The 133,825-nt window shown below is 37.6% G+C and overlaps 2 protein-coding genes and 1 non-coding gene across 4 annotated transcripts in view; 2 read left to right on the top strand and 1 right to left on the bottom strand.

Annotated features, from left to right (window-relative positions):
• The first annotated feature begins 27,439 nt into the window (after nt 1-27,439).
• PSME4 (proteasome activator subunit 4) lies at nt 27,440-121,641 on the top strand. 2 transcript variants are annotated; one of them, XM_065929293.1, is made up of 47 exons: nt 27,440-27,694; nt 48,954-49,094; nt 50,446-50,562; nt 60,605-60,649; nt 62,393-62,542; nt 64,198-64,261; nt 64,983-65,057; nt 67,145-67,267; nt 69,710-69,802; nt 70,545-70,810; nt 73,298-73,484; nt 74,244-74,333; nt 75,052-75,116; nt 75,397-75,547; nt 76,688-76,786; nt 77,011-77,080; nt 77,543-77,610; nt 78,211-78,426; nt 78,866-79,023; nt 80,262-80,357; nt 87,532-87,587; nt 88,487-88,543; nt 88,750-88,805; nt 88,900-88,998; nt 90,425-90,487; nt 90,757-90,852; nt 92,083-92,214; nt 93,773-93,982; nt 95,035-95,171; nt 95,972-96,025; nt 96,158-96,287; nt 96,880-96,961; nt 98,238-98,391; nt 99,429-99,498; nt 100,032-100,157; nt 100,685-100,837; nt 102,878-102,982; nt 103,564-103,655; nt 104,506-104,637; nt 105,191-105,399; nt 106,550-106,635; nt 112,460-112,588; nt 113,653-113,808; nt 115,588-115,750; nt 118,724-118,857; nt 119,565-119,703; nt 120,117-121,641. In XM_065929293.1, the coding sequence occupies exons 1-46, from the start codon at nt 27,453-27,455 to the stop codon at nt 119,697-119,699; spliced, it is 5,532 nt and encodes a 1,843-aa protein (XP_065785365.1). In that variant the 5' UTR covers nt 27,440-27,452; the 3' UTR covers nt 119,700-119,703; nt 120,117-121,641. The 2 variants fall into 2 exon arrangements, with proteins under 2 accessions (XP_065785365.1, XP_065785366.1); XM_065929294.1 differs by lacking the exon at nt 88,487-88,543.
• TRNAE-UUC (transfer RNA glutamic acid (anticodon UUC)) lies at nt 79,691-79,763 on the bottom strand. The gene has a single exon. It is a non-coding gene; the product is annotated as a tRNA-Glu (tRNA).
• A 3,340-nt stretch (nt 121,642-124,981) lies between the features above and the next one.
• GPR75 (G protein-coupled receptor 75) overlaps nt 124,982-133,825 on the top strand; it is a 9,099-nt gene continuing 255 nt past the window's right edge. The window contains exons 1-2 of the mRNA XM_065929296.1: nt 124,982-125,094; nt 129,817-133,825. The exon at nt 129,817-133,825 is cut by the window's right edge and continues 255 nt beyond it. Of these exons, the coding sequence (XP_065785368.1) occupies nt 129,911-131,533 (1,623 nt within the window). The 5' untranslated portion in view covers nt 124,982-125,094; nt 129,817-129,910 and the 3' untranslated portion in view covers nt 131,534-133,825. The remainder of the gene's footprint in view (nt 125,095-129,816) is intronic.

Genomic DNA, 133,825 nt, shown 5'->3' on the forward strand with positions numbered 1-133,825 from the left:
TCTGATGTTTCCAATAAAGATCTAGAACCAAAAGTATAAAAGCTCATAAGCTAGCTCATTGCTAAACGACACAGACCATTCTCCAGTGAGGAAAGGACAATCAGCTGAAATAAAGAGGGACACAAAAAAGCAAGCTACAGCATTAAATGCTTGTGACTTTAAAAGAGATTAAGAACTGCATAGTAGAGGTCTTCCTATTATAATTATTATCACTATGAGAGGGAGAGAGCATTCCAGAGAGAAACTACAAAAAATGCTATGAATTTATGAAGGATAAGATAATACAAATCTGAGAATGGGGGTGCTGTTTTTAGTTGTTCAGTTGTGTCTGATTCTTTGCAGCCCCATAGACTGTAGCCTGCCAGGCTCCTCTGTCCATGGGGACTCTCCAGTCAAGAATACTGGAGTGGGTTGCCATTCCCTTCTCTAGGGGATCTTCCCAACCCAGGGATTGAACCCAGGTCTCCTGAATTGCAGGCAGATTCTTTACCATCTGAGCCACCAGGAAGCAAGAGAGTTTTGAAAAAATGTCATCAAAACAGCGGCAATGAATATTATTTCTGCCATGGAAAAGCACGAGAATATTTTATTCAAGAATATCCAAGGAAATAAAAATTATATTTAAATGGCATGTATGTCAGATAAATCCAGAAATGTTAATGAAAAATAAGAAAGCAGCTTCTGTGAATAAAAGTATTATACTTTTACCTGGGAATAAAAGTGTTATATTTCTATTCTAGATATTTCTCTGTATATTCTCATAGTAAATGATTACTTAGGTATATAATAGCTTGATTCTCAATGTTAAAATGAGACAAGCCAAAAAACAATGATTTAACAAATTATTGAGACTTTATATTTCACATTGTTATCAAGCAGGCATAAATAATAGCAATGCAACACATCTCTTAGCCTTTATTCATTCTTCGCTTTTTTCCAAAGTAAAATTAAGAGGATTTCCTCCTCTGCAAATTGAGAGGCGGGGGAGAAAATGAACAATAAATACTTTCTTTTACAATGTTTACATACCTTCTTCCCTATCAGATTTGTCTACCGGCCTTAGGGTTGGCCCTTGTGTTCCTTGATAGCTTCAGGAACTTCCCTTTTTCTCAACAATATCATCCTTGACAAGGTCAACAGTGCTCTCTATGACTTTTTTGACAACCTGACCTCACATTTTCTCAGCCTTACTGACTTCTTTCTATTTATTTATTTGGCTGTGCCAGGACTTAGTTGCAGCATGTGGGATCTAGTTCCCTGACCAGGGATGGAACTCAGGCCCCCTGCATTGAGAGTGAGGCATCTTAGCCACTGGACCACCAGGAAAGTCCCTCAGCCTTACTGATTTCTTGTCACTTATCTTCCTTGGATATGGAAACTGCTCAGCGTACAAGATGTTAAACTGAAATGTTCATCCCTAGCTATCACCTCTTGCTTGTTACTTCTCCATTCTATTGAACCTGGTTTTTGTTCTCAGGGTAACATACATTCCATCAACCCTCAACCCATAGTATTGGGGTTATGACGACAGATTTAATTAATTAGTTTGTTTACTACTTCTATTTATTTTTGAGGCTACAGATTTAAGAGTCTAGGCTAGGTTTAAATCCGACTCTGCCTTTCACTAGCTGAGTGACCAGGGATGACTTACTTAATCTGTCTATGCCCTAAATTTCTCTCAGGATTCCTTTGAAGGTTAAATGAGATAATCCACATAAACCTGGCTCATATTAAATACGTGTAGTATCAGCATTTCACTTGGCTTGACTTATCCTCTGTAGAGCCTAGTCATTACAGTCATCCTGGTTCTCTCTCAGTCTGGTTAGTATGACTTCCTTCCAGGGACTTCCCTGATGGTCCAGTAAGTGGTTAAAACTCTGTGCTTCCGCTGCAGGGGGCACAGTTTTGATCCCTGATAGGGGAACTAAGATCCCGCATGCACTATGGCCAAAAGAAAAAAAAAAAAAAACAGACTAGTCCTTTCCATTATTCCCCTTTTTTCATCTCAGTTCCCTGATTTAAACTTCCTGGATCTTGTTGGACCATCATGGATATTCAGGAATTTTTAAAATAATTAATCTCTCCTTGAGTCCTTATTCTACACTCTACAATCATTATTCTAAACCATTCTGTACTTTCCTCAAGTCCGTCTATTTTCCCCTGCCTGAAATATTTTTAAGACATAAATACTTTTATGTCTTCTAATGCACTGAGAGAGACCACACTTTTAGCAGAAAACATTTCTCCTATACTCTTTTTTCTTCCCATGCAGAGAGAATCCAATTAGTTTACCTCTTGGCTTTTCTGCTTCTAAATCCAACCTATCTCAGGGAAAGAGGAATGACTTACTTGATTGGTAAATTTGTGGAAAATAAACTAGCATTATCTAACCAACTTTTAGATCACTTGGTAGCCAGTCAGCCCACATATCCTGAATCAATTGCTCTCTCCCTGGATATAAGATGCTCAGGAGACCAGCTCTACCCATGCAGGGCCTGGGGAAATCTGCAGTTTAAAAGGGAGTACAACCCTAAAGTTTGAAGACCTCCAATCAGACAGATGCTAAAGGATACTGAAAAATCAAGACTCAAACTGGGAATGGAGAGGAGCTACATAAATTTAGAGGTATGAATGAACTTTAGGGTGTGGTCAGAAATGTTTTGACCTTGGCAATTGTATGAGCTTTTAACTGCTGTAGTCTGGAAAAGAAGCTGTCTCAGAGTATGAAGTACTCTAACCACAGGAAAGGACTGTAGTTTACAGTGGATTGGTTCACATGTGAGTGGTTATTTTTATAAAGGCAGGCTCAGCAAAGTCTCAGGAACCATAAGACTTGGGCACATGACCTGCAAGTGGTCTCTGCATTCTCTGAAAGGTGAAGCCACATAGGTAAACACTGTGAACATGCAAATGCTAAATGGTGGCAGAATTAGATCCTTTTAGGCCTTTGTTGTTTTTTAAACTAGAAGCCAAGTTCTGGATGCCCGTCAGGAGACAAAACAAGTTCTTTCAGTTGTTGCTGGCATCCAGGGCAAAGGACAAAATTGAAGGGACTAAACTTTATGAACTTAGCTTGTCCACAGATTCGGGAGTAGAAAATACAATAAGAACTGCTGGCATAGATGGGCATGCAGGAATTTCTGTGCCTTGTGGGAACACAACTGTGAAGTTTATGAAATTCAAAAACAGAAAAAACAGAGCATCTCACAGAGAACCTGGCAAAGGTATTGACACTCACTAGAGCCTAGAGTCCTAGGGTTTAGAAGCATGAACAGCAATTTTGGAATCTGCTGTTGCTGATTATGCAACTGAAAGAACTACAAGAATAAGACAAAAGCCTATGTGACTCTCAGTGAACTAAGAATAGAGGTGAACTTCCTCAACTTAATAAAGAACATCTACAAAAAACCTACAGGTAACACCATTCTTAAGAGTGAGAGACCACCTCATGCAGCTCAGTTAAAAAAAGAAAAGCAAAAAAAGAAGCCCCCCCCAAAAAAAAATGGGGGTAAGCTCTAAATAGACATTTCTCCAAAAAAAGACATATAGATGGACAAAAAGCACATAAAAAGATGCTCAACATCACTAATGGCCATCATCAAAAAAATCTACAAACAATAAATGCTGAAGAGAGCGTGGTGAAAAGGGAACGCTCCTACACTGTTAGTGGGAATGTAAATTTGTGTAGTTACTCTGGAGAACAGTATGAAGGATCCTTAAAAAACTAAAAACCGAAATGCCACATGACCCAGCAATCCCATTCTTGGGCATATACATGGAGAAAACCTTAGTTCAGAAAGATACATGCAACCCAACATCCACTGCAGCACTGTTTACAATAACCAGGACCTGGAAGTAACCTAAATGTCTATCAATAGAGGAATAGGTAACACAGACGTGGTACATATATACAGTGGAATATTACTCAGGAATAAAAAAGAACAAAATAATGCCATTTGCGGCAACAATGGATAGACATAGAGATTCTCATATTGAGTGAATTAAGTCAGACACAGAAAGATAAATATATGACATTGCTTATATGCGGGATCTAAAACAAGAGGGGATACATGTGAACTCATTTACAAAACAGAAGCAGAGTCACAGATGTAGAAAACAAATTTATGGTTGCCAGGAGGTAAAGGGTGAGGGATAAATTGGGAGATTGGGACTGACATATAACGCTACTATGCATGAAATAGATAACTAATAATGATCTGCTGCAGACTATAGGGGACTCTACTCAGTAATCTGTAATGACCTATAAGGGAAGAGAATCTGAACAAGAGGGGATACATGTATATGATAACTGATCCACTTTGCTGTACGCCTGAAACTAACACAACACTGTAAATCAGCTACACAATTTAAGATTTTAATTAAAAATCTGTAATTAAAAATATTTATTTATAAATATATTTATAAATAAAAATTCTTAATTAAAAAAATTAAAAGTGGGAAACTAGAAGCTTTCCCACTAAGATCAGAAGCAAGTCAAGGATCTGCCCTCTTACAACTCCTTTCAACATCATACTGGAAGTCCTAGCTAATGCAATAAGAAAAGAAAATAAAAGGTATATCTGTTGAGAAGGGAGAAGTAAAATACTTTTTGTTCACAGATGACATGATTGTCTATGTAGAAAATCTAGAATAATCAATAAAATAAGTTCTGGAACTAATAAGTGATTATAAAAAGGTTGTAGGATACAAGGTTAATTTATAATAGTCAGTTGCTTTCCCATTTACCAACAAAGTAAAATTTGAAATTAAAAATACAATATTATCTATATTAGTATCCAAAATAAATAAAATACTTGTGTATAAACCTAACAAAATATGCACAAAACCTGTTTAAGTAAAACTACAGAATTCTGACGAAATAAAACAAAGAATTAAATAAGTGAGATATACCATGATCATAGGTAAGGAGACTCAATATTGTCAAGATGTCAGTTCTTCCCCACTTGATATATATATTCAACACAATCCCAATAAAAACCCCAGCAAGTTACTTTGTGTATACTGACAAGCTGATTCTGGAGTTCACATGGAGGCAAAAGACACACAATAGCTAATTCAACATTGAAAGAGAAGAAAAGAGTCAGAAGACTGATACAACCTGATTTCAAGACTTACTCTAAAGTTAGAATAATTAAGACAGTGTGGTTATATGTCAATTATATTTCAATAAAATGAAAGGAAAAAACACACTATGGTACTGGCAAAACAATTCTAAAAGCAGATCAATGAAACAGAATAGAGAAACCAGAAGTTGAAAGGAGTTGAAAGCTTTATGTTCACACAAAAACCTGCACACAGATATTTAGAGCAGCTTTATTCATAATTACCAAAATTTGAAAGCAACCAAGATATCCTTCAGTAGGTGAATGAATAAACAATCTATGGTCCAGTCAATAGAATATTATTCAGAACTGAAAGTAAATAAGTTATTAAGTCATGAAAAGACATATAGGTATCTTAAATGTACAATACTAAGTGAAAGAAGTCCACTGAAAGGGCTACATGTTGTATGACTACAAGTATAACTTCCTGGAAGAGGCAAAATTATGGAGGCAATAAGATCAGTGGCTGCTGGGAGTTAGGGAGAAGAAAGGACTGAATAGGCAGAGGACAGAGGATTTTTAGAGCAATGAAACAATTCTATGATACAAGATGGTGGACAAACCTATAGAATGTACACCACGAAGAGAGAACCCTAAGGTAAACTCTGAAATTTGGGTGATAATGATGTGTCAATGTGAGTTCATTCATTATAGCGAATGTACCACTCTGGTGTAGGATGTTGATGGTGGGGCAAGTTGTACATGTTTGGGGCTCGGGGGCATATGGGAACTCTCTGTACTTTCCACTCAATTTTTCTGTGAACTTAAAACTACTCCCAAAATAAAGTCTATTAAAAACACTTAGGGGACTTTCCTTGTGGTACAGTGGATAAGAATCTGCCTGCAAATGCAGGGGACAAGGGTTCGATCTCTGGTCTGGGAAGATTTCCACGTGCTGCAGAGCAACTAAGCCAGCGTGCCGCAACTACTGAAGCTGGATGCCTAGAACCTGTGCTCTGCAATGAGAAGCCACTACAGTGAGAAGCCCACGCACTGCGACAAAGAGAAGCCCCCGCTCACTGCAACTAGACAAAGCCCACACACATCAACAAAGATCCAGCACAGCCAAAAGTAAAATAGACAAATAAATGAATAAATAATCAAAGATAATAATTAAAACTTTTTTAAAATAAAAACACTTATGTCAGATTTCTTTGCCTAACAGGGTATTTTTTTTTTATTCATGGGCTTCATTCCAAATCTACTGAGTCATTTCTTCAGGAATAGGACATAGGAATCAGTATTTTTAATAACTGTACCCAGTTATTTAATAATTGTAAGCACCCAGGTGATTATTTTGATCAGACAAGTTTGGGAAACAATGGTGTAAGCTATTCTATAACTGGAAGCAGTCACAGCAACTGATGGCCAAGGACTTAACTTTTCAGCTCACAACATATGACACAAGCAGTATTAGTAAAGAGTTCACTCTAAATGAAAGGGCAAGAACTTGCAGTTCAAAGGCAAAATTATCCTTCCTGTTCCCTTTGAAGGTAGAAGGCCATATAACATGCTTTAGCCAATGGTATGTGAATGAAGGGCTTCCCAGGTGGCTCAGTGGTAAAGAATCTGCCTGCCAATGCAGGAGACCCAGGGTTCAATCCCTGGGTTGGGAAGATCCCCTGGAGAAGGACATGGCAACCCACTCTAGTATTCTTGCCTGGGAAATCCAAGAGTGAGTCAGAGAGATGTGCAGTACTTCTTGGCAGGAATTTTAAGAGCCAGGTCAACAATTTGTCACATTTACTTGTAGGAACAACTGGTGACCATGGAAAAATCTGTGGTAGTTGTATCATCCTAGTTCCTTAAGTGTATACAGATTGAACAGAACTCCCTGCCAATTCATGATGGATATGTAGTATGACTAAAAAATAAACTGTTGTTGTTTCAAGCCAGTAACATTTTAAGCTTGCCATTGCACCATAATCCAGTCTATCAGGACTAATCCAGTCTTCAAGCTCCACAAATTTTTAAGTTTCACAAGAAGACAACAGTATGCACCTCAAATGCTACTCTCTGAAAGAAGAGTATCCATATTATGGATAGCAAATTATGCCGCTAGAAATGGAAAGTTCAAAGTGCCAAATTTGACATCTCCAAATTATGTTCATAGGACATGGATTCCAGAAACTTCTATCAGATCAACCATCTTGGTAAAGCTAAAACTGAAAATTTCTCTTCTTTTCATCCCTGACTCCTCTGAAACCCTGGGCTTCCCTGGTGGCTCAGATGGTAAAGAATCTGCCTGCAATTCAGGAGACCTGGGTTTGATCCCTGGGTTGGGAAAAGCACCTGGAGGAGGGCATGGCAACCCACTCCAGTATTCGCGCCTGGAGAACCCCCATGGACAGAGGAGCCTAGCAGGTTACAGTCCATGGGGTCACAAAAAGTCGGACACAACTGAACGACTAAGCACAATTAATGGGCTTTAAGAAGACAAATTTGCCTGGAATAACTACACCAGAGACTGAGGAATAGCTCTTTATAATTTTAATGGATGCTGGGCCAGTGCTGTAATAATTTTGTGTCTCACTGATTTTTTTGACTTTCTAGAAACTCAATGGGAGACAATGTTTAACAAATTTCTGTACAAGCTACAATTGCTTACAAAAACTTCTGACCCCATCTGAGTCTTAAGCACTCTTCTAAATAAGACTGAATAAAATATGAAGTGAAAAGAATGAATTCTGGACCTTAATTTCTTTGAAGTTTAAATCTCAAGGACAAGAGAATTTTACTTTAGGTGTTAATTTCTTTGGGCTATAATTTGGAAGGGGTTTTAATCTTCAGGCTTTAATATTTCTTAGGCATTTGATAACGGGAGAGAATTCACGGTCAAATTAGGAGGGTCACCATGTTGACTGCATTTTATCACTGAAGTATCTTAATGGTGCTGTGTATCTCATTGTAGGGCTTCCTTGGTGGCGCAGCGGTAAAAAAATCTGCCTGCCAAAGCAGGAGACTCAGGTTCAATCCCTGGGTCAAGAATATCCCTTGGAGAAGGAAATGGCAACCCACTCCAGTACTCTTGCCTGGGAAATCCCAAGGACAGAGGAGCCTGGTGGACTACAGTCCATAGTGTCTCAAAAGAGCTGAACAGGACTTAATGACTAGACAACAACAAGAACAGTCTCATTGCAAGCCCTCTTGTATGTAAGATTGGGCAATATTACTAAATATAATTGGCATGGAAATAAACGAAGGGATGAATTTTCAGGCTTGGAGTTTCTATAATCAATACCATTTGTGGTAGTTATAAAATGTGCCCTCTTTTAAGTCCTGTCCTAGCAGCTGCTCTCTGGAAGGAAGCTCAGGTTGGTTTCAAGAGTGTATAAAGCCTAGATCATTGTGGCACCATCTGACCTTCTAGTTCCCTCATGCTCACCTGGGAAATGGAGCCCACAAAGTTTCTCACCAAGTTTGAGTGCTACCCTCTGATGAACTCTCTAAGCTTTGTACACCAGGTGGGACTTCTTTTTGCAGGAGCATCTCCTGGTCATTTGGCGTTGTGCTTTGGCTCCCTCTGTGTCTTCCCACATGTGAATCTTTTGCTACCATGATGTGTCCCTTCCAGTGTATATACAGGAGCTCATAACTGGCTACATAAACTTGTTATTCCTGCTTGTGGGCTTCAGGTTTTGAACCCAACTTGTCCTATTTTTGTAGGAAGATGAAAAGTGAAAGTGAAAGTTGCTCAGTCATGTGACTCTTTGTGACCAGATGGACTACACAGTCCACGGGATTCTCCAGGTCTGAATACTGGAGTGGGTAGCCTTTCCCTTCTCCAGCGGATCTTCCCAACCCAGGGATTGAACTCAGGTCTCCCACATTGCAGGTGGATTCTTTACCAGCTGAGCGACAAGGGAAGCCCTGTAGGAAGATATGGGGATATTAAAAAAACTATGCCATTTCCAACTTCCCAGAATTCCTTTTGCTTTTTTCTGGATCCCTTCATGCAGCAACATAATTATATGCTCACCAAATTTATTTTCATATTTCTTCCACATTCCCTGCCCCTCCCCCCAATTAAATGTAACCATGTGACTAGTTCTGGCTGGTGAAACATGAGTAGAAGTAACAGGTGTCACTTCACAGTAGCGGCTGTCACATCCCTCGGTATGAGGGACCGCTCACTTCTCCAGTCACGAGCCTGTTTTCCAAAAACTGCAGCAACATGGATCAGTGGGTTTTGGCATAGAGGACAGCAGTCTACAGCAGAGTCTGCATTAGCAAGAAATAAACTTTTATGTTTTAAGTCACTATTCTTTTGGGATTGCTGCCACAGCATAAACTCCGACTACCAAGACACTTCTCCACCTTCTCCCCTTAATATTTATTCCCTTTTCATGTCTTCTTCTGAAGATATGCTCATGTACCTCCTATCTCCCTCAGAAACACCTTCCCTGATTCACCCGTTCCTCAGATTGTCATAGATCTCCCTTCTTATTCATGGATATATTTCTGGAAGGAAAAGCTATATATGCTACCTCCACTTTCTCACCACCCATTCACTCCTTAATTTCTGGGAATTTGGCTTCTGCTTCCTTCATTCTGTAGAAATATATATTTTTTTCCGATTACCAATGATCTCCTACTTGCCAAACCACATTCAACCTGCATGACCTCTCTCCTACTATGGCCACAAACCCTGGTCAAGTGGTTTTAAATATTTTTATGATCACAGACCCCTTTGAAAACCATATCATATAAAAGCTATGTATCCTCTTGCCAGAAAAGTTACATACACATGTATACAAATTTTTATAAATTTCAAAGGGTTTTAGATCAGCAAGCTACCCCAAAGCCCACCCATAATAGTCTAAAGAGCTCTGTAAAATGGGTAAAGAATCCTGCCCTGGTCTGTACCTAAGAAACAGTGTCACCCATTCCCACAAAACGGTCACAAAGAGTAGGCTTTCACTTGCCAGTGCATTTGTCTACATTATTCTGAAGTTCTGACTCTCTTCTATTGCTCCCATTTCTGTGGTGGCTTCTTACCATCTACAAACCCTCATTCAGGGCTCTCTTCATTCAATCATGGAGTACTTGCAGAGCAGAAAACAACATTATGCTCTTTTATCCCATAGGAAATGACAGAATAGGTAGAAAAAAGACATACTAACATTAAAGCATAAGCAATAAAATAGGGAAGAATATGAATAAGTGGGATACATATTGAACTGTTTTCAAGGAAGGGTCAGACATTGCTTTCTATAGGAGAGGGAATGTAAACTGGGCCTTGATAGATGAGCTGGGTTCTGATAGGCAGATAGAAAGAAGACTGGTATGTCAAACAGGAATAGAAGGTATTATGTGAGCAACAAGAAATATGTCAATATGAAAGAAATTCTGGGGAAATCACAAGTAGGCCCTACATGGATTGACTAGAAAGGACACAAAGATAAAAACAGAATGGTAGATTGGGGCTGATCTTGTGTAGGCTTTAAGTACCATGCAAAAGTCTGGGCTTAATTTTGTTAATAATAGAGAGGGAATATTTTTGAGCAAAAGACTGATAGGATAAAAATGGCCTCTTAAGATTAATCTGCCAAGAGTGCCTAATTGAGAGATGAGGGATTGGTGAAAAGGAGAAAAGCTGGAGACTGTGCTACAGCCCACGATTTGAACTGCAGAACTGAACTGTTTGAAGAGGGCAACATTAGCAAAAGAGGTACAGACGGTGTACCTGGCACAAAGACGCCTTTCCTGGCTTGGCTCTCCCTTCAGCTGGAAGAATGCAGTCAGCTGACAGCTTCCAGCTGCAGCACCTTTGGAACCTACCACAGCAACATTCAAGCTGAGGTCATCATCTTCCTGGGGCAGCACCCACCCCAGCACACAGTGACCGGGCGCGGCAGGGTTACCGAACCTCGTTGCTTCTATTCAGCGCAGAACTTTTCTATCAGGCCAGTTTTGCTCTGGAGCTTCCCACTGGGTTGACTGAGACTTTACTGGATCTGCAAACTCTGCTAGGCTCTCCTTGTCCAAGTCTGTTTCCTCCCCACTTTACTTTCACGAGAGTCAGATCAGCATCCAGGTCTGAAGCCTTTCCCTACTCAATGCTCCTTTCTCACTTTTGTCTACTAAGGTGTGAAGCTCCAATCTCCAACTAATATAAAAATACTTTGAAAGTACATGCAAAGTTACACATTGTAAAATTCATACAAGTAAAGATTATAGCACTGAATTAGTTGCATCTAGGAAAAGCAGATTCTGAGTTTAATGATTCCATGAGCTAGAGAACTGAGACAGGTGATAATGATTTACGCATTGAGAAAAACACCAAAGTCACACAAGGGCAGCTTAAAGGAGTTTTTTACATACGGAAATCTTTTTTTCTGATTTAACCTGAGATTAAATAAGTGACTAAATTAGCTACTTGAATATTTATTTAGAGGAATCAATTTAAAGAGAAAATTTTCATCTCACAACTGAAAGTAACAATGAGATAATGGGGAGGAGTAGTTCTCTGAGACAAGTGCTGCAGCTGGAATTCAACAAATGTGAGTCAGTGTATGTACTATAATATTTCCTTCAGGTAGCCAAAATTCTCGAAGCTTCTTTTTTAAAATTAATTTTTATTATAGTTGATTTACAGTGTTATCTTTTGCTGTACAACAGAGTGAATCTGTTATACATATACATATATCCACTCTTTTTCAGGTTCTATTCCCATATAGGTCATTACAGAGTAGTGAGGAGAGCTCCCTGTGTGGTACAGCAGGTTCTTATTAGTCATCTGTTTTATATATGGTAGCGTGGATATGTCAACAGTGTATATGTGAACAGTGAAGGGACTCAGCCATATATACACATGTATTCATTCTCCCCCAAAACCCTTTCCCACCCAGGCTGGATTGAGCAGAGTTCCATGTGCTATACAATAGGTCTTGGCTGTTTATCCATTTTGAACATAGTAGTGTGTACATGACTTTTCCAAACTCCCTAACTATCTCTTCCCTCAGTAACTGTAAGTTCATTTTCTAAGTCCCTGAGTCTCTGTTTTGTAAGTAAATTCATTTGTGTCATTTCTTTTTAGATTTCTCATATAAGGGATGTCATACGATATTTCTCCTTCTCTGAATTACTTCACTCAGTATGACACTCTCTCGGTCCATTCATGTTGCTTCAAATGGCATTATTTGAAGTTCATGAGACACTTCTGTGAAAATGAAGACACTCCTGTAATAGCAGTTTGAAAATACATATATTATAGATAACTTCATAATTCACCAACCTGATATTCAGAAGTAACGGAAACTCTGCGTGACAGACCATCTAACACTATCAGCTAAACATAACCACTCTTCCTGTCGTGTTTGGTGGGGGAAGTCATAGCATTATGTTAGAGGTAAACTGTGTGTGTCTGGGGGCCATTAGTTGGTCACTGAGTTTCAGCTGTTCACTGGTAATTTAGGAATGAAACTGTTACACTAATGTAGTTTTAGACAAATAAAAATATTTCATTCTTATTTTTCACTGCTACCTAAAACAATAGTTTCCTTTTGAAGTAAACCTTGGTAGAGGTTGAAACATCCCAATGATATAAATTCAATGTATTGCCTTTCATTAATGAAACATTTAGAGTATAATTCTAGCCTCCTCCTTATACCCTGACATGACCTCTCTCCTGCCAGCTCCCCAGTTTCTACATTCTTTTCCCCAAATTGTTTTCCTCCTTCCTCTAGAAATCCCAAATTTCCTCTTCACCCTTACCCCTTTTGCATTTTCCACGACCCTGCACTCTCGGTTGACACTGCCTCATGCTTCTCTGAGAAAATAGAAGCCATCAGAAGTTGCTCATCTCTGATTCCCAGATCTACAATTCTACCTGCACCTGTGCCAAACTTTCTCCTCCTCCCCGCCTTGTTTCAAAGGGAGGATCTCCTCCTATCATTTCACTCCTGCTCTGGATCTAATCCCTCTCTCTCCACATCATCTTCTCTCCCTTTCTAATGAACTATTCTGATCCCAAACAAACATGTACCGGTACCTTTTGTCTGTTAAAAACTTTTTTGATGTATATCTTCTTTAAGCTGCTTTTCTTTCTTTTGCTTCCTCTCACAGAAAACTTTTTGAAATATCCTGTGTCTACATGTTGTTTCCACTCCTTCACTCACAAGCCACTCCTTTTATTTTTTTTTTTTTCCTTTTTTTTTTTTTTCCTTTTTTTTTTTCCTTTTTTTTTTCCTTTTATTTTTTTGATGTGTATCATTTTAAGTCTTTATTGAATCTGTTAAAACATTGGTTCTGTTTCACATTTTGTTCTGGCTGAGAGGCATGTGGGATCTTAGCTGCCTAACCAGAGATAGAACCTGCACTTCCTGCATTGGAAAGCGAAGTTTTAACCACTGGATGACCAAGGAAGTCCAAACAAGTCACTATTAAATCCTCCCTGATCCAGTTTCCCTGTCCTGCTGTATCTCTGAAATTGTGTGTCAAGGTCAAAAATGACCTCGACATTGCCAGCTCCACTGGCCACTTTGGTCCTTATCTTACTGGTGTCTTCAGCAATATCTCTCTCCCTAGAAACATTCTCCTATCTTCTGTGATGCCAGTCTGTACAAAAAAGTTAACATAGTAGACCTGAGCCTGCCAGCTTTTGAAGAGACTTGCTAGGCTGGCCGCTGGCTAGCAATTGGGAACTTCATTTTCAGGAGTGTTCCTACTGTTCCCTGAATGATATCATTATGGCTCACTGTACCTGCACTTTATAAATAATGTGGTTTATGCTGAACACCTGCTTTCCTTTGGGGAATCTGAAATTTTGTAAGTAGAGGGTGTCTATATGACCAGACTCCAATAAAACTCTTGGGTACTGATTCTCCAATGGGCTTTACTGGGCAGAAATACCATCTATGGGTTTTTCCTTTTCTTGAACTCTACTAGTTTCTCTTGCTCTGTTCCACTTAGAGTCACGTTTCACTCTCATTTCTATCTATACTATTTTCTAGGTGATCCCCTTAACATTACAAACAATATCATGTATATGCTGACAATTTCCAAATTTGTAACTCCAGCCTAGTTCCTGCCACTAACTCTAGAAACTGATACCCAAAAGCCTGCTTGAAACTTCACATAGGATCTTGTAGGCAAACTTAATATTGCCAGCATGGAGCTTATGATTGCTTTTTCTCAAACCTGGTCCTACACTGTTTTTCCCATCTTAATGATCCTACCATACATGCATTACCAGAGAAAGAAATTTTGGAGTCATGTCTCTTTCCTTCCTCTCACACCACATTCTATAATCAAATCTTGTTAATTCTACCTCAGAATATTTCTCAAATCTGACTAAGTCTCATTTCCTCAGTCTGAAACAAGCCATCATCTGGACTGCTGAAACAGCCTCCTAATTAGTCTCCCTATTACCATTCTTATCTCTGAATAATCTATTCTCCATTCAGAGCCAGAAAGCTCCTTTGAAAGTTTAAATCAAAGGATGTCATTTTCGTGATTAAAAACTTGCCTATTGATACTCATTGCACTTAAGAACAAATCCAGATTCTTGGCCCACTTATTAAGTTAGAGAAAGAGTAGATTTTCTTGCATAGTGAAAAAGGTTGACTTGATCAAGAAACTGTGTGAAGGTCAGAATACTTGGAGCAGAATGGGCATGGGGAGAGGGGCAGTGATCAAGATATGAGATAAAATATTAAGAGAGGCGGGGTGTGTTTCTTGCAGGGCCTTGTTTTTGAACATTTGTTACATAAATCTCTGCTGGCATATGGAAGCAAAAGTCATACAACACTACAATATTCTCTAGAGAATTTGATCATTTATAAAACAAGCATCTACTTAAATATTTTTCCATACAAAACTCTAGTGTTTGTTTTCCCCACCCTAGCTCATTCAGTGGCCCTTCAGTTGACAACCTCATTGGTTTGAACTTTAAGGTTATAGTAAACATCCAAAAATATCAACCAAACAATTCTGAATCAAATGAATCAAAAAGAATTTAACTACAGATTCTGCAATAGATACAAGATTTCATGAAGTTTATGAAAGTGATATTAGAGAATTCTTCAAATCATATACAATGTTATTGGTAACTGAGGCTCCACAAACATACCAGTTAACAATGGAAGCAGAGAAAACAGAAAAGAAATGTGTTTCCAAAAGGCATCACTTGAATATCAAGCAGTGAAGGGAGGTCATTAGAAAAATTGATGAGGCTCTTGATAATTTTTGCAGAAATGACTCTCTGCCTATGAAGAGAATGAAGGAAAATAAAGGGGCCACAGACTGGGAAAAAATATTTGCAAATCACATATATTATACAGGATTTATCCCCAGAATATATAGAGAACTATCAAAACTTAATAATGAAAAAACAAGGCCCCAAAAAGGGGAAAAATATTTTAATAGATGCTTCACCAAGAAAGATATATGAATGCTCAATCAGCATGCAAAAGGATGCTCATTGTTATTAGTCATTAGGAAAATGCAAATTGGAAGCACAAAGAGATATTACTATACACCTGCTAGAAAGGCTAAAGTTATTGGTAAAAAGACTGACCATAAAGTGTCGGAAAAACATAATATGGCATAACCACACTGGAAAACAGCTTGCAGTTTCTTAAAAAGTTACACATACACCTACCATAGGATCCAGTCATTCACCTCCCAGGTATTTATCCTAAAGGAAAGGAAATAAATGTCAATACAAAGACTAGGTATTAACATTCACAGCAGCTTTATTTGTAGCAGCCAGAAACTGGAAATAACTGAAACGTCTATCATCAGATGAATGGATAGGCACATTGTGGTATATTCAAACAATGAAACAATAATCAGCAAGTGTTTGAGAGAAAACATAAAATCACACCAACCTTGAGGAAGACTGTGCGGTCACTTATAGGCATCATTGGGGAATTTGTTCAAGTGCAAATTCTCAGGCTCCACTTTACAGCTACTCAATCAGAAATTCCGGGGGTGGGAGCTCTCTAAACCCTGCCTTAGCTCATTTGCTGAAAGAATCCGTGAGGGTTCCTGATATGTCAGTGTTCTTTATTGCCAGTAACCTTCTCTGGGCTAATTTAAGTTGAAGATAAATTTATTGGAAAGCATCAGATAACTCGTAGGTTTGAGAAATGATAAGGAACAGTCTCAGACAAGAGACCAGCATCAAAGGAATCAGGGTAGTGAAACAGACTGCTTGAGATGCTGCTGATACCACCAATGTATGCCATAGATTCTGTTTGACATGGTGGTCACTGTAGAGGGTCACTGTTCCTGAAGGGCTGAACACACAGCCACGAATGCCAGGCTGCCTACACTACAGCTACCACAGATCCATCCGTCATCCCCTGATCTTGGCATCACTTGCTCAAGATTCAAAGTACATGGTGGCCAAACCTGGGTCACAAGGCCGTCGGGGCGTGATTAGAGGGTGACTCCTTAGGCTTCCGAGGGAGGAGCTTACTTCTCACCAAGACCTATGCAATGGGGCAGGGCAGGGGGGTTGCAGTTTCCTAAATCTAGCACATGGGTTCAAATGCTGAGTAGTCAGACAATTACAGATGCCCACTACTTTAAGTGTTCTGAATACAGTCAATCAGGTGTATTTTTGGCAGGACCATATTCTAGCAGAATTAGTCAAATGTCTCCTTTGTATTACTAATTATGGACTTAAGAACTCTCCAAAATTTTCCTCTTTATTTCTTGAGAGATATGTCTTTTTGTACAAGTATTGGCTCACAGTGGTCTACAAGAGTGGATGGTGCCAGTATGTACCTTTCCACTGCATGTTTGAGTGAACACTATGAAATAAAATGACTGGGTTCAGAACACTGCCACTTTGACTAAACTGTTCAGTTCAGTCCAGTCGCTCAGTCGTATCTGACTGTTTGAGACCCCATGAATCGCAGCACGCCAGGCCTCCCTGTCCATCACCAACTCCTGGAGTTTTCTCAAACTCATGTCTGTTGAGTCGGTGATGCCATCCAGCCATCTCATCCTCTGTCGTCCCCTTCTCCTCCTGCCCCAAACTCTTAGTGTCCTTCAAATAATGTTATTTAAAACTGAATTAATTGGACATTCACAGGCATACCTCCCACAAATATAACTCAAAATGGATCATGGACTTATTTACATACAAAACATAAGACTATTAGAAAAGAATTTTTGAATCTATGATGAGGCCGAGTTCTTAGATTTGACGCCAAAGGTTTGAACCATGAAAGGTAAATATTGACAAAATGGACCCCATCAAAATTCAAAGCTTTTACTCTGCAAAAAACCCTATTTAAGGGGCCTCCCTGGGGGCTCAGTGGTAGAGAATCTGCCTGCCAACGCAAGAGACACCAGTTTTAATCCTGGCCCAGGAAGATCCCACATGAGCAGCTAAGCTCTTGCACCACAACTATTGAGCTCGTGCTCGAGAGCCCAGGAGCCGCAACTCCTGAACCTATGTTCCCCAACTGCTAAAGCCCGCTTGCCCTAGAGTCCCTGCTCAGCAGCAAGAGAAGCCACCAAAACGAGAAATCCAAGCAGGGCAACTAGAGAGTAGCCCCCTCTGCACCTAGAGAAAAGCCCCTGCAGTAACAAAGACTCAGCACAGCCAAAATAAAGTAAACAAAAAATTTATAAAAAGACCCTAATAAGAGGATGAAAAGACAAGCTACACACAAGGAGAAAATATCTGAAAGTCACATATCTGACAAAGGAATAGCAATTGGAGTACATGAAGAACTCTCAAAACTCAACAGTAAAAAAAGCAAGCAATCCAATTAGAAAGCAGGCAAAAAACATGAGCAGAGATTTCACCAAAGAAGACAGGCAGGTGGCCAGTAAGGCCATGAAAGCATGCTCAGCAACATTAGCCAAAAGGAAAACGCAAATTAAGTCCACAATGACACATCGCTCACACTTATCAAAATGGTTAAAATAAACAGTAACAACACCAAATGTTGGCAAGGATGCAGAGAAGCTGGATTACTCATACATAGCTGGTAAGAATGTAATATGGTACAGCTACTCTGGAAAACAGTTTGGTAGTTTCTTATTTATAAAACTAAACATGCAATCCAGTATGACCCAGCAATTGCACTCCTGGGCATTTATCCCAGAGAAATTAAAACTTACATTCACATAAAAACCTGTAGATGAATGTTCATAGCAGCTTTATTTGGAATAGGCAAAACCAACCCAGATGTCCTTCAATGGTGAATGGCTAAACAGAATATGATATATCTGTACCATGGACTGCTATTCATCAATAAAAGGGAACAAACTATTAGTACATGCAACAACCTGGATGAATTTCTACAGAATTATGCTAAAAAGGAAAAGACCCAATCCCACAAGGTTACATTCTGCATTATTCTATTAACAGCCTTGAAATGATAAAATTATACATTTAACTATAAATGATAAAATTATAAATAGAGGACAGATTAGTAATTTTCCAGGCATTAGAGACATGGGAGGGGTCAGGAAAGTGAATGGGAATATAAAGGGCAACGGGAAGGATTTTTGTGGTGATGGAAATATTCTTGTCTTGCTTGAGAGTATTGATGTAAATATCTTGATTTTGACATTGACCACAAAAAATACCAGTTTTTGGAAACTGGGTAAAGAGTACAAGGGATCTCTCTGTATTATTTCTATGACTATATAGAAATCTACAAAATAGAATCTCAAAATAAAAAGATTAACTTATAGGAATTCTCAGGTAGTCCAGTGGTTAGGACTCAGCACTCTCACCAGCAGAGGCCTGGGTTTGATCCCCAATCAGGGAACTAAGATTCTGCAAGCTGTGCTATGCATCAAAAGAAAGGGAGAAGAAAAAAAGATTAATTTACAAAACAAAGCAAGAACTGAAAAAAAATGAATTAGATTCTGCGTCCAGAAAAGCAGCCCACTCTCTGTGAAAGTGGATGAGCTAACACTATTTCCGTCAACACCACCACACATAGATCACGACTTCGTTGTTGTTTAGTCGCTAAGTGGTGTCTGACTCTTTGCAACCCCACGGACTGTAGCCCACCAGGCTCCTCTGTCCATGGAATTTCCTAGGCAAGAATACTGGAGTGGGTTGCAACTTCCTTCTCCAGGGGATCTTCCCGACCCAGGGATCGAACCTGTGTTTCTTGCATTGGCAGGCGGATCCTTTAGAAAGGCCGTCTACTCTCTGTGGGTGCAGATGAGCTATCACCACTGCCAGGGTCACCACCATACAGAGACACATGGCTACTTGTTACCTATTATCAGCTCGCTGTCTTGCCTCTTCTTTTGCCATTATCCACCCTTTTTGTGCTCTTACCTCATTATACTCACTGCTCCCTGGCCTAACTGGACCCACACTAGGGCTTTCTGCATAATGATGACTCTGCCTGGGGTATACCTATCCAGTTGACTTCAAGACCCTAACAGCCCCGATCCAGGTCCCCCAAGTATTTGGTTACTTCCCGCAATACTGTATGTGTATATCTCAAATAGCTTTTAGGATAAAGTCCAAAATTCTTAACCCAACTTACAAGGTATTACATGATCTAACTCTGCTTGCATCCTTAGCCTTATCTGCCTCTCACCTTCTCTCCTAAGTACAATGGTCTTTTCTGAGTTTCTCAAGAGAAGTTCTTCCCCCACCTCAAGCCTCCCTTCATACTGTTTTTCTAGTCAGATCATTTCTATTATCTGTCTCCGCAACCCTTCATTCATCAACTACTACTTCCTCCTAATCTAGGTCTCCTAATCTAGGCTAGGTCTCCTTGTTTTACACAATCAGAGTAGCCTTTATTTTATGAAAGCATTTAACAAAAGTATAATTAAATGCCTACAGAATGGATTGTTTACTGTCTGACTGCCCCATCAACAGTGAGCTCAGTAATGTCAGGGACCATACAGACATAGATCTTTTGGGAAAATATTTTACATTAAATTTTAAGTTGTTTGTATTTCTAGCATATAAATCCCTTGAACCTGTTTCCATTTAATGACACACACAACACACACACACACACACACACACAGCCTTGTATGAATGGTTTGAGGTATGGAAATTATGGAAAGTAGATAGCCAGAATTCCATATTTGATTTAAAGTGGTACTGGAAAAGGGACAACAGAAGCCTTGTAAACAGAAGCAGTTTAGCAGAGGCAAAAGTTCAGAGCTGGAAATGCCCATAAATACAGAAGCCTCCATCCTCCAAAACTGAGCAGAACTATTGGATGAGGCACTGATTTCTCACAGTCTATAGAGAGGTTTAGATGAGTTTTATCTAGAGCTCTTAAGAGATAGAAAGATCACAGATGACATTTGGTTGCAATTTTAATTTATCTACTTACTTGTCTGTCAGCCCACTAGGTAGTGAACCCCTTGAGGACAAGTACTATGTCATTCATCTTATGATCTCAAACTTGGCACTCAAGAGGCACTTGATAAATGTTTGCTGAATTAATGAATATATTGATGTAATTCACTATGGAGAATTTAAGATTTGATACAGAACCCTCTTATGAGTCTATAAATTTCAAAAGTGATTCTTCTTAGTACAAAGTAAAAGACTGCAAAGGGTAGCATTCCAAGTATATAATAACATGTAAGTGTCTTGCTGGTATTCATATTATTCACGCAGAAAATCCCATTCTCTGTCCATGAGCAAGGACTGTTCTATTTATATATATTAAAACTGAGGTAGGTGGAAAGAGTGTACATCCTCTTTGTGCATTAGTTATTATCTCTCCAATGACTCTATTGTTAATTTCTTCAACTACTGTTAAAAAATACAATACATCTCTTTACTATATTTGATCATGAGGGAAGCTGTGACCTCCTACATTATTCACAGCTTGTCAAAAAAGAAGAAAACAAAGAGCTTCAGTTTGTTGAAAAACCCTTTTTTGCATTTAAATATCAAATAGGTTCTTTACAAATAATAAAAAATAGATTATTTAAAAATCGTCAATAAATAGAGCTGACGGATAGACATCATCTATGGCCATTTAAGTGATATGAGGATTCTAAAAAATGCTCTTGTGTCTGTATGTATGCTAAGTCACTTCAGTCATGTGCGACTTTTTAAAACTCTACAGACTGCAGCCTGGCAGGCTCCAATTACCCATAATTACTCTCTTTTGCGGCTCCCTTGGTGGCTCAGTGGTAAAAAAAATAGCCTGCAATGCGAGAGAGGCAGGAGAGGCAAGTCTGATCCCTGGGTCAGGAAGATCCCCTGGAGAAGGAAATGGCAACACACTCCAGTGTTCTTACCTGGGAAATCCTATGGAGAGAGGAGCCTGGTGGGCTACATTCCATGGTCACAAAAGAGTCAAACATGACTTAGCGACTAAACAATTTCTTTTTGCTCCCAAGATATCTAATATTTTAGAGTAGAAGTTCATTCCTTAAACGTCTCTAGTTCCAGTAGCATGGCAGAATGAGTTAATGTAAAACCCTTCTTATACAAGAATGGTATATTAAACATAAAAGTAAGTGATAACCATAGATTAGTTCATAAACAGAAAAGGAAAATCTATGGATGCTGAAACAAAAAAGGAAAGCCAGAGTGATAAGTGTATGAGTTAACCCTGCATCAACTTTGGGGTAGTTATTTGATCTGGAAACAGCAAGTGAATTGGGCTTTAATATCCACTCAAAGATAGAAGTTAAAGTCTTGAACCTAAGGGAGTTGGAAGTGAAATAATGCATAAAAACAGAACTCTCCATAATGTTGAATTCCCAGGCCTGTAGCTTGCATAGGATAGAAATTCAAGTTAATACTAGCTGGAAAATGAACATAAATATTGGTTAGTACAAATCTATGATACTTCTGTGGATCTGGTACAAGCAAACCAAAAATCGCTCTGGGTCACATGGGACTCCCATGGTGCAGGGAGGAGAAAAGGGGACAAGTCATTTGAAGATGATCTCACAATATAAAAAGTTATAAAACACAAGTAAATGATCCATCATGAACAAAAGTCAGCAAACACACAATACATTATTATTAGAAATAATAGAAAGAATGTCTAAATAAGATGGCTCAGTGGTAAAGAATCTGCCTGCAATGCAGGAGATGCAGATTTGATCCGTAGGTTAGGAAGATCCCCTGGAGGAGGATATGGCAACCCACTCTAGTATTCTTGCCTGGGAAATCCCATGGACAGAGGAGCCTGGTGGATTACAGCCCAAAGGGTTGCAAAGAGTTGGACACGACTGGGCATGGAAAATTACTAAATTAAGTATGTCTAAAATGGTTAACTCTTTGCATGAGGTGGCCAAAGCGATTCATGGGATCGCAAAGAATCGGACACGACTGAGGGACTGAACTGAACTGAAAATGGTTGAAGTAGTCAGTGAAGTTGCTCAGTCATGTCTGACTCTTTGCAATCTCATGGACTGTAGCCTACCAGGCTCCTCCATCCATGGAATTTTCCAGGCAAGAGTACTGGAGTGGGCTGCCATTTCCCTCTCCAGGGAATCTTACCAACCCAGAGGTTGAACCCAGGTCTCCTGCATTGCAGGCAGACGCTTTACCATCTGAGCTACCAGGGAAGCTAGTCACTGGAACCATAAAGTAGTCCAAAGTAGTCATGGTTCCCAAGTAGTCATTGGAACCATAAAGAACAAAACTCAATGAAAAACAAAATAGGATACCTGAAAGAGAACTTAGTAGAAATTCCAAACTTTAAAATATAATCTTTGGAATTAGAAGCTCAATGGACAAGTTAAACTGCAGATCAATACAAATGAACCAAGTTTGCGACGTCTCTGGTGGTCCAGTGGTTAAGAATCTGCTTTCCAAGGCAGGGGACGCAGATTTGATTTCGTCTGGTAACTAAGATCCCATGTGCCTTGGGACAACTACAGAGCCCGTGCAAAGCAACTACTGAAGCCACCAGGCTCTCCAGCCTCTGCTCTGCAATGAGAGACAAGAGAAACCTGTAAGCCTGCTCACTGTAACCAGAAGCTTGTGCATCGCAATGAAGACCCAGCACAGCCAAAATAGAATAAATAATAAAAAACAAGTCAACTAAGTTGTAAGAATTATAAGTAAAAGATATGATAAAGTTATCTGGAATGAGGTAGAGAGACAAAGACTTGCAAAATAATGAGTAAGAAATTCAACACCAGAATGAGAAAGTACAACACAGGTCTAATGGAATTCTATAAGGAGAGAAGAGGAACAAAACGGTTGTGCAAATAGCTGAAAATTTTGCATGACTGGTAAATCACAAGAATCTTTTATGAAACAAATCCACAGCAAGATAAATTAAAAAAAAAAAAACCATAAAAAACTACAGCTAGCTCCACTGTGGTAAAATGGCAAAATGTCCAAGAAACAGAAAAACTAAAATTATCACAGAAAATTCATTCTGTTAGCTGTGATTCCCTTCTTATTAAGAGTTGAGCTCTAAATATACTCTAGTTTAATTGATAAAATGGGTACTATGGCTGGATGAGAGGGTTTTTGGTTGAAAAATTCAAAACTTAAAAATCATATAGGAACCCCCTCATTTCCCAGATCCAATAATCTTGTGACTTTAATAACTGTTGCACAACACGAGTTTAGATAATTGGTTAGAGTGTTTCTAATAGCATTCAAATATTTCTAAATATTATGCTCTGAAAACAGAGATTCATCTATTAATACCTGTCAAAATATCCCTGCCCCCGGTTCCAAATACATCATATACAGAAAAAACCAAGGCGGGAGAAGGCATGGAACTAACGAACTGTCATTTTTGTTCACTAATAAGTGGCTGATCATGTAGTGGGCCAGCAAGTACATCCATGTCATAAATATCTGATGATAATTATCCCTGCCAAATCCTCCAGCTTGAGGGGAAGCCTCTCTCTTTAGAATGTTTTTCATGAAGGGCTACTGTACTTTCAAGGTTTTCCAAGAAAAGTGATCACAGTCTGTTTCCTAGAGGAGTCTGATAAGAAGTCAAGAGTCTCCCTCTGTGGAAGGTCTGACTGAAAGCATACTGAATTGTTATCCTTTGGCAGAGTATCCTGAGCTCTATGAGATAAAAAATGCTTGGGAGTTGGTCTGAGAAGAGAAAATTAACTCCAGACTTTGCATACCATCTCTAATGATGAGTAGCCTTGGTCTTCTGGAGAAACTTAAGGTCTCTTACCTTTCTCACCTGAAGGAGTCTGAATGGTGTTTTCTAGTAAACTTCACATAGGATAACAGGGACTCCATCTTTTTTGCTCCAATAATTCTTTTGATTTTTCCAGTTCAGATATCCATTCCAAGGGAAACTGAGATCACCTGGAACTGCTGTTTCACCTCTTCTCTCTTCTTAGACTTCAACCAATTTAGATGCTAACCATTCTCTTTCAAATATTCTCAACTCCAAGATGTCTGCTTATTCAATGAGATAAAGAGGATAAAGCACAAGCTGAGGGAAGTGCTCAAGAAATGATAGCTAAAACCACTACCATCACTACTGCTAACATATACAACCTCTTGCTTGTCATTCGATCATATCAGCCTGTACAGCATATAATCTTGGGCTGTTAAACATTATTGGAGAAATAACAGGTCACTAATAGAGTCACTAGGTTGTGCAGTCAGGTAATGGTAAATTCATGCTTCCAGCCTTAACTGCCAAGCAATTGTTTCTTTAGTCAATTTTCTGAATTCTAAGATGACTCTAAACCCCTCTTCCCATCTCCTCAAACCTCCTATCCGCCACTTCCTCCCATCACTGTCATTCTCTTGCTTCACCAAAAATAAAGAGAAACCACCAGAAAGACCCCCAACCTCCAGGCACCAAATTTGCAAACCCCTCTGCTTTGGCACCTGTTTTCCCCCTGCTCTCCTCCTCTAACAGAAGGAGAGGATGGTTTACTGCTAAAGGCCAGTGACTTCATGCTCTGTCCCACTCTCTGCATCTTCACCCACATATTTTCAATCTCTCTCTCCACTGGTGCCTTCTCGTCAGTATTTCAAAACAGTCCACTTTCAAAAATTCTTTTCATTCCAGCTACCTTCTTATCTTTCTCGTGTTCTTCCCACCCAAACTATCAAAAAATGTTGTCCACCTTGGCTGTCTCTATTTACTTCCCATTCATCCTTTATCACTGCTATCTGTTTTCCATTCCTAGACTCCACTGAAACTGTTCTTATCTGTTTTATCAATAACTCCAATAAGCCATTCTCTGATCTCATTTCATTTTACCTCCCAGCTACCTTTGCTATTATTAACAAATTCCTTTATCTGAAACAGTTTTTTAAAAAGCTCACTTTCCTACAACACCTACCTCTTAGACTGTTTCTTGTGAGTATTCTTTGTAGTCTCTCTCCTCTATCCATCTCTAAACATGGAGTTCCTTAGACTGTGGTCAAGGGCTCTATTCTATTCATTCTATTAAACTAATTAAACAAGGAGGCCATTAGACCAAGGTGTCTCTAATGCCTTGGTGGGCTATGTAAGCAAACCAAAGCCTAAGTGTGTAAATGCCTCAAGATTATGAAATCTAAGCACTAAAGACAACAATCAAAGATAGCTAACTAGGCTTTCAGTTGTAGCCAATCATATAATTTCCTACCTTTGCTTCTACAATTTATAGGTCATTCCCTGGCTTCCGTCCCTGGTGTTGCCCAATTCCAATCAATTTTTGCTCACGTAAACTCTTAAAATTTTTACTGTGCCTCCATTTATCTTTTAACAGTACTCTATATCTCATGCCCTCCAATTCACCTATATGCTATATCCCCTTTTAGATGACCCTCCTGATCCATACATGAAAATATTTTTCCATTCCTTAGGCATTCTGCCTCCATTGCTGTTTCTGCTGTGCTTTTATCTGTTTCCCAAGCCAAAAATCTGACACCATCCTGACTTTTTCCCAGTTTCACTCTTCACATCTAATCACCTACCAAACTCAAGCCATTCTTGCTGAAATAGCTCTTGAATCATTTCAACCAACATGCAGCCCACCATTATGTCACATCTCCTTAAGGGATCTGCCAGTTTCCAACCCTGTCTGTTCTAATCCATCTCCACACAAAATCAGAGTGATTCTTCAGAAATGTAAATTATACCATGCCACTTTTATGCTTAAAATTTTTCAGCTTCTTGTTGCCTTTAAGATAAAGTTCTATAAACTCCTTAGCATGTCCTTCGAAGTCTCATTCTTCACTCCCCTCTCTGCAAGCAATCTTTATTCTGAACTTTGAATTCCTAGAATGCAAGGTTGCAGTCTGAGCTGCTTCCTCAGCTCTTAAAAAAAAAAAAAATTGCTTATTTAATTAAACGGTAATTGCTTTGCATGATTGTGTTCGTTTCTGCCAAACATCAACATGAATCAGCCACAGGTATATGTCCCTTCCCTCTTGAACGCTGTTTTTTCTTCTAACAAATTTTGCACTCAATCCTTAAGCTCAACTTGAGGTATCATTTCTATAAACTACCTGACACCCCGTTCTGTCTGAAATCCTCTTCAGATATTCTCAAGACATCCTTTACTTATCTAGCAATTAAGGGCAGTACTGTTTTGTAATTGGTTACTCCTTAGTCAACAGTTCCGCATTACCGTAAAGTACTTGGAAGGCAGAAACCAGGTGTTCTGAAACTTTGCATCTCAAGGGCCTAAAAGGAGTGTTTGACACACAGTAGTAGGTCAATTAATGTTTTTGAATATTTATTGAATTCCTTTTTCTGAAACGAGGGCGGCCAAAAGAACGCCAGAAAGACGAGAGTTTAGAGGGGACAGGGTAAAAAACCTACAAGCAACAAGTGGGATGGACGGAGTACCTAGGTTTTTCCATAAACGGCGTCGCCGTTTTTTCCAACTACGTCGTCGCTTTGCCTCGACCGAGGCCACGGCGACTACAAGCTCGCGAGGCAGCCGCAGGGAGGGCGCGCGACCCCACGCAAGGAAGGACAATAGCTTGGAACTTGGCCTCGTGTTTCCGGTGGGACAGCCTCGCGCTCAGCCGGTGAGACCTGGGGGTGGGGGCTCCGAGCCCGGCCCACGGCGAGGAAGGCGCGGCACCCAGGGTTCCCGCCGCCGCCGCCGCCGCCGTAGGTGTCGCCACCGCCTCCTCCCACCTCTCCGTCGCCCCGCCCCGCCCCGCTCCGCCCCGGAAGTGACCTGAGGCCCATCCGGAAACTCCGGGCCGGGCGGTGCAGCGTCACCAGCCGAGCCGGTGCGGGGCGGGCGGAGCGGCCGCTGCAGCCGCCAACGAACCCGGGACCGCGCGGGGACAGCAGCGCGCCGGCCAGGGGAGGGGGCCCAGCGATCGGGCCGAGGGCGAGGGGCCGCCGGCGGCCGCAGGGCGACGACGACGCGGAGGAGGCGGAGCCCGGAGAGGGGTGGGGGCCGGGGAGGGATAGGGTGGGAGGGGGTTAGGGGGCTGTTCCTGGTCTCATGGAGCCGGCCGAACGGGCGGGCGTCAGGGATCCCCTGGAGCCGGGCGGGCCCCTGGGTCCGGACCGCCAAGGCTTCGTCCCGCAGAAGGAGATCGTCTACAACAAGCTGCTGCCCTATGCCGAGCGGCTGGACGCCGAGTCCGACTTGCAGCTGGCCCAGATCAAAAGCAACCTGGGCCGGGCGGTGCAGCTCCAAGAGCTGTGGCCTGGGGGCCTCTTCTGGACCAGGAAACTCTCCACGTAAGTGTGCCAGGGCTTGCAGGATGGCCGGAGGCAAAGACTCGGTGTGAGGGTGTCCGCGGTCTGGGGGAGGCTCTTTGTCCGCAGCGGACCGCTGGACTGCCCCCGACTCTGCCCCGGTTCGGGCGGATCGTTTCGGTGCAGTATGCCCCAGGGTCGCGACTCGAGCCTCCATGCCACTTTCCCACGGGATCTCCCCGGTTCTCACCAGCCCGCTACGTCCTTCGCAGGTGCTTCTCCTCGAGGTTTCGGGTTGCTGTCTTCGGATATTCGGGGCCCCAGGGAGCCGGAAGGGCACTGGACCCCCCAGGGAAAGAGATGAGCGGTCCCCCTGGGGTCCTTCTTGGACCTTTGCCGGTGACGGGAGGGAGCAGAGAGGATTCGAGCGAACAACTTTTGACTTTTCCTGGTGTTGCCTCCGGTTCTTTCTCCCCCTACGGTTCCCTGCGTCTTCCTGTCTCTTAATTCGTGTCTGATAACTTTCTGAATGGGAAGGAGGCCGTAGGGAACTTGTAGGTTCTGCTTTTGGGGGCCTTCTCAGGCTTTGCGGGTTTACTTGAAAAGATTGATTTAAAATCAGCCTTCAGCGCGTTCTTGGGCTGTGTATCAGACGTTGATGTTGAGAATGCCGAGTCTGAGAACCTCGGGAAAAGTGTGTGTTACTCCTGTGTGAATGTGCGATACTAAGGAAAATAGAGGAGAGAGCTGTCAGGTTGTCCTGGGCGTGATTAGTATCGGGCTTGTGTTAGTTTATGAGCTGTTCAGATGAATATAGATTACTTAAATCAGTTTCGGTTCTATTCTTTGTTACTTTTTAGCGGGGGGCGCATAACCTGTCTGTAAACAAAGTAAAATACAATTGGGGGAAAGGTTAGAGACTTTATTTGTTAGGTGGGCATCTTCACTGTGTCAGAAGAACTTTTTTAAAAGAGAATTTTGCTGTATCTTGTTTGATTAAGTGTACATAAAATCCGGTAATACTGTATGTTCACGCTTGTGGGTATGGATGGGTGAACATACAAGACATAAGTCAGTTATCCAGTGTTTACCCAAATCTGCTGAGTGAACTGGGTGATGACTCAGGGTTTTGTAATGCAATAGTCTTCTCTACATTTCCTCACAGGATGATTCTTATCTGCCAATTATTAAGGAGCCTCTGACAAATTTCTCATTCCTAAATGGCTGTGGTGGTGGGAATAATTACTTTGTAAATTAAGGAGTAAAACTAAAACAGTTAGTTTGCCCTTTTCAAAGAGTGACCATAAAATGTCAAGGTTAACAACTCTTCTCTTGATTAGAGTGTAAAGAAGTTTGTGGCATGGAGAAGAACCACTTTTAGTCACAGCAAAAGAATGTTTTATAAATGATTAAAAGTCACAGTTTTTAAAAGCTTCCTAGGTATTTTTGTTACTTGGGTACTGTAAAAATAAAGTTATTTTGTTCCAGTAATTCCTCATTTTAATCACTTAGATTAAGGAGAATAACCATTTTGTGAGACACAAACAGCTCCTTTTAGAATCAGGATGTATAAATAGATCAGTGTGTGAATTTGTATCAGGTTTGGATATATTGAGAATCTACACAGGCATAGTTAAGCACTTTCTTCTGATATTTTTATTGTTACTGAGCTTGGCAAATTAACACCAGGATATTTATTGTTTTGGGCTTATTAGGTATCTTTACCTGGAAAGGGCTAAAAATACAGTGGAGAACAGTCCTTGGTGTTTAGGGCAAGATTACAATTAAATGGCTTAATAATCTGCAAACCTCAAACCATTTATCTCTTAATTAACCAGGAAGAAGTGCTATTAGAATTTTATTTTGGAACATTGTTTAAATTCTGTAAGCTGATTCTTGGGATCGCGCTATGACATTTTGAACTTGGTGGGACATGTTGTAATCTTGGGTGTATTTTTTTCTCCTAAGTCATGTTAAGGTGACCTGCTTATAGTTGTGCTTGTTTTTTAAGCCTTGCGTGTGTTGCACAAGTTTACATCTACATGAGGCCAAAACATGTGATGATAGCTGGCAGTTGCCTTAGTAGTGACCATATGTAGTACTTCGTAGAAAAATGGAAAGTAGTAATGAAAATAAAATCTAATTTCTCCCACTAGCTCTGTGATTGTGGGCAAATTACTTTAATCAGGTGTGTCAGTATGTGTGAGAGAGAAGTGAGGGAGATGGACTAAATAATTCCTGAGAAACATTCCTGCTCTGGTATGATTTTTTTTTTTTTTTTGTCCTGTAAAGCCTAAATTAAGCCAGTGTGTATCTTTCTACAAGGACTGTTGGAGCAGTTTGTAAAGTACTGGAAATAGTTGCCCAGCTCAAGTGCATTCCCAAAGAAGCCCAGAATGTAAATACTGTCCAGGGACACTGGGATTGGATCCCTGACCAGTACATCCCCAGTCTGGGTGTTGCAGGACTGGGTAGAGTTCTCGGTCAGGAGATGCTCAAACTCTCCCCTCTAATTTTTTTTTTACTTTCTGTTTTATTTTGATGGCTGTAATTCCCTTTCAATCCTTCTTAAGACTTGCAGGTCTGTTTAGCAGTTATCTATGAAGAAAAGTTATTTCTGTGTATTTTAGAAAATGTCCTCGTGATATAATTCAAGGTCTCTTGTCCAGACAGCTTAAAGTATTAGTATTGCTTGTTGAGGAGAGATTGTGTGACATAATACATCAGGGGACTAGATTTTAAGAAGCAAGGAAACAAATTAGAGAAAAGAGGTACAAACAAATGGTCTTTGGAACACAGCTGTCAAGACACATCCTGGACACTGAGCAAAAGATATCTGTAAATAATTGGTTTGGCCCATGTGGAGAATGAAAGGAGTTGAAGAAAGGTAATCTTGAAGTTTGCTTTTTCTCCCTTGTCCTCCTGGACTTTTCCTGAGAGGCAGTGAAGTCTAGGCAAAAGAGGTTTATCTGTACCTGGCTTTGCTGCTGTTGCCGCCTTGGTCTTGCTTAACCTCTCTTAGCTTTAGAGTCCTCTTCTGGAGAGTGGGAGTGTGGACTAGAAATGGCTTTTCAAACCTAAAAATCAGCAGCAGATTGTTTCATAAAAGCAAAATATTAAACACAAATTTCGATCATTTCTTTCTTTTGTGTTTCTTTTCTTTTTTTTAAGTAGAATTTTTATTTTAGCAGAATATGTGAATTTGGAGTATTATGGAACAAATTTAGATGCTTTGTTTCAGTGAAAATGTTACAGTTTTCTGCTGTTTTATAATGAAATGATTGTATTACACTGAGAATCATTTCATTTGCTAATTAAACTGTAGTTCCCATGGTTAATTATTATTAAGAATATTATGTAGCCTTACTAGATAGGAATTGGATTAAACTGAATCATGTATTTAATTAGATTATATAATCACTGGGAACTTGTTTAGTCAAGATATACATTATCAGATATATTAACCTCCTCTTCTGGAAAGTAATTCATGACCACAGGAACACCCAAATTCATATCATCTCTCTGTTGGAGAAGAAAGAAGAAAAATTTAACCACTAAATCTTAGTTGTCTATTAATATGATATACTTAACAGAATATCTAATATTTGAGTATTGAAATTGTGAAATACACAATAAAGATAACTTTTTATTTGTAAAAGAATCTTGAAATCTTGGCAAACTGCCACGTTCATCAGTGAGAACCAGTTAGAGAAAGTGATAGAAAAAAGTTTGTTATTAAATGGCCACACCCAAAACAGGACCCTAAATTTTGTAGTGAGAAAGTTGATTGTTTATAGGGAAAAACAAAATAAATGAATTAATTGATTTTGGAGACATGAATTTTTCTGCTAAAGTTGTATGATGAGTTATCTTTCATGTTTTTGTTTTGTTTTAAATTAACATACTTTTCTTTAGAGCAGATTTAGGTTCAGAGCAAAACTGAGCAGAAAGTGCAGAGTTCTCATATACCCCCGTCCCTACATATGCATACATTTGATTTTTCATAGTAATGTCAAACATTGATTTTTAAAAATCTTTGAGGCCCTTCCCATTTTCCAGGGATTTTTCTTTTAAAATGTCTTGTCAGTTTTCTTTTCACTAGCTAACTGTCTGCTTCTGCCAGAGTCTCATTTGTCATTGACAGATTTTTTTTTTTTTTTCTGAGTTTTAAAGATAGAGTGAAACATTCTGTTTTATTAGATTACATGTATATTGAACTTAGCATGTTAAGATTTAAAAAAACTATCACCAACAGAGATTAAATAGCTTGCTAAAGTCACATTTTGCAAGTAAGTGGCAGAATTATCCCATTAAAATTTTTTTAATTAATTAATTTATTTTAAGTGGAGGCTAATTACTTTACAATATTGTGGTGGTTTTTACCATACAGTGACATGAATCAGCCACGGGTGTACATGTGTCCCCCATCCCTCCCAACCCTCCGGGCTGTCCCAGTGCACCAACTTTGAGTGCCCTGTTTTGATGCATTGAACTTGGACTGGTCATCTATTTCACATATGGTAATATACATGTTTCAGTGCTGTTCTCTCAAATCATCCCATCCTTGCCTTCTCCCACAGAGTCCAAAAGTCTGTTCTTTATATCTGTGTCTTTTTTGCTGTCTTGCATATAGAGTCATTGTTACTGTCTTTCTAAATTCCGTATTATATGCGTTAATATTACTGTATTGGTGTTTTTCTTTCTGACTTGCTTCACTCTGTATAATAGGCTCCAGTTTCATCCACCTCATTAGAACTGATTGAAATGTGTTCTTTTTAGTAGCCGAGTAATATTCCACTGTGTATATGTACCACAACTTTCTTTTCCATTCATCTGCCGATGGACATCTAGGTGGCTTCCATTTCCTATCTATTATAAGCAGTGCTGCGATGAACATTGGGGTGCATGTGTCTCTTTGGATTCTGGTTTCCTCAGTGTGTATGCCCAGGAGTGGGATTGCTGGGTCACATGGCAGTTCTATTTCCAGTTTTCTAAGGAATCTCCACACTGTTCTCCATGGTGGCTGCACTAGCTTGCATTCCCACCAACTGTGTAAGAGGCTTCCCTTTTCTCCACACCCTCTCCAGCATTTATTGTTTGTAGACTTTTTGATTGCAGCCATTCTGACTGGCCTGAGATGGTACCTCATTGTGGTTTTGATTTGCATTTCTCTGATAATGAGTGATGTTGAGCATCTTTTCATGTGTTTGTTAGCCATCTGTAATGTCTTCTTTGGAGAAATGTCTGTTTAGATCTTTGACTGATTTTTTGATTGGGTCATTTATTTTTCTGGTATTGAACTGCATGAGCTGCTTGTATATTTTTGAGATTAATCCTTTGTCTGTTGCTTTGTTTGCTATTATTTTCTCCCACTCTGAAGGCAGTCTTTTCACCTTGCTTATAGTTTCCTTCATTGTGCAAAAGCTTTTAATTAGGTCCCGTTTGTTTATTTTTGCTTTAGTTTCCATGGAGGGTCATAGAAGATCTTGCTGTGATTTATGTCAGAGAGTGTTTTGCCTATGTTTTCCTCTAGGAGTTTTATAGTTTCTAGTCTTACATTTAGATCTTTAATCCATTTTGAGTTTATTTTTGTGTATGATGTTAGAAAGTGTTCTAGTTTCATTCTTTTACAAGTGGTTGACCAGTTTTCCCAGCACCACTTGTTAAAGAGGTTACCATTTCTCCATTGTATATTTTTGGCTCCTTTGTCATTGACAGATTCTGATGTGAATAGTTGTCGTAACTTTTTTCTTTAAGTATTTTTTATTATGAAAAAATGCCAAACATATACAAGAGGAAAGAATAATATAATGAACCTGGGTGTACCCATCACTCATGTTCAAAGGTTGTGAACTCATGTTCCTCCCACCACCACACCCTTAAACCTTTTCTTTTTTTTTGAAGCATAGTCTTCATAAATATTTCTGGTATATATCTTTAAGGGAGAAGGAATGAAACAAAAAATCAATACCAATATCATTATCAAACTTTAAAAAAAGTAACAGTTTATGTTGATCAGCCTCATGAAGTTGATTTGACTTTTTTGCAGAATTTGTGATTTTACTTTTGAGTTTCCATTTCATTTGCATGGCTTTCTTTAAGGTTTACTGTAAACAGATCTCATGGACAGAGAGAAAAGAAATAGTTCATTCATGAATGTTTTCATGTTGTAACATCTTTGTTTCCCCCTCAACTTTGGAGACATAGAATCAATCCTGGGGTAACAAAGTCTGCCTTGAATTATCTCTTCTTTTGTTTTTGGCTGTACTGTGAAGTTCATACATTAATACACAGACTGATGCAAAGTAGTAGAGGCAGGAATCTGAGCAAATTATTTTGTGAGTGCCTTGTATGGGATGGGCACTGTTTTTGACAATGGGGATATGTCAGTGAAAGAATTTTGCACTCCAGGGAAGTTCCAGAGTGTTCTTTTTCTCTTAGTGCACATTTTTGCTCATTTAGAACAGAGAAAGCAAGATATAACTCCATCAGAAAATTGGAGGGTGAAGAAAATATGAATGCTAAGCACATTACTTAAAAATTCACACTCTTGACAAGTATGTTTTTAATGCCCTACATTGAGACACTGAAAAGGGCAGTTAGAAAAAATTAGTAAAACAGTGCCATTTGTTTTCTTTTGAGATCTGAATTTATTAATTAAAAACAATTTCTTCAAGTGCTCTTGATGAAGTGTTTATTAAAGCAAATTGTCTTGAAGTAAATGTTCTTAATTGAAGTGAAAGGGGCAATTACTAGTGAATAAGTGCACAACTTCTAAACCTGTTGTTCTCATTGTAGAACCTAGAGTTTCTCTTTTTGCTGTTAAATGCTCTTTATTTCTAGTGAACCTCCCTCCCCGATTTTAAATATAAAATTCAAATCTGTGTTTCCCTTTAACCTTTGTAGAAAATTTAGACCTAAGTCTCATGTGTCCCATGTGAAAAGCAAGCTGAGAACATGATAATGAGAGCAGCATCTAGCAAACAGCAACCAAAACCCTTTGCATTCATTGAGACTGGCCGCTGGAATGTTAAAAGCAGCACGTACTGTAAATGTTCCCATTTGGAACCCTGAAGGTGGCCACTTCCCTGTTGGGCCTAGGCGTTTCTTCCCTTCCAGTGTGCTCTCTCGTGGCTCCTTATTCATGCCTTTACGTTCTGCTGTGAGCTCTCTTGAGGTCAGAGTCTTTGATATTTACCTCTCCTTCACTGCACCCCTGGCATATCGGATAGCACATACACGTTCATAGGTACTCAGTAATGTCAGAATGAACTGTTTCGTCGTCAACTAAAACTTTTTGCAGTTTCTAATGAATTGTTACTTAGACAGTCAAAATGGAGAAAAATTAATTTGGGGTGAGATCTATTTTAATATTGGGTTCAGAAGAAAGTGTATATTTAACCAAAGAAGTGGAGGAAAGGAGCATCTTGGTTGAGGAAGAGAATGGTGTAACCTGAAGAGAGAGGGAGGGTAAAGGCTTTTAACAGTTACTTAGAGAAGAGAGCAGGTTGTATCAGTTGCATCAGGGAGTTTGAAATTCTCATTTAAAAATAAAGCCATCATCATTATTGTTAAACATTTAGTGTCTAAAAATTTAGAGTATTGTTACTACAGTTTTTTGATAGATGAACCATAACATTTTGGTAGTGGTCATTACCTTTTTATGCTAATTTGGTTTTAAAAATAATAATAACAATACCTAGATCCTAAATTTTAGAGTTAAGAAAATGTAATAAAGGCCTTTTCCCTTTCTAAGAAAAGAACTTAACACCATTGCAGCTGTGAAATGGATCTGAAAATGGTATGTTAGTTCAAGTAACTTGGAAATTGCTTAAGAATTATTAAAAATGCTTTATAATCTTGTAGTGGTAGGCAGCTTAAATAGACTATGTTAGTAATCTTTGGGTTGTTAAGTGTGGGTGTTTCATTTCATTTTCTGACAATTCTCTTTTTTCCTTTCTACTTAATTTTTTTAGTTGAAGTATAGTTGATTTTCGATATATTTTACAGGTATACAAGGTGATTCACAATTTTTAAAGACTACTCCATTTATGAAGTTGAAAGTCGCTCAGTCGTGTCCGACTCTTTGTGACCCCTTGGACTATACAGTCTATGGAATTCTCCAGGTCAGAATACTGGAGTGGGTAGCCTTTCCTTTCTCCAGGGGATCTTCCCAACCCAGGGTTCGAATCCACGTCTCCCGCATTGCAAGTGGATTCTTTACCATCTGAGCCACAAAGGAATCCATTGATAGTTACTGTAAAATATTGGCTATATTCCCTGTATTGTACAGTATGTCCTTGTAGCTTATTTTATACATAATAGTTTGTACTTCTTAATCCTCTCCTCCTATATTGCCCCTCCCTCTTTCCTTTCCCCACTGGTAACCACTAGTTCTCTGTATGACATTTTCCTTTTTTTAAGCCAGGGATGAGGGAAGTTTTTATAGCAAGAAATTTTGTGAATGTTCATGAGTGCTTGTATTTTGGACACATTCCTGAAGAGTTTAGTTGGCATAGCTTGTGTTCTAAGGGAAGGTAGGTTACTTCCAGAGATCCTAGTTAATAAAATGTTCTCAAAGTTCTGTCAACATATACAAAACAGGGGTCCCTATTTGGTGCATAGCAGGAGAAAAGTTGTGATTTAACAATTTAGGAATGATTTTAGAAGTGTGATTTTTAAAATAAACTCAAAGTTTAACAGACAGATATCCTAAGACCTTTTCACCGTGTTTTGTTTTTTTGTTTGTGTGTGGAATTCTGATAATATTTCATCCAAAGGTTCACTTTTAAGTGTTTTAACCCTGAATTTGGGGTTATGACCAAAGAGCTGTGAAGTCAGTTTAGTAGGTCTCAACCACTTTGGGTGTGATTTGGTTTGATTTGTTGAACTAGACAAAATTTTTAGAGTGAATTATTTAGAAGTAATAAAGGTGAATGATCATGACCTTCATCCAAAGGTTCACTTTTAAGTGTTTTAACCCTGAATTTGGGGTTATGACCAAAGAGCTGTGAAGTCAGTTTAGTAGGTCTCAACCACTTTGGGTGTGATTTGGTTTGATTTGTTGAACTAGACAAAATTTTTAGAGTGAATTTAGAAGTAATAAAGGTGAATGATCATGACCTTTGTTTCAACTATACATATGTTTTTGTGTATACTGCATTCTATATTTATTACTGTGGATTGTGGCAAAAAATTTTGAAAGCTACTCATTTTTCAAGTTTCTTTCAATACTTTAGATATATAATGCACACCTACTTATTGAGCTATCAAGATACAAAGGATGGAAATAAAAAGTCGCAACAGTTTAAAAATAGCAGTGCGTGCATGCGTGCTCAGTCGCGTCCAACTCTGTGTGACCCTATGGACCGTATCCCACCAGACTTCTCTGTCCATGGGATTCTTCAGGCAAGAATACTGGAGTGGGTTGCCATGTCCTCCTCCAGGGAATTTTCCTGACCCAAGGATTGAACCCAGGTCTCCCACATTGCAGGCAGATTCTTTACCGCTGAGGCACCAAGTAAGCCCCCAAAATATCGGTAACCCAAGGGATTTTACAAGAGAGCATTCCCCATTACCACTGGAGTGGGTAGTCTTTCCCTTATCAGGGGATCTTCCTGACCCAGGAATTTAACCCAGGTCTCCTGCATTGCTTCCCTTATAGCTCAGTTGGTAAAGAATCTGCGTGCAATGTGGGAGACCTGGGTTCGATCTCTGGTTTGGGAAGATCACCCGGAGAAGGGAAAGGCTACCCACTCCAGTATTCTGGCCTGGAGAATTCCATGGACAGCCCATGGGGTTGCAGAGTCGGACAGGACTGAGCAACTTTCACTTTCCCTCCGGCATTGCAGGCAGATTCTTTACCAACTGAGCCACAGGGAAGCCCCATAGATTATTAAACGAGTGGTATAGATACTACCTGCCATCTGTTGAGGGGTCAGTATGTGCCAGCAGTATGCTAAAGGCTTTATATTTGTTATTTCATTTGATTTTCACAATTAACTGTAGGTACATTTATTATCTCAGCTTCCCTGGTAGCTCAGATGTAAAGCGTCTGCCTGCAATGCGGGAGACCTGGGTTCGATCCACAGGTCGGAAAGAGCCCCTGGAGAAGGAAATGGCAACCCACTCAGTACTCTTGCCTGGAAAATTCCATGGATGGAGAAGCCTGGTAGGCTACAGTCCATGGGATTGCAAAGAGTCTGACACAACTGAGCAACTCCACTGACACATTTATTATCTTAGTTTTACCTTTGAAGAAATGAATCTTGTTATGTAACAGCCAGTTTGCTTGCTGACCACAGGTATTTGCTCTTAACCATATGTCCAGAGTAGGGAAAACTGCCTGGGCTGTATCACCTGGGAAAACTGCAGCTGAGCCTTGAGATAGGATTTGATTAGGTAAGGAAGAATTTGGAGGAAGATGTTTAATGTGTGGGAACAGAGGTGGAGCAAATTGAGTACACGTGCTAGTCTGTACTCAGACCATCATATTGAAGTAATCAGTTGTCTGTCCCTCTCTCTAGGCTGCATGCTGTAGGGCCATTTGTTACTTATTTTTGTTTCCATTGCTTGTTGCCATGTCTGGCTCTTAAATGATAGTAAAACATTTCAAAAATTGAATGCCGCTTTTATCTATGCTTCAAGAAGAGAAGCAACTGGGAGAAAAACAGAGGCATCATTAGGTGTGAATAGTGAATGACTTTACTAGAGATTGTTGTGTCAATTTTAGTAAGTTGTAAAGGACATAACTCTGACATATAATATGCTGAAACTCCAGTGTGTTATTCATCCTGTGGTAGGTGGGGGTAAAGAGGAGAGTAAACCTCGGATCTCTTTGTTCCTTTAGTGCCTTCCATCAGTGTTATTCTGCTACACTTGATAAAGATGACAGACCTGGCTTTCAGTGTTTTGGAAACCTACTCTCAGTGTTTTAAACCAGTTTGTTTAACTTGGTCAGATATCTATTGTCAGTTTGAAGGTTTTTTGTTTTAAAAATAGAACCAGCCCTGGAGTAGCTGTTTGTAGTTACTTAAGTTATTGTATTTCTCAAGGTATACTTGTATATTCAGTCAGTTGCAGAAAAGTTTCTCAGTGTTGACCTTGTTTCATCTCTGGTAAGAGCTGAGAGTTAAATATTAGTGATGCAGAGGTCCCTGCCATCACATTTTATAGGCATTGAACAGTGGTTTGAGCTTCCGTTAAGTAAAAAAAAAAAAAAGTAGTAAACAATATATGTATTATCATTAGATTTGTGTTTTTGAAAAGTATGTACATATGTACATTCGTATATAAATAAAGTCTGGAAGGATATTACCTAGGCTATTATCAGTCATATGCAACAGTTTTCAAATTTGTATGTTTGCTGTACTATTTGAATCATTTAAATAAGTATATATTGCTTTCCTGATAAAATAATAATTCCCCCCCCCCCCCCAGTAATATTTTCCTATCAGTTCTCAAGGATGCAACTTACAGTTGGTTAAAAAAAATAAAGGAAAGAAAATGTATAGGTTTATTGTCCTACCCACAGATTTCCAGCATGGCTCAATATAGATGTTGAAGGAACATTGTCTTATAATCTATAACTTAACTCATTATTTATTCTCTGGGTTGGGCCCCCCCCCCCCTTTTTAAGGTTTTAATTTTTAAAAATTTTTTAAAGGCAGATTATCTTAAGATATGTTTAGCCTCACAAATAATTAAAGAAATATAAATTGAAACATTGTATTAGTGTTATATTTTTAATGATTTAAGTAGATTTTAAAAAGCTTAAATTATGCTCCCGTCAGTCTGCTTAGGTGCAGTAGTTCTCAAACATAGTGAGACATCTGGGAAACTTACAAGAGAACAACTGGTACCTGGAGCCCCATTCTAGCATAGTTAAATCAAAGAATCTCTTTCATGCCCATTAATCAATTACCTATCCCCATAGCCTTGTGAGGAAACCCAGGTTTCATACACATGCACTGAAGATTAAATGACTTGCCCATGGGACTGACATAGAGTGGTTTGAATTCTCAACAAACGTGTAGAACCATCTTGTTCATGCTTGCGTGGCTACTGCATTGAAATACATAACTATTCTGTCTATCCAGAGTTGATTATAATGTTGGGAGTTGCAAAGGAGCTTAACGTGGAGACCTAAGACATCCTCCACTGTAGATAGCACCTTTGTTGCCTTCGTCCCAAGCAGCAGTCACTTGGAGTTAATATCCTTATTTGGTTGTTTCTGATAGTCTGTTCCTTTTCTTGATCCTCAGTTTGACTTTTTTGAAGGGGAAATAGAACAAGTAATGTTCTTTTGGCTGTATCTTCTTTTTTTAAAATTTATTTTTAATTGCTTTACAATGTTGTATTGTTTTCTCTTGTACAACGATATGAATCAGCTGTAAGTATATATTTATCCCCTCCCTCTTGAGCCTCCCTCCCACCTCACCAGCTGTGTCTTCTTGTCACAGAAGGTTGCTTTTCTTGCTGTGTTCCTCTACCTAAAGCTGTCTTTTGTGCCTCTTGCCACCTCTTTCCACAACTGAGCAGATTATGCTGAACTTTAGTTCCCTATTCAGAGTCATGACAGCTCTCATCTTTCAAGATTGGGTTCAGTAATCACTTACATATAATGAAACTTTTGGTTAAAAAGAAAATCACAAAATTCTAATGATAAACTGCACTTATGCCCCTCCTTCAGTATATTGCTTAGTTTTCTGGTAAATGTCTCCTTACATCTGATTTTGAGTTCTTGACCTAAAGGAACAATTTGGGTCATACTGTACATGTCATTTGTTCTAGAAATGCTTTTTGAGTAAATACATAATTGAGTGAAAAGAGGAGAGGTGGGTTTATGAGAAAACCTTTCATTTTATCTGTTCATTTACTGTTTCTAGTAGTGAGAAGCTATATCGACATTTTTAACGTAATGTATTTCAGGACTTAGTCATGGAATGAAGTCAGAGTAATTGTCCATCCTATAGATTTATCTGATAATTTTACCTTTTTAAATTTTTTCTATTTCGTAGCACCTTAGGAACAGAGGGGTTCACTGGTGGCTCAGACGGTAAAGAACCCGCCTTCAATGCAGGAGACCTGGGTTCAATCCCTGGGTTGGGAAGATCCCCTGAAGAAGGGAAAGGCTACCCACTCCAGTATTCTGGCCTGGAGAATTCCATGGACAGAGGAGTCTGGCAGGCTACAGTCCATGGGGTTGCAAAGAGTTGGACATGACTGAGCGACTTGCACTTAGGAACAGAAGAGAAAGACTGGAGCTGATATAGTGTAGAGATAGTATGTATATTTATTTTTTTGGTAGAGGGAAGAAGTTACTGTGTGAAATAAATTAATTTTTTTTGGTAGAGGGAGGAAGTTACTGTGTGAAATAAATTAATATTTTTGGTAGAGGGAGGAAGTTACTGTGTGAAATAAATTAATGTTGGAGTTGGTCAAGGATTTCATTGGTCATCTTAGTTTTTCTGGCTATAAAATACTTGTCATTTAGCCCTAGCTATCAGGTATTAAAACACATTTTTTAAAATTCCTTATGTCTACCATTTTTAAATTTTTTTTTGCATTTGTGGGTGTCTCTTTAAAATTTTTTATTGGAGTATGGTCAGTTTACACTTGTTAGTTTCAGTTGTCCAGCAAAGTGAGCAAGTTGTACATATATTCTCTCTTTTTTAGATTCTTTTCCTATATAGGCCATTATAGAGTATTGAGTAGAATTCCCTGATATGCCTCACTTTTTATTCAAATATTTTACATTTTAGTACAGTTTTTATTATGTTAAAATTAACTCTTGCACTTTTCTTTAGAGATATTTCTGATTAATCATTTGTTGGTATTATGAATGGAGCAGTATTTCTTCAACTACTGTTTCTTTTTATTTGGGAGCCATATAGTAAGTCTGCTGACTTTTAAAAAAATTGTTCTCCAAATTTTCTTATGTAGTCTAAAAGTGGTTTTTTAGGTGATTGGTTCAGAGGTCCCTGGTGGCTCAGATGATAAAGAATCTGCTTGCCATGCAGGAGATGCAGGTTCGATCCCTGGGTTGGGAAGATCCCCTGGAGAAAGGGAATTGGCAACCCACTCCTGTATTCTTGCCTGGAGAATTCCATGGACAGAGGAGCCTGGCAGGCTCTAGTCGGTGGGGTCCCAGAGAGTTGGACACTACTGAGTGACTAACACTTTCAGATGTTTTAGGTATAATTATAGCATTGACGTTGTACTATTCTGCCTTTCCTGAAACAATTATCATTATTTTTGTTTCCTAGTTTACTCTTTAATCTAGATTCAGAATGCTGATTGCTAACAGTAAGAATAGTCATTATTGACTGAATATGATTTTAAAGGAAGTACCTCATGGAGGAGTCTACCTTAAGTCTGATAGTGATTATTTAATTGACCTGTATGCATGCTTTTAAATGATTTGGTTTCTTTTTGTTAAACTTGGTTAATATTTTCTAATTTACATCTTATTGTAATCAGACTCTGGACAATGTAATATCCACATGTTAGAACTGAGTAAGGTTTTGTTTGTAGTGTATTTTACAACCAGTGTTTATAGGTGTTCCACAAAAAGATTGAAAAAAAAAGGCATAGTTTCTGTAACCTTACAATTTTTATTTGTGTCTTTTAAAGTCAGCTTTATTAATTATATAATTCTAATTACGTTTCCACTTCTGCTTTAGTGGAAGTCAGGTTAAAGTGGTAAAGACACACAGTAATTGATTTTGTTGCTGTTCTTTAGCACATAAAGTTTAATTTTCTGTTTCAGGACTGTATAATAGTCAGTATTGTATAATTTTACCAGGAGATGCATAACCTCTGATGTTCTCTTTTTGTGATGTTAGTGGCCATTCTGCATCTGTTATAGATGGCAAAATGGTGATACCTTTTATTCTTTATGAACTTAATGTAAACATCTTTTGCAGTTAATTTTTGTGATTTATGGTCTCATTTTTGGCTGGTGAGAACAATTTGACTCTTGTGCTCTTATTTATTTAAAAAATTGCTTTGATGTTCATCGCAGCACTGTTTATAATAGCCAGGACATGGAAGCAACCCAGATGCCCATCAACAGATGAATGGACAAGGAAGCTGTGGTACATATACACCATGGAATATTACTCAGCCGTTAAAAAGAATTCATTTGAATCAGTTCTAATGAGATGGATGAAACTGGAGCCCATTATACAGAGTGAAGTAAGCCAGAAAGATAAAGAACATTACAGTATACTAACACATATATACGGAATTTAGATAGATGGTGGCGATAACCCTATATGCAAAACAGAAAAAGAGACACAGAAATACAGAACAGACTTTTGAACTCTGGGGGAGAACGTGAGGGTGGGATGTTTTGAAAGAACAGCATGTATACTATCTATGGTGAAACGGACCACCAGCCCAGGTGGGATACATGAGTCAGGTGCTCGGGCCTGGTGCACTGGGAGGACCCTGAGGAGTCGGGTGGGGAGGGAGGTGGGAGGGGGGATCGGGATGGGGAATACGTGTAACTATATGGCTGATTCATGCCAATGTATGACAAAACCCACTGAAATGTTGTAAAGTGATTGGCCTCCAACTAATAAAATAATATTTAAAATAAAAAAAAAAAAAAAAAAAAAAAGACAAAAAAAAAAAAAAATAAAAAAATAAAAAAATAAAAAATTGCTTTGGCCACTGTGCTGCTTGTGAAATCTTACTTCCCCCACCAGGAATTGAACTTGGACCACAGCAGTGAAAGCGCTGAGTCCTAACCACTGGACCTCCAAGGAATCTCTCCTGTGCTCTTTTAACTGTTAGAACTTGAGTAGTCTTTGATAAGCTTCCCTGGTAGCTCAGATGATAAAGCGTCTGCCTGCAATGCGGGAGACCTGGGTTTGATCCCTGGGTCGGGAAGTTCCCCTGGAGAAGGAAATGGCAACCCACTCTAGTACTCTTGCCTGGAAAATTCCATGGATGGAGGAGCCTGGTAGGCTACAGTCCATGGGATTGCAAAGAGTCGGACACAACTGAGCAACCTCACTGAGTCTTTGATAAAAGGTTTTTTAATTATGATAATAGTAGAAATGCAGAAATATTAATTACCTAGTTATAAGCATTGTACAACAGAAGTTGATATGAAATATTTTTACATGCTAATTTTAATTTTAATAGATAATACCTGTTTTCTTAAAAACAGTTTGCATAAACAGGTATACAGAATATGAGTCAGTTTGACCATCAAGAAGTAATATTTTATAGTGTTTGCTTTATTTTTTAATCCTCACACACGAATGTTTCTTTTTGTTTAGTTACATATTGTGAATTTTTGTATCATATTTTATATAATATTACTTTTGACATCCATAAAATTCTTTGAAAACAATTTTAAATGACTGCACTGTAGTCTAAAGGCATAAACCACAATTTAACAAATCATTCCTTTATTAGACTTTTACGTTTTTTTCCAGGAAATATTTATTATTGCAAATGTGCATTGATTTTTGATATTTTGACTTGGATATTCTGAATTTTTATTTAGGGTGTATTGCTGAATGTGATTTTTTTTTTTTAATCATCCACAAATGCTTTTAAGTACTTTCAATGACAGTTATTTAAATTCTGGCTTTTAAAATTTCAAGTTAAAGTTTCATTTTTTGTCTTATAAGTAGGACTACCCAAAGTAAAACACTTAAGATAAGATTAAATTTCTTTGCCAAATGTCTTATATGTTTTATAATAACACAGTCTTAATGTTGCTTTGAAATGATGTTAATTTTATTTTTATTTGTGGATATATTTAGAACCTTAGAAACCCAGTGATTGCCTTGAAGAAAAATAAATGATGAATGACAAAGTCTGTATTGAAAACCAATTATTTTTAGCCTCTAGTTAAGCTCTAATTCTTAGTTCATTTCAGTAGTACTGTATAATTTTATACTTTACTTAAATTTTCTAGAAATATATAGTAAACTTATCTTCAGGATGTATAGTAGAAAAAGCTGTGACAGCATTGTACATTTGATTATATAATGACTGTTCCTGGTATGCCACTGACTTTACTTGAGATTAAAAAGTAAAGCGTTTTACTTAATAACACTATAAGGTTGTGAAGAGGAAGCAGTTGAAAAGTACTTCTGTATTTTACTGTTTTTTCCTCCTCTGGGAGGATGGAAGCTAATGACTTGTCATCTGTATATCCTAGATAGTTTAAGAAAATATCCTATTTGAAAGCTCAGTCATGACTGTCATTAAGGTTTTGAAGTATTTTAATAGAAATTTTTAGTCCTAAAATTTAATGTGCAAAGTACTTGGGAAAAGGGAATGGACTGTCTTTTAGTTCAGTTCAGGAGCTCAGTCGTGTCAGCACGCCAGGTCTCCCTGTTCGTCACCAACTCCCAAAGTCCATCCAAACTCATGTCCATCAAGTCGGTGATGCTATCCAACCATCTCATCCTCTGTCGTCCCCTTCTCCTCCTGCCCTCAATCTTTCCCAGCATCAGGGTCTTTTCAGATGAGTCAGCTCTTCACATCAGGTGGCCAAAGTCTACAGTCTAAAGTAGAATTTTTGAATAAATATAAAGAATAAACAACTAGAGTAGTTTTAAGTGAAGACTCTCAGTCTCCACTCTGAATATTTTTTAAAATTTCCTTTTTCAAGAAAGAAAAAAGAAGCAACTTTATTGCATTTACCACTCCCAGTATTTTTGATGGACTCATTTGATGGGTTTCCCTGGTGGCTCAGATGGTAAAGAATCTGCCTGCTGTGCAGGAGACTTGGGTTCTATCCCTGAATTGGGAAGATTCACTGGAGAAAGAGAATGGCAGCTCACTTCAGTGTTCTTGCCTGGAGAATCCCATGGACTGAGGACCCTGGCAGGCTCCATGGGGTTGCAAAGAGTTGGACACAACTGAGTGATTAACACATACAGTTTTAAGGTAGAGCCCAGGAATGTGTGTTTTAAAACATCTAATGTCTGGTGAACATTTATGAGGTGATGTCAAGGAGTTTTTCCAGAGTGCCTGTAAAAACTGTTTTTGCCCTATTCTCACCAAAACTGGGTATTGTGGGCTTTTTAATTTCAGCCAGTGCAGTGGTATGGAGTGGTACCCTATTGTAGTTTTAATTTGCATTTACTGATGAGTTACGATGTTGAGTGCCTTTTCATATGCTCATTAGTCATCTGGATGTTGGCTTTCCAGAAGTGCGTACCTGAGTCTTTCGCCCATTTTTTTTTTTTAATTTGTTTGTGCTATTTCTTATTGACTTGTAGGAGTTCTGACGCAGTTTGAGTGAGTGCTTTGTCAGATAGAGATATGTGTTCCAAATATCTGATTGGGCTTTCACTTTTCATGGTAATTTATTGTGAATAGAAGTTCCTGATTTTAATGAAGACCAGTTATTAACTTCTTCTTTAGTACTTCTGTGCCTTTCAGAAGTAGCCTTCTTGGGCTGTGTTTTGAGAAATGCTGAGACAGGAATTACTTTCTGGTTGGGAAGAACTATTTGCTATTAACAGGGGAAATAAGTGTCTTAGGGGAAATAATCCCCCTAAGGTTTTTGGTTTTGTCAGCAGTTCTAGCTCCTCTCAGGATTCCCCTGTTGGTCTCTTCATAGTATTGAATTTTGGAGTTTATGAGTTTTATATCCTTCATTTTTACACAATGTATGTACTACAGCAAAAGCGATGGGCTTGTAGATCAGTTATTTCAGTGGTTTAGAGCGGTGTTTCTCCAGTTTTTCCACAGAAATACCTTAGCCACAGGGGAGAGTCAGTGCCTAACCACAGGGGCACTTGGAGCCCTGACAAGGCCTGAGGTAGCCACTGGAATCAAGAGATGTTTCTTTGGACACTTCTGTTTTATCTTTAAAATATATGCTGTTTCTTATGGATGTGGTTTGTTTTTGTTTGAAAGTAGCATTTCGATGATTCTAGCTTTTACTCCTCAATTTAGAGTGAAATTAGAGGAGACTTCAGGAGTTTGTACCATGCTTTTTCAGCAGTTTGAAGTACCTCTGGCAGCCCTGGGCTTAGGGTCTCTGTGTATTGTCTTCATTAGCCCAGTTACTTTCCCTGGCCCAGGTGCTTAAGAAACATTCACTGAAGGGTAAAACAGCGTCTCTGGTCTCATTGCTGCTCACCCTATACTGATTAGTTGCCTAGTACTAAGGTGAAATCGTGGGATTATACCTTGGATGGACAGACAAGAGCTGAATAAATATGCAGCAGCCTGAGAAAATAAAGAGTGCTTTTATTGAGCCAAGAATTTTGAGGATTTTCTAGAAAAAGAAAAACAATTATTCTCATTTTAGAAGTTAAACCTGAGTTTAATTTGATCATAGTTAATGGGAAAGTGCTAAAGATCATATAAGGAATATGGATGCTCTTTTCTATGATTTGTGTATTTGTCTGTAGAATGGTCTTCCTCAAAGGAATTTATGATTTTAAGCACCCAGTAATTTGTTCTAAGTTTTAAGTTTGGTTTCTAAGTAGTTAATCCTTAACTATGCCATGGTCATTTTTGCTTTTTGGGATGCCTTTTCCTTCAGTTTGCTTATAGTTGACCCTTTTGATTACATTGAGTCTCTAAAGTTAAAAAAAAAAAGAAACATAACAATTTTGAGGTTAAAAACTATACTTGTTTGTAGCAATTTAATTTTATTATAGTTATGAGTCTAGAAACAAATAGTACAAGTTAGATAACTTGCTGTATTGTTTCAGGATTCTTAGTAAGCATGCGTCAAAGATTCTTGCGGTTAAAACAGTGAATTTTTATGTCTGTACTCTTTTGTTCTGTTTTATAGTGTTTTGATATGGTGTTTTAAAGTAGTTTCAGTAAGTCCTTAAATAGGTTGTTATCTTGAATGAGCATTGTTTAATAAGGGAAAGGTCCAGAGGGATTCTTTTCAGGTTATTGTGACAAAAAGCCCATTAAGACCACACAACAATAAAACAGCAGTGTTATAACTGCTCATTAGAATTTTTTTTTTTTTTTTGTAACAACTTTTCTTTTTTCCCAAACTTTGAGCTTTTTATTTTGTATTGGGGTGTAGCCTATCAACAATGTTTGGTTGTTTCAGGTGAATAGCAGAGGGACTCAGCCATACATACACATATACCCATTCTCCCCCAAACCCCGCTCCCATCCAGGCTGGCACGTAACATTGAGCACAGTGCCTATACAGCAGGTCCTTTGGTTATCCATTCTGAATATAGCAGTGTGTTCATGACCTTCCCAAAGGCCCTGACTCTCCCTCCCCCTCCCCACAACCATAGGTTCATTTTTTTTAAGTCTGTGAGTCTCTTTCTGTTTTGTAAGTAAGTTCATTTGTATCAATTTTTTAAAAAAATCCCACACATAAGAGATGTCATATGCTATTTCTCTTCTGTTTGATTGACTTCACTCATATGACACTCTCTAGGTCCAGCCATGTTGCTGCAGTAGCATTACTTCATCCCTTTTAATGGCTGAGTAATATTCCATTGTATATATGTGTCACATCTTCTTTATCCATTCCTCTGTTGATGAACATTTAAGTTGCTTCCTTGTCTTAGCTGTTATAGACAGTGCTGCAATGAACATTGGAGTGTGTGTATCCTTTCAGATCATGTTTTTCTCTGGATACATGCCCAGGAATGGGATTGCAGGTCATTAAAGGTTGATGAGAATTCAGTTATCATTAGAGGTTTTTTGTCAATAAAATACTTATTTGGTAATCTCTCAATTAAAATCCAGAGTAAATCTTTTCCTGCACAATGATGAGTGGATACAAAATAACGTCAAAGACGTTTGAAATTAAAGTGTAGCAATACATGTTTTTTTAATTGTAGCAAGCTCCCTCTTAACAATTTTTTAAGTGTACCATGTGGTATTGTTAAGTGTGTGTACATTGTTATGCCACAGATCTCTAGAACTTTTTCATCTTGTATGACTGAAACCCTGTTATCTCCCTGTCTCTGCCTTCCCAGCCCTTGGCAACCATCATGCTGTTTCTGTGAGTTTGATTACTTTAGATATTACATATAAGTGATAATCATCCACTATTTGACTTTTTTTTATTGTCTTATTTCACTTAGCATAATATCCTCAAGGTCCATCTACGTTTTAGCATATGATGGCCTTCTTAAAGGCTGAATAATATTCCTACACACATATATATGTGTGTGTACATACACATACACACACCATATTTTCTTTATCCATCTGTTGATGGACATTTACATTACTTCTGCACCTTGGGCATGTGACTAATGCCTCAATGAACAAAAATGTGTCACCATATCTATTTTTAAAGTCTGTATCAATTTTTCTCTTGCAGATATATTCGACTTTATGGGAGAAAATTTAGCAAAGAAGATCATGTTCTTTTTATCAAGTTATTATATGAGCTGGTATCAATTCCAAAACTGGAAATCAGCATGATGCAGGGATTCGCCCGTCTCTTGATCAACTTGTTAAAGTAAGTCCATATGTTGTAATTTCTGGTAAGATTTTTTTGTTTCTTCAAGATTTTAGGGAATGAGGAGAGCCAAGTGTTCCTTGGTAAGACCAAGTACCAGGTTACCATTTTGGAGAAAGATTGCAGAAGACTTTATCATATGTTTAAACTACTTGTGTTAATTAACCTTTTAATTAAAATTCTTTTTCCTCCATGAAGCCTTCTCTTCTCTAGCACACACTGATTGTTTCATTTATACTAATTATCTTCCCTTATTTAAGTTGTAAGATCCTTGGGAAGACAGGGATCATTTATTCATTTCCTTATCCTGGACACCGAGCATAATTCCAGAAACAGGGAGTACTCCATAGATAGTACGGGAAAGTATGAAACTCATCTACAATAATGGTGGCACAAATTGTAATGCCTCTTTTTTTCTTTAATTAATTAATTTTAATTGGAGGCTAATTACAATATTGTAGTGGTTTTTGCCATACATTGACATGAATCAGCCATGGGTGTCCATGTCCCTGTAGAGTTCAGGTCCCCTATCCTGAACCCTCCTCCCCCCTCCCCCCCCATCCCACCCTTCAGGGTTGTCCCAGTACACCGACTTTGAGTGCCCTGTTTCATGCATCAAACTTGGACTGGTCATCTATTTCACATATGATAATATACATTTCAGTGCTATTATCTCAAATCACCCCACCCTCACTGTCTGCCACAGAGTCCAAAAGTCTGTTCTTTACATCTGTGTCTCTTTTGCTGTCTCACATATAGGGTCATCATTACCATATCATCTTTCTAAATTCCTTATATATGTGTTAATATACTACATTGGTGTTTTTCTTTCTGACTTACTTCACTCTGTATAATAGGCTCCAGTTTCATCCACCTCATTAGAACTGACTCAAATGCATTCTTTTTAATGGCTGAGTAATATTCCATTGTGTATATGTACCACAACTTTCTTATCCACTCATCTGCCAGTGGATATCTAGGTTGCTTCCATGTCCTAGCTATTGTAAACAGTGCTGCGATGAACATTGGGGTACCCATGTCTCTTTCAATTCTGGTTTCCTCAGTGTGTATGCCCAGCAATGGGATTGCTGGGTCATATGGCAGTTCTATTTCCAGGTTTTTAAGGAATCTCCACGCTGTTCTCCATAGTGGCTGTGTAATGCCTCTTTTTACATGGTGCCCTTTGAGGTTTGAGCATCAGCAAAAGTCCTGTGCGTGTTCTTCCTACTGTCATGTTTCCCCAGTGAGTGGCTGAGGATGGGGGAAGGCAAAACCCACTGTAATGACAGCAGCTTTTAACAACTGCCTTCCCTGTATAGTGTGTGTAATTGAACACTCTTTCTTTAATTAGGAAAAAGGAACTTCTTTCAAGAGATGATTTGGAGTTACCTTGGCGACCACTGTATGACATGGTGGAAAGAATATTATATTCCAAGACAGAACACCTGGGATTAAATTGGTTTCCTAAGTAAGTATTTCCATTTAAAGTACTTTTGGGAGAGCACTTTTGGAGCTTGATCTTAGTTGAGAAATGTTGGATTACTTGAGATAAGCAAGCAAACATACATTTTAATGTGCTCATTTCTATGTAACCTGACTCCTAAAACAATTTATTGCCCTCTTGAAATTAAAAGATGCTCCTTGGAAGAAAAGCTATGACAAACCTAGACAGCATATTAAAAAGCAGAGAATTACTTTGCCAGCAAAGGTCCATCTAGTCAAAGCAGTGGTTTTTCCAGTAGTCCTGTGTGGGTGTAAGAGTTGGACTATAAAGAAAGCTGAGTGCCGAAGAATTGATGCTTTTGAACCGTGGTGTTGGAGAAGGCTCTTCAGAGTCCATTGGCCTGCAAGGAGATCCAACCAGTCCATCCTAAAGGAAATCAGTCCTGAATATTCATTGATGCTGAAGCTGAAACTCCAATACTTTGGCCTTGTCACATGAAGAACTGATTCATTGAAGAAGACCCTAATGCTGGGAAAGATTGAAGGCAGGAGAAGAAGGGGACGACAGGATGAAATGGTTGGGTGGCATCACTGACTCAATGGACTTGAGTTGGAATAAGCTCCGGAAGTTGGTGATAGACAGAGAGGCCTGGCGTGCTGTAATCCATGGGATTGCAAAGAGTTGGACATGGCTGAGCAACTGAACTGAATTTATATCTGAAACTGCAGTTAAGAATTTCCCACCACTGTATCTCTTAATAACTAATATCAACATACTGGCCAAAGAAAACGAGACATTTTTGTTTGAAATATAGTATTTTGTCACTAAAAGTAATGCACATTTGGCATTCTTTGTAGTATATCCACGTGTGTTTTAATTCTTCAGCTAAAATGAATGCTTCAAAAAGAGGAGCTTGGCCTATTTCAGGGGGACCCACATCCCAGAGCGCACACACTTACAGTTAAAGAAGCATCAGTTTCAGTGAATGACTATTCTTAGAGCATGTTCAAATGCGCTCCTTGGTTTATATAATTTTCTAGTAATGTTTAGACATTCCAAGATTATAAATCTCTGGGTGTTTATGACTTCTTGTACATACATCCTGACTCTTCCAGATCTCTCATTTTGGTACGTTTTATATTTTATTCGGAACCTTTACAGAGTACAGTGTGATCATCTGTCCTTTTTTGAATAATAGTGATTGCAGACTTGACTGCACAGTGTCATTTTTCCCTGTTACCAATTTGTCCAGTTGTGATCTACTCCTTAAATTTCTTTATCTTTGCATGTTTGACTTGAACTTGTAATTGAGGTTTATTTTTAGGAAATCTTATCTTCAACTTTTAATAGCAGTTTCCTTTTATTATCTAGAGTAGTTTGTTATATATATATGTACTCATTTCCTGAAGAACATCATTTTATATGCCTGTATTATTTTTCCTTTCTCTCTTTTATAAATTAAATCTTTAAACATTTACTTCTGTCTTTTTTCTCTCAGTCCTAGACATGTTTATATGCCTACCCAGGTCAGTTCATTTAATAATCAGGCTTCATTTAAGTCAGCAGTCTTAAGTGAATTTATTTCGAAAATGACGGCAAATGGCAGACTTTAAAAAGATATTCAGGTCATAGGTAAATAGTGAAATGATTTAATGAAAAGAGTAAATAAATAAATATAGGTAATTGTGAACTTAGGCCCTAACTCTTTCTGAACAGTGGTCACAAATATAATGGTCAGAAGACATTTATTTCCCGAAGAGTCCATATATTAAAACAAAGAAACCCATTTCAGTGATAAAAATGGCAAAACCTGTCATAAAACTAAATGGTAAAATGTCCAAATGTGTTTTTACTAATATTTATTATGAAAACCCAAAATTTAACATGAAGGATTACTTTTGAGTTTTATTTCTGCTGGAGGGAGCATGGCACAGACTGGCTTGACTAGACTGTAAAATATGAGCTCATTGAACTTTTGATTAGAATCACCATTTCATAGATTTTAGGAACCTTTAAACTGTGTTCAAATCAGTTATCTTTCTGAAATTTTCCTGACTGATTTTTTGAAAGTTTACCAAACTCTGAAAGTTTTTGGTAAATAATGTGGGAGAGAAAGCAATTCCTTCAATAATTTCTCCTTTTTCAGTAGTTCTTTTACTTGCTTCTTTATAACCAAGTGTCATACTTCCTGTCCTGAAAGGTATTACTTTGTATTATATGGTTATTCATGAATACCTGTGGCTTTCCTTTTCATCAGTGTCTCGGTTTTCCTGGAAATTCTGTTAAAGCTTATAACTGTTAGTGTTAGTTATTGTTTGTAGTTCTTCCCATTCATCTTGATACTAATTACCAAGTTATTTCCTTAACTTCACATTATCCCTGCTGTTATGGAAACCATCCTTAAAAGTTTCACCTTAACTGTTCTTCGTGTTTTTTGTGTTTTTTTTTGTTGTTGTTGTTCTTGGTGTTTTGAAGAGACATCAAGTCTTTACTGAAATATTTACTTGGTTTAAAGCCATGACTCTTAACTCAGATAGACTCAGCAACTCCTGTTGTAGTCTGTAGATAACTATTCCAAAGTGAAATTCATAAATAATATGACCTTTCTACACTCAAAAATATAAATAATGTTTTAACCAAAAAGAAATAATGGGAAAAGAAATAAAGGAAAAGATATCTCAGTTACATGGGAAAAAAGTGGAAGCAATGACAGACTTTATTTTTTTGGACTCCAAAATCACTGCGGATGGTGACTGCAGCCGTAAAATTAAAAGACACTTGCTCCTTGGAAAGAAAGCTATGACAAACCTAGACAGCATATTAAGAAGCAGAGACATTACTTTGCTGAAAAGGGCCCATCTAGTCAAAGGTATGATTTTTCCAGTAGTTATGTACAGATGTGAGAGTTGAAACATAAAGAAGGCTGAGTGTCAAAAATTGATGCTTTTGAATTGTGGTGCTGGAGAAGAGTCTTGAGAATTCCTTGGACAGCAAAGATCAAACCAGTTAATCCTAAGGGAAATCAGTCCTGAATATTCTTTGGAAGGTCTCATGCTGAAGCTGAAGCTCCAGTACTTTGGCTGCCTGATGTAAAGAGCCGACTCATTGGAAAAGACCCTGATGGTGGGAAAGATTGAAGGCAAAAGAAGAGGGTGGCAGAGGATGAGATGGTTGAATAACATTACCGACTCAATGGACATGCATTTGAGCAAACTCTGGGAGATAATGGAGGACAGAGGAGCCAATGTGCTACAGTCCATGGGTTGCAAAGAATCAGACACAACTTAGTAACTGAACAACAACAAAGTTTATTTGAAGCAATCTGTGTTTCAAACATGCATGCTCTGTTTCACTGTAAAACAGTATGGTATTCAGATTTTACATCTTTATAATGAGTGAGTTTGAATTTATAAGTAAAAAAGGTCAAAACACATTCTGTATCAGAAGTACAAGAAAACCTAAGAGCAGTATTTTTAGTGAACATTAAAATATAACAGGTCACACATCTGATGAGAGAGAGAGAAATAACTTCAGACTACTGACTGGGAAAAAAGGAAGTAAGATACTCTTGCAGGTGAGCTGACCTTATTTATAACATAGTGAAAAAATGAGAGTGTTAGTTGCTCAGTCATGTCCGACCCTTTGTGACCCCATAGACTAGCCTACCAGGCTCCTCTGTCCACGGAATTCTTCAGGCAGGAATACCAGAGTGGGTAGTCATTGCCTTCTCCAGAGGATCTTCTCAATTCTGGGATCAAACTCCAATCTCTCACATTGCAGGCACATTCTTCACGGTTTGAACCCCCAGAGAAGCCCCTATTTATAACATAGTGTCACAGTAATTCTTTATGTAATTATGTGGGATAGTTACTAGTATTTCCAAACATTATTTTTGAACATTATTACCTGTGAAAGAAATAGAGGCAAAGGATGAATTAGGAAAGGACACATTAGTATATGAAGCCATATAAAATTTGTGCAGTTAACTTTTGCCAGCATAAATAATGTCAGTGTGTAATTTTTACAACATGAATAGCTTTTTGTGCCCTACCCAAAAAGGATGACAGTCCAAAAAAACATGAAATAGTTCAACAACAAAATTATTAATGAAGTTCTGTGACATCCTCATTTTTTGTGTATCACTAATTGCCAATGATATTTGGTTCTAAGACTTAAAATAATCATCATTATTAGTTACATATTTATATGCAAATCTGTATATGCTCAAGAATTTAGTTTTGGCAAATCAGATGTGGCAGCAGAATTGCCATTATGCTGTAATTTTTTTCTTTAGAAATCATGAATAACCCTAGATAAAATTTTCAGCAAAACAAAGTACAGCCTTCCTTCAATTTATATGTTAGTTGTATTCCTAGAGGTTCGATGTCTATTAAAACTGTGAAAAATAGTTAATGTTATAACAGTTATCTTTTATGTTCAAAAAGTTTTAATCTGTATGACCATGTATTGAGATACTAGAAAGTCTTGCAATAATAATTTTTTGTTGAGCTTGGCTGGTCCGTGAATTGCCAGATATCTGGTATACCTGGCTTTTAATCACTAAAGTTTCAATGAGTCCTCCCTACTAATTGTGATAATCAAATGTCCCTTACTCTTCCAGAATGCTCCCTGCATGTGGTTAAAGTCTTACGGAAATGTTTTCTCTTTTCTTGCTTCCATGCAAGTTAAAGTTTCCTGCCTCATTAATCAGCCCTTCCTGTTTTCTTATCACTAGTCCAACACTCTTTTTTTTCTTTTTTTAATTCTGTAAGATGTAGGTCTTTTAGTTTCCAAACCAGTATTCTTCCTGTTCTGTGCATCTCAGACTGTCCACTTAATACCTCCTACCCTTTCCCCAAAGAGGTTTCCTGAGAGGTATGGTATGAGAAATTTCTTGGAATTTTTACATTTTATCTTAAACATTCATATCTTTATTAAGCTTATTAAGTCATGTTTCTATAAGTAAAAATTTCTTCCCTAGTATCTCTTGACTAAAGTTGATGCTCCAAGAAGATCAGCTATATTGGCCTAGTGGCTTGAAGTCCTTACATATCGGGCTGTATGCGTCCACTGAAGGAGCCCACGCTGCGACGTGCAGCTCTGTCGATGCGGCCTCTGTTTAAAACTCGTGATTACTGTTCCAGTTTTAAGGAATCAGAAAGAATACTGGGAACTACTTTTGAGGGGACACTTTCTTGGTGAGAGGCTGCACTGTAGGACAAAATTTGAAACTTAGTGTGCCTTCTGTTAAAAAAAACAAGGTAGAAAAATTATACTTTAAATAGTTTTTGAGGACTATAATTAATTCTTTATTCATTGTCTCTCATTCTTGTAATTTTTTACTGTTACTATCATATTTTACTTCTCTGCAAAGGAGAACCTGTTACCATATTTCCATTCAGGTCACACTGTATATAGTTATAACAATTAACTTTGAAAGATTTTTGAATTCTTTGGCTCTTGGACTTTCTTCATCACATTTGCCTTGATTTTTAATACCAGAGGAATCTAATGGTCTTGGTTCTTATGCAGAGATATTAGAGATACTATTTGGAGAGCCAGACAACAGTACTTTTTGTTCCTCACAGCTAGTCTCTGTCCACTGAATTTCTAAGATAGGGGTCACTGAAAACATTTAAAAATGTACTTTCCACTTAAGATTCTATTTATCAATAGTACAGTAGAATAGCAAGTGTTCATAACCAAGGGATAGAAGTGTGACTTTTTATAAACATTTTATTTAGAAAATTTCCTAAAGAACCCTTTAATATGGCATGCATTTGGAATTAGTATTTTGTTTTGAGTACTTTCGTCTTAGATGTATTCTGACACATTTTGAAACAGTTCTGTCAGCTGACTGCATGTGTTCATAACTATTTTTAGAATACTATTTTAGTAACAAAAGTGAAAGGTTACTTCATTTGTTAACTATTTGTCTTTCAAGTCTTAAACTCCTGTGCCTTATGTATTTGTCTTTACTGAAACCACTGCTTAGAATGCCATGCATTTCAACATGATTTTAGAAGCTGGTTCCATTGTTTGGAGCAAGGATTATAAACTTGCTTCAAGTTTCCCTTGGTCTTCTTTGTCCCATCCTCCTCCTTGTCCTTTGCTTCTTTTTTCTGTTTGTCCTCCTTTCTTTTTGCCTCAGGGGCAAAATACCCTTTTTACTCTCATCTGTTTTACTTTCTACTGGAGAAACAATTTGTATGGGTTTTGTTTATTATTATTCAGTAGAAAAATTAAAATTGGGAAAGATCTAGGTAGCTGTGAACTTAATACTAGCAACTTAAGAGCTGCTTATTGTTTACTTCATAAAAGAAGCATTTGAGCCTCCAACTAATAAAATAATATTTAAAAAAAAAAAAAAAAAAAAGAAGCATTTGAATCTTTGGGTCATGGTTTTATGTCATGAAACAGTGTTCCATGCACTTAATTGGAGTAGCGTATTACAAGTTACAAATGTAGGCAACACAGTAAGGAAAGAAGAGGGGGACAGATGATGAGATGGTTGGATGACTTCACCGATTCCGTGGACATAAACTTAGGCAAACTCTGAGAGACTGTGATGAACAGGGAGGCCTGGCGTGCTGCAGTCATGGGGTCATAGTCGGATACAACTTGGCAACTGAACAACAACAAAGTTTTGTGTGAAGTGACTGTGATAAATGACTGCTTGCTGATAAGCAGTGTTAGATTTTAAAAGATCAGCTTTGAGATGGATAGTGTTTGACTAACTGATGGTAGATTTGTTTGATTTAGGAAAAACAGGAAACATTGGATGTATTAAGTTACAGGGAGGTTGAAGGAGAGGTATGTAGAATATACCAGGGTTACAGTTTCCTAGTTCATTTATAGAAAAGCCGGTCTGATTACTCTGAAGCTAATTTTTAGCTTAAGAATTGTGAAGTGAAGCTGAATGTTCCTCTGGCCATGGGCAGTCCATACTGCTCTCATCTTAACTGTATCATTTGCTGTACATTTCTTTGATTTAGACATGAACATTGTCCTGCAAAAGAGGTAGGAAGCATAAACCTCCAGGTTTAGAATATAAGTCCACTATCTCAGTAACTGGAGGCCAAGGTGTTTGGCTTTCCTCAGGCTTCTCTGCTACATATTTGGCATTTACTTTATTAACATAAGGAGTCATAAGGAACTTGCTTCCCAAAGAGGAAAATTCACACAGAATCATTTGTTGAAACTGGGGCTAGAACTCAAGAATTGGGACAGGAACTTACTTTCTGCCCTGATAAATAGGGTGGCAGTTGGGGGAGGACTTTCCTATTTTGATGCCATTTCCTAAATATAAATTAATAGCTACTCAGAGGCAGTAAAACAAGTGTAAAAGCAAGATTAGTATAAAATTTTAGTTCTTAAGGAGATTGAAAATATAATTTATTTTGGCTAAATATGAAATAATTATAGTTAACATTTATTGTGTTTAATTCTGGGCCAGGTAACTGCTTTCTTTACATTATCTTGTTTAATTTTGTAACAGCCTAATGAGAGGTAGGTATTACTGCTCTTATATAGATATGAGGCTATATAATATTTCTCTCCTAGTAAATAGTTGGACAAGTGTTCACATTCAAATCTGTCTGACTCTGAGCCCAAGCTGTGAACCATTCATTACATGATATACTGTGGCTTTCTTTCCAACCTAACATGCCTTTACTAAGAGGGAAGAGGGTTTGAGAAAACCTACCCAAAGCTCAGTTCCTCTGTTAGATCCCTTTTGATATATTAAAAAAAAAGAAAAAGTGTTTTGAATTGTTGTCACTTTAACATTAGAAATTTCCAACAGTTGGGAAAACTTGAGTGATTATTCACTCCCTCTAAAAATTAGTGAAATATAATCTAGTAGCATCTAGCCTTAACCTTTTATTTTATTTTTAAACAGAAACATTGTTCCCTTCATCTTGAGAGATTACAAGAATCACAAAAGGTCACTATACAGATATCACAGGTTAGAGAGATTGTACCCTTTTCTGGATAAAGAGCATAAATCCAATGGCACAGGCTTATATATAAGAAGGGGTTGAAATTGACTTCATTTAGATGAACTGAATCACATTCCCACACACCCCATTCCTCTAATGAGTGAAGTGACAACTATCAAGTCGTATAATTAACCACCTGTTCTTCTAAAGCGTGAAAGGAACTGGAGAAAGCATAGCTATGCAGCCTTTTGTGACTGACTTGCTAGAATCATTTTTGATATTATATGAAAGTTTGCTGGTAGAATAGAAAAGTTACCAGTAAGCATAGCAGGTTTTCTGTGTTGTACTCTCAAATAGAAATACTGCCACAGAAATAGTTAAAACTAAATGTAAAGTTAACGTGAAAACAGACATTAGAAAGTGGTAGAATTATAGATCTGCTTATTTCCTTGTATCATGAGTTTACAATTTTAGAATTTTTTTTTTTAAGAATTAACCTTTTTTAAAAATCTGTATTTAAATTGATCTCTTATTTTGTTTGGAACCTTGTGGACCTTCACATCTTATCTATGAGTTCTAAAATTTGTTTCTCAGTGGGGGTCTTCAGTCCAGACTAAAAGAAGATCCAAAGATCCATGCTTTTTTTTGTTGCCCTGATAGAAAAGATTTATAGAGCTTTGTAAATGAATAAATATATAAATTTATTAGTAATATATGTATATATGTAAAGAAACACAACCTTGTTATAAGCCCTTCAGAAATGCCCAGGAGTAAAAATCATAGTTGTGGTCTTCAGGGAGTTGTAAATGTAGTTGGAGAGAAGTTTACCCCACCCCCTGCCACCTTTTTAAAAAAAAAAAAACAACTAGGCAAGCTTAGATGTTCCCTCAGTTAAACTCTGTTTCTGAATTGGTGAGCGTTTTTTGTGAGAGAAGTTAATATCTCTCTTTGATAATCAGAAAATGCTCCATGATGGCTCTCTAGCCATGTGATCATCTTCTTTATTTTAGAATTACCTCATGAGCTGTAGCCCATGAGTTAGTAGCCCAGAGTTAGTTTTGTTCTAAATACTTCTGAAATTAAAGAGAATTCTTACTGCTTCAAGTAATGAAGTTAATAGTTTTCTTTCTTGGTTATATACTACATTGATTACTTGTGCTGAGTTTGGTTTGTGTTATTCCTTAGAATTTCCTTAAGAATTTAAGATTAGTTCTTACGCTTTCAGAGACATTGGATAGACTTCTGGACTTAAGAATTCCAAGAAGCTTAATGAAAAAGTGTCAGGTGGAAGCACTGCCTAAAAGTTACCTCTTTCTCCCGTAATTTTTTCTCTTGAGATGTAGAGACTAGTTTTATTTTTACTTGTATATATCATACTATAAGTAGGCACACATTTATTTTAAAATTCCAATTTGAAATCACTCTTTGTTTTGTTGATTTGTATTTGACCTCTTTTGACTGTGGCCTGGTTAATATTTTAAGTATTCCATTCTAGTTATGTGTGTTTAAACCAGTACACACTAGGCTTTTCATTAAAGAAGAAGTGTTTATTATAAGTTCATATACCAGTGTTTATTTTGCTTTACTAAAGTCACTTGAACCACCTACAAGTTGGAAAATAAATTACAGCTTTTAATATTCATCAGCTAACTTTTTAAGTAGCTGGTCAAAAAGGTGGCTGTTGTTATTTTGATAATTGTTCCTGGCAATAAAGTGCCTTGGAGGGTTGTAAAACTCTCACCAGTAGGATACAGAAAACTAGTCTCCAGCAGTTACTGATAGAGGCACTCTAGACTTTGCTGTTTGTTTGAAGCCTCTGAACATACTTCTTGATGTGTTGAGAAGTATGGTCATTGCTGCCCACTTTGTAAAGATTGAAGATGATTTGCCCCTTTTCCAGTTTTCTTTTCTTTTGTTCCTTGTATAGAATGAACAAAATGAAGACAAAGGAAAGAGTAGATTACAGCATTTAGGTAATCATTAGACTTTTATGTATATGAAAGAGAAGGATTAGTTATTATGTGTACACAGATAATATCTGTGTATCTTAGAGATATTTATTAATTGAATTATATCTGTTCTTAAAATATACCAACCTAATTTACCAAATGGCTTTTTCCCCCCAGTTCTGTAGAAAATGTTCTCAAAACACTTGTGAAGAGCTGCCGACCGTAAGTAGCTTCTCAATTTATAAATCCTCTTATTGATTCTGTGGACTTTTCCCCATCTTTAGTATGCCTTGAAAAGGAAATTAAAGATATAAATAGTGTCTGACGTTGTGATATTAGTCACTGAGTGCAATATTATTTCCAACTCTTGAACTGAACTTTTCAGATTTCATTTATAAATTTAGAAATGTTTAAGTGGCGTGGGTGTCAGTCACCCATTAGAAAGTAAGAATGCAATAATGTGTGTATAACTGGCTTCATTTGAAAGTTATCCCTAGAGTATTGTTACTCAAGTCAAAATTATTTTCCAAAATGAGCCTTGTAGGTATTATATAAAAATGAATAATAAGAAGATGGCCCATACGTTCCCCCCCCCCATTTCAATAGAATGTTTAACTTTGAATATCTCATATTCTGATTTTTAAAGATAAATGTGGATAGAATTTAGTTTAGTTAAAGTCTAGATGTATGGTCTTGAACTATTTTTTCATTCTTATTTATCAGGCTGTTCTAAGACGTACTTCTGCTATGAATGCAGTGAATTCTTTTGAATGAAAATTTGTATATTTATCATGTGCTTATTATAAGAGTTGAAATTAGTTTATAGATCAGATATTGTTGCTGACCTACTATACTACTCTGTCTTGGACAAATGTATTTTTAAGATCTAGAATGTCTCCTTTTTAAGAAGCTTAAGAACTAACCTAAGTTATTCGATAAGCTACTAGTGAGCATTGTCATTTTGTGAACTTTGATCATCACTGAGGTATTTACTGGGTTTTAGGTTCTTAGATAATTTGTAGTATGCCAAGTTTTATTCTGAGTTATTTGGCTGACAGTTGACTATGAAAAACTAGGACGAGGATTCAGTGTGTAAGACCTTTGAAGATAGGCAATGAAGTGTGATTCTAGTAACACAGAGATATAAAGTTATAATAAGATTAAGGTATAGACCAAACCTCCAAGTGTATTTGAAAGGGTTTCCTTTTTTTCACCCATATTCACATCAGAAATTTTAATACACTTGTCGTTATTTTAAACCCCAGTTGCCTCCCCATTTGGGTGTCCATTCCATACCCAAATGAATAATGGGTCCTCATTATCCGCTTGTCTTCATTTTGTGTTTGTCTATACACTTCCACTTTTATTTTTCTGAATCTTCTGTGCCCCAGGGATGCTCCTGCCCATATCTGAGAGTTTTAGAATGCTAAAGCCTGTAGGATCAGATCATCTAGCTCAGTTGTTTCTTGTATACAGCAGAACTCAGAGTCTAGTGAGGGTAAGTGGTTTGTTTTAAGGTGCCAAGAAGTTCCTGGACTGATTCTCTTTCTCACTTTGTTGATTATCTGTTTCTTATATAGACTGGGTTCCCTGTGACAGGATTTTTTTTTTCTTCTTTTTTTCTATTGCTATTATACAGCACACAGGAAGAAAAAAATAACAGCAGTCATGTTTTAAGTTTGTAGGTGATTTGAATGACTTTGTATTTTATCTGAGATTTATCAGCTTTATAGCATTTTTCCAGGTCCAAAGACAAGAAGAAAATTTACCTTATCTAACCTAAATGTGACAGGCTGTTTATTTTAGAATTGGAACAATGTGTGTTTCTTGCCAGCTAACTTGACATTGGTAGTGTGTGATATTATCTTATGAGTACATTCCCCTTCTCCCCCTTTTTGTCAGTCATATAATGATGTAGAGCTTTTAGTCAATGATCAGATACATGAAAACTTTCTTTTTTATTAGGTATTTTCCAGCAGATGCCACAGCTGAGATGCTAGAAGAATGGAGGCCTTTAATGTGTCCTTTTGATGTAACAATGCAAAAGGCCATCACTTATTTTGAAATATTTCTTCCTACCTCCCTTCCTCCAGAACTTCATCATAAAGGTTTTAAGTAAGTATATATATGTATGTGTGTTTGTGTGTGTATTGATAGATTCTAGAATATAGTAGGGAATGCATATATGTATATGTGCACACATACACATATACATATATGTATGTATGTATGTATGTAGGCAGATGAGTACAGTAATAAGTAAAAAAGAAATTACCAACTCAAGCATTATGTTTCTTAAACTTGAAGTGCGCGTGAAAGCTAAAATAGTTAAATATCATTTTGCAGATAAAGAGAAAATAAGTCACTTATATATCAAGCCACATAAGATGTGGGCTTTAAAAAGATATTGAGAGAGAAAGAATGATAACTGCAAAAAGGAACTGAAAGTTTAAATAAATAGGCAGTGATGGAAATGTTGCATTGCATAGAGTTTAGGGAAGGGAAAAATGTTTTTCTAAACCTCGATTTTAACCCTCATCATGTAGTATAGTTTTTCTTGAGTCTCTCTCTCTCTCTCTCTCATAACTGCAGGTATATAATAAACCCTAGAATGAAAAATACCTAGATTGTACTTTTATGAAAAAAGTAACAGGTGTGAAAAAAAACTAGAATGATAATAGTACATATCACTGTATTATGGGTGGGAGGATTATTATGCTTGGCCCTCCCACCACCTCTCCCAGCATGTTTTCAATAGTGAGATGTCACATCTTTTATATCTGTCAAATTTCTGTCAGAAATTTTGTATCTGGCTATATATTTATGAAATTTTGGTTTTAATTACAAACTTCTAAAAAACTTAATTTCTTTGACATTTGTGAAAATTGGTTAATATTCAAGTGTGTTTTTGCCCCTGTATTCTCTTCACTTTCTTATTTTGAGATATTTTTTCCCACTTTAATTGCTCCTAACACTTGTGGCTCATTTCTTTTATGAAACTATTACTGTAGGGCTCGTTAATGGTGTAATTACTAGTTGGCCTATTAAAGTGAAGAGAGTAAGGGAGAGTTGTAGGAACAGGTAGTAAAAGGAAAGCATTCAAGGAGAAGGACATGGAAAGGATGGAGAAGCTTCTAGATAGGGATAGACAGTTATTTAGCAATGAAGTAGAAATTTGATGAGGTTATTCCTTTTAGCTTAAATAAATTGGAAAGGGAATATTCAGATAAAAGTAATCTTTTGGAATTTAGATAGATGGTGGCGATAACCCTATATGCAAAACAGAAAAAGAGACACAGAAATACAGAACAGACTTTTGAACTCTGGGGGAGAACGTGAGGGTGGGATGTTTTGAAAGAACAGCATGTATATTATCTATGGTGAAACGGACCACCAGCCCAGGTGGAATACATGAGTCAGGTGCTCGGGCCTGGTGCACTGGGAGGACCCTGAGGAGTCGGGTGGGGAGGGAGGTGGGAGGGGGGATCGGGATGGGGAATACATGTAACTATATGGCTGATTCATGTCAATGTATGACAAAACCCACTGAAATGTTGTAAAGTGATTGGCCTCCAACTAATAAAATAATATTAAAAAAAAAAAAAAAAAAAGTAATCTTTTGTTCCATTAAGTTTGTAACTTTCAGTGTTATTTTTTCTAGGTCGTGTAGTTATCAGTAAGAATAGTAGATTAAAAAAAATACAAAGGATATCTGGCTTTAAACCACTTTCTGTAAATCACTTGCTATTCATAACATTTTTCTTCTTCAGACTTTGGTTTGATGAATTAATTGGCCTTTGGGTTTCAGTGCAAAATCTCCCACAGTGGGAGGGGGTGAGTATCTCATTTTTTTCCTATATGCATTTTAGTTTGGAAGTAACTATCAGATAATTTGATAAGTAACTTCAGTTCCTTCAGTTCAGTTTAGTCGCTCCATCGTGTCTGACTCTGCGCCCCCATGGACTCTGCAGCATGCTAGTCCTCTCTGTCCATCACCAACTCCTGGAGCTTGCTCAAGCTCGTGTCCATCGAGTTGGTGATGCCGTCCAACCATCTCATCCTTTGTAGTCCCCTTCTCATTTCCTTAAAATTGGCTGTTAGCGATGTTGTAATCAGTTTTTTAAAATTGTATTTGCTGTATTCTAAGAGAACTAGACATTTCTTTATTTTGGTTTTATCACTCTCTGGAAGTGTATGCATGTACTGTGAAATACATGAAGAGGAAGGCCCTGTTGTACCCCCTGTTTGTATGGTGCTGGACCCCTGGTGGGTGTTTTCTGCATGTATTTGATTAAAAATTTATTTATCTGTTTGCACTGTGGATGATGCTTTGTCATCTTTTTAAAAAATAAGCATTTCAGCTGCATTTGATTTTATATGGGTGACGAGAATCAGGACCTAAATTTGGAGGTTTGAAAAGACTGAGATATAAATATTAAATTCAGTTGTGCCAATAATGATTGTTCTGAAAAGAACAAATGGATAAAGGGTGTGACTGTGACCCCTAAAAACAAATGTATTTACTTAACAGTCTTTCTTTTTTGTTTACTTTCAGCAACTAGTAAATCTCTTTGCTCGATTGGCTACAGATAATATAGGATACATAGATTGGGATCCATATGTACCAAAGGTAATTAAGAACATTTGAACAAACACAGTAGCACTGACATCATCTTTATATCTTTCAGAAGTGTGTGTGGTTGCTGATTTCTAGCACCACAGAAAGTTTTTTTTGACTGTTAGTAAAAACATAAGTAATTTATAAGGATGGGTCATTTATTTTCAGAAAGTAATTGAATCATATCAAACTATCATAAATGTTTGATTTTTTTTGTCTTACCAATGCAGGGCATGAACTCTTTAAGTTTCCGAGTGAGGAATTTATAAAGTACTAAGAATATTATTCAAGGTGTCATACACTGATCCCTTCCAGTGAATTTTTTGTACTGTATTGTTAGTTCTTCTAGAGTATTCCCCACTTTTAAAATCACATTGTATACTTTCCTAGAGTAAATGAAGTTGGAAAGTGTCTCTAGGTGTGTTGCATCTTGGGTTTTGTTTACCATGCAGGAGAATCACCCGTGGAGCTTCAGGAGGCCTGTGGTCGGGCTGTGATTGGCTCTGATGCACACGCTGACTAGGGCAGGGCTGGGGAGCACAGAAGGCACCTGCTCTGATTGCCTTTGTTTGTGCTGCCTTCCTCTGTTGCCAGCCAGTAGAAACTAAGATGGCGAAGTAAATTTCTCCCACCTCTAGCCCCCATATTTGACATTTAATTATGTTTTAAATATAAATCTAATTGTAGTAATATATTACATGACTGATTAAAATGCAGATTCTTAGGGGGAAATCAAGTCTTAAAATTTTAAGAGGTAGAGAAATCAGCTAGAAAATATTTGTTTTGTGCATCCTTGGCTTGGAATGAAAGCATAGGAAGAATAATATTGTGTGCATTTAGAGAGGCAAAAAGTAGTCAGAATATTTCACATTGAACTACAGTTACCTACTGTTTGCCTTTTTATGATTAACTGTGTGCCACTGGCCTGTTTTGGGGTACCTGAACATGAGTGCTTCATAACTGCATGCCTGTGACCTTAGAGCATCATTTTAAAAAGGTATGAAGTTATTTATATGAATTCCTAAGGAATAAAGCAAATTGCCAAACAGTATGTCATAAAAACCAATCAAATGAGAATGTATACTGTAACATCAATATAACACGTAGGTTATTTAATGAACGAGTTACTTGCTGTCTGTCAATCAGTTCAGTTCAGTCGCTCAGTCGTGTCCGACTCTTTGTGACCCCATGGACTGCAGCATACCAGGCCTCCCTGTCTATCACCAACTCCCGGAGTTTACCCAAACTCATGTCCATCGAGTCGGTGATGCCATCCAGCCATCTCATCCTCTGTCGTCCCCTTCTCTTCCTGCCCCCAATCCCTCCCAGCATCAGGGTCTTTTCCAGTGAGTCAACTCTTCGCATGAGATGGCCAAAGTACTGGAGTTTCAGCTTCAGCGTCAGTCCTTCCAGTGAACACCCAGGACTGATCTCCTTTAGGATGGACTGGTTGAATCTCCTTGCAGTCCAAGGGACTCTCAAGAGTCTTCTCCAGCACCACAGTTCAAAAGCATCAATTTTTCGGCACTCAGCTTTCTTCACAGTCCAACTCTCACATCCATACATGACCACTGGAAAAACCATAGCCTTGACTAGACAGACCTTTGTTGGCAAAGTAATGTCTCTGCTTTTTAATATGCTATCTAGACTGGTCATAACTTTCCTTCTAAGGAGTAAGCGTCTTTTAATTTCATGGCTGCAGTCACCATCCGCAGTGATTTTGGAGCCCAAAAAAATAGTCTGACGCTGTTTCCACTGTCTCCCCATCTATTTCCCATGAGGTGATGGGACTAGATGCCATGATCTTAGTTTTCTGAATGTTGAGCTTTAAGCCAACTTTTTCACTCTCCTCTTTCACTTTCATCAAGAGACTTTTTAGTTCCTCTTCACTTTCTGCCATAAGGGTGGTGTCATCTGCATATCTGAGTTGATATTTCTCCTGGCAATCTTGATTCCAGCTTGTGCTTCTTCCAGCCCAGCGTATCTCATGATGTACTCTGCATATAAGTTAAATAAGCAGGGTGACAATATACAGCCTTGATGTACTCCTTTTTCTATATCTGTCAATGGTCATCCTTAATTTTTTTTTCTTTTTAAAGGTATTTACAAGAATTCTGAGAAGCTTGAACCTCCCAGTGGGAAGCAGTCAAGTGTTAGTTCCAAGATTTTTAACAAATGCTTATGACATAGGACATGCTGTAATATGGATCACTGCCATGATGGTTTGTAGTACATTATGTTTGTTTTATATAGTTCCTATACATTTTGGGGTAACCAAAAAAAATAAATAAATAAATAAAATAAATAAAATTTTGGGTTAACCGCACAGAAATTCTGCATAACCGCATAAGTCTAAATTAGTGACTTAGTTGGTCATTTGATTCTTGGATATTTTCTGATGCAGTAAACTTGTGTTTCTCAGACTCAGAATGTAGTCATAACGTACCATTTATAAATCTCGTTAAATAATGGACCTTTAAAGTAAGGGTAAGAAGTTCAGAGTTTTGATTATAATGATCGTTTTATAATGTATAGAAATATCAAATCACTATGTTATGTACTGGAACTAACAGTGTTGTAGGTCAGTTATACTCTAAGTAGGGGGACAGTTAGAGTTTCAAGAGATTCAGAATATCTGTAATAGTTTTATAGACTGAGAACCAGAGTCATGGGTAAAAGAACTTTCCCAAGTCAAATTGATAAAGGTGAGATTTGAAAGCAGAGTTGGGCATATGCTCAGTATTAATGCATTAATTGTCAGTGTTCACATAAAACATTACACTGAACACAAAGCTTGTTGACAAAGTAATCTTAGTGAAGGGAGAGAAGCATAAAGGATTATTTTTCCGACATCATTGAAGAGAAATAAAACTACAGTCTACATATTTGGATTTTGATGTCATCTTTCAAATAAGAGTTTTAGAACAACTTTTATACCATAATTCTCTTAAGTTTTCATTCATATTGCTTCTGCAGTTATCTCCTTTTTTAATTACTCTGCATGTGATACTTGATATTGTTCTGTGTTTGCTATTTTCTCCCTGGTTACACTGCTTAGTTGGCTGTTTTTGTTGAAAGGACAGAATGGTTGAGAAGTTTAGCTCTTAAATTATTTAATATTTATTTTTGCCTGTGCTGGGTCTTCATAGCTGTGGGGGCTACTCTCCAGCTACAGTGCACGGGCTTCTCGCTTGGTGGCTTCTCTTGTTGTGGGGCGTAGATTTTAGGGCACTTTGGGCTTCAGTAGTTGTGGCTCCCGGACTTTAGAGCACAGGCTAAAGAGTTGTGGCACATGGGCTTAATTGCTACAGATCATATGGGGTCTTCCCAGATTTGGGATCGAACCTGTATTTTCTGCATTGGCAGGCAGATTCTTTACCACTGAGCCACCAGGGAAACCCAGAAGTTTAGATAGTAAATTTCATTGTAAGATTAAAAGAAAAGAAACTTTCAAGTTTTTCTTTTTTGGTGGTTATTTTAATATTAAACAGAGGGGAAATCCCATTTTCTTTCTGATATTCAATAAAAGCAAAAACGTTTGGATATTTACTATCTTTTTTAAGTCGTGAGTTGGAACTTGGGCTTTAGGGGCCACAGGATTAGATAGTGATTGGTATCAGGCTCATTTTAGTTACTGTTGCTCACACACTTGTTTATATTGGCAACTTCATTTTGTGTTAAATATGAATATTTAATATAATTAAAAGTTAACAATGCTAATTACTGTTAGAAGTTTGAAAATTTTGTTGGTATTTTGCAGTGGAATTATGGTCTCAATAGTTATGAGTATGGATTTCATTTCAGCAGAAAGACATGCTCCTGGTGTAACTGGATAGTGTACTTTAGCACTGTGCTGATTCTTTTTTAAATTGAAATATAGTTGATGAATAATACTATGTTAGTTTTGAGTATGTGACACAGTGACTTGATATTTGCATACATTATGAATCTGTGCTGTTTCTTGAAAAAGATCATCTTGAAACAGATAGTTTCAAGGCCTTTATTATTATATTTTAGTCCTATATTCCCAGGGTTGTTCAACTTGGTAAGGTGAATGCTAGCCTTTTCCTCCTATCCCCCTCCCCCTGCAACCCTGGGTATATTGTTGCTTGGTTGGTTGTTTTGTGTGTTTGTTTTGGTAATAGATTAAGAAAAAAAAATCTTTTTCTTCTGGGTCAAAATATGGTTAAATATAACAAGTTTAATCACTTGAAACATTTAGAAGTACTAATAAATATGTGAATGTGTTTATATTAATCTTTATTTCCTGCAATGAGAAATTCTTCAGTTCTTCAGTCATTTAAGGAATGCTTTTTATGCTTAATGTGGCATACTTGGTTATTTTAAGATGAATACGTTAGTGGCAAAAGTTATTTAACTGTAAACAGTAAAAGATACTGTTAACTCTGAATTGAAAAATATCTTTTCCATTTTATGATTGGATTTCAATAAGTTGCCCTTCTTTTTTAATAGACTGTCTTGAATTGATTTGTATGAAATTCATCTGGGAATTGTTTCTGACTTTCAGTCAGAGGTAGAACTGGTTTTTGCCAGCAGGATGAATGTGAGCCACGTTAGTGATTTGTATATAGGCCTGGGCCTGTTAACCCCTTCAGTTTTACAGAATTACGTGGGTACTAATATTTCTGCTTTTATCTGAACAGGGTGGACCAAGTAAATTAGTGCAAAAGCACTTGGCTGGTTTGTTTAACAGCATCACATCTTTTTACCATCCTTCAAATAATGGCCGCTGGCTGGTGAGTAATGTTCATATTTTACTCTTACAGTTTGGATTTTTTTTTCTAAGATATAGTCACATGTGGCTACTGCCTATTGTGTACATTTTCTGTCACTCAACTAAGCTTTCCCTGTGTGAGCATGATTATGTTCACATTAAGTAATTGTGTTTATAGAACATATAGAAATAAATACTAGTAACTGGTGACAAAAATACTAGTAACTGGTGGCAAAATGCCACAAAACAATGGAATTGTCTTTTCGGTTTTATTGTGTGTATGCTTTTTTAAAAATTGCTGGGTTAAAATGGCTTTTCAAGTAATGAAAGACTCATGTGATGCTAGAAATTAAAACTGAATTTTGAAAGTGTTTGTTATTATTGATGATTAATTGGTAAGAGTATTTATTCTACCTAGTTAGGCCATACAGGTTCTTTGTAATAAGATTATACAGACTGTTAACCAACAAGGTCCTAGTGTAGCACAGGCGACTATATTTAATGTCCTGTGATAAACCATAAAGGAAAAGAATATGAAAAAATATATGTGTATAGCTGAGTCACTTAGCTGTACAGCAGAAATTAATAGCTTTTAAATCAAATATATTTCAATAAAATTAAAAAAATAAAAAGATAGGTTGTATTTAAAAATTATTAGACAAGCTGTTATTTGAAAAATTTTTACTTGGGACATTAGAGGGGAACTGTGAGTATCTCTGTGAGAACGACAAACTACCTAGGGCCTTCTGCTTCTGTGTCCCCAGAACAAGTTAATGAAACTGCTTCAGCGGTTGCCAAACAGTGTTGTTAGAAGATTACATCGTGAAAGATACAAGAAACCTTCTTGGTTAACTCCTGTGCCTGATAGCCATAAGCTTACAGATCAAGATGTTACAGACTTTGTACAATGCATTATTCAGCCTGTCCTCTTGGCTATGTTTAGCAAAACTGGTAGTTTAGAAGCAGCCCAGGCTCTGCAGAACCTTGCACTCATGAGACCGGAGTTAGTAATACCCCCTGTACTTGAAAGGTAAGTGTAGCTTCACATGTTTCCTTGAAGCCTCAGCTGTGTCCACTGTTACTCTGGTTATCTATCTCTTCTACTCTTCTGCGTGGCTTTCTTTTCTATGGCTTGTTTTGCTATCTCGGTACTTATTCCTGTTCCTAGAGGGGAAACAAGATATTTTAACTTAATGATTGGTAACTTGATAAAGATTTATTGATCAGAAAAAGAAAATGGACATGAAATGAATAAAATATTTTGACTTATGTGCTCATTTTAGTTATTGAAATTTTTGCTCATAAATAAACCTTTGACTGTTTTGTTTCACAAAATGTGAGTGTCAGTAAATATTAAGAGCATGGCAGTGACAATAATTCTGGATGTCTGCTTCTTAGGGTCAGTGATAGAGAAGAAAATTTGTTCAGCTTTATTGTTTGTATATATTGTATATATAACCTTGTGTGAATTATTTCTACTGTGTCAGTTTCATTGTATTCATTTTGTTTTGTATGTTGGAATAGTAACAAAAATAGTTCTCCATTTGCCTTGTCTCTGTCATAATACAAGCTTGGTGTGCTTCACAGGAGAGAGCCACTCTCAGTGGTCTTGAGTGTTCATGAGCAGATTGCTTAAGCTTTCTTTTATTCTTTCTTTGCTGCCTGAACTTCAGGTTTAGGATTCTTCTCTAAATGACTTTGTTAAAAGCGGAAGAAGAATGTTAGATTTTGGAGCCCAGGGGAATCTAATGGCTTGAGTTTCCTAAAACTCAGATTTGTCCAAGGTCCTTACTGGCAGCATGCAGATGACAGCCTGTTTTTTGACTCACTGTTGAGAAAGGAAAATTGGTAACATTTATTTACTTGGTGAAGGGTACCAAAATAAGGCTCCATTATTTGTAATTGGAGTTGCTTGTGCTATCTTCCCCTGTCTTCTGTGCCATAAATATTTAAGTTGGACATCACTATTTCAATCTCCCCTTTTTGTGTACATGTCTTAGGGTACTGAAACTTCCAGCATGTCCAACTTAATGGAATGTGAAAGTTAGGCACTTTCTACTTTATCTTCAACCTTCTTTCTTCATTGCCGCTTGGGCTCCAGGTGGTAGCAGGAGCTGCCAGTTAATGGTGGGTCCCTTGATTTTCTTTGGATAGGAGAGACCTGCCTCAAGGGATGACTTCAGTTATTTGCAGAATTAAAATTTTGAACTCTGAGGTGTTTCCTTTTGTTTTGCCTTATTTCATTGTTTTCCAGGTGGTGAATTATGACTGGCGAAATAAATTTTTAGTTGAAGGAACAAAGTTTATAAATACAAATACGATTTATCTGTCACATTTTTCTTTAGTAGTTAATTTTTGGACAAATTTAATGCCAGCATCATATGTGATCTTAACCAAGATGCTAAATTGACAAAATTGACAGTACAATGATACTTTTTGAGACTCAGTTTTAATTTTGTCCTGTTTAGAAGTGGCTTGGCTACCATTTTTTGTAGATATTTTTTTTTTCTCTTTTAGAAAAACAGAAAATTTTTCTTTTTTTTTTTTTTTAACCATACCATGTGCTTTGTGGGATCTTAGTTTCCTGACCAGAGACTGAATCTGGGCCGCCAAGGCAATGAGAGCATTGAGTCCTAACCCCTGGACTGCTAGGGAATCTCCAAGTGAAAGTCTTTTAAAAAGTAAAAAAAATTGACACTTGATTTTACATCCCCTGAAGACATCCTCTGCTAAAGCATTTTTGGCTTGTTTTATTCATCTTTTAAAATAAACATAGGTTTGGTTATATATTTTTAATCCTAGTTAGAAATCCTCCTTTTTTCCTACTTTCTAAATTTCTAAATATTTCCTTATTATTTATTTACCTTTTCTCTTAAGAAGAATTTAGACTGCGTTTTGGATTATTTTTCCCCCTGTAGGAGAGAGTCTCAAATGAAATCACTGAACCATAGAGTGAGTGTTCTTAAATACTAACTTAGTGATCAAAGATTGCATCTGTCTTACTCCCCCTGTTTTATTCACTCTACTGTCAAGAATATTCTCTTATGTTTCTGAGAACTGACTTCCAACTTTAGATCACAGTCCTTTTATAAAGTATAAAATAGGAGACACTGGAACATTTTAGTCAGATTGTTTTTTCCTTTAAAAGGGAAGAGTGGAGTAGCTGTCTGTTATTGCTGATTTCTAATAATCACGATTAGATTAGATGCAGTCCTGTTGGAATATGGGAATGGATTAAGATGCTGAAAGAATGCAGAAATCTGCCAGCTAATATTCTTTACACTGTGGAATTGGCATGAGGAAATGTGGTGACGTGTCAGGGAATTGGGGAAACATGTACCTTTCCTTTATTTCTGTGATTCTGTTAACCTTGAAAGCAAATATTCATTCAGAATACTCTGCTAGCGGACAAACCTTTAATCCAAAATGCAGTTTATGAATTTAGTAAACTGTTTAATGTGTTACATATGTTTGTCTGTCATGGAAAATTTTTTTAAATTCTGTTTTCAAACTGCAGAACATATCCTGCCCTAGAGACTTTAACAGAGCCTCACCAGCTCACAGCTACTTTGAGTTGTGTCATTGGAGTAGCCCGCAGTTTGGTATCAGGGGGCAAGTGGTTTCCTGAAGGTCCAACACACATGCTACCTCTGTTGATGAGAGCGTTGCCTGGGGTGGATCCGAATGACTTCAGTAAATGCATGGTGAGCGTATTTGTCATTCTGTTTTCTATCTAAGTTTTAGTTGTGTAAATGGATATCCTGTTACTTTTTCTTCAAATATTCTTTAGAACACAGTAAAGTATAAAATTTCTTAATGGTAGCAGAATTATACCTGTAGATGCCCAAGTTTAGATCCATGAACACTTAGTTGATCTATATAAGGTTTTCCTTAGGTTAAGTCATTTCCCGTAACTTGAATGCATTTATGATCATACAGTGTTTTAAAGCTTAAACTTCCTATTCTCTGTAAGCAGATCCATTAAAAATGATAGCATATGATCATTTGCACTTCTCTTTGCACTGGTCACAAGAAGCATGATAAAAATTACTGGGTGTGAAATGCTAGATTCCCTTAATATACAAACCTGACTTACATTTTGTTCATCTTCCCTCTTCCCTGGTCTCCAGCTTCTCCATTAGCATTTTCTATCTACACTTAGTTAATATTACATTTTTGGTGGGAAGCCAAGTAACTTCTTAGTGACCAAAGGTTAGAAAACTTTGTGCTTAAATCTAGTAAATAACTGTATGATAATAAATTTAGTACAACTTCATTACTCAGTTAACAGCTAGTTAATTGGGAGGACCCTAAAATGTTCAGTTCTAAGCAAAAAGCTTTCAGAAAGATTGTTATTTCCCTCAGAATAATTTCTTTGTACTTGATAGTAGCTTATGGTATGTGTGTATTTTGGAATTAGAACTCTGTGTAATTAATGTTTTCTCTTTTGCATCTTTCCATAGATCACATTCCAATTTATAGCAACATTTTCCACTCTGGTGCCTTTAGTAGATTGTTCGTCTGTTCTGCAGGAAAGAAATGACCTCACAGAAGTAAGGATGCTTTCTTCTTCTAAAAAGATTGGTCAACTGAGTTCTAATTCCTACTGCATATGAATAGTAATATTTGAAAGTTTAACAGCAGCTTTGCAGAGGTGCTGACAAATTAAAATTACTGTTTTGTGACTAGAACGATATGAATGGAGGGCCAGGCCATCACTGGTAAGATAGTCTGCAGAGCACCCACCAAAGGGGGTAGGTGAGAAATAGGCTGTTCCAGTAAACAACTGAAATGAAAGATGTATTTCAGGTTTTTGCTTTGTTAAGCAAAAAGTGATGGCATTCTGTTTTTCCATTTTATGTTAGGAATAAGTCTATTGAGGAGATTGGCATCATTACTGTCTGGTTTTTTCAGAACTATTTTCTTTATGACATGTATGTTATTACCTTACTTTTGGCATTTAGATGGCTAACTAGTGAGATAATCCTTTATACATACACAAGCAGTTTGAAAACCGTTACTGATTTTTAAAATATGGCTGCCTGAACTTCTGTTTTTTTTGCTCTTACAAAATATATTAATTACTGCTTTCTTCGGTTCCTGGGAAGTGGATGAATTATTCTAAATTGATAGGGGAATTTGGTGCTGTTTCTCACAGTGCTCAGTGTAATAATGTAGTATTAGATGTATTTTGTAGACTATAGTTGAGTTTTGTTCGGGGGAAGAAATGAAAGCCTATTTGAAAATTTTCTGCACATTGACGTGTTACAGGTAGAGCGAGAACTTTGTTCTGCCACAGCTGAATTTGAGGATTTCGTCTTACAGTTTATGGACAGGTAAGCAAGTACCTCAGATCTATTTAATGTCTGATAGATATTAAAAAATAACAATATCCTGTCTCAGCAAAACTTAGCCTCACTCTGCATTGCAGCCTGTATTTAATTACTATGCAAGGATGGTGCTTCTTCTGAGGTTACAAAGGGACAATTGATTTGTGAACCGTGTTCAAATGAAATGCCTATCATTGTCTTGAATAGAGATTTATTTAATCAAATCAACCAAAAATGTTAAGCCAGTTTTTAGTTGCTAAAATTTTATTTTCTTTGGGTTATTTAGATGCTTTGGCCTCATAGAAAGTAGCACGTTGGAGCAAACAAGAGAAGAGACAGAGACTGAGAAAATGACTCACTTGGAGAGTTTGGTCGAATTAGGTCTGTCTTCTACGTTTAGTACAATCCTCACACAATGTTCCAAAGAAATATTTATGGTAAGAGTGCATTGCTGCAAAGAGCTAAATTCCAACTTGTAGTTTTATTTGATGTTTTAAAAATTGAACTTCAGGTTACTCATGTGCATATCATACCAGCTTCTCCTTTCTTTCCATATTAAAATTTGAAAAAGATGAGGAATTCCCTGGCAGTCCAGTAGTTACAACTCCATGCTTCCACTGCATGGGGCATGGGTTCAGTCCCCAGTGGGCAACTAAGATCCCACATGCTGTGTGGTATGGCCAAAATAATAATAAATATATTTTAAAAAAGATATCTTCAAACAGAAACATAAAATTATGTATCCATCAGTTGATGAAAATGTAATGAGAGGCTTATGGGAACTTAATCCTGTATTTCCCCTAAGAACTGTGGTTCAATATTTGCTAGTTCAGTGCCCACAGCAGTTTTGTAGAGCATAACTGCTACACATAACAAGAGTTGACTGTGAAGAACTTTATATTCCTTTACTTTGTTTCTGTTTCTGTTTCTTCTTTCTCCATCTGAGATTATCATTATGCAGTGTTTATCCTTGTTAAAAGCTAAACTGCCTTACAGCTGCATGAGATATTTGCTAAGATTATGTTAGTATAAAGAAGTTAACATAAATAATCTCTTATTTAACCAGAATCTTCTGAAAGGAGTTGTTTATAATTTTCAGCCTTGTCAATCCATGTCTAGAGCTAATTCCTTCATTCAGTAATTAAAATTATCTAATTGTAAAATTAAGTAGATGCTTCACATCATTTAGAGGAGAGAGAAATAGTTTGTAGTTGTCCGAATAACAAACTGTAAATATTAGATACTCCTCAAGATTCCCTCTGTTTTAAATTGACCAGCAAGATAATTAAGTTGCATTTGCTTCCAGCAGCTTTAGTTTTGTGTTCAGCATTTCTATAGCAAATAAAATCTTGTGCCTCAAATGTTTTGGTCACAATAGGGTCTTGTGCAAAGGCTGTTCATAGACCTGAATATAATATTATTAAACAAATTTTTATATATTCAGATGGTTAAATTTTTCCTACTGATTATTTTTTTTTGTATAATCTGAGTCACATTCTCTTTTGTGTTTAAAAAGATGTTTCATTTTTTAAAAAATGCTAGTTAGACATTTTCATTTTTACGTTATCTTTTAATAGGTGGCCCTTCAGAAGGTTTTTAATTTTTCTATTTCACATATATTTGAAACAAGAGTCGCAGGACGCATGGTGGCAGACATGTGCCGTGCTGCAGTCAAGGTGAGTTGGGGTTTTTTGGACCGATGAAGTAATGAATCGATAGCCAACAGTTTTATGTGGTTAATTATTTTAGACATGCTTGTCATTCTTAAAATACACATATTTCTTTCATAGCTGCTTACAGCCCTTATTTGCCTCTGAAAATAGTGCTAGTGTGTGCTTGTGACTGTTAAATATTTGTGCCTCTCAAAAAAACTTACTTATACAAACAAATGTGTTTTCAGTGCTGCCCAGAGGAATCTTTGAAGCTATTTGTTCCCCACTGCTGCAGTGTTATAACTCAGCTTACAATGAGTAAGTCTTAAGGTTATTATCTATATTTATGATTTTGGAAGTTTTTCTTGATTTCTACAACTCTACTGATGAAAATAGATTTTTTAAGCTATGTGGTGTTTTAATTTTGCAGTTTGGGGTGAAATTGCTTAAAACAAGGTTATCATCCAGATTGACAGATAGCTTAGAAATTTTACTCTATTAAAATTTCATACATACAGGAACCATTCAGAGGTTGCTGTAAAAAATAAAAGGTATTTTGTGAGATGTGAAGGGGCAGAAGTCCTGGTTGGTGTGTTTATCGTCTGAAAATTGAATTTCCACCTCTGCTGGAACAAGCCCAGCTTAACAACGAAAGAATGAAAAGCTTCCTAAAACAGACTTTACTCAGCTATTAGAAGTATTAAATACAAATATTTTTAAATGATGGATTTCATTGGATGTTGTTTTTTCCCCCCACTGATACTATTTTGCTATTTTTAGATGATGATGTATTAAATGACGAAGAACTAGATAAGGAGTTACTATGGAATCTTCAACTTTTGTCTGAGGTATTGTAAATCTGTGGAATAAGAAAACATTTCTGTGAAAATGTTGAATTGCTCTGAGGATGTATCCTCTGTTTTTGAAAAATGGACTTCCAAACTTGTAAAGTTAGAAAGATTTGGATTGTAAAAAGCAGATGATGCCATTTTCTTGTTTTGTAAGGAGTATGATAATGGTTGACTACTTCATGCCTAATGTTTTTAATTCTGATGTGGATAACTCATTAATTGAAAAGTTTATCTAAATTTAGCATCTTCCCCTTCCCCATATTTTAAATTTGGCCATCAATCAAACTTCAGTTTCCTGTACAGTTTAGTTCAGGAACCAAAGGAGAGAGAAATTCAATTAAGTTTTGTCTCTTTCAGGAGGTACAGTCTTGAAAAGGATGTTACTATGGCGCTTAAGAGCCTAAACACAGAAAATGTGTTTTTGATGTTAAGAAAGATTCATTGTTAGAATATAATTAAAATAACAATCGTAAAATGAATTAAAGCCATTTTAAGAAACATTGTTACTATTTTAGACAACTTTAGTATCCAAACATAGACTTTAAATATTGATTCCTGATCTTCTAAACAAAATATCTTCAAATGTTTTCTTCCTAGATTACTCGAGTGGATGGGAAGAAGTTGCTTCTTTATAGGGAGCAGCTTGTAAAGATTCTCCAAAGAACCCTACATTTAACCTGTAAGCAGGGTTACACTCTGTCTTGTAACCTTTTGCATCACCTTCTTCGTTCTACTACACTTATCTACCCTACCGAGTACTGCAGTGTGCCAGGCGGCTTTGACAAGCCTCCTTCTGAATACTTTCCTATCAAGGCAAGCATTTTCAATAATCTAGGATTCCAGGATATATTGGGTTATTTTTCTTAGAAAAATTCAAAGTGTGGGATTTTCCCCTGTTGTGTACAAAAGTGTTGCCTTTTTTTTTAACTTCTTTATTTTTAACATAGATTACTAAAACTATTATTGAAATGTTTTAAACTTGAAAAGTGTGATGTAACTTGAGAGCAGAGTGCAATAATAGCCTCACATAAGCTTACTGTTACTATTTCAGTAAACTTACATTTAGGGAGACCTTTTTTAGGAATGATAATGAAGGAATCATGTGATGTCTGATTTTTTTTGGTGTGCATTTGTTGCCTCAGGTTTGGTTTACTTATACATTTTCTTTTAAGCCTTTTAAATTTTGTGTGTGTGTTGTTTTTTTCCCCCTCCCTCCAACTTCTCAAATTGCTGGTTAAATTCTGTCTTGTAGGACTGGGGTAAACCAGGGGACTTGTGGAATTTGGGGATCCAGTGGCATGTTCCTTCTTCTGAAGAGGTGGCTTTCGCCTTCTATCTGTTGGACTCTTTCCTCCAGCCTGAGCTCAGCAAACTCCAGCGTTGCGGAGATGGAGAACTCGAAATGTCTAGGTTAGTTTTCTTTTATAATCAGTTAATGGTGTATAGTTGTGGACTAAAACATTCTTTTCACACCTCTCCCTCTCTCTGTGGCATATCAGATGTATTCATTTTCAAGGTGTGTTTTGGATGCCTCCCATAAATGTGATTAGAAAAATCATTTAAAATGGTTTATAGTTTAGCAACAGAAAGTTTCTCATAATTAAACATCTGAAATAGGAAAACTCAGAGTTTTTTCTAGTTTGCTTTTAGTGCCTTCTGCTTAGCAATTTCACTTGTGCATATTTTGGGAAGTGTGTATAAATACGCCTGCTTTGTAAGGAAATGTCTGTTTTTCTAGATTCACTGTAGCTTTTACTGGCTCATTTCATTTTAGTAATTCATATTTTGGTATTACTATTACCTAGAGAAATATCCCTAAGATTTTTTTTTTTCCTGTCCCAAAGGGCTTTAACAGGAAACAGTTCTTTGAGATTACTTTATATATAGTAAGAAAATTAGTATGTATCAAATAACAGGAAATTTTTAATAAGCAAACCCACTAGGAATGGGCTTGGAAGAAGAAGAAGTATGATTGACTTATGTCAGCTGTGTGTTACTCTGAACTGCTTTTTGGAATAAATGTTTACCTAGTCTGTTTTAAAATTTTGGCCGGGCTGTATGGCTTGTGGGATGTTGGTTCCCTGACCAGGAATTGAACCTGAGCCCTCGGCAGTGAAAGTGCCGTGTCCTAACCACTGGACCGCCAGAGCAGTCCCTCTGCTGAGTCACTTCAGTCATGTCTAACTCTGTGCAGCCCCGTGGACTGTAGCCCTCCAGGTTTCTCTGTCGTGGGGATTCTTCAGGCAGGAACACTGGAGTAGCTTGCCGTGCCCTACTCCATCCATTTTAAAAGATAGACTGTAGTAGGGAATCTTCTGTGATAATGTTCCCTTTTGTTAGTGGTTGTGATCTTTGGATAAACAGGGAATTAGATTCAGAGTTGCTTCACAAAGGGCAATCAGTTGTTGTTACTTGTGATTATTTAGATTATTTAAATGTAAGTAGGACTGATATTATCAGTAAGTATCTGTTTAATTACCTTATACTGTTAAGTGGGTAAACTGAAAATGTTCATCCTTTCTAAGGCTTAATTTTATATATTCCCACTTGATAAAGTTCTTGTACTTCACCTTAGACTCTTCTAGACTTTTTGTTAAATAGAGATTTGGAGTCTTCTCAAATATGAAAATGGTTTTTATTTCTTCTAGAGATGATGTTCTGCAGAGTCTGACTATAGTCCACAACTGTCTCATTGGCTCAGGAAACCTCCTACCTCCATTGAAAGGAGAGCCGGTTACTAACTTGTAAGTAAAGATAACTATTTTATATATTTTGCTGTTTTGCCATTTGGCATATATTTTAAGACTTAGTCACATAATGAGTCACTGGTTCTGTTATTGGTTTGTTTCTGTATAACTTTAACCTTTTTGTCATTGTTAGGCTAAAAGTAACTGAGGCATAGTTTAGGTCCATAAACTTTAGGGCTTTATTCAGATTTTGCATATGGTACTAGGATCAAATAACTTCCAGTGATAATCAGTTGTAAAATATCAACTTATAGCTATTAAGTCTGTTAGGTTACTGAGTTAATTGAGATAAATTCTTTTTAAAAAGAAAGAAAAGCACTTTTTTTTTTGGTCTATCACTGGTAAGGATTTTGTAGCAAAAAACCTGGGGTAGTTTTTTTTTAATAAAAATTTGTTCTCTATTTTTCATGGATGTTAAACCTTTGAGACCCACCAAGTTGCTTTTATTAATTTAAGTGCTTTTCAGAGTATTATTATTTTGAATGAATGCCTTGATTTAGTCCATTGTCAGTACTACCATTTAAGTTGAAAAAATTAAAATGATATCAGCAATATCCGACTTGTAGGTCACTCACCAAGTATGTAGATGCTAGTCTCAGCATCCCGGCTTAGATCATTTTCTCTGAACTCCAGTATCTCATTGCTGAGAAAGTTACTGAAAATCACACAAAAATAAGGAAGGAACCCTTGCTCTCTCAGAAGAACACAAGGGGAGAATTATTTGTTGATTTTGCAACAAGAATCTTCAAAGAGTGGTTTTAAAATGGCTTGCTTGTCTTTCCATTTCCTAAATAATTAGTCATTTGGAGTCATACTTTTTTCATAATTCCCACTTACTTCACTTATCTAAAAACTGTTTCTAGGCACTGAACTTTTTAGATGACTCATTAGATTTAAGAGGGAGAAGTAGGGTCATTTAAGGTAAGGAAATCAATTTTAAGTTTGTCTAGAAATTTATTGAATTCTTTTAAAGAGCTTTTGTTTTTCATCAAGCTTTATAGTTTGATATAAGAGCAACTTTACCAAAATTCATTTTTTCAAGAGATTTTAAACACTGTTTTAAAGTGAGAGACCTACAGAAATGGTTTTGATTTTCCTTATGCTCTTTAACAGTATATAATATAGTGAGAACATAACTTAAGGCTAAGGCGTACCAAAAAGCTGCTTCACACATCAATTGATTATATCAGTAAACTTAACTCTGCTTAAACATGTTGAGAAGTGTGGTCCTTTAATTCAATAGTTTGTCAAAGAACAAAGGCTTGTACCTTTTGTGTATGTAATTAGAAGACTTTTTAGTATTGAATGATGGTTAGGATGCATTGCTGAAGGGTCAGCTCAAAAGGCTTAGAGGTTTCCGTTGAAGTTCATATCAGCATAGAGCCAACTGCTCTATGTTAGTGAACTGAAGCAAAGTCTTATCCTCTCCGAATAATGTGCGTCAGTACAAAAGTTCCATATATTTGGTTATTACAAAGCTAGTTAGATTTGTATATAATGAAATGCATTTTCAATAAGGAAAACAGTGCCTAATTATAAAAACTTTATTTAAAGACCCCCTTTACTATATGGTATAAGCTACAAAATTGACATGAATATCCCTTTAAGGTTTTTTTTCCAGGTTTTAATTGAGACTTAAAAGTGTGGTGTTTAGGGACTTCCGAGATGATCCAGGGGTTAAGAATCTGCCTTCCAGTTAAGGGGATATGGGATCCATCCCTGGCTGGGGAACTGAGATCCCGCATGCCATGGGGCTGCAGAACCCATGTTTCTTACCTAGAGAGCCTTCACGCTGCACCCAAGAGCTCATGTGCCACAACTAAGACCCAACACAGCCATGAATAAATAAATAAATATTTGTTCAACGTGTTGTGTTTTAGAATTTTCACTTAGAGTAAAAATTTAACATAATAAAATGTAACAAAGTAATACAAAATTATGTTAATATAAATATATATTTATATATTTTAATGTTTTGATTATAAATATAAAATGTTTTCTTGTATATTTAATAGCACATAGTAATGAAACAAAATATAAAACAAGGAAAAATTCAATCGCTTTAATCCTTGAACGATATACATATTTAGGGTTCTTTGTTAGTTACATACAACTACTCAGAGTCATGATTATACAAAGGACAGTTAAAGATGAATGAGCATTTCTTTGCCTTTGAATTGTAAGAAAAGAGAGTTTGTAAAGTCTTCCCTGGGCTTGAATTAGTTTGTAACAGAAATTTTTTTTTTTTTTTAAACCAACTGCTAACTGGGATCACCTTCGTCTGAAATTTTAATTTATTTTGGCAATGTGTGAGCTTTTACATTGACTTTATATAACATTTCACCTTTTTTTGCAGATAGTAAGATAGTTTTCACCAAAGTATAATAAAACAAAGTTGGCCTTTTAAATTTCTAAAATGCCTATCCTAATACAGTCAATTATTAAAATCTCTTCAGTGTAAATTGATTTGAAAGAACTAATCAGATAATGTCAGTTGATGGTGCCATTGTTGTGTGATATTAAATCATACTGCCTAGTGTGAAGAAAGAAGATCTGCAGCATAATTCTTGGAGATGATCAGTAGTAGCAGGTCAATTGGAAACTAGGAGAAGAAAAGAACTCTTTATTTTGGACATGAGTTACTCCAAAGGAGATAGAATAAAATGTACCTAGTTGGGGAGAAAAGGAAACACATACCTGTGACCAGTGCTTTAGTGTGATGCCTAGGATGTCTGAGGAAGTCACTCCTGTTAATATCAAGAGTGACTGTGGTAATTGGCTGTGGCATTGTAGGACATTATGCATTTTCTGAAATACTAGGCCAGTGTTTGGAAGCACCTAGCAGCGCAGTTCTTTTCTAAAAAATTAACCTTACATTTTTTCTTACGTAAATCTGAGTTAGGTAAAATATTCTAGCTGCTTTAATTATTTTTGTCAGATCACTTGTTACTCAGTTTGTCTTGCACATATATTAGTAGTATTAGTCTTCTGGCAAATTGCAGCAATAAAAAACCACAAGTTTAGTTTAGTTCTGAATTTTCCTGTAAGGAAATCTTAGTTCCTGATAGAGTATATGGGATGGTCTCAAAATCCCATTGTTGAGGGAAATAGCTACCACATGTGAAAAACAATTTTCTGTGCTATGTAATTATAGAGACTGAAAAAAATAAAAAGCCAGATGAGATGAGTTGATTGTCCTAAGTATTAATTACATACCTAATGGTATCTACATTGTACTTTTTGGCCTTTCACCTTGTAAGGTTTCTAAGTATCTTGTACATACTATAAATTTTACTGTTTCAAAGGATGGATGAAATAAGGGCCTTTGAGGGTAATTAAGAGTAAATTATTTTAGTTCAGTTTGAAATTTTAACAGTTTTGTTAGATACCAAGGTTACTGAATTAATCTTAAAATGTGACCTCTCTATTTTGCTCTTGGAACCTTTAGTTAATGATTTCATAGAAATACCTGTGATATAATTTATACTCATAGTTCTGCCTTTAAAGGTGTGGAAATTGGATTATGTCTTTTCAGGGTCATATAGGAATTTTGGACACTTGCCTTTAATCCTCAAATCGTCATTAATTTCTCCTTTTGCAGTCCATTCTTTAGAATCTTTTAGGTCTAACCAGCTATCGCAGGATGCAAAAACTAACATCTATAAAAACAGGGTTACTCAAGGTAGAGGAGTCGTCATTTTTCATCGCAAATATTTCTTCTTTACTTCGTGCCCCCTTTCCTTTGATAGATCTGTTAAGTCATTCTTAGTTAAATCATTCTTAGGATCTCAGCTTTTACTAACTTTTCACTGGAAAAAAAAATTTCATACTTAAGGTCTAAGAGTTGAGACCATTTCATGAATATGTGAAAGGATGTGTTGTTATGCGCTGAGGGGCAGGGCTAGCTAACCTCTCTTGGCACCTCCAGGAAACCACCCAGCTCTGCTGGGGGAGCTGCACACAGAAAAGGAAAGAGTTACTACTCCACGGTGAGTAACCCTGTTTTCTCCTTATTTCACCTTCTGACTGTTTTCATTGATTTTTTAAAATTTGTGTGTCAGACATGGAAGTAGTCCTTAGGCTCCAAGTTCATTGTAAACCTAGCGGTATGTAAGAGCCTCTTTACTTGGCAAACGATTGTTCGCACTGTAGAGCAAGAGCCAGCCTTTCATTTGTGTTTATAGCATTGCCAGTGCCCAGGACTGAACAGGGTAACAGAACCCAGAAATAGGTCAGTTGTCTGTCGTGAAACACTTGTTACCTTGAGGGGGAACAAATGATCTGTTAGTGGCTTGGCTTTTATACCTTTTATGTTTGTTTTCATTTGGGAGGGGAGGGATTTGGGGAAGGGTAGGCTGTTCTTCCACCTACAGACAGGAAGAATTATTGTTTGCGGTTCTGTGACAGTTCAGCTAGCTTTCATTTGCTTATTTGATTTGTATTGTATATTTTGTTTTTATGTTATTGGTCATTTCTTCTTTTCTCACCATCCTTTCTTTCCCACCAGTGATTATTTTCATAGTTCTACTCTAATCAGATCTAAAAATTGTCATCCTGTGGTACAAATAACATAGTTGTAGAAAACTTTGTTTTTTAAGTGGTGCAAATATTAAACACATTTTGTTATAAATTAGGTGGCTTGGTGGTACTGTGTAGTTGCTGTGAACCTGATTTAACTTGATTATTACTGTATAGTTAATATTATTTATAATATGCTGTGTTGAAATTATTTGTCAGAATTTTATTTTTATATTACTGTTTGTAAAAATGAACCAATGAATGAGTAGAATGAATTTCACTTGAGGTGGGGGAGTCATGGTATTTGATTTAAATTATATGTATTGTTACTGTAGTATTTAATCAGAATGCAGATCTCTAATTATTGATGGCACTTTAAGTCTACTTGGCAAAGATTATGTAATAACTAAAAGTTGCAAGAGCAGTTTTAAGTATGGGAGAGTATAGCCCAGCACACACAGATTTAAATTGTAGTAGCCACAAAGAGATACAAGTCTTATTTGAGTAATGGAGAGAGGTTTCTTTTAGAAAATTCTTCTTTTAAAGAAAGATCAAAAGAACTATTTAATATAAATATTTGTACTCAGAAACATTCAGTGTAAAAGGTGTCAATACAATCAGTTTAATTAATTTGTTAGATAAGAGATAAATTAAAGCTGAATCTTAGATAAATAAGCATAAAAGAAACTTGAGATGAATTAAAAACAAATAAAGCTGAAATGTGTGTCTAAACAGATACCTTCTATGCATTTGAGATGTGTAAGATGTGTTTTAATTCAGGTTTTAAAAGTAAAAACTGAAGCCTTTTTAATTTAAATAAGCTACTTAAATATTTTTAAATCCCATACAGGTTGATATGTTTTTAAATAGTTGTGTAATAAATGATAGTATTTTTTAAATTTTCTGATAGGGAAACAGTTAAGAGTGACATGTGGATTTTTACAATTAGCATCGGGACCCTTAGATGAGACTTGTTTTTAAATGTGGTTACAGTGTAATTGGCGGTAGTAGAGTCAGAAAGGCATATTAAAAAAACGTTTCAGATTCCTAACTGATAGCCTTTTGTTTGCTTGTGTGTTTGATACAGTACAAAAATTAATAGGATAGTTTATTATAGAGATTGCTTTTTAAAAACTCATTTGTTAAGAGTAATTTTGTGACAGTAATTAGAATGCACGCTTGATTCATTATGTGGTACTAGGCACGGGCTGGGCAAGGTACAGTTGTATTAGTTTGTTAGCAGCAAGGAGACCTGTGATAGCTTGTGACAAGCGCTTCCCCTGCTCTGTGGGGGTGGGGATTAATGTTTTACGCCTAATGCTTGAGCACAGCCTTTTCTCTTTCTTGGTGAAATCTAATTTCAGTGAAGATGTTGAACTCCCCTTGAAGTTCACTGTGAAAGAATCTGATCTTATTTTTTACTGACCTAGACTCTGTATGCATATATATTTTTCAATCATACACATTTTTACAGAATGTTCAAGTTTGCACGCTGTTGCCAAAAGTTGAAACTTTATGGAGTGAAAACAAGATTTTAAGAACAATTTGAACTTGAAATTTTCTGAAGAAATTCTCTGAAAAGCAAATTAACATTTTATGTTAAGAAATACTACCATTCTTTGTTTATATTCTGTAGACTTGGTTTTGAAACTTGAGACAGTACTATTGCCGTCCTAGGCACTACTTCATGGCAAGGAACATAGTTAAATAATCGGGTTTTAGTAATCTTAATGTTATTACCCATTGAGATAAATCCCAGAATCCTAGCAACCAATTATTAGGATAGAGATAACTTAGTTCAACTTAAAAAATAAATACAGTATTGGCAGGGGGTGTTGATTTAAAAATAGTGTTTTTCTTGTTTACAAGTAGTAGTTCATGAATTACGAGCAAAAATTATAAAACCTCTATGTATTACTATAAAGCCCTATATAGGATATGCTTATCTCATGTTTCCTTGGCAATTTGCTCCTTTCTTCCTTTTCTTAGAAAGTGTTAAAATCTTTGTTTATGAGAAGTCATTGAATTGAATCTCATATTTTGAAATACAATGTTTTCCATTAAAGAAAACTTATATTTCAGATATAAAAATTCATATTCCCCAGTAGAATCTGTCCTTATGTACCTAAAATGTGACTTTGAATGTAGTATTTTTACATCTGAACATCTTCAGAAGTAGTGGTATTTTATTGCAGATGTTAGGAGAGATCACTTTAGCTGGTTTTAAGAGAAAGAGTAATGATTATCTAAAGAAGCTTGTCTGCTATATATTTTACAGTAAAATTTGATGGTGATTTTTTTGGTGTTTATTTTAACCATTATAACATTGAAAGTTTACTTTTCCTTGTATAAATGTTTATCATCAGTCTTAAGCTTTTACACTTGTATATTTAATATCAGTGTTATGTTCATTTGGGCATTGAATCCCCCCCAAAGTCATTACATTTAATTAACATTTTTTTGAAGATGAATAATATTGTACTTATTGAAACAGACCATTAGTCTTCAGAAGGCTAGAGTAAAGAATTTAAGTGTTGAAGATGAGAGATCTGTGTTAAAGATGATCATCTAAACATTCTAGCAGTGACATTTTTCCCTTTAAACCTCCTTTTTGGTGTTGTTAATAAATACAGGCATTCTTGTTTTTATACAGGGTACCAAGTATGGTGTCCTTGGAAGAGACAAAGTTATATACTGGACTTGAATATGGTATGTGAATCCTAATCTGAGTAAATCTGTGTGGATTATTTTCATCAGTTACTCTCCAAGGGTTAAGATGGGATAATTCTGTAGTTACAAATTTTCTAGTCTCTTTTATATGTAAAATGAATATTAATTACATAATATTATCTTTCCTTTTTCTGGAGAAAGTGGAGAATTATTGTATAAAGAATAGCCATTAAAGGATAGATGCTTTCTGTGTGCAAAGGGAGACTTCCATATGTTGTAATGCTCATTTATGGTTAGAATTGTTATTTTTTAATTGAGCTAAACCATTATATATTCAATTTATGCAAAACATTTTGCATTAATTTAATGTTCTGAATCTAACATTAATTAATTTAGCACACGTCCTTATTGCTGGATTAACATTGGAGTTCGTTGCATATATTAATTAATTAGATGTAATTTTTGTTTGTCTGATTTGGGTCACCACAACTAATTAAAGAATCTTATGCATTTTTGGTCCATAGTTAGTGACTAGAGCCTTTGAAATATTGGCAAAGACAGTTTTGTCTCCTTCCTCCTTGCCTGCCTAATAATAAAGGTTTATAAGCAGGTTCTTGTAACTGCAGGTTTTAAAAGATGCTCTGTATTGTGCCAAGCTACTAACCATCTATGATAAAGACAGACCCATTTTTTTTTTTAATTTTTATTGGAGATGTAGTTGCAATTAATTTACAGTGTTGTATTAATTTGAAGTGTACAGCAAAGTGAATCTGTTACACATATGTGTCTACTTTTTTTAGATTCTTTTCCATATACAGACCCATTTGTTTTCTTCCTGGATACATTATCTCTTCTTGACATAACTGTTAATATAAACTTCAAAGCTCTGGGCTGCATTCAGTGTGTGTAAAATGCCTTTTCTCATTTTTTAAAAATAGATCTATCCAGAGAGAACTACCGAGAAACAATTGCTAGGGTCATAAGGAAACTTCTTAGTAAGTACATACATGTATTTAACTAATTTCTTTTTACTAAGTATTTAGAAATTTTATAGCATATGTGCTTTTACTTAACGATTTAAAAATTATAAATAGTGAGAATATCAGGCAGTGGGTTTTTTTTTTCCGTTCTTTTCTAGTATATCAGAAGTCCTATGGTAATTTAAAATATTTTAACAAAAATTCTTTTCCTCCTATTATAGACCACATACTTAATAATTCAGAAGATGATACCAAGTCCTTGTTTCTTATCATAAAGGTACAATTGTTATTTACACAATTGCATGGTTATTAATATGACCAGATTTGATGTGACAACTCATAAATATAAAATTTGAAATTCTTTGGCACAGATTATTGGAGACCTTTTGCAGTTCCAGGGATCTCACAAGCATGAATTTGACTCTCGTTGGAAAAGTTTTAACCTAGTAAAGAAATCAATGGAAAATCGGGTCAGTATTTTCACCTACAACTCAGAATTTATTTTAAAGGTATATAATATTGACAGAACCACCTAATTTAGCTTTGTTCAGCATACAGAGGAAGTTTCCCTGTAAGTAAAAATAGTAGATTTTCAAATGCTATATCCTGGTGTAATCAAAAGGATCCTGGAAATAAATATACTTTACTGAAACCTCTTCTGTCAATTTCCATGCTAGTCTCTGAACTCTCAATGGCAATTTGGAGTATGATAACTTAGCAACTGCATTCTCACTATCATAGAAGAACCTAAAGGGATGAAAAGTAGGAATTGCCCATAGGCGTGAATTTAAAGCATTGTGTTTTATTTCATCTTAATTTGTTCTTCAGGAGAGGTCAGTATAAGATATCCTGGGAGCATGGAAGAAAGAATAACTTAAATCAGCCATTTGATGATCATAGCACTGTTCTTCATTGGGAGAGTGTTTTGGGAAATTGAGACTGTAAAGGTTTTACGAGTTCGTTGTTTAGGCATGGGGTGCTACATATTTTAAACAAAGAGATTGACATGGGAAAAGGCAGGGAGATGTACCAACATGGCATGCCTTAGGGAACAGTAGTTGTAGGTAAGAGTGGCAGGAGGTAAACTAGGTCAGTTCTAGTTTTGTTCCAAGAATGTGCTTCAGTTTTACATTCAGCAGTGGGGAAGTCATTAAAAGTTCTTAAGTAGATCTGATGTGAATATTGAAAGGATCAATATTCAATTCAGTGGATTTTAAAAAGCTCTGCCTCTTCTGTAAGAATAAGCAGTAGGTAAACTAGCCTGGAAGTCAAGAGGCTTTAGTAATAGTTCAGATGGGAAAGCATAGCCTGCGCTAGTGGAGGTAAGGGGTTTTGAAAATGAAAGAATTGGTGGGGTCTTGATAGCCAATGAGATAAAGGTGTAAAAGAGGAATCTGGGTTCCAGCCTTCTTCCTTTAGTGACTGGGTAGAAGTTTGGGGTAGGGGAAAACTTAAAAGATAATTTTTACAAAAGTAAAAGATGTTATATTCTGTAGTAAACATACACAGTTACCCAGAAAGGCTGTTTATAAATGTAGTAGAGTCAGTAATTTTTCTTAGTGAGCTGGTGTTGTATTTATAGTATTAATATTGTATTTGGCTGAATAAAGACCAGCTGCATTGCTCTCCCACACATGGATTTGTTAATACATCATCAGAAAAAATGGGTGTTGGATGAGCTATTTAAAGGGAATATTTCTACAATTAGCCATAAAATTAACTGAAATAATATATTTTTAAATATGTCTCATGATTTTTAGAATAAGTGAAACACCTCCACTACCCACAAGCCCTTCCTGTACCTTCTTTGAGCTAATTTTTTGTTAAGGGATTCAGAGGACCCCATTGTGAGGCATTCATGGAAGATGTTGAAGTGTTTGCTACTCTGTTTTTCAGCTCCATGGGAAAAAACAACATATCAGAGCACTATTGATTGACAGAGTAATGTTACAGCATGAGGTAAATAGCTTTTTAAAATCAAGATACGTTTTGCTGGGAGGGGCATGCCTTGCATGCGGCTTGTGAGACCTCAGTTCACCAGCTAGGGATTCAACCTGAGCCACAGCAGTGAAAACCTAAAATCCTAACCACTAGGCCACCAAGGAACTCGCCATGATGACATTTTTAAAATGACAGTTTTTCAGATACATAATTATTGGTGTTATGTCATAATTAAATGAACTTTTACTAAAAACTTTGAGATTTGATTTACACTGGTCTCTTTGTAGCTGCGAACACTAACTGTTGAAGGTTGTGAATACAAAAAGATACATCAAGATATGATTAGAGATCTTCTTCGTTTATCGACAAGTTCATACAGTCAGGTAAGGCTAGTCCAAATACTCTGGGTGTGTCCAGGGATAGTTAGGGAGTTTGGGAATGTCATGTACACTTTGCTGTATTTAAAGTGGGTAACCAACAAGGACCTGCTGTAAAACACGTGGAACTCTGCTCAGTGTACATGGCAGAATGGATGGGAGGGAAGTTTGGGGGGCGATGGATACATGTCCATGTATGGCTGAGTGCCTTCACTGTCTACCTGAAACAACACTGTTAATCAGCTATACTCTGGTACAGAATAAAAAGTTTTTTTAAAAAATTAAGTATCCCCATTTTAACAAGGGAATTTAAATAATTTATTAGCATCAAAAGTTTATGTTTTAAGTTACAAATATATTCAAATTAGTTTTGCTTCTCTTTTTAAAAGAACATTTATTTTTGCTGTTAATAATTGCTTCTCAAAATTTTTTTTTGAAAAATATAACTAAAGTAGATAATGCTAGTGTAGCTAGTGTAAGGTTGATACCACGTAAATCATATTATGAACACCAGCCTATGAAAGCCATATAATTTTGTGGCATTATGCTTGAGTTTAGGAAGCCGATACCATGTGAATTATGGGGTGCATCCTTTTAGGTAGCATAAGACCAAAAATTTAGAAGAGATGTATATATAGCCAGTGAGTCTGTAAATTAGGAAACCAGTCTAACCCAGAGATTTTGCCTGAAGTATTATTTGAAAAATGTACAGTATATTGCTTTTTACTATAATGAGCTGTTGTTCATTACTGTTTAGCTAGTTCATGAGTTATGAATTTATACTGAATCTTTTGTTTGGGTTCAAAATTTGTAGCCTATACCTAAGGTTTGCATTAATAAGTTTAAGTTGTTTTATGTTTTGGAAAGTCTTTGATTTTCCTCGTGTAGACACAAAAGACAGTCTGACTCTTCTCGTTAAGAATAACTCAGAATAAAAAGTTTAATAGTCTGCTGATTATGTTACTGAACAATTGCATATCGGTTCCATTCAGTCTCTGTTTTACCAAAAATGATTGAACGAGTGTAACTTAAACTTTGGATGTAGTTGGTGGTAGTTTGCTTTCCTTCTAATAGAAAGATTATTATTTACTCATTTTTGTTATGTGCTTTGGTATGTTTTTTCTGTTATTACTACAGCATGTAAATTACTACTGCTTTGTTTTAATCATTCATGTGGAATTTTTTTGGTAGTTTTTCTACGATTTAATAAACGTCTGTTCATAACTCTTTCTTTAGGTCAGAAATAAGGCCCAGCAAACATTTTTTGCTGCCTTGGGAGCATATAACTTCTGTTGCAGAGATATCATTCCCTTGGTTTTGGGGTTCTTACGACCTGATAGACAAGATGTCACTCAACAGCAGTTCAAGGTACAGCGTTTTTGTTTTTACTACAGTATTTTTCAACTGTGGAGAAAAGTTGAAAGAATTTCACAGTAATGGAATTGCTGACCCCCAAGGCGGGTATCTAATTCAAGAGGGTTGTAGACAGTCTAACTTGTTGGGTGATATGTTGTTGAAAGCAGTTTAAATGGACAACATCAGACAGGTCAAGTAAGATTGAAATTGTAAACTGTCTGTGAAGTCAGTAAAATCGAAGTTACAGTGATCTTATAAGAACCATAAAGAGGATTAGAGTCCAAGGTGGTTAAGAAGCCAGATTGGAATTGTGAATGTTCAAGAAATAAAATGATTTAATCCTGATAGCTCTTTTTTATTAAAATGCACGTGTACTTAGTCACTCAGTCATGTCTGGCTCTTTGCAACCTTATAGAGTGTAATCCGCTAGGCTCCTCTGTCCATGGGATTTCTCAGGCAAGAAAATTTAGAATGGGTTGCCATTTCGTCCTCAAGGGAATCTTCCCAACTCAGGGATTGAACCTGCATCTCCAGTATATCCTGCATTGCAGGCAGTGTCTTTGCTCGCTAAGCCTTTGAGGAAGTCCTCAGTAAAATAGGGTACCTTAAAAAGAGGTGTCTACTGTCATCAGAATCATTTTGATGAATTAAACCCCTATTTATTGTTGTTCAGTTGCTCAGTTGTATCTGACTGTGACCCCACGAACTGCAGCACGACAGGCTTCCCTGTCTTTCACCATCTCCCAGAGCTTGCTCACTCTCATGTCCATTGAGTCAGTGATGCCATCCAACCATTTTGTCCTCTGTCATCCCCTTCTTCTGTCTTCCATCTTTCCCAGCATCAGGGTCTTTTCTAATGAATCGGCTCTACACATCAGGTGGCCAAAGTATTGGAGCTTCAGCTTCAGCATCAGTCCTTCCGATGAATATTTAAGATTGATTTCCTTTAGAATTGACTGCTTTAGTCTCTTTGCAGTCCAAGGAACTCTCAAGCGTCTTCTCCAATGCCACAGTTCAAAAGCATCAATTCTTTGGCACTCAGCCTTCTTTATGGTCCAACTCTCAGATCCATATATCACTACTGGAAAAACAATAGTTTTGACTATACAGACCTTACTAGTATTAATAAAAATTATGCAGTATATGTAACCAAATTTTTATATAATTAGGGAAATACTTGGAAACCAGATTTAACTATTGTTTTTTAAAGTACTCCAGACATTATACCCTAAAATGCAAAGAGTGACAGATTTCACAGCCTCTATAAATGTAGTAGCAGAGAATTAGAATGGAAGCTAATATGCTTAAAAGCAAATCTTTACATTTCTGTATTAATAGCCATTCCTTGAGCTAACCATCTGTTAAATGACTTAGAGAAAATATTACTGGATTGCACTTAAGTGTCAAGTTCAGATCTCTATAAAAGTAACGTGTTAAATGTGTGAACCAGTTTTACTAACCAATACTAAGCATTTAAATAATCAATGTTGAGTAGATTTGAAAACAGCATGTAGGTTTGTTGGCTACAACTAAACAGTGCCTTAGTTCTCATCTTCATTTTTTCCTGCAGGGTGCCTTGTATTGTCTCCTTGGAAATCACAGTGGTGTATGCTTGGCAAACCTTCATGACTGGGACTGTATTGTACAGACTTGGCCAGCAATTGTTTCTTCTGGGCTTAGCCAAGCAATGTCCCTGGAAAAGCCATCAATAGTGAGGCTGTTTGATGATCTTGCAGAAAAGATTCATCGACAATATGAAACAATTGGCTTGGATTTCACAGTAAGCAAAATCATTTTTTAAATTCAAACATTAGTGCACACACTGCTTTGTTAAAATGCTATGATTTTTCTTGTCTTTTTTTCAGTAATCATTTTCTTGGCATTTGATTCTTTTTTTTTTTAAGCATTTGTTTTCTCTTTCCTTTTAATGCTTTAGTGATCATTACTATAAATGGCAGGGTGAAGCAGAAAGTTGAAGCATGGCTAGGAGAGAACTGGGTGATTTTTCTACCAAGAGGCCACAAAATATATTACATTGTTGGCATTTGCCATTATTCCCTGTATGTCTATGGCCTCATTTTTCTGAAAGTTTGTTCTGTTTTAGGAGGTCAGTTTTACTAGTCAAAGTCACAGAAGATTGACTACAGGGTTCGTAATTTATAGTGAAGATTTAAATTGGATGATTTGACAAATAAAAAAGTAAGTATCAGGTTCAGTAGAGCTAAGATGAGGATGCAGAGCCAGATTGTCATCTAAAAGTTTTCAAATGCTTATTTACATACCCAACAGAATTGGGGGTGGGTAAGAGATGTGAGTACAGTTGAATCCTCCTCTTTTCTGAAGTTATTTTGTTTTACATCTATCCTCAGTTTTAAAAACCACTACTCGAAATGTATACCTTTTTTGCAAAATATCCTCTTAGTATTTGTAACTGTCAGATTATACTTTCTTTTTAAAAATTTTTTTAAAACTTGAGATGTAATTCACATACAAAAATCTTAACATAACAGTTGTGTGCTTATAGTCACAATAGTCTGTTCTCAAGGTTGTACAACCATCAGTACTCCAATTCTGGAACATTATAATTACTCAAATAAAGAAACCTTATATCCAATAATAGTTTCTTCCCATTTCCCCATATCCCTAGGGCCTGGAAACTACTGACTTACTCTTTTTCTCTGTTAATTTGCCTATTATGGACATTACGTGTAAATGGAATTATACAATTTGTGGCAGATTATATCTGGCTTCTGTCACTTAGCATGATGTTGTTAAGATTTACCCACGGTATGTCCATACTTCATTTTCTTCGTGTCTTTTCTTTTTAATAAGATTCCAAAGTCATGTTTTGGAATAGCAGAATTACTTCAACAATCAAAAAACCCCTCTATCAACCAGACAATGCTTAGCTCAGAAGAAATTAAAGAAGGACTTAAACGCCAACAAGAGAGGAATGTTGATGCCCTGAGGTAATTATTAATGCCTGCTTATCCAGACGTGTAACATTATAGACAGTAGGTTTTAAATATCTCTCAAATAGTGATGCACTATATCTGCCTAATGAAATTTACACATTGATACTGAAGAGATACCAAAATGTTAAGAGGTAGTTATTGTGAAGATCTGTTTGTCACTTTTAGCTATGGAAATAGAAAAACACCATCTTAAAATAATCACATCATGTGTTTTTTCCAACATGAATTGATTTTTCTTTTAGTATACATATTCCACTCATTAAATCTTAAATTTAAGTTTGATATATTTATCTCATCATAGCTCTTATAGTAGTAACCTTTTGATTAAATTTATACTAATTTGTTATCATGATTAGTAAATTGCTTTTAGATTTAGGAGCTTTCCCAACTTTATTATTTTCTTTGCCTTATAAATGTACTCGTTAATTTTTTTCCCAGCATTTCTATATAAATAATAAACATTATAGGCTACCTCATGTATACCTGGGTGTTGTGTAGGTAGGCCACTCCTGATTACCACTCATGGATTTCCCTTTGAATGTACACCCAGGAACAGTTCAGTTGCTCAGTGTACCTAACACTACTTTTTTTTTTCCTCTCTACTTTTTCTCTCTTTTCGGTGTCACCTGTCTGCTTACTTCACTCTGGCTTGTTTTTCATCAGACCCTTTATAGTCTGGTAATGAGGATGGTGAATTTGGCAGGAATTTGAATTTGTATTACATTTTTGATACTCATCCTACCTAGCATTGTATTAAAATAATAGCTCACCTGAATTTCTTCTTTTTTTTTAAGGAACTATGAAAATTTGGTTAACACTTTGCTAGATGGTGTGGAGCAGAGAAATTTGTAAGTGCAAAAAAAAGTATTTTTTTAATTCCCAACACTTTTATCTTCAATGTTATAGGGGATTTCTACCCTGAAGACCATGAATGACTGTCAGTGTGTTTTCTGATTTTTTTCTCACTCTCCCTTTTTCAGGCCGTGGAAATTTGAGCATATAGGCATTGGGCTTTTGTCTCTGCTCTTGAGAGATGACAGAGTGTTGCCTCTTCGTGCCATACGTTTTTTTGTTGAGAATCTCAACCATGATGCAATTGTAGTTCGAAAGGTAGATATTTTATTTTAGCTATAATCTTGTGTTTGAGAATTTCTACATGTTGAAGTATATTAATTTTGAAGTCCACCTCTCTTGGGTCAGAGATGGTAATAATTCATCCAACAAATACATGAAGAGGTGTTCTCAGGTGCTGTGAATTTAAACACTGGGGATATAGCAGGAAGCATGTTTATAAGTTATTGGAAAGCCTGACTTTGAAAAATTAACCACAGGTATATTATAACATGTTACAGGAAGGAAAAGGTGTCTGAGGGATACAGATTTTTGGTTTTACATGAAAACTATCTGAGGCAGGTGACCTGGCCTGGCACATTGGGAAAAGATCCCTAGGAAGAAATATCTAGGCTGAGATAGGAAGAATGAGCAGGAATTGGTTTAACAAAGAAAGGATACAGGTTGTTTAGGCAGAGCCTCGCATGGGTTAGGGTTCAACAGTAAGAACTGCAAACAACTCAGCCCAAATCAGTTAGCTCTCATGTGACTGCTGTCATATGTCAGTGGGTGAGGTGTTTCTCTGCTTTTGAGAGAAAAGGTAGCAATCCTTTGAGAGATGTAAAATGTACCTTACCTGCTTCTTTTCTAGATGGCAATCTCAGCTGTTGCTGGTATTCTTAAGCAGCTAAAAAGAACCCACAAAAAACTGACCGTCAGTCCCTATGAAATCAGTAAGTATTACCAAGATGAATCGTGCTTCTCAGTCAGACTTGGAAAGCTTCTTTGAAATATATAAATTACAGTTCTTGATCCAAATATTTTTCTGTACCAAGTATAGAAGTATAGGAGATTTTTTTTTTTTTTTTACTTAAATAAAGATATTTATTTGTTTGGCTGTGTCAGAGCTTAGTTGTAGCACGCAAGTTCTTTGTTTTAGCGTGCTAGATGTTCAGTTGCAGCCTGCAAACTCTTAGTTGTGATATGTAGGATCTAGTTCCCTGACCAGGGATCAAACCCAGATTCCATCCATTGGGAGTACAGAGTCTTAGCCACTGGATACCGGGATAGCCCCTAGGAAGATTTTAATTATAAGTATGAAATAATATTATGAAGGGAAAACAATTGACCTAGTAAAAACTAGTGATAACAATATTTATAAAAACAGATGGCTCTTTATGTCTTTATATTATGTAAGATGTGTACCTTTTACACACTCTGGATACATGTTATCTACTTTTTATTTATCTCACCAGTTAAGCGGTTAGACTAGTTATTTCCCAAACTGTGTTTCAAAGACTTAAATATCTTTACCATTAATTCATCAATAAATGTTTAGGGGCAAAGTTAATTTGATTTTGGAAGGAGAAATATTTTTGGGGGGCTGTACCTTGTGCTTAGTTCTGGGATCTTAGTTCTGTGACCAGTTACCGAACCCAGGCAGTGAGCATGCCAAATCCTAACCAAATTTATCATTTGACTATACATTTTTTTTAATCTCTGGTAACTCCTGAGATATTCTAACAGCTGCCTTCAGTTTTCCTTCCTACCCCATTTTAGGAGGGGAGTTTAGCTATGCACCAACATCTTTATTTTGGAACAGAGAGAGAGAATGTCAAAGTGTACCCATGGTGAAATGTAAAAATTGAAGGCATCTGGTTGAAGAATACATAGGAATTCTTTGAGCTTTGTAATTAATTCAAGCCTAATTGAATTAATCAAACCTAACAAAATTAATTTTTTTAATTTTGGTAAAAGAAATGAAGTATGGATCAAACTTAATTTTTTTTCCCCCTAAGATAACTATCCCAGCACCATTTAGTAGATGATAAGCCCATTTTTCCTCTTCTGATTTGAAATACTTCTTATGTTTGTGGTTTTTTGCTTTAGTGAATTTTCACAGAATCTTGTTTTGACGATAAAGTCACACTAGCACTATGGATTGGCTGTTGAGAATAATTATTGCATAGATATTTTGAAGTTCATCAAATGTAATTGTCTTTTCGTTAGGTGGATATCCTAAACCCACCCAGATTGTTGCTGGTGATAGGCCTGACAATCACTGGTTGCATTATGATAGCAAAAGCATACCAAGAACTAAAAAAGAATGGGAGTCAAGTTGCTTTGTGGAAAAAACTCACTGGGGATACTACACCTGGCCACAGTAAGTTGCAGCTTGCCAAGCACCTTATTACTGAACAGCTCATCTTCGATAGCACTTGTTTTGTCCTCTGGATTTCTCCGGACGTTCTGAGGCAGTGAAGCATAGGTGCGCTGTCACCACAGATGCACGATCTCTAGCTTTTTCGCCCTTCTTCTTTTCTTTGTTCTTGCGCTCAGTGCTGTGCCTCGTCCTCCTATTTTTTTGTCTTTCTTCTGAAACCCTTAGCCTTCCTTAGTCCGACCATTACACTGCTAAGGAGTCTGTTAATAGTTGCTCTGAATTATATTCCTGCCTATTAAAAAAAAATACTACACCTGTCTAAACCAGCCCCAAGAAACACTTCTTTATCTCTTATTTACCCTAGTAATCTATGTAGTTAGAATGCGCAACCTGATGGGGCTTTTTTTGTATTTTTCTCAATTAATTTATTTTAATTGGAGGCTAATTACTTTACAGTGTTGTAGTGGTTTTTGCCATACATTGACATGAATCAGCCATGGGTGTACATCTGTTCCCCATCCTGAACTCCCCTCCCTCCTCCCTCCCCATCCCATCCCTCAAGGTCATCCCAGTGCACCAGCCCTGGGCACCCTGTCTCATGCATTGAACCTGAAGTGGTGATCTGTTTCACATATGAAAATATACATGTTTCGATGCTATTCTCTCAAATCATCCCACCCTCGCTTTCTCCCACAGAGTGCAAGACTGTTCAATACATCTGTGTCTCTTTTGCTGTCTCGCATATAGGGTCATTGTTACCATCTTTCTAAATTCCATATATATGCGTTAGTATACTGTACTGGTGTTTTTCTTTCTGACTTACTTCACTCTGTATAATAGGCTCCAGTTTCATCCACCTCATTAGAACTGATTCAAATGTATTCTTTTTAATGGCTGAGTAATACTCCATTGTGTATATGTACCACAACTTTCTTGTCCATTTGTCTGACGGTGGACATCTCATGCTTTTTAATCCATGAAGCTCTAATGTTGTTTTCTATCTATGTATGTTACCAATACAAACTCTTACTGTGTAGGAATATGGTTGTTTATGCTGGTGTAGAAGAGCAGCCTAAGCTTGGCAGAAGCAGGGAGGATTTGACAGAGGTAAGCATCTAATTTCACCATTTGTGAACACTTAACCTGGTTCACGTATGTCTTGCTTTTGGCTATTGATTTAGTAGAGCTTGGTTCATGTTTTGCTCCCCCCATTTTGTGTCCTGCAGTGTAGTACAGTGAGTACTGGAAAATGTACACTCCCTTTCTCCCCCTGCCCCAACCCGCCGCCGTTCTCTCAGGGCCAGCTGACACGAGGCTTAGGTCTCTAAGTCACTCTCAAGTTAAACTGCCTGGTTAGCACTCACTTAGAGACTGACTTTTAGTTTTTTATTGCATATAAACGGTGGGTAGTCATTAATAGTTATTTGTAGATTTAGGTTGGAACCTCAGTCTTCATAGAACTTCTTTATCATTTTGAAGAATTTTAAGTTTATGTCTTCCTCAGTACGTTTATGCTGTAGCTTCTGTTTCCTAATTCTGAACAAAGTTTACTTCTAACTTATGGTAGTTTATAAATATGAAAATAATTTTGAATAAATTTTAATCCCTGAATGTTCTCTTTTTTTTTTTCAATTTTATAGGCAGAACAGATTATATTTGATCATTTTTCTGATCCTAAATTTGTCGAACAGTTAATTACCTTTCTATCTTTAGAAGACAGAAAAGGAAAAGATAAATTTAATCCTCGTCGTTTTTGCCTCTTTAAGGTAACTATGTTATTTATATACCCTTTTCATGAAGCTTAGTGATTATCAGTTTGTAGGTTTGTGAGTTTGAAAATATTTGATCAAAGTTTGAGTTTAGTCATCTATTATCTTTTTTAAAATTACTTTGGAAGTAATGCCTGTCATATTCCTCTTGGCTTAAGGATTAGGACTTAAAAAACCAGGCTTTTTAGTGTTTATCTCTAGTATTTATAATTAACAGTAGAGGTAAAACACCAAAACCCACAAGACTGTATGCATTTCATGTTTGTTTGATTTTTCTTGAGGTGTATGTGATATTTGTAAGATCAGAAAGATTATTTTTATTTCATTGATTATATTTTAATGTGATGTGGCAAATGACAAGTGGTTTTACCATTTAACTTACAGACATTGTTAAGGCAGTTAAGTTCTAAGGTGAGAACATGGATTATTTTAAGCACAGTAGTAATATAGTAAACAAAAATGAGCATGTTATAATGGAGATGTAGTCATTTGAGTACTGAACAACTTTTTCTTTATTTGCATAGGGTATATTCAGAAATTTTGATGATGCCTTCCTGCCAGTTCTGAAGCCCCATTTAGAACGTTTGGTTGCAGATTCACATGAGAGCACCCAGCGATGTGTTGCAGAAATTATAGCTGGCTTAATCAGAGGCTCTAAGCATTGGACATTTGAAAAGGTGATGTAATTTGTAGAGCACATTTCTTCTTAAAGCTGCATTGTCCATTTGTGTAGCAATTCCCAACGCATTGGGTATTAACACCTGGATCAGTCCCCTCACCCTCCTCTACCCCTCTGCCCCTGTTCAAGTGCCACCTTGGGGCCAGCAGTCCTCCAGAGGGACCGAGGCAGCAGGTAGTCAGACGAGTGTCTGATGGGAGTGGTGATGGGAACAGCAGTGGGGCGGCCAGTGGTCCTGTGTGCTTAGCTCATCTCCATGAGGTCAGCCTGTGGTGCCCGTGCGCTCCAAAATGGACAGCAGATTATGTGTTTATCAAAACATTTTCACGGCTGCACTGAGGAGACACGGATCTTTAAAAACAAAAAAATGATATTGGCACCTAAAAGATGAAATGTTTGACTCCATATTGCTTTTCCTCCCTGATAGCTCAGTTAATAAAGAATCTGCCTACAATGTGGGAGACCTGGGTTCGATCACTGGGTTGGGAAGATCGCCTGGAGAAGGGAACGGCTACTCACTCCAGTATTCTGGCCTGGAGAATTCCATGGACTGTATTGTCCAAGTGGTCACAAAGAGTCAGACACGACTGAGCAACTTTCACTTTTGACTCTTTATTGCTTTAGAGTATAGGTCACAAAATCGTGTTCTGTAGGTGGCATTGAATATCTTTTAAAATTTGAATTATTTTCCCTCCAGGTATGTCATGCAAAAAGAACTTTAGTTTTTCTTGAAAAATAGGAAGCTCCTGGAATCCTGGTCCCATGTTGCTGCACTGTATCTGTTGGCTGGGTCTGTTCATGAGCTTCTACCTTCATGAGGCACTCTCTAGCTTCTCCTTAAATCTTTTCTCTTAGCCTCTGTGCTACTTTACTCATTTGGTCTTGTAGATAGTTTTGAATTTGACAGCCTTGTTTTGAGTATCCCTCTTTTGAATTTTAATATTAAGTTTTACATATCCACCTCAAGTTTAGTTTCTTTGTTGGCAAAATGCACTAGACTGAAAATAACCTGGTAGAATGTCCAGAATGCCTGAAAAAATTCATACTTAATTACATGTAGGAGGTTAATATATTAATATATTATTTTATACATATTCAAATCATGTATTAAATAAAAGAATTTGTAAGTTTGTAATATTGCCATTTTCCTGCTTGCATATAATGAAACAGTTTTAGGTAAACATGTTAATACGTAGCCTTGTCATCCTTTCTCTGTCATTTTTGAATTACCTCAATTCCAGAATACAACCCCTTTCCTTTTTACTTGTTTAGAATATAGCTTGTTTTTTTTTTTTTTTCAGTGTCTAATGCTAAACTGGAAATTTTATCCCAAACCATCTCTTCCCATTTGTCTTAACATAAGTCCTTTTGACTAAAGTAGGGTCCGTGGACCTGTACCTTGGACATCACTTGGGAGTTCATTAGAAAAGTAGGATCTCAAGACCCATCTTGATCTAATGAATCAGAATCTGCATTTTGTCAAGGAGATTTGTGCTCTCACTAAACTATGAGAAGCAGTTCAGTGTTCAGACCCATATATTCACTGCCTGTGTAACTGGAACACATTTTTAAATGCTATTTATAGTAACTCAAAACTTGGAATATAAAGATCATACTTTCAGGTAATACTAAATTGTATTGAAATGTCATTGGTTCCTGTATTAGGAATCAATCCTGTGACTGTAAGCATGCGAAATACAGAGATGATTAAGGTTTTATTTCAGCTCAGTGTACTGTATTATTCAGACATTTGAATAGAGAACATCTCAATAGTAGGAGAGATTTTGTAAGGAACCATAGAAGTTGTCTCTTCTGATTTTTTTTTTTTTTTTTGCGAGGGGGGTGAGCGTAGGGGGGAGGAAATTGCCATATTACCTGGCCATGTTTTCATGTATCATGATACCTTCTTTGATTCTTTGGGTCTTTTAAGAAATAAAGGAAAGATCAGTTTGTATATTTGTATGTGTGGGTTTGCAGGAACAGATAGTTGAAGGAACGTGTTCTGAGTATCATTAACTTTTATGTTTTATTTGAGTAGGTGGAGAAGCTTTGGGAACTTCTTTGTCCTCTGCTTCGAACAGCATTGTCCAACATTACAGTAGAAACTTACAACGACTGGGGAACTTGTATAGCAACATCCTGTGTAAGTTTTCCTCTTCATTTTTGTGTCTCACTAATGATTTATTCAAACTCTTTCATACCCTATCTCAAAATGTGTAAAATCTCATATCTCTTGATCCTGAAATTTTGTCCTCTTACATAACTGGAGAGATGGTTCTGTTTAGCCTTTTAAGCAAGCCTTGAGTGATAACTCTTAAGTGATAATTATACCTTTTCTGCCATGGTAATTGCATTTTTAGATTAAATGACTATAGCCAAATCATATACCTAGAAATGTCACTTATATATAGTAAAAGCCAGATGATATGAGGTTATAGGTGTCATTTTTGACACCAAAAACGTGCAGAGCAGTTACACTTTGATTTAAAACAGTCTGATTAGCTGACACTTTTCTCACTGTTGCTTTTCTTGACGTCAGCTACATTTGGATTTGACTCACCCGTAAGTTTTAATTTGATTTTTTTCCTCGAGACTTAGGTTTGTTTATATTTCTTAAGTAAGAATGTCTGATTTATTTGCAAAATTATATGGCAGTTAATTAACAGTTAATTATATAGCAATTAATTTGCAGAATTTAATTGCTACTTTATGTTTTCAACACAGGAAAGCAGAGATCCCCGGAAACTTCATTGGCTTTTTGAACTGCTGTTGGAATCACCACTGAGTGGTGAAGGAGGATCCTTTGTAGATGCATGGTAAATAAGAAGGAAGCTGAGGAGGTTAACAAAAGATAACATCTTTGTTCTTGATGTAGAATGGAAGTGAAGTTCTACACCTCTAACGGCTATGTATCCTAACCCCGTTCTTCTGGGAGATGACCATAGTCCATTTACATACAACCTATGATGCTAAATAGAGTTATTTCTTACTTGAGAACAAGTAGGAGAAATGAAGGCAACCTGAGCAGTTCAAACATAAAGTAGGTCCAGCCTACTCTACTGTTAACATCTTTTCTTATCAGGACTGCTCTTTTGTACCATTATGATATTACTAACTTCCTTATCACATGATCTAATTTTTTACTCTTTCCTATTAGGAAAGAAGATAGTAATCCTTTTAAGGAAAAATATACTTGGGCATAAGGAGCTGTAAAACAAATTACTGAACAAGAGAAGGAAATCTAGATAATCCTGTTAATAAGAAAAATAATTTATTATTAATATTAATTAGTAAGGAAACGTCTAATGCTTACTGATTAACTCAATGAGTATTCTAAAGTCATCATTTCTTTTGACTGTATAGTAGTAGAAATGAAATGGGATACAGAGAAAATGATGTAGAAAAAAATAATAAAATCTTCCTAAAGATGTTGTTATAAACTGTCAGCCTGAAAATGAAACAATTTTAGGTAGAATACAGACTGTCAACATGTAAAGGCAGAACTTCCCTTGTGTTCCAGTCTTAAGACCCTGCCCTTCCACTGAAGGGGCATGGGTTTGACCCCTGGCTGGGGAACTAAAATCCCACATGCCACAGAGTTGGGGAGCAGGACAGGTAAAGGTGGAGAGGGACACTAACCCAGCTCTCATTTGTTTTGATTTTTAGTCGACTCTATGTCCTCCAAGGCGGCCTTGCCCAGCAAGAGTGGAGAGTGCCTGAGTTATTGCATAGACTACTGAAGTACTTGGAGCCTAAACTCACCCAGGTTTACAAAAATGTCAGGGAAAGAATAGGGAGGTGGGTATTATTTTCCCTGTGGTATGGTATACCTCTTGAGTTCTTTTTATTAAATTTTGGTGTCTAATAATACATACTGTTTATGTTACTGTTGAGTTTTGTGATATACATTTCTTCAGATTTTGTTTTATATTGTGCCGTGGGACCTTAGATGAGAGGCTCTGAATGGAAGGAGACCACAGTTTGATTCCTGGGTTAGAAAGATCCCCTGGAGAAGGAATGGCAATCCACTTCAGTATTCTTGCTTGGAGAATTCCATGGACAGAGGAGCCTGCGGGCTACAGTTCATGGGGTCGCAAAGAGTCTGACTTGACTGAGCAGCTACACTTACACTTTCTGAATGTAAAATAGGATGGTATTGTGCTCACAAGCGAGTGGGGAGTGGTTGCCACACTGCAGTTTTTGACACCTCAGAGTTGTAGGCACAGGCGCAAGCCCCCCTCTCCAGGAAGTGTCCTGGGCAGATTTACTTTGGTTGGGTCATTACTTTTTTGAACCTTAATTTTATTTGTAAAGTGGGATCTATTCTTATCATATGTATTTTATTTTACAGTGTGCTGACCTATATATTCATGATAGATGTTTCTTTGCCAAACACTGCACCAACAGCATCACCTCGTGTCCCTGAGTTTACTGCTCGAATTCTAGAGAAGTTGAAACCCCTCATGGATGTAGATGAAGAAATTCAGAACCATGTTATGGAAGAAAATGGAATTGGTGAAGAAGATGAACGAACCCAGGGCATTAAACTCTTAAAAACTAGTGAGTGACTCAAATTAGTAGAAACTCCCTTTAAAAACAGATATTATCCTATTGACTTTTTTCTCTTTTTTTAAATTATTATGGTAAAATGTACATAATATAAAATTTACAGTTGAGTGGCATCAGATACTTTACATTATTGTACAGCCATCACTTTCACCCATCTTTGTACTCTTTTCATCTTGCAAAACTGAAACTCTGTACCCATTAAGCAATAGCTCCTCATTCTCCCCTCCCTCAGCCTCTGACAACCTTCATCCTGCTTTCTGTCTCTATAATATGCCTATTCTGGGTATAAAATTATAAAATATTTGTCCTTTTATGTCTGACTTTTTCCACTTTGTGTAATGTTTTCAGTGTTTATCTATTCATAGACACTTAGGTTGTTTATGCCTTTTGGCTATTGTGAGTAGTATTTCTATGAATGTTAATGTAAAGTTACATTTGAGTTTCTGCTTTCAGGTCTTTTGGGTATTAAAAGCAGAATTGCTTTAGCATAGGGTAATTTTATGTTTAATTTTTTGAGGAGCCACCAAGGTGTTTTTCCACAGTGGCCTCACCATTTTATATTCCAACTAGCCGTGCAGAAAGATTTCAACTTTTCCACATTTTGGCCAACACTTGTTTTCTATTTTTATGACAATAACTCTCCTAGTAGGTGTGAAGAAGGTATCTTGTTTTGATTTGCATTTCCCTCATTTTTTATTTTTGTTTCTTTTCATTTCCATTTTTGTTTCTTCTTTGGAGAAATGTCAGGTTCTTTGCACAGTTTTGTATTAGGTTGTTTTGTTGTTTTTGAGTTGTAGTTCTTTACTATGAGTGTAAACAACTAATTTCATTATCATTTTTGCTTTGTTAGGATGTCTGAAGTCTGGTTTTAATTTGTACTTCATGTGGTTGTTTGTAGACCATCAATAGTTAGCTGATTGATTCTTTTGAAAGTAGTTTCAGTTCCCTGGATTGGTTGATAACTTTTGTTAAGGATCCTGTCACACTGCTGATCAAATCAGTGAAGTAACACAGATGATCTCTTTATTTACATTGAAAGCTCTCAGAGTGGTTGTCTGGCACTAGTATCATAGAATTATTCTACCTTATGCAGTCTCTAACTCAGTAGCGAAGACTGACTCTTTGTTTTTATTTCCATAAGTTTTGAAATGGCTGATGGCAAGTGCAGGAAGATCATTCTCTACAGCAGTCGCAGAACAACTTCAGCTTCTGCCTTTGTTCTTTAAGGTAAGTTTATGTCTGAATTTAAAGCTGTATCCCCCTTTGACCTTCAAAAGGTATTATTATCAGATGGTTGATACGTTTTCAGGCTGTATGATTTATGTACATCTCTAAAAAAAATCGTTAAATCGTTACAGGAAAATCATTAGGTGATCAGTTCAGTTCAGTTGCTCAGTTGTGTCGGAATCTTTGTGACCCCATGAACCGCAGCACTCTAGGCCTTCCTGTCCATCACCAGCTCCTGGAGTCCACTCAAACTCATGTCCATTGAGTTGGTGAAGCCATCTAACCATCTCATCCTCTGTCGTCCCCTTCTCCTCCTGCCTTCAATCTTTCCCAGCATCAGGGTCTTTTCCAGTGAGTCAGCTCCTCGCATCAGGTGGCCAAAGTATTGGAGTTTCAGCTTCAACATCAGTCCTTCCAAAGAACACCCAGGACTGATCTCATTTAGGATGAACTGGTTGGATCTCCTTGCAGTCCAAGAGACTCTCAAGAGTTTTCTCCAACACTACAGTTCAAAAGCATCAATTCTTCAGCACTCAGCTTTCTTTATAATCCAACTTTCACATCCATACATGACTACTGGGAAAACCATAGCCTTGGCTAGATGGACCTTTGTTGAAAAAGTAATGTCTCTGCTTTTTAAAATGCTGTCTAGATTGGTCATAACTTTCCTTCCAAGGAGTAAGCGTCCTTTAATTTCATGGCTGCAGTCACCATCTGCAGTGATTTTGGAGCCCAAAAAATAAAATCACCAACTGTTGTTTCCCCATCTATTTGCCATGAAGTGATGGGACCAGATGCCATAATCTTAGTTTTCTGAATGTTGAGCTTTAAGCCAACTTTTTCACTCTCCTCTTTCACTTTGATCAAGAGGCTCTTTAGTTCTTTTTCACTTTCTACCATAAGGGTGGTGTCAACTGCATATCTGAGGTTATTGATATTTCTCCCAGCAATCTTGATTCCAGCTTGTGCTTCATCCAGCCCAGCATGTCTCATGATGTCCTCTGCATATAAGTTAAATAAGCAGGATGACAATACCTTGACGTACTCCTTTTCCTATTTCTTTAGTTTAAGTCTGAATTTGGCAATAAGAAGTTCATGATCTGAGCCACAGTCAGCTCCCAATCTTGTTTTTGCTGATGTGTAGAGCTTCTCCATCTTTGTCTGCAAAGAATATAATCAATCTGATTTCGGTTTTGACCGTCTTGTGATGTCCATGTGTAGAGTCTTCTCTTGTTGTTGTTTGAAGAGGGTGTTTGCTATGACCAGTGCGTTCTCTTGGCAGAACTCTATTAGCCTTTGCCCTGCTTCATTCTGTACTCCAAGGCCATATTTGCCTGTTACTCCAGGTGTTTCTTGACTTCCTACTTTTGTATTCTAGTCCCCTCTAATGGAAAGCACATCTTTTTTGGGTGTTAGTTCTAGAAGGTCTTATAGGTCTTCATAGAACTGTTCAACTTCAGCTTCAGCATTACTGGTAGGGGCATAGACTTGAATCACTGTGATGTTGAATAGTTTGCCTTGGAAATGAACAGAGATCATTCTGTCGTTTTTGTGATTGCATCCAAGTACTGCATTTCGGACTCTTTTGTTGACCATGATGGTACTCCATTTCTTCTAAGGGATTCCTGCCCACAGTAAGTAGATATAATGGTCATTTGAGTTAAATTCACCCATTCCAGTCCATCTTAGGTCACTGAATCCTAGAATGTCGATGTTCACTCTTGAAATCTCTTGTTTGACCATTTCCAGTTTGCCTTGATTCATGGACCTAACGTTCCAGGTTCCTATGCAATATTGCTCTTTACAGCATCGAACCTTGCTTCTATCACCAGTCCCATCCACAACTGGGTGGTGTTTTTGCTTTGCCTCTTTACCTTCATTCTTTCTGGAGTTTTTCCTCCACTGATCTCCATTAGCATATTGGGCACCTACAGACCTGGGGAGTTCATCTTTCAGTGTCTTGTCTTTTTCCCTTTTCATACTTTTCATGGGGCTCTAAGGTAAGAATAATGAAGTGGTTTGCCATTCCCTTCTCCAGTGGACCACATTCTGTCAGACCGCTCCACCATGACCCATCCGTCTTGGGTGGCCCCACATGTCTCTGCCCCACACACAGAGGGCCTCAAAGGGCAGACAGACTGAAACCACAATCACAGACAACTAGCCAATCTGATATTCTAAAGACAGAATATTGTTTCGCTGAGAGCCAATTTTCAAGTAATAGTTTAGGAAAATACTGGTCGCTTAAAAAAAAAGTCACAGTGGCATTTTTTAATATAACTGTTTCTGACTTTTTGATTTAATGTGTAATAAATCCAAAAATCAAAATGTTCAGTGTATTGTATTTGGGCTTCCCTGTTGACTCAGATGGTAAAGAACCTGCCTGCAATGTGGGAGACCCGGGTTCAATCCCTGGGTCAGGAAGATTCCCTGGAGAAAGGAATGCAACCCACTCCAGTACTCTTGCCTGGAGAATTCCTTGGACAGAGGAGCTTGCCGGGTTACAGTCCGTGGGGGTCGCAAAGAGTCAGGCATGACTGAAGTGACGTAGCATGCATGCATATTGTACTTATTTTATAATGTTAAATGGCACTATATATCATTGGTTCTAACAAACACTTGCAGAAAGTAACTTGTCTCCATTGATCATGTTGAAGTTTTATTTGCTGCAAGATACAACCTGAGGTGGTTTTAATCATTCATCCAATCAGTGAATGAAGCTGGTAAACTAAGATTAATGTAGTAGTTTCCAGAATTAGAGTTGATAGTGATGCTGTGGTTGGTTGTGGTTAAGTATAGTCTTATTTCAGATTGGGAAGGCTTAGTACAAATATCACCATTGTGTGACAGTTATTGGTCAATCCAGTTGTTGCTGTTTAAGAAGCAGGGCCCTTGTTACTATTTGTAAGCAAATGGCATGCTGAACTTCTGATCTGCCAGGGTGTATTTTGTCTTTAGGAAATTCCAAAAGATAACTCTCCTGGTAATTTTCAAAGGATTCACTACTATGATTATTTCTAAAGTGCTCTGTAGGGCCTGATACCCAGAACACCTTTGGGATCTTCTGTATATAAGAGTGGACGGCTGTTAGTGTATGTATACATATGCCTTTGTTGCTTGTGAGTCCTTGGTGTCGATTTGGTTTGTCTTTAGGGCAGTGGTGCTTAAAAGCTTTTTCCACTGCCACCTTTCACAGTGGGTATGGAACATGAGCTCACAGTTTCATTAGTGGGTAATATGCAATGAATGTTAGACTAGCTGGAGTTCCACCTCCTTTCTTCACTCAGAAAAAAAGTCAGAAAGCAGATAGTGTATGAGAATGGGGTTGATAGGATGGTTTGAATCCACTTGAAATTTATGAAAATTGTAAATTATTAGAATGCTGTACTGCCTAGCTTGCCAGTAACGGGCCTAACAGGGGTTGACCTCAGTATGCAAAGGAGGTTGAGAACCTCCTTTAGGTCTTCGTGGTAAAAGGGGTCTGGGTTATGCGGGTATCACAGCACGGATGAACAGAATTATTGTGTAGACAGGTGAAATGTACAGAGTAAAGGTAAAGAGAGGACTATACAGTTGACTAAATTGTAGGAGGAGCACAGAAATAGTGGAGATGATCAGTAGTTCTGTTTTGGACATATTTGAGGTATTTATTTGATTCTAAATGAACTATTATTTTTCCTGTCGCATGAAAAGCAGTTTTATATCCCCCTTCCCCAAAATAACCCTTGGAAATACAAGTTTCAGTTATTTGTGTATTCTACTTTAAGATTCTCCATTTTGTTTCAGAATGAGAGAAGAGGGTTTTTAACCAAGAATAACTAACAGAGCACAGGCTTTGAATAGAGATCTAGTTTAAAATCCTTCCTGTGATAGGTGCTTTTTTTTGGTGATCTTAGACAAGCTACTGAGCATCTAAGATTATCTTCTTCTATGTAAGTGTGGAATAATAGCAGTATCCCTCACAAGGTGGAAATAAGATAATGCCTGTGACCTGGAGAGCACCGTGTAAAATGCATATTTACGTTATCTCTGTTACAAGTCTTTAACTAAACTTTAACTTGGAATAATCAAGAGCTCAAATATCAATGGTCAGTGTGAGAGAGGGTACATGTTTCCATCTAAAGGAGCAGCACTTTCTACAGGTTAGCACAGTTTAATAGCAGTTGAGTCTTATTTGTGATACACTAAAAATAATAAATTTGTATGATAAGGCAAAAGAAAGACTAGGATCATCCTTTTTTTATACCATTGTATTCATATTTTGTATTTTGGTTGTAAGCATTAGAAACTAAGTGACTGTGCCAACAAAAGTAGTAAATTAGCTCAATTACTCAGCAGTATCTACATAGTTCATAGAATGGAAGTGACAGCTTAAGAACGGAGTAGGAACCACAGCTCTGAAGACCTAGGTAACAGCGTCTGATAGTCTCTTCAGGGTGCTGTGTCCTTGCATCTTTCTCTTCAAGATTCAGGTACTCAGAAGAAAAAGTGTGCTAATACATGATCTCTTTCTCTTTAAAAAATATGGTTTGAACCGAGAAATGTACAGAATAAACCTAGGTCATCTTGTCACACCAGAAACCAAGGATGCTATAGTTGTGTTAAAGGACTTGGAGCCAGTTTGAGCACTAGAAAGAAGAGTAACTACAGTGAATTAAAACCATCAAATTTGTTGAAATTCATTGGTTCTTAATGATACTTTAAAAAATTGTTTCATTTTTCACATCTGGAGGTTAGGGAAATCATTCTGAATAAGAAAGAGGTTTTTGTATAAAACATTCCACTGTTGTTTAGTTGCTAAGTTGTGTCCAACTCTTTTGCAACCCCATGGACTGTAGCCCGCCAGGCTCCTCTGACTGTGGAATTTCCCAGGCAAGAATCTTGGAGTGGGTAGCCGTTTCCTTCTCCAGGGGATCTTCCTGATCTAGGGATTGAACGCATGTCTCCTGCATCAGCAGGTGAATTCTTTACCGCTAGTCACCAGAGAAGCCCATAAAGCATTCTGGGCAACAACGAAGAAGGAATGAGTGTCACTCTTTTGGAAACTTATGTTTTTATAATAGTTCGTCGCAAAAAAAAGAAAATGGGATGTCAGTGAAGGAAATACACAGTACTATTAATACTTACATTGTGCCCAGTCAGACGTGAATAAAATCAGACCTCTAGATCTAATGGCTACTTTACAGGACAAACTAGAGCCAGTGGATGCCACAAAGAAATGTAGTCAGGAAAGGGAGGTCATAATAGGGGGGACTGTAAAAGCAAAAGACCTACCCCATCCCCCTTGTTTTAAAAGAAAGGAATTTTGAAAGCGGGTGGGAGAAACTTATAGATTCTTCTTAAATCCTAAGAGACTTTCCAAATGCAGTGTTGTGTGGTTATTATGTTGAACCAGATTCCCCCAAAGTAATTGTGATAACATATATGAAATACTTGGAGAAATTTGAGCACTACTGAATATATTTTGCTGTGATGAGTTTTTATGTATGATGTCATGACATGTTTTTTAAATAAGAGTCTTTATCTTTCAGTGATAAAAATGAAACATTTATGGATGAAATATGTTTGGTATTTGTTTCAAATAATTGAGGGAGGGGGAACAACAGGGGGGGCAAAAAATGAAAGGATTAGCCATGAATTTGTCATTGTTGAAGAATTGGTTGATTAATGGGAATTCATTAAACTGTTCCCTAGTTTTGTATATGTTTATTTTTTCTGTAGAGGTTGTTAAAAATGGGATTTCTTTCATGTAAGGATGCCTTTGTACTTAGTGGCTGTTTTTCAATTTATGTCTTTATTTTGTTTTGTTGTTGTTGTTCTCTAGATTGCCCCAGTGGAAAATGACAATAGCTATGATGAACTGAAAAGAGATGCAAAGTTATGTTTATCACTAATGTCTCAGGGGTTGCTTTACCCTCATCAAGTGCCTTTGGTACTTCAGGTGCTAAATCAAGTAAGAGTGTCTATCAGAAACTTACATCTTTGGTTAGAATTTTGGTTTACCATTCTAAGAATTTCACAAAGTCAGCTGTGATACAGACAATACCTGATATTTGCATTCATTGTGAATCTTCTTTTAGCATGAGAAGGACATATGCTGGCCAAAGAAACAGATTTAGAATCTATACATGGCTTTGCCACCAACTTCTGTGACTTTGGACAGGTCACTCAATCCCCATGTTTTCTGTATACATAAAGAGCTAATTCTTGGAACACCTTGGATACAGTATGTTTATGGGGGTGGGGGTGAGCATTCTCTTTTACCATTTCTCGTTTATTTTATTCACTTCTATTTTCTGATCTGTGGTAAAAAGACCTAAGTGAGTGTCTCTTTTCTGGCTGCATTTTTATTTTTATTTATTTATTTATTTTTTATTTTTATTTTTTTGGCCACACTGAATGGCATGTGGGATCTGTGGGATCTTAGTTCCCCAGCCAGGGATGAAACCCGCACCCCTGGCAGTAGAAGCTCAGAGTCTTAACTACTGGACCACCATGGATGTTCCATAGCTGCATTTTTAGTGTACTCTGTGCTCAGCTTTATCCAGTTATATGTGTGTTATATAATATACAAAATGGACACTTTGTCTGAGTTTTCAGATTTTTAAGTTTGATTACCACTGAAAGATATTTTTTTAACAGCCTCAAATGGTATTTTTTATGCAGTAGACTATAGTAGTTTTCCGTTTGTTTGCTTTAACTACCCTACCTACTACTATCAAAAGTCAAATACAATAACATGCAACCCTTGGAGGAGTTAAGTCATTAATTATAAATAACTCTTCTAAAATTGACTTTTAATCATGTGTTCCTTTTCTTTTACTCTCATTCATACATTCAGAATTCGTAACTTTACCTGAAACAGCTTGCATGCCATTTTCTTTAGAAAGAAATATAAGATAAGCTTGCTCTGGCTGTACTTGTAAAAGTAGAGTTACATTGGAAATTTCTATTATTTGTGTATAATGCCACTGTCATCTCATGTTCTTGTCATTTCTACTAATTTCTCATTCACAGACAGCAAGAAGCAGTTCTTGGCATGCTAGATACACAGTACTGACCTACCTCCAGACCATGGTATTTTATAACCTCTTTATTTTCCTAAACAATGAAGATGCAGTTAAAGACATCAGGTGGCTGGTTATAAGTCTTTTGGAGGATGAACAGCTAGAGGTAAAATTTAAATTATAGTAAACTGAAATTTTAATAAATTTAAAGAAAGCATTTTGGCGCCTTTAAAGGAGTATTTACACACTAATATGTAAAGTAACTAATTTTAACATAACCCTATGTAGTAAGTTTTGATACCCCAGGTGTAAACAAACACTGGACACATTCTTGTTCTGGCTTCTCTTTGCAGTTGGGCAGATAACATTTATGAAGCAAAGTCTTCTTATCTATGAAATTGCAAATGGTAAACTCTACTTATTTTACTGATTTTTAAAGGGCTAATAGGAATGTGTATGAGAACAGTTTCAAGAGAATGAAAATCTACACATGGGTGCTGTTATTCAGTAGATTTAAGATAAGATTGTTATCCCTGTTTATTTTCCTTGATAGAGAAATTGAAGTCAGCTTTTGCTAAGGAAACATTAATATTTGTACAAAAAGACCATGTTAGTTCACATCAGCCTAATGCAAGAAGAGCATGATGTGATAATTATGAAATAAGATGTAACTTTTTAAATTGGCCTTAGGTTAAAAAAATGTAATTGAAAATTTTGTGAAATTTTTATTTTGTGGACTTTATGGGTTTTCCATGTAGTGGAGCACTCCCAGTGATTATATATTTTATTTGAAAGCACTGAAAATACATTTGTATCTATAGGAAACTGGGACTGGAAACCTATTCATTTTGCATTCCAGCTTTCTTGTATCCTTTGGAGCAGATGTGTCTAGTTACCAAGTACTCACACCGTAGCCGTGATTCTGACAAGCTCCAGTTAAAATATTTGCAGCTCTCTATAAATTTTTTTAGAGGATTTTTTTTTTTTTTCCATTACAGAATAGAAATGGAAAGGTGGAAATCTCCAGGGACAGTGTTTCCTACCTTTAGATATTATAGCAAACTGGACTGTTTTCTGGATCTCGTTTTAGAGCACTTTTATAGATTATTTTTGTATGTATTTTTGTATTTTATTCCATGTAGTAGACTTAAACTTAGCTGTTACTGTATGCAACCAATTATGAAGTAATAAAAAATTTTATAGTTGTTTCATATAATATTATAATGAAAATAGCAAAGAATATGTTAAGTACCCCCAAACTGTCACACTGAAAAATTTAAGAAAAAATATTTTGAAGGAATAAGTGGCAAAGCATTTTTTCAAATTATTACTGCCTTTCCTTATGACTGTTTAGGAGAAACTATTGCAATGTGTATAACTTTTTACAACTTTTTTTGTCTTCCCAAAACTTAAGTTCCCATTTCAGTTTGAAATAAACTATTAGTATTTCTATAGACTGTATTTATAGTCTTAAAACAGCCTATGAAATTTGTAAGAATTAAAACGGATATAAATCTCTACTGTGTATGCCAATTATAGAAATTATCCTGTGTGTTTATTACCAATGAAAATAACAACAGCAATTGTTTTAAGGGATGTAGAGTCTAGGAAAGTTTTATTTTAATGTTGGGCTCTGGCACTGCTTTTACAGGTAAACTCCAGATAAGAAAAACTATCAGTCAGTGGAAAAATAATGTAAGGAGAATTAATTTTTTATAGCATGGGTAAGCATTTACTTTCTGTAAGCCTAGTGTTAGTGACTCATCTGTTTTGAGGCCAGGACCCTTTAAGAGCATGATGGATTCTCCATTAAGAAACTGCAAAAGAGCATTTACACAGTTTGAATACAAATATCAGGGGAAGTCTCCACCCCAGTTCCCACACCACCCTCTCCACCTCCCCAGGCTTAGGATCTCAAGTCTAATGGAAGTGATTATCTCTACAGGTTAGAGAAATGGCTGCCACCACCTTAAGTGGTCTGTTACAGTGTAACTTCCTTACCATGGACAGTCCTATGCAGATTCATTTTGAGCAACTTTGCAAAACAAAACTACCGAAGAAAAGGAAGCGTGACCCTGGTTTTGTAGGAGATACGATTCCTTCTGCAGGTAACAATACTGGTAGGAGACACCCTTTGGGAATTAACCAGGCTTGCTCAACAAATATTTATTGAATGGGTGTATGTGTGTAGGACTATGCTAGGTACCAGGAATAGTTGCTTTTGAGAAACTTTGCATATACAGAAGGTAAGACCTGGGATATAAAAGATAAAATTGAGAGAGGTACCAAGGAACGTGTACACTGCTGCATACAGCTATTAGAGTAAATCAAGTCTGTACCCACTCACCTGAAATTGCTTTATAAAGAGAGGTATCCAGAATTAGTTATTTTTGAGACTCTAAAATATTTGTTTTTAGAATTTACAACTTATGTGTGGTACTAGTGGTAAAGAACCCATCTGCCAGTGAAGGAGACATAAGAGACACGGATTCAATTCCTGGGTCAGGAAGATTTCCTGGAGGAGGGCATGGCAACTCATTCCATTATTCTTGTCTGAAGAGTCCCATGGACAGAGGAGCCTGGGGGGCTATAGTCCATAAGGTCTCAAAGAGTTGGACATGATGGAAGCAACTTAGCACACATACCACACACACACTGAGAGAAGAAACTAAGTAGAGAAAACAATTCTTGCTTTCATTTGGAGAGGGGAATATCATTACTTCACTCGGCATTTGGTGAGAGGGTGAGAAGACTCATTCTATAGGAGCTTGCACTCTAATTAAGCATCAAGGTAAACAACACAGTGAGATCTGATGACTGTGTCATGTTTAAAGAGAAATTTAAATGTCATAGCCAAAAAGCATCTTATCTGTGTTATTGAAGTACAGTTAATTTAGGATGTTGTGTTAATTTCTTCCGTACAGCAAAGTTAACTCAGTTCAGTTCAGTCACTCGGTCGTGTCCGACTCTTTGCGACCCCATGGACTGTAGCACACCAGGCCTCCCTGTCCATCACCAACTCCTGGAGTCCACTCAAACTCATATCCATTGAGTCAGTGATGCCATCCAACCATCTCATCCTCTGTTGTTCCCTTTTCCTCCTGCCTTCAGTCTTTTCCAGCATCAGGGTCTTTTCAAATGAGTCAGCTCTTTGTATCAGGTGGCCAAAGTACTGGAGTTTCAGCTTCAACATCAGTCCTTCCAAAGAACACCCAGGACTGATCTCCTTTCAGATGGACTGGTTGAATCTCCTTGCAGTCCAAGGGACTCTCAAGAGTCTTCTCCAACACCACAGTTCAAAAGCATCAATTCTTCAGCGCTCAGCTTTCTTTATAATCCAACTCTCACATCCATACATGACTACTGGAAAAACCATAGCCTTGACGAGACGGACCTTTATTGGCAAAGTAATGTCTCTACTTTTTAAAATGCTGTCTAGGTTGGTCATAACTTTCCTTCCGAGGAGTAAGCGTCTTTTAATTTCATGGCTGAAGTCACCACCTGCAGTGATTTTGGAGCCCAAAAAAATAAAGTCAGCCACTGTTTCCACTGTTTCCCCATCTATTTGCCATGAAGTGATGGGACCGGATGCCATGATCTTAGTTTTCTGAATGTTGAGCTTTAAGCCAACTTTTTCACTCTCCTCTTTCACTTTCATCAAGAGGCTCTTTAGTTCTTTCCTTTCTGCCATAAGGGTGGTGTCATCTGCATATCCTAGGTTATTGATATTTCTCCTGGCAATCTTGATTCCAGCTTATGCTTCATCCAGCCCGGCGTGTCTCATGATGTACTCTGCATATAAGTTAAATAAGCAGGGTGACAGTATACAGCCTGATGTACTCCTTTTCCTATTTGGAACCAGTCTGTTGTTCCATTTCCAGATCTAACTGTTGCTTCCTGACCTGCATACAGGTTTCTCAAGAGGTGGGTCAGGTGGTCTGGTATTCCCATCTCTTTAAGAATTTTCCACAGTTTATTGTGATCCACGCAAAAAAATTGACTGCCAAAGCAGTCAAAGGCTTTGACATAGTCAATAAAGCAGAAATAGATGGTTTCCTGGAACTCTCTTGCTTTTTTGATGATCCAGCGGATATTGGCAATTTGATCTCTGGTTCCTCTGCCTTTTCTAAAACCAGCTTGAACATCTGGAAGTTCATGGTTCATGTATTGCTGAAGCCTGGCTTGGAGAATTTCGAGCATTACTTTACTAGCATGTAAGATGAATGCAATTGTGTGGTAGTTTGAGCATTCTTTGGCATTGCCTTTCTTTAGGATTGTAATGAAAATGGACTTTTTCCAGTCCTGTAGCCACTGCTGAGTTTTCCAGATTTGCTGGCATAATGAGTGCAGTACTTCACAGCATCCTCTTTTAGGATTTGATATAGCTCAACTGGAATTCCATCACTCAGTTATATATATATGTTTTTTCTTCATATTCTTTTTCATTATTTTTTGTCATTAGATATTGAATATAGTTCCCTGCACTGTACAGGGGGACCCTATTGTTTATCTATCCTATGTTCAATAGTTTCCCTTTGCTAATCCCAAATTCTAATCTTCTCCCCTCTCCCCAAAAATACAAGTCTGTTCTCTTTGTCTAGCAGGGTTTTAATTATGTCATATAGTTACCTAATAGAAATTTCCAATAAAATAACAGTGAAAGTGTTAGTTGCTCAGTTGTGTCTGACTTTTAGTGACCCCATGGACTGTAGTCCACCAGGCTCATCTGTCCAAATAAAATACCAGCATACAATAAATTCTAGTTTTTTTTAAGTTGAACACTTTGTTTTTAATAATTAAGTACCAAAGTATTTTTAGGTCTGTACTGAGAATTTGAAAGCGCTTTAACTTGTATCACTAAAAAGAAAGAATAGAGAGCCTATAAAATATAAGATGCAGGATGTTGTAGTTTAGGCTTAACAGCATGTTTTTGATACCTGTGCATACAGAGTCATTTAAAGGCAGAAATTCACACATTGGAAACAACTAGCATGGTCGAAAACTAATTTTATCTCACTATAGTAAGTACAATAGAGTCCTGTAAATATCTGCTCATATAAATGCTGTTGTTTTCTTTGCAGAGTTGGTCAAACGCCATGCTGGGGTGCTGGGACTGGGTGCGTGTGTTCTTTCTAGTCCTTACGATGTTCCCACCTGGATGCCCCAGCTCCTTATGAATCTCAGTGCACACCTGAATGACCCTCAGCCAATCGAGGTAAAATTCTCCCTTGTTGGTTTCTTTGCACATATATTAACAGTGATAATTTTCTAAGAGACCATTTAGACTAATAATTTTCTATATACTCTGGGCCGTCATCTTCGATAAAGTTACTACTACTACTGCCTCTGCCAGAGCCAAGTCTGCTCATCAGTAGTTATTAAAATCTTACAGAGACCCCACTGTTTTCTATATTTGAGAGATCTTTTGTTAGCAAGAAAATTACCATGTCTTCTGTCCTTCCCAGTCCAGTGGAAGCAAAGTGTATTGCTAGTGTTGTCAGGATATTTAAATTTTATACTTCTGTTTTGCTCACATTTTATACCTAGGAAGTATCTAACCAAAGGCTAATGTTAAACAGGAAAATGTGATAGTATTATTTACTGAACACCTGTGTTCCTACATTAAACAATTTGGAAGACCAATGACTTTGTTCTTTTCACTTTGACAAAGTGTATATTTAGTATATGTTGAAACTGATTTAACAATGTGGTGTGAGTTCTAGTCATTTGTCCTAACGTGAAGCTGGTACCAATTCTAAAGAAGTAAGCTTGGTAGCTTTTTGAGGTAAGATTGGTTTATTGGTTGTGTAGTGCTTGGTGAAGTGTAAGATATGAAGTCCCGAAGGATTGTTACTTAAAGGTATCCTGGACATAACCCTGGAGGAGTTAAAGTAAAATGTATGTGGGTTGCTTATCTTACAGATGACTGTAAAAAAGACATTATCCAATTTCCGAAGGACACACCATGACAACTGGCAAGAACACAAACAGCAATTCACTGACGACCAGCTGCTGGTTCTCACCGATCTCCTCGTGTCACCCTGCTATTATGCCTAGAAAGGTGAGGCAGCAAAGTATACAGAAGTCTGTTTTCATGACTTTTGCTGTGACCCAGTGGAAGTTCCCAGAGAATTTTATACTTTTTTTCCTCTGCTTTAGGTATTAAGCAGAGAATTGATGTGACAGCTTTTACGGACTTATGGTTAAATAAAAGAAAAGAGCTCTTACTCATAATTGCCTCTGAGTGGGGCCTGGCCATTTTGGGTTGTCCTAGGGATTCTGGGTTCTACAGTTGTGAAAATGTTTCATTTCAGTTCTTAAGTATTTGTTATCCATTCTGTATTAAAGAGGGAGGGCCCAGAAGCCTTTCTATTGAAATAGGATGAAAAAAGATTTCATTTATTTGGTTCTTTGAGTTGGATGTCCTGTTGTCTAACTGAAGCTTTTTCCCCCCCTTTTTCCTCCTTGATACAGATGAGTAGTCCTCACTTCAAGCTCTTTTCATCAAAAATTCCAGATCCTCAGGTACCATCTGTGGTGGCTTTCTGCAGGTTTAAAAACTCTGCCTCTGTTGAGTTCTCATCATTTTGGTGATTTCTGTGTCTGGTCTAATTAGTCCAAGTTCCACAGGTTCTCAGCTGCCATTTTCCTAACTTGTCCGGAAGTATTTCCAGTATATTGATCACTTTTTCTTTGAGGCATCTGACAAAGCCACAATGTCTCAGACTAGAAATAATTACCCAGTATGATCATGACATCCAAGACCAGACAGAGTCTAGGAACTTATTATGAAACCGTTTACTTGAAATGGAGAATGCCCATCTGTAACACACAGGTCCTGTCATTTCATTCATCTCAAATTATTTTGAATTCTTTCCAAATGGCTGTTGAGTTTAGATGGTGGTAGGGCTGTGGGCCATAAATCTGAAGCATTGAGAACCTTGGGCTTGGAGAGCCATGAAGAGGGAAAGAAAAGAGGGCAAGTCTTGAACCCGGGCAAGTCTCGAACCCACCCAAGTACCTGATGGACCAAGACACAGAAGTGAAGTCTGTGTCCACGTGTTTCCCACAGACTGGAGTTTTTGGTGCTGAACAGAAGAGCAGTTGCTGAGAAACCAGGGGTTCGGTGAATAAGTTTTTGATTGATTGTTACGTATGTATACAATGTGTGATTTTGAAAATAAACAGCAACAACAATAAAAACCCTGACTGAATGATTTTTACCTGTATTCTTTACAAATATTGTTTGACCCTCTTTGAAAACTGTTATACTTTACTAATGGAAGACTGCTGTGTTTGCGGAAATTCTGTAATCTTTTTCTCCCTCCCCCTGCCCTTTTTTTTTGCCTGCAGAATCGTTGAGAGACTAATAAGTCTTAATATTTAATTGACTTGTTTAATAAATGTTACATAGATGTAAAAGACTGTATAAACTGTAGAGACAGCATTGGCAAGACTTTGTACAGATGCAACCTCTTAAAAAACACCATTGTGTAATTAACTTGTAAAGATTCACATGTAGCTCTTTATTATAGTGACTTTTGGCTTTTGTACCAATTGAATGCCATTTTTTGTGTGTTTTTAAATTATTTTCTTTATCTTTTCATGCTCCAAAAGCTGAGGTGTGGGTTTGAGTTCATTTATCGTTAGAATGTCTGAATTTTTATGTAACTTTTTGTGTGTATCTCTAAATGCGAACACCACAAGTGTTTGCCTGTGACCAGTTTATAGAATGCAAGGTATCTTCTAGGTTGAAGTACTTCACAAGGTGGTGAATGTCATCTTGCAACACACCCTGTACAGTCTTCCTTAAAGGAACACTACGGTATATTTTTTAGTACCTACTTGCCGAATGACTTGATACAGACCTAAGCACAGCAGAGGTCCTGGTACAGTAAGCGTCAGCATACACAGGCGTAACCCCTGTATAGAGTAGTGCCAACCTGATTAATTTCAATTGTGTAACTAGTTTAAAAGCCAATAAATGGATTGTTTTTAACACCTGGTTTTTGGTCTTCATTACAAGGAGAAGACAGTTCTGTAGCCAGTGACTTGTGGATTCCTTTTGCATTCATAGATCTGGATCCTTGAATTCATGCCCTCTCACCAGAGTGAATCATCTAGATCACACCTGCCCAGTTACAGTAGCTCGTAGCCACATGTGACTGTTTACTTTGAAATTAAATTAAAAATTACTCAGTCTCAATACCCACATTTCACATGTTCATTAGCCACTTGTGCCTAGTGGTTACCCTGTTCATTAGGCACGTGAGTGTTTTTTGTCAGCATGGAAAGTTTGACAACACTTAAATCTGGGTGATTGATCCTCAGATTGATGGGCCTGGAATGTGAATTTCAGTTCATACTCCCAGCTCATGATATTGATACCTGGTCCCGAAATCATAGTTTGAGCAGTGAGGCTTTATGTTATATTGACCACTTCAGTTTTGTCCTAGCTAAGCTGTATTTAGGTGAGGTTCCTAAAGTGGGGAATTTTTAAAAATATAACATACTAGGCACCTACTGTGGTCCTCAATCAGAGTTTTTGTGGTTGGGGCTCTGGTATCAGTGTTGTTTTAAAACTTCCGTCAATGCTTCAGTTGTGTGGCCATGATTAAGAACCCCTGGTGAAGACCCTGAAGGCCCATTCGAGACCTAAAAATCAAGGTACTTTAAAGAGTTTTTAAAATGCCCCATGTGATCTAATACCAGGCTTAGCAGTTGCTTATTATTCTGATACCCTAACTGCTTATATTGTGAATTACTTAATTCCTAAACATTCTGTCAGTGACCTCAGGAATGAAAAGGAGGAGGGGGAGAAAAGGGATGAATGGCAACTGTTGTCTAAATATGCTGCATTCCAAAGAATGGAGACAGCAGGAACCATTTTAAGGGAAGGCCAGTGTTAAGGCCTTGGGGGAAGGTGTGTGAAGGCAGACCAAAGTTTGGAACTCACTGCTGATTGGGCCTGGAAGGCTCAGCCAAGGCAGGTTTGGGGTGGGTGAGTGGCAAGGAGAAGTGTGGGGAAGAGAAGGCCTGTATTCTTAACTGTTCTAAGAGCCGATAAATCATCTTTAGTTTCCCAAGTGCATCCTTGATAAAAGAAAGACTTTGCAAGTTGTGTTTCAAAATTCGGGAGGAAAACTTACCTTCTTCTCTTCCTGTGAACGATTAGTAATGTGGCCAGAAAAGACCAGTAGGTATTTTGTCTTACAGGAAAAATTAACTTTCTGTAGTCTTCATAGTTGTTTTTGTGGCTAAAGGCCACCTGTCCTGTTAATGTAACTGGAGTATTTCACCATAATTGAACATCAAAATTTTCAGCTTTCTTTGCTGCAGATCACACCACAGTGAATATTTTCATACCTTCATGCTTAAAACTTTATTTTATATTCAAGTATTTCCTTAGGATAAATTCCAAGGAGTGAGATTTATGGGTCATGAATTTAAACATTTTTATGGCTCTGATGTTCTTTCCTCAAAGTGCACATGTCAGTTTCCATTGTCAATGATAATGTGTATCAGAATGGTAGTTTCCCTGCAAACTGATAGTCTATTCTTATCTTAACATATTTTTAGTCAGCCCTGCTTGTTTATTTGTAGATTTTCCACTGTGAAGACAGTGTTCTTTCCAATCTGACACACTGCTGGTACATTCTGTAGACATAATTATAGTAGCTTTAGTCTTGTTGATACTAGTTTTGGAACTGGTGATCCCAGATACTCTCTTCTAGATCGCCTAATCCTTTACAACTTGTGACTTTGTGTGTGCGTCCAGTATGAGATAATTTTTCCCATAGGTGTAATTCCTGGCATTCTAGCCAAGACCTATTGTAATATCCTTCTGTCATATGGCCACATGCCTGGAAACGAGCTGGAAATTATGCAATAGCTAATTTATATGGAGAGGAGTGTGACATTTGGTTAGTTTCCACTTCGAATGGCAATTCCACTCTAAATACTAAACGGTGTTCTTTGGTCGATTATTTCTAGCCTCTGAGGTCACCATTACAACATAGATTAGAATTGCTGCAAGTGGTAGGGGAGTAGACTATTTTGTGGGAGTTGGAAATTTTCCTTGAAGTTATTTGTAAATTTTGATAGCACAGTCAACTCCTGGACAGAATATCTACCACATAAATTATCCAGCCCTCTTGATTTTTCTTTTGATGAAAGCAGAGTGGGGGGTGGTGACTTGGGGAAAATATGTTATATGCATAAATCAAAGTCTTTGGTACTTGTTGGTACCAAACAGTTCTGTTTTGAAAGATAACCATTAGCCAAAAGAGTTTCAATGGCAATATCCTAAGTACTTCACTTGAATGGAATTTTCAAGATCCTAGTTAGCAGGCTGGGACACTGAAGCAGAAAAAGGGCTTAACCCTCTTGTCTCTGAGTAGCAAACATACTTGGGAATGCTACTTGATTGCTGTTGAGACTACAACCCACATAATGAGTTCATTATTTTGGACACACTGTGGACTGTAGGATGGGAGGTTGGTTACTTTTTTGGTTCCTGTTCTTTCTTACTAAAACTAGCTTAGCTAGTACATGGCTTTTCAAGATGTTTTACATTCAACATGGCATTGAGTGATGGCCATGATTTTTTGGCTTTTGCCCATTTCCTACCCATTTGCATGGGTAGTTTCTTTGCAATTTGCATTTGTTTCCTAATAACTTCCCTCTCAGTGAGCCCAGAGAAGGAAAGAAACAATGACGTTAAAGTTGGTTTGATTTGAAGTCTGTTACAATGACGTGATTTACAAATTCTGGGTCTCCAGGTACCACCATGGAAGGCGACGCCAGTTTAATTTGGGAGCAAAGTACTACCTGCAGCGTAGAGAGGAGCTAGGCAGGCGCACTTGGAAGCACCAGAATTGGGGCGAGGTGGGCGGCGGCGGGCCGGCCAGAAGCCCAGGGAAGGCCCTGGACCCCGCTAAGACCGACGTCAAGCCACCACCCGCCTTGTCCACGGTCTCCACTCTCTTAAGGCCAAGGCCCCCATGGATCACGCTGTGTGCTATCGGCGCCCCCACCTTTGCTCTCCTCTCCACGCAGTCCACCCCCTTTTCCTCCATATATCAGCTCTTGCCAGCCTCAGGGAGCCCCCACTTCCCGAGCGGCAAAACGGCGCGCCTGAGACCGCGCGGCGCGGGGGAAGGAGGTCGCGGCGGCGGGAGCTGCCGGCCCGGGTACACCACGAGGCCCGCGAGGCGGCCGGCGCGCGGGGGCAGGCGGGGCACAGAGCCCGAGTGTCCAGCGGAGGGGGCGGCGCCCTCGGCGTCTCCGTGACTGCGCCTCCGCGCCCCGGCTCGCCGCGGCTCCCGGGATGCGCGGAGGCGGCGGCGATGGCCATGATGCCTCCGGCTCGGCATCCGCCGGGGCGGCGGGCGAAGCTGGGGTCCGGGCTGAGAGATGGAGGAGGAGGGGCGGCGCTGCGGCCACCAGGCAGGTGAGAGGCCGCGGGCCCCCGGAGGAGGACGACCCCGCGGGGACCGGGAGGGCCGCCGGGTGAGGGAGCCGGCAGCCGCGTGCGTCCGGGCCCGGCCGCCGCGCACCTGCGCTCCTGGCGAGGCCTGCGGAGAAACCATCTCGCTCCTGCCTTGTGCGTCCCCGGGCCCCGCGGGGCCGGTGGAACCCCTCCCCCAGCGCCCATTCCCTGCCTGAACCCTCCTCATCTCACCGACCCTTTCCAGAATTCTTTACATGCTTCCCTACCGGCCTAGGCCCTCCTCACCATAACCTTCTCCAGCCCCGCAGCCCCTACCCCCTCAAGTTCCCGATCGGGGTCGCCATGCTCTCCATGCAGCCTCCTAGTCCAGCCCCATCCTCAGGAGGGTGCTCCCCAGCCTCCCCTCTCCCTCATCCACCGACCCCACCCGACCGCATCAGCCGCTCCGGGCTTCAAAAGTAGTTCAGTGGGGAGAAAGAGCATGGCCTCTGAAATGCAGATAAGTCTGGCTTGAATCTTAGTGACCTTGGACAAGTCATCTGACTTCCCTGACGTTTTCCAGATATCTCAATACAAATCCAGTGGGAGTAATAACCGTACTACAAAATACAAAACCTTGTTCTCTTGTGAGGGTTAGACTCTGAAAATGCCTGCCCTGGAGGAATTGAAGGCGTTATGGGGGTGGTGGGAGGGGGGGGGGAAGAGTTGGAAGAAACCAGATCATGAGTTGACTTGTAGAAGCTCATGTAAAATGTTTGAATATGCACTAAAATATTAAGATAGCACACTCAATTATCAGAGGCTCTTCACACATATCATAAGGAGAAATCATTGATGTACATTTTCACTTACTATTCCTCGCTTGCTAGTTAGTTACTTGAGGGTCTCTCCTCAGTTGTAATAAGATGCATATGATATGATTTCATTCCTTCTTATTATGTCTAATATGCCTTCTTCTTAAGACTGGTGTTCCAACTTAAAATTTTTCTGATTTTATTATTTTTATTGCATCTTCTTCTAGGCCCTATTTATGCTCCCAGAGATAAACAGTAGCTCGTATGCTTGCATTGAAAAGAATGTTGGTAACCTCTATTTAATATTTAGGAATAAGTAGCAGATGCATTCATTTACACCCCACCCCAAATAACTGAGTTTTATAATTCTGCCAGCATAGCTTTGTCCCAAATTGTTATCTCAGCCTCCTTTTTCTTAAAGTCTCAAAAGTTTAGTACTAAGACCTAGGCTTACTTTCCCTTCACTTCCTTATTACTTCAAAAGTTTCTCTGCCGAAACCTTTACTTCTGATATGTCTTCTTCTTTTTCTCTCTTTTCTCTTCCCTGTCTCTGATTCCTTCCTTTTTTCCTAATTATCTCAAATCAGAGTGATTTATAATTACCTTATACCAAGCCATAATTTTTCAACCTCACCAAAAAGGTACATGCAAACATATATACAGATATATATACGTGGAACTTTGAGTTGGGAAGGAACTGCAATACCTACTTCATAGGATTATAATGAGAATGAAATAAAGTTTGATAACCTATGTAAAGCTTCTAGTAGAGGTCAGGCATATAATAACCACCCAATACATTATAGCTGCTGTAACTGTCTTCTGACCTGGGACTCCCTGCCTTGATTGTTTTGCTATTTTGTTTAGCTTGGTGTGCAGCCTTTAGAGAGTAACTGCTTAGTTTCAAATCCATGTTCTGCCCCTTAAGATAGGTGCTCTCTCTGCCTCAGTTTCCTCGTCTGTAAAATAGAGATGAGTTATACTGTCTGTCTTAGGGTTGTGACAATTTGATAAGTTAATAGTGTGGAGCACTGGGATCAGTGCCTGGCACATCACGAGCACTTAGTAAAGGGAACATACTAATGATGATACTGCCCCAGAATTCCTGACTCAGAATTCTTTTATCAATCTATTGAAAAAAATATAATTGGAGAGAAAGTAAAAGTTGCCCCTCAACTTCTGCAAGAAATTTTTTTCCTTCTGCCTCTTATCTTTGGCAAATGTTGATGCTTCATCATTCTATTTTCCTCTTTCCAAATGTTTCTCAGCCTGGACTCTTCATAACTTCCATCAACCACTTCTTTTTTTTTTTTTTAAGAATTTTCATTTATTTATTTATTTTTGGCTGTGCTGGCTCTTTGTTGCTGCATGGGTTTTGTCTCTAGTTGCAGAGAGCAGGAGTTACTCTCTAGTTGTGGTGCATGGGCTTCTTATTATGATGGCTTCTCTTGTGGAGCACGGGCTCTAGAGCGCACAGGCTTCAGTAGTTGCAGCAGATGGCCTCAGTAGTTGTGACTCCCAGGCTCTGGAACACAGCCTCAATAGTTGGGGCACACAGGCTTAGTTGTTCCAAGGCATGTGGGATCTTCTTGGACCAGGGATTGAACCTATGTCTTCAGCATTGACAGCAGAGTCTTTACCACTGAGCCACCGGGGAAGCCCACCCCGTTCTTTGTCATTACTCACTTGATATTTCTCTTAGCATCCAAATTCCAGACTTCATCCTTCTAATTTTCCCAAACCAAATTCCTGCTTCCCCCTTCAGAATCAGGGGGATTTTCTGTAAACAGGAGTATCACCTTTCTGCTTCTACAAATTGGATTTTCTCTTCTACTTCCTTTTTCATTGGTTAACACCAATCTTCCCATTAACAAAAACTTAACAGTAAATGTTTTTTTTTTTTCTTTCACTACACAGGTATCATAAAGTGTTCAGAACACAGGCACACAGTCTTTAAGTGAAAACAATAAGCTGTTCATTATTATTATTTTTTAATTCTAATCATCAGGAAACTAAAGATCAGGACTAGTTCTTCTCTCCCGTAGAACTCTTACAAGGGAAGTACAGAAAAGTTGGTCCCACTTCCCAGTGGAAAAATACATGATATTTTCATGATCTGTACTTTTTGATCATTGAGAATATACAAGAGGTTATCTTCTTCCTTCATGAAGGAGACCAGTTAGTTTTATGTATCTCCTCAGAACTGAAATGTGTCTGATACTGGCACAGGTATATCTATTACTGAATGCTGGGAGACTTCTGTATTGGGTGGTTCCTAACTCCTGCTTGAAGCTCCCAGTAATCCCTCGCTGATCAGGCCCCTTCCTCTATACCCCATAATTCAGCAACTAAAGGATTTACCCCTGGCTTCACTGGAGACCTTGGGACTCAGCTTGAGCTGGTGGTTAAATATTCTGAACATCACCCACGGACCTCCCCAGTACCACTGGTTATTCTTAAAATGCTGGATTAAAGCACATTCTTTTCGGTTGCCAAGAGCTTTGGATGTACCACTGGAAGCATCTTTGGGAATAGGGTGGACACCAGGCCAATGGGGCTTTGTGATTTTGAACAACAAAAGACTGTGTGAAGGTATTTTAAATTTCACTGCAAGATGGGAAGAGAAAGTTAAAAGACCAAAAAGAAAAATAAGTTATTCTTTAAAAGTAGATGCTGTGTCGTGCTCATCTATGCACCCAGAGTACCTGGTGTAAAGCTGCCAGAGAGTACGCACACGTAGATAAAACTGGGTGAGTGCATGCATCCTGCTTCATCATGAGGATGTTCCTGCTGGGATCATGATAACTCACATTTATATAGAGTTTACAGAGCAAACTGGTAAATCTCAAATATAATTCTGACATCGTTCATTACTTCCACTTATATAGTCTTACACAAAGGTCTTTTCCAGAGGAGAATATGGAGTTGGCCAAGAAATCACAAGTAGGGGGAATATATAAATAATGGAAATTAAAGGGTTCTCCCTAGAGAAAGAAATCGGATTTGTTAGTGATATGTGGAAGTTATGTAAAAGGCCACAGTATACTTCAGCGGTACCCTCTTGCTTATGGGCTTCTCTGGTGGCTCTGACGGTAAAGAATCTGCCTGCAGTACAGGAGACCCGGGTTCAGTCCCTGGGTTGGGAAGATCCCCTGGAGAAAGGAATGGCAACCCAGTCCAGTATTCTTGCCTGGAGAATTCCATGAACAGAGGAGCCTGGAAGGCTATAGTCCATGGGTAAAGCACAGAGTCGGACATGACTGAGTGACTTTCACTCCTGCTTGTATGTCAAGCATATGCTGTTTCTTGCCTCAGTCCTTCTGCTGTGAAGACCTGCTCCCTTCTCTCAGCCTGTCTGTCCCCGACTCCATACCCCTCACCTTTCACCCACCTAGCCCCTCCTCATGAAGACCCCCTTAGCCTCTCAGCCTCCTCCCTGGCCTGGATCTATCCCCCCTTCTCTTCTCTCCACACTGCACTGCCATCAGCTGATTTGCCACATTTGGCTATAATTACATAGTTTGATTGATCTGCCCCAACTAGACTGTGATCTCTTTGGTGGAGAGGTTATATTCTTGGTGTCCAATGTCTGGTATCAGAGTTCTGAAGGTAACGTCTGCACACTCACCCTTTAATCACAATCTCAAGGGGGCGAGGCCTCAGTATCTCTTTTCTTTATTTTTTAACCTGCTCTCCAGCTGATGCTTAAACTAGTTTGAAAACCCCTGTGTCCTTAAACCTAAACTTAGCTGGATGAATGTATTTCAAGGTGCCTGTGTCTTTTCTGTGTGGGGCTTTGGGAGGAGAAATGTTTTCTGGGCACTGGGTCAGAGCTGAAAAAGCCTAGTGCTTTTGTAAAAGATCACGAAATCACTCTGCTGTCTCCATTCATTCCTTTCTGTTTCTGGGGCTGCATTTTCGTGCGCAGGATTTTCTGCCTTGGGCCCCTTTTGTCAGTCGCCGCTCGTCTGTGAGTTGAGGCCCTGACTGCCTTCCCACAGAAGGAAGAGTCGTCTCTGAAGATGAACTCAACAGGCCACCTTCAGGATGTGCCCAACACCACCCTGCTCCACGTGCCTCACGCCCAGGGAGGGAACAGTACCGGTGTCCGGGAGGGTCTCCAGGAACCCGTCCACACGGCCACCTTGGTGACCTGTACCTTTCTGCTCGTAGTCATCTTCTGCCTGGGCTCTTACGGCAACTTCATTGTCTTCTTGTCCTTCTTCGACCCGGCCTTCAGGAAATTCAGAACCAACTTTGACTTCATGATCCTGAACCTGTCCTTCTGTGACCTCTTCATTTGTGGCGTGACGGCCCCCATGTTCACCTTCGTGTTGTTCTTCAGCTCAGCCAGTGGCATCCCAGACACTTTCTGCTTCACCTTCCACCTCACTAGCTCGGGCTTCATCATCATGTCCCTCAAGACAGTGGCGGTGATTGCCCTGCACCGGCTCCGCATGGTCTTGGGGAAGCAGCCCAACCGCACGGCCTCCTTCCCCTGCACCTTGCTGCTCACTCTGCTCCTCTGGACCACCAGTTTCACCCTCGCCACCTTGGCCACCCTGAAAACCAGCAAGTCACACTTCTGCCTTCCCATGTCCAGTCTGATTGCCGGAGAAGGGAAAGCCATCCTGTCTCTCTACGTGGTCGACTTCACCTTCTGTGTGGCGGTGGTCTCCGTGTCCTACGTCATGATCGCTCAGACACTGCGGAAGAATGCTCAAGTCAGAAAGTGCCCCGCTGTGATCACCGTGGATGCTTCCAGACCACAGCCTTTCATGGGGGCGCCCGTGAAGGGAGGCGGCGAGCCCATCCAGTGTCCCATGCCGGCTTTGTACAGGAACCAGAATTACAACAAACTGCAGCACGTTCAGACCCACGGATACACCAAGAGTCCCAACCAGCTGCCAACCCCTGCGGCCAGCCGGCTGCAGCTGGTGTCGGCTGTCAATCTGTCCACGGCCAAGGACTCCAAGGCGGTGGTCACCTGTGTGATCATCGTGCTCTCGGTCCTGCTATGCTGTCTTCCACTGGGGATTTCCTTGGTGCAGGTGGTTCTGTCCAGCAATGGGAGCTTCATCCTTCACCAGTTTGAACTGTTTGGGTTTACGCTTATATTTCTCAAGTCAGGATTAAATCCTTTTATATATTCTCGGAACAGTGCAGGGCTGAGAAGGAAAGTGCTGTGGTGCCTCCAGTACATCGGCCTGGGTTTTTTCTGCTGCAGACACAAGACCCGACTTCGTGCCATGGGAAAAGGGAACCTCGAAGTCAACAGAAACAAATCCTCCCATCATGAAACGAACTCTGCCTACATGTTATCTCCAAAGCCCCAGAAGAAATTTGTGGACCAGGCCTGTGGCCCAAGTCACTCAAAGGAAAGTGTGGTCAGTCCCAAGATGTCTGCTGGACATCAACACTATGGTCAGAGCAGCTCCACCCCCATCAACACTCGGATTGAGCCGTACTATAGTATCTACAACAGCAGTGCATCCCAGGAGGAGGGCATCCCGCAGAACTTACAGCCAGTAAACTCCTTTGGGTTTGCCAATTCATATGTTGCCATGCATTATCACACCACTAATGACTTAATGCAAGAATATGACAGCACAGCAGCCAAGCAGATTCCAGTCCCCTCTGTTTAGAGTCGTGGAGGCTAGCGAATCTTTATAAACTTTTCGTTTCTGATACTAATTGATTTTTTTTTAATGTTGGGAGACCAGAGGTACATCAAAACTTAAAGACCTAGACAGTTGACACTTGGAACTATCTTTTCTCTGAAGTATTAGCATCTCTTGGTTTGCTTTGCAGTTTCTTGACATTTTAAGAGTTGATGAAAAAGTTTATTATTTTACACCTGACCTGTACTCCAATCTTTTGTACTAAATTTTTAAATAGATGCCAGGGAATGGTTTTGCTACTGTATTAAAGTAGGAGAGGAACTGATTATGATCGTTTGAGTCAATGTTATGATTCTTTGAAGTGTGAGCTGGATTGTTTAAAGACAATGAAAGTATCATCTTTACTGAGATATTATTTTTATTAACTGAATTATAAATTTTAATCCTTTGAAGTGTTCAAATGGGGTCAATATTTTTTTTTTTTGGTAGCAGGCTTATTGGAATAAATAATACATTGTTAAATCAGAAATGTATTATTTATAGCTATATTTTCCAAAACTGCACAAGCATTAGTTACTTTCTTTTCATAAGACAGTCATCTAAGAATAGAGTATTATGATTATTACCATTTCTAATTATAGATATTATTCTTTTGTGTCAGCTGAGTAGCTGTACAGTTCTTTCGAAAAGAAATCTGTTTTTTCTTGCTAAAAATGAATTATTCTATTTCAGAATGATCTTACCCAAGAAACTTAGTGAAGAGGACTGCATCTATAGTAGAGTGATGCTCTTCCTGGGAGAGTAGGCGCTAGCTGTGGTCATCTCATCAGGGTGCTGTTATGTTATGTGGGAAGTGGGCTAGACTGTTGTATGTGCTAGACAGTCTTTAATTATTGTCTAAGAAGGCGTAAGGATGAAATGGGGGTGTTTCAACTTATGCTTTCCTTATGTGTGAGAATGGTTTGTTCACAACCTGACAAAGAGTATCTAAGTAACTATTTAGAAAAATTTTTTTGATCTTTGTTTATATATTACCCTGGTAGAAAAATTCTTAAGATGATCTGTTTTCAAACTAATTGTGTTCCTTCTCTCCCATGAATCTTAAACTGGAAATGGGCAGTAAGGGGAAATAGATTAAGTATTTCTACTCTTAAAACTAATTTTATTATATACTCAGTGATGCCTAGCATAACAACTGTAAACTTATTTTTTTATGTGAAAATGTTTTCATGATGTAGTTGACTTTTGAACTCAGTACAATTTTGGAACTATAGCTTCTAGGAAAGATGAGCATCAAGATACAAAACCTATCTTTATAAATTGTTATATTCAAGAACTGTTATTACAGATTGGAAGGCACTTTGTCCCTTTGGATGAAAGGTGTTCAGGTTATAGCATCCTCTCCCATGCTGTTCCTAAAATCAGAGATTACGAGAGGCATGGAGAAGACAGCTAATACTCAACTAGCACTCTCCTCAGTCTTGTCTGATATTTCTGACCTTCCAGTATCAACCAGTCATTTCTATTTCCGAGGTTAAAGTATGAGATATGGATTTTATTTTGTTTTTAAATTCACTTTTTAGGACTCTCTCCTTCCCTTCCCTCTCTCCCTTCTATCCTTTATTTTTGCTATTAAATTTTATAACAGAAGAAAAAATATCCACTCCCACTTTTTTTTTTTTTGGTAATTGAATGCTATTTTTGGAAGTCACTATGACCTATTTCAATTGTGCTTTTATATTTTAAATACAACTCTGTTTTCATTTGTTAATATTACCATGAAACAGGTTGGTATATAATCTCTTTTTAACAAAGAATTAAGAAATCTAATATCCTCTCCCAAGATCATTTGAAGAATTGTGGCAAATTAGGAATTAAACATTTATCTAAATTCAGAACCTGGTATTTATTTCAATAAGTCAAACAGCTTTTTAAGTAATAATATTAATCAAGAAGCTATTTCATACTTTTTAAGGTATGAATCTCTTTTTGTCCAGGCATTTTAAATGTGACTCAGTAAAAGATATTTTTAAAAAATTTCTATTGTAAAACTAAAAATTACAGGTTTCCTTTGTGACTTTTGAGTCTGAGACGATTTGACCCATGTTTGGCAGGTAAAAATCGTAGCATAAAGAAAATTAAGCATGTGCATATGAGGTTTCAGTCTCTTTATGCTCATCAACAAATTATGGATTTAACTTGCATGAAGTACATACTGGACTAGATTCTTTATATCTCTGTATCTATGTCTATATGTAGGTATATGTAGATATAGATATAGAGGTAGGACTATATAACTTGTCTCTTCATAAGTTA

The sequence above is a fragment of the Muntiacus reevesi genome, chromosome 3, assembly GCF_963930625.1.
Source record: "Muntiacus reevesi chromosome 3, mMunRee1.1, whole genome shotgun sequence".
In the NCBI taxonomy this organism is placed as follows: domain Eukaryota; kingdom Metazoa; phylum Chordata; class Mammalia; order Artiodactyla; family Cervidae; genus Muntiacus; species Muntiacus reevesi.

What these genes read in the sequence shown, in the direction of transcription:
- PSME4 (XM_065929293.1), top strand. Translation starts at nt 27,453, where the DNA reads ATGGAGCCGGCCGAACGGGCGGGCGTCAGGGATCCCCTGGAGCCGGGC. An exon ending in ATCTTCAACTTTTGTCTGAG is followed by an intron (nt 77,611 to 78,210) that starts GTATTGTAAATC and finishes TTTTCTTCCTAG; the next exon opens with ATTACTCGAGTGGATGGGAA. An exon ending in GTCAGGGAAAGAATAGGGAG is followed by an intron (nt 104,638 to 105,190) that starts GTGGGTATTATT and finishes TTTATTTTACAG; the next exon opens with TGTGCTGACCTATATATTCA.